Source organism: Rhamphochromis sp. 'chilingali' (genome assembly GCF_963969265.1).
Source record: "Rhamphochromis sp. 'chilingali' genome assembly, chromosome: 5".
NCBI classification, from domain to species: Eukaryota; Metazoa; Chordata; class Actinopteri; order Cichliformes; family Cichlidae; genus Rhamphochromis; species Rhamphochromis sp. 'chilingali'.
In genome coordinates, this window is record NC_137932.1 from 21,776,636 (window position 1) to 21,917,369 (window position 140,734).

A 140,734-nucleotide genomic window follows, 5' to 3' on the forward strand; every position below is an offset into this window, starting at 1 on the left:
ACATAATCATATGTCAGCAATTGTGCATTTGCTAAAATAATGTAGTAGTTTTTTGTCGACATGGTCAAGGTGATTTCCTGAACTTCACACTGAGCATCAGAATGGCAAAGAAAGGTAATTTAATTGATGTAGCATGATTGTTGGTGGCGGACAGGCTGCTCTGAGCCATTCAGAAACTATTGATGCACTAGGATTTTCCTTTATAGACAAAAGTCATTAAAAAGAGAGGAACTCCACTGAGCAGCAGTTCTCTGAGCAAAAGGCCTTGTTGATATGAGAGGTCAAAGGCCAGTTTGCGTCTAGCTGATGGAAAGGCATCAGTAACTCAAATAACCAATTATTAAAACCAAAGTAACCAAAACAAAAATAGAAAATTGGAAAAATGTTGCCTGTTCTAAAGAGTCTTAATTTCTGCTTTTAAATTTGAAAAGCAGGGACTTTGGTTTAAACAAAAGCATGGCACCATCCCGTTTCAGTCTGGTGGTGGGTATATTGATGTGAGAGATATTGTGATCTTGGGCCTTTTCTTTATGCCAAAGCCAAACTGTTGTTGCTGACCATGTCTTTTTTCTTTTTTTTACCCATCTTTTGATAGTTGCTTCCATCAGGATAATGTACCATGTTATCCAGCTCAAATCACCTCACATTTGTTTCTAGAATAAGAAATTGGGTTCAGTGTACACCTTTGGGATGTGGTGGAGTGGGAGATGTCATCAAGGCTCTGCAGCAACAGTGTGATGCTATCATTTAAATATGAATCAAAATTCATGAGGAATGTTTGCCACTAAGAATTAAGGCAAAAAGGGGGCCCAGCTATGTAAAAGCAAAGTGTACATAAATCTGCCCGGTCCATGTAGGTGATAACAATAAGCTTACCAAAGTTTTAGTAGTGCTCTTGGTGAAGGTGATGGAGGCATAGCGAACAGCATCTTCAGGATCAGCCTACACAGAGACAACAACATAATGACTGCTGGGTTGATTCCACACTTCAGAGAGGAAGCAGTGCATAACTCTTTACTATTACAGAGAGCTGAATAGTTGTGAAAGCAGACTGAGTCAGTATAAGGTCATTTTTCTGTTTTCTTCTTCTCTTTTTAAAAAAGAAATTGGATATCATCATAAATTAAAAGAAAAAAAAATGCTGAATTTATTTTAATTTAATAAAACATTAAAAGATAAAATACAATTTTAAGTTCGCATGTGCTTAGTTTATCCCAGATTGGGATACAAAAAGTATTTAACAGTCATAGCCTATAACAAGCTTATAATTAAAGCAAAACTTACAGTGGTTTCCCTGGTCTGCAATCTTTTTTCGGAAAAAGAGAAACCCAATAGAGTCTTCAGGCTGCTTAGATATTTTTGTTTATAAAAGGTTCATCTTGTGGAGGCTCTTACCTTTAAATTTCTTCCACTGGATGGATGGATGGATGGATGGATATAACAAGAACTACACATATTAGGAGTGCTACTACACCCACTAACGCAGCAATCACCTTCCCCCATTCTGAAGAAAAGGACAACATTTAAAAAAATTTCCAGTTTCTGTTCTGTTCATTGGCTAAAAATAAAATACTTTTTGTTTTGTTTTGTTTTTTTCCAGGCAAAGAAATGTTTAATCATCTTCTTGTGAGTAAAGAGATTCTTGTTGAGCAACAACATGATGTAAGACTTAGATGTGACTTAGAACATTAACTTTTAATAGGAAATGTGTCAAAATACAACATTTGAATTTCTTGGAAGGACAGTAGCAGAGTTTATATCAATACTGATTATTCTATATGGAAATTACTTGGATTGCAAATTGAGACGAAGAGCCCAATGACAACATTAACTTATATAGAGAGTCATCAGTACACAGGAGTACAGGATGTCATGGTCCTGGGCCATGTGGGCCCAGTATTCTTAGTTTCTTGTATTTTTGTATTTCGTTCCTTATTTAGACCATGTTTTAGAACGCGACCTCGACATGGACCCAGCGATTCACAACCCCTCCGCTGAGCTCCGTGAGGATCTAATCCACACGGTGGTATATGACTGTCAGAAGTGGTTGACGCTGCCAAGGGGAGGATACCGGGAGATCTTAGCCAGCCGTCTACAGCGGATGGTGTCCGGACTCCCCTGGTTATTCGGCGCGCTACACCCCCGCATCCGGGACTTCCTCGTGTCCACCATGGGCATCCGCCCGGAACCGCCTCTCCGGTGGGAAGAGTCGGAGGACGTTCAGTCCGGTCCGCTGGAGGATTCGCGGCCCGGCTCAGCTCCTCCACCATCCCGGAGAAAACGGCGTTCACGCCGCCGTCGCACCACCCCACAGCCGGACATTCGGACTTCTAATTCACCTTCTGTGGTGAGTGAGGACTCTGTGTCTTTTCCAGACATTATGACTGTTCATTCAGGAGCTGTGTCTTGTGTGGCGGATGTCAAAGCGAGCTGCTTATCGCCTGTGCAGCTACCAGCGGCTCAGTTAGCACCCTCGCAGCCACCCTCAGTTCAGTTAGCTCCCTCGCAGCCACCCTCAGTTCAGTTAGCTCCCTCGCAGCCACCCTCAGTTCAGTTAGCTCCCTCGCAGCCACCCTCAGTTCAGTTAGCTCCCTCGCAGCCACCCTCAGTTCAGTCAGCTCCCTCGCAGCCACCCTCAGTTCAGTCAGCTCCCTCGCAGCCACCCTCAGTTCAGTCAGCTCCCTCGCAGCCACCCTCAGTTCAGTCAGCTCCCTCGCAGCCACCCTCAGTTCAGTCAGCTACCCTCCTGGAAGCCCCCGCTGCCTGGTATTCTCAGCATCGGCATCTTTTCCCGTCAAGATTTATCGCTAAATCATTCGATCCTCCCTTAAGAGAGAGACTGCATCCTCGCTGCCTTCACCCCAGTACACCAGTGTCACCTGGAGCTCCAGTGTCACCCCCAGTTCAGTCTCCAGTAGCTCCAGTGTCACCCCCAGTTCAGTCTCCAGTAGCTCCAGTGTCACCCCCAGTTCAGTCCCCAGTAGCTCCAGTGTCACCCCCAGTTCAGGCCCCAGTAGCTCCAGTGCCGCCTGTAGCGCAGGCCCCAGTAGCTCCAGTGCCGCCTGTAGCGCAGGCCCCAGTAGCTCCAGTGCCGCCTGTAGCGCAGGCCCCAGTAGCTCCAGTGCCGCCTGTAGCGCAGGCCCCAGTAGCTCCTGTAGCCCAGTCCCCGATAGCAGTACGGTCCGCTGGTCAGCTTAACATTCAGCCAGGGGTCTCAAATCTCTCTGGCTCTGCATCAACTCCTGCTGGGAGCTCGGATGAGCTCATCCAGGACTCCGCGGCTCCCACGCCGCCATCTACCTCGTCAGCTGGAGGGTCCGAGGGGCCCGTTCAGCCTCCTGTCTCCGCTGGAGGGTCCGAGGGGCCCGTTCAGCCTCCTGTCTCCGCTGGAGGGTCCGAGGGGCCCGTTCAGCAACCTTCCTCGTCAGCTGGGGGTTCGGGAGAACCACACCAGCCTCATGCCACATCAGCTGGAGGGCCCGAGGAGCCCATCCAGCCACCTTCTGCTACGCCTGGTCCAGCCTGTGCTTCGTCAGCTGCAGCCTCTGAGCCTTCGTCTGCTGCAGCCTCTGAGCCTTCGTCTGCTGCAGCCTCTGAGCCTTCGTCTGCTGCAGCCTCTGAGCCTTCGTCTGCTGCAGCCTCAGCCTCAGAGCCTTCGTCCTCGTCTGGCCCAGCCTCAGAGCCTTCGTCCTCGTCTGGCCCAGCCTCAGCGTCTTCGTCCTCGTCTGGCCCAGCCTCAGCGTCTTCGTCCTCGTCTGGCCCAGCCTCAGCGTCTTCGTCCTCGTCTGGCCCAGCCTCAGCGTCTTCAGCCTGTGCTTCGTCTGGCCCAGCCTCAGCGTCTTCAGCCTGTGCTTCGTCTGGCCCAGCCTCAGCGTCTTCAGCCTGTGCTTCGTCTGGTCCTGTGCCCACCGGGCCATGGCCAGCACGCCTGACACTGGAGAGCCGCCACTGCCTTCCGCGCGGCCGGCCTCCTGAACTGCTCCGTCGTCTCCTTCGTCGCCGCCGCCATTGCCTTCCGCACGGCCGGCCTACGGACCAGCTCTGTCACCTGTGCCACCCGCCTGGTCGGCCCCCCGACCGTGTGACCCGTGAACTCTTGTGCCTGTGGGCTCTGGGTCGGCCCCCTGAACTTTATTTTGACTATGGTCATGTGCTCCTGTGTTTTCTGTTGTTTGTTTTGTTTCCCGTTCTGGTCCCTCCGTCCTGGTCCCCCGCCTCCCGCCCTGGGTGGGTTGTTTTCTGTTTTTGTTTTTGTTTCTCGGGTTTGGGCTGTCAGGAGCCAGCCCTTTAGGGGGGGGTGATGTCATGGTCCTGGGCCATGTGGGCCCAGTATTCTTAGTTTCTTGTATTTTTGTATTTCGTTCCTTATTTAGACCATGTTTTCTGAGTTGCCCTGTTGTGTTGTTCCCTAAGTGTTTTCCCTTCATGGCTTTTACCCCCTGTGTGCCCCTCTGTGTATCTGTGAGCCCTCGTCTCTCCTTATGTTTTATTCCATGTTTCCCCTGCCCTTTATGTCTAAGTTCTCCCCGTGCTCTCTCTCCCCCCTGTGTGCCCTCTATGTATTTATGAGCCCTCGTCTCCCTTTGTGGTTGTTTCATGTTTCCCCAGCCCGTTATGTCTGTGTTTTCCCCGTGCTCTCTCTCCTCCTGTCTGAACCTCTGTGCCTGTACCCGTCAGTGTTATGTTCACCCCGCCCTGTCTCGTTATGGTTATCTGTGTCAGCTGTGTTCCCCGTGTTCCCACTTTCCTCGTTTACCCTCTGTGTATTTCTGTCTGCGTCTTCCTCTGTTCGGCGTCGCGTTCTCCCTCATGTTGTGTGGATCTTCCTGTGTCTTCCTGCGAGTGTTAGTTTACTTTTCCCAGTTAGTTCTGTATGTCCTGTATTCTGCCGTGCCAGCATTAAAGCTGTGTTCTTTAAGTTTATCCCCGTGTCTGTGAGTCTGCATCTTGGGTCCTTCTCCTGCCTGCCACACAACGAACCATGACACAGGAACTGCAATATTTTTAAAATTAAAAAAATAAAATAGAAACGAATCAAAACAAATACCAAATTCTCACCTCTTTCCATACCTTCATATTGTCATCATCATCATTTTTCACTTGGCACTTGAATAAATCATAATTCTTTGATGTGTAAACATTATGAGAAGTTGTAAATGTCACACTGGCTGAGCAGGCAGACTGTGACGTCTTCAAGCCTTTGTTATTATTATCAGTGGATTTATCTTCATACAGCCACTTCACTGTGTATCAGCATTGCTCATACATTGACACAGAGCAGGTCAAGGTCACCATGTTGCCTTCTTTACGTTCGCTCACTGATGATAAAAGAAAAGAAAAAATAAGGAGAATTTTCGGCAGTCCTCAGAGTAACTATGATTTTTACAGTAATATGATGTTGAACTGAGCCGTTTTGAGCTGATAGTATTATGATGGAAATACCCACTGTTAACAGGAAAGAGTCTGTTTATAAAACCTGGACCTTCTTGTTTTCCTGATTTGTTGAACATTCTGCAGGTGTAATCACCAACATCCTCAGCTGTGACATTTATCACCAGCGAACAGTTCACAGTCACACTTAGTCTGGGTGATTTATTCTTAGCATTTGCATGCATCTTCCCATTTTCAAACAGTGTCACTGCGCTCGGCTTTCTAGATGTAGTGAAGAGCCAGGTAGTGCTGTTACATTTTTCCTGATCATCTTTCACATTTCCACAAGACAAAGTGACTTTATCTCCAACTCTGACAGGACAGAGTCCTGAACTTCTGTTGCTGGTAAAATCAGAAACAAATGCAAAAATGATTATATAATATGATTATGATTATAATAATTTTAGATACATCAGTTTTTAAATAGTATTTCTCATTTTGACAAAGAAATTATTTGAGGGGGGCCTGAATGACTAAATAGAATGATACTTATACTATATAGCATCTTTTTTAATTCAATCTTTTTCACTTAATTAAACTGAAAGTGGTTTCTCCCTGACGATGAAGACACTCTAAACTTGGGCAAACGTTTTGTGTTTACATCTCTTTCAACCAAGTAAAAGTTTGAAATTCTACTTGTAAATGTACACGTATCCTTACCTGATAATTGAAGTATATGTACCATTAGAGAAAAAAAACATTTGAATCCCTCTGCATTCCACCATTGTGTCTCTTGGGTTTTCTTCTTGTTTGTCACACTGTGTCTAAAAAAGTCCCTCCTATAAAGATATGTACCAGTCATTTCTGGTGACATCACTTCCTCAAATTGACCTGTATGTTCAGTCTACATGATTTTTACTTAAAAGGTAGAAAAGCCACCACGATAAGGTAGCGATTCAAACCCAAAACACTTTGGTCCTTCAAATGAACAGGTACAAAAAAGAAAACACTTTGGTCCTTCAAATGAACAGGTACAAAAAAGAAACCAAACACATCAGACATCGCAATAAAGCTATTGCCAAATAAAGGTTTATGTGTGTCCCAGGGATCCCGGGGGCTATGTTGTCTGGGGGCTTTTGCCCCCTGGTAGGGTCTCCCATGGCAAATTGGTCCTGGGTGAGGGACCAGACAAAAAGTGATTCAGAAGACCCTTATGAAAAGGACATCGAGGGAACAGTTTACCCTGCCCGGGATAGGGTTACCGGGGCCCCGCCCTGGAGCCAGGCCCGGGGAGGGTGCTCGAGGGCGAGCGCCTGGTGGCCGGGCCTTAGTCCATGGGGCCCGGCCGGGCACAGCCCGAAGAGGAGACATGGGCCCATCCTCCCGCAGGCCCACCACCCACAGGAGGCGCCATAGGGGTCGGGTGCATTGTGTGTCGGGTGGCGGCCAGGAGCGGAGGCCCTGGCGGACTGACCCCCGGCTGCCAAGACTGGCAATAGGGACATGGAATGTCACCTCTCTGGTGGGGAAGGAGCCTGAATTAGTGCGTGAGGTTGAGAGGTACCGGCTAGATATAGTTGGGCTCACCTCTACGCATGGCTTGGGCTCTGGAACCAGTCTCCTGGAGAGGGGCTGGACTCTGTCTCAGTCTGGAGTTGCCCCTGGTGAGAGGCGGCGGGCTGGGGTGGGTATTCTAATATCCCCTCGCCTTGCTGCCGGTACGTTGGGGTTTTTCCCGGTGGACTAGAGGGTTTGTTCCCTGCGCCTTAGGGTCGGGGAACGGGTCCTGACTGTCATCTGCGCTTATGCGCCGAGTGGCAGTTCAGAGTACCCAGCCTTCTTAGAGTCCCTGGGGGGGGGGGGGGGGGGGGGGTGCTGGAAGGTGCTCCACCTGGAGACTCTGTTGTCCTGCTGGGAGACTTCAATGCTCACGTGGGTAACGACAGCGAGACCTGGAGGGGCGTGATTGGGAGGAACGGCCTCCCTGATCTGAACCCGAGCGGTGCTTTGTTATTGGACTTCTGTGCTAATCACAGTTTGTCCATAACGAACACCCTGTTCGAACATAAGAGTGTCCATAAGTGCACGTGGCACCAGGACGCTCTAGGCCGTAGGTCGATGATCGATTTTGTAATCGTATCACCAGACCTGCGACCATATGTTCTGGACACTCGGGTAAAGAGAGGGGCTGAGCTGTCAACTGATCACCACCTGGTGGTGAGTTGGATCAGGTGGCGGGGGACCTGGTACACCTAAACGCGTAGTGAGGGTGTGCTGGGAACGTCTAGCAGAGGCCCCAGTCCGTGAGATCTTCAACGCACACCTCCGGCAGAGCTTCAACAGCATTCCGAGGGAGACTGGGGACATTGAGTCCGAATGGACCATGTTCAGCGTCTCCATTGCCGAAGCTGCTGCATTGAGCTGCGGCTGCAGGGTGGTTGGTGCCTGCCGTGGTGGTAATCCCCGAACCAAATGGTGGACACCAGAGGTGAAGGGAGCCACCAGGCTGAAGAAGGAGTCCTATCTGGCTTGGTTAGCCTGTGGGACTTCGGAGGCAGCTGACAGGTATCGACAGGCCAAGCGGAATGCGGCTCGGGCAGTGGCTGAAGCAAAAACTCGGGTGTGGGAGGAGTTCGGAGAGGCCATGGAAAAAGACTTTCGGACTGCCTCGAAGAGATTCTGGCAAACCGCCAGGCGTCTCAGGAGGGGAAAGCGGTGCTCTACCTGCACTGTGTATAGTGCTGGTGGAGCGCTGTTGACGTCGACTGAGAAAATTGTCAGGCGGTGGAAGGAATACTTTGAGGACCTCCTTAATCCCACTGACACGTCTTCCGAGGAGGAAGCAGAGTCTGGGGATGAGGGGAATGACCCGCCAATATCCGGGGGCGAGGTCACTGAGGCAGTTAAACAACTCCTTGGTGGCAGAGCCCCTGGTGTTGACGAGGTCTGCCCCGAGTTCCTGAAGGCTCTGGACGTTGTAGGGCTGTCCTGGTTGACACGCCTTTGCAATGTTGCGTGGAGATCAGGGGCAGTACCTGTGGACTGGCAGACCGGGGTGGTGGTCCCCATCTTTAAGAAGGGGGACCGGAGGGTGTGTTCCAACTACAGGGGGATCACACTCCTCAGCCTCCCTGGGAAAGTCTATGCCAGGGTGCTGGAAAGGAGAGTTCGTCCGCTAGTCGAACCTCGGATACAGGAGGAACAATGCGGTTTTCGTCCTGGTCGCGGAACACTGGACCAGCTCTTTATCCTCTCGAGGGTACTTGAGGGCGCATGGGAGTTTGCCCAACCAGTCTACATGTGTTTTGTGGACTTGGAGAAGGCATTCGACCGTGTCCCTCGGGGTGTCCTGTGGGAGGTGCTGCGGGAGTATGGGGTGTCTGGCCCATTGCTACGGGCCATTCGATCCCTATACAACCGTTGCAGGAGCTTGGTTCGCATTGCCGGCAATAAGTCGGACTCGTTCCCGGTGGGTGATGGGCTCCGCCAGGGCTGCCCTTTGTCTCCGGTTCTGTTCATAATTTTTATGGACAGGATTTCTAGGCGCAGCCAAGTGGCGGAGGGCTTTCGCTTTGGTGGCCTCAGAATCTCATCTCTGATTTTTGCGGATGATGTGGTTCTGTTGGCTTCATCAGGTGAGGGCCTCCAGCTCGCACTGGAACGGTTCGCAGCCGAGTGTGAAGCAGCGGGAATGAGGATCAGCACCTCCAAATCTGAGGCCATGGTTCTCAGCCGGAAAAGGGTGGAGTGCCCTCTCCGGGTCGGGGATGAGTTCCTGCCCCAAGTGGAGGAGTTCAAGTATCTCGGGGTCTTGTTCGCGAGTGATGGGAGAAGGGAGCCGGAGATTGACAGACGGATTGGGGCTGCAGCTGCTGTAATGCGGACGCTGCACCGGTCCGTCGTGGTGAAGAGGGAGCTGAGTGTAAAAGCGAAGCTCTCAATTTACCGGTCGATCTACGTCCCTACCCTCACCTATGGCCACGAGCTGTGGGTAGTGACCGAAAGAACGAGATCGCGGATACAAGCGGCGGAAATGAGCTTCCTCCGAAGGGTGGCTGGTCTCTCCCTTAGAGATAGGGTGAGAAGTTCGGCCATCCGGGAGGGGCTCAGAGTAGAGCCGCTGCTGCTCCACATCGAAAGGAGTCAGCTGAGGTGGTTCGGGCATCTGACAAGGATGCCCCCTGGGCGCCTCCTGGGCGAGGTGTTCCAGGCATGTCCCACCGGGAGGAGGCCCCGGGGAAGACCCAGGACACGCTGGAGAGATTATATCTCTCGGCTGGCCTGGGAACACCTTGGTATTCCCCCGGATAAGCTGGAGGAGGTGGCTGGGGAGAGGGAGGTCTGGGCCTCTTTGCTTAGGCTGCTGCCCCCGCGACCCGGCCTCGGATAAGCGGTTGAAAATGGATGGATGGATGGAGGTAGAAAAGCCAAATGGCTGCTCTCTGGGACTCTAAGTGTCAATAGCCCCATGAATGACTATCCTCCACCTAAAACCGTGGTCCATAAGAAGAAAAATCTTATTTCTGTTATTGAAACAATGGAAACACACACTCTTAATTGTGTGTTTCTTGGCACTATTGCATGTCAAGTTTGAATTCTTCTCTGTATTTTGCTTGCGCTGTCTGTGTTCTCTCATTTTCCCCTTTAAACATAACCAGTTGTGTTAGAGCAGCGGTCCCCAACCTTTTTTGCGCCACGGACCGGTTTATGCCCGACAATATTTTCACGGACCGGCCTTTAAGGTGTTGCGGATAAATACGACAAAATAAAACTAGTACCGGTACCGAAAAAAAGAAGATTTATTCATAACACACGTGAAAAGACCCAGGAAAACCGAGTTAACGATAAAAACGATAACAAAATAATGCTGAAAACCGATAAAAACTCTGAAAACCATACATTTCACACCTGAGCCTCAACTCTCGCGACCCGGTACCAAACGACTCACGGACCGGTACCGGTCCGAGGCCCAGGGGTTGGGGACCGCTGTGTTAGAGGACTGCCCATCCCAGGGCCTGGCTCTATTGGATGTGTCTTACTGTTCAACAATTATATTTGATGTAATGCGGAATTTCACTTTGGTCAAAATAGGTGTTCAACAAATCAGTGTGCTTGGTTACCTTATCAGCTTGTGATTTCCATCAATGTGCCACAATGAGTTTGGACCTGCAACCTGATATGTTCTTCGTTCTGGTCTCCGCAAAACTGCTCTAAGGGCAGCTGCTCCAGGATTTATTCGTAACATGCTTGCTCGAACCCTCCTTCACTGTACACGTAGTCCACGTACTCGCAGGGAGGCTCTGACAGCCTCAGGACCAATTTGTTCATTGCCAGCGACAATGTCCTGCACATGTTCATCCAAGGCACTGTCAGTCAGTTCCGCATACATTGATGCACGGGTGAAATGATACTGTCTGAAATCAGACAAAAAGAACACGAGTATTTTATCACTGCCATAACAACACACGTCATTACTTGACTAGTTAGTGCACATTCAAATATACAAATTTTTACAACTTCACAATACCATTTAATTTGAATAAACAGTGAGTGTGTGTCACAAAGTCACACTGGTTTCAAAAGTCACTGACCGTAGACGTCTTCGAATTGTACGAAGTGAAACATTCAAAACATCAGCCATCTGAGGTGCAGTGAATCCACATGACTTCAGGAATGAAAGCTGTTCCCGAGTGATAAGGTAAAGGGATCTACCTCTACCTCTGGTGCCTGGTATCCAAAAGAGCCTGAAAATATAAAAGCGTTTGGTGTATTTGGAAAATAGGTTAAGACAGAGTCATAATTTATTTGACACTTTTGATGAGTCAAGGAATCGACACAATATGTGCTTACCTTGTTGGCCATGCTGAGTAGACAGTTCAACCTCCTGAATCAATTCAGCCAAGTCACGCAGAAGTTGATCTGCTGCAGTTACACTGATCAGTCTTCCTCTTGCCCACCGAATGCTTCTCTGCATTGTCTCCAACCTCAAAGATATCAAAAAATTACTTCTTAATTCATGTTATATTTTCAGGCCATATTCCCCTTAAACATTTTATGCAAGTTAAAATGTTAGATGTTTTCCATCATGCTTTGATCATACACAGCAAAATCTCCAGTGTTAAATTAACACTGGAGAGTGTCTATATGGGTCCACACCTCTGAGTGTTAAATACAACACTGTTGAGTGTTAAATTAACACTTTTGACAGTGTTATATGTTTAAAAGTAACCTAGTCAGTTTGGCTAACACTGAGCAGTGCTGATTTTCTGACACTGGAATATTTCTAACATTTAGAGTTATTTTCCAGTGTTTTTTATTTTTTTTCCCAACTTATTAACAAAATGAACATGGTCTACATTGTTTTGTTCACTTAAATAAAACGACATTTTTGTATCGTACTCTGGGTTCTTGAAGACCATGCTGTCTTTTAACTTTATTCTTTATTTTCTGCATATACTGTTCATTATTCATTTCTTTACTCGTTGAGGCTGTTCTCCTGCCATTCTGTGTTCCTAGTGCAAAGTCTGCATTACTGTGTCCTATCTTTAGTTGGTTACTACTTTATATTGTTGACGTCTAGTCTTTTGTGCACTTGCTTTTGCTTCCACTGGTCATACTTGTTTGATTCAATTCACCTGTGTCTTGTTTCTCCCAGCTGCGTCCTCTCTCCCTAATCAAGTATTTAAGCCCTCAGCTTTCCTCAGCTCTTTACTCTGTTGTTCTGTTTCAAGTTGTACACTTTGTTTGTCTACCTTGTGGCTTTCTGTGCATTAGTTTTGGATTCTAGGAACTTTTAAAAATAATCAGTATTATTATCTCTCTTCACTGTGGATTTGCCACACTCATATTTAAGGTCAGTTTTCAGTTCATGGAGTTTGTCTTTCAGTCTGCAGTAGGGCTGCCACGATTACGTCGACTATCAAAATTGTCAACATCGTTTGAAGCTTTGTAAGATCACAAAAGACACAGGAATAAGTAGTAGGATTTAAGAGTGTAATAACGGACGGAAACAGAAGATGGCAGCACTGCATGTACAAGGATGCTAGCTGCCGTTAAACCCTGAAGAAGAAGCTCTGTCCCAGAATTCATAGCGCAGCCCTGCTCAGTTTCCAACAATGGCAGCAGCTAGTTAGTTTTAATGTTACTCTTATTATTCTTTCTGGGTCACAAAATAAACGTTTAACATATTTTCAGAGAGAATGTAGCTGTTAAACCTCAAATATCTGCTCAGTTTATCAAGACACCACATATTTTCAAAAGCACTCCGACGTTTTCGGAGACGTCTGTTACCCACTAGCTCGATAGCTAGCCGGGGGCAAGGCTCACTAGAGCCCGTGAGAACACCGGACTCCCGGCACATCGTTTTCAAACCCACCGCCATCTTTCGCTACTCAGGTTAAATATATATAAGTCACTTAGATAAGTTAAAGATGATATTGTTTGGCTTTTTTTAGTATTTTATTTGTTCCTGAGTAAATCTGTTTGGCTGAGATTAAAGTTATAGTTTTTACACAGCTGAATAAACGTCAAGCAGACTGATTATCAGAAGTGTGAGATGCTGGAGAATATACTCTGGTGTCCTGTTATATTTTAGATAGGAAGGAGTTTATTTACAACATTAACATTTCAACCCTGACCATAACTACGGATCGGATGAAAAAATCAACATCAATTCAATGTCGTCTTGCTATCTGGGATGGCAGTGCAGTACCGTGTAGCCTAATCCGGCTAATGTAACAAGTGTTATAAAACCGTATTTTAAATAATATAAAGTGGCTAAACTGAGTACCATATTAATGACCTTATTAACATGCCTCACCTAAAATGGCATTCCTAACGGACCAAGGTTAGCATGATTTTTTTTTTTGCTTACTACAAAGCTAACATGTAACATGCGCTTAAAAGGACAAAGTAATGTTTCGGAATCATCGCTTAGCTTTTAGTTAGCAAAGTCGAACAGTAATTGAGATTAACTAGGGTACTTACGGTCAAATGTGTTTTTTGTTGGTGCAGAGATTTCGCATCACACAACACAAATATGAGGTTGACTGTGATTGGTTACCACAAATTCTGATCACAGGTTGTGGTAAGGGGTGGATAAAAAAAAAACCCCACAACCTTCAGTCTTGCTGATCCAATCACAAACAATGTACCTTCTCCCGTCGTACTTTGAATTTTCGGGATGCTATATACAGTGGGCCAAAAAAGTATTTAGTCAGCCACCGATTGTGCAAGTTCCCCCACCTAAAATGATGACAGAGGTCAGTAATTTGCACCAGAGGTACACTTCAACTGTGAGAGACAGAATGTGAAAAAAAATCCATGAATCCACATGGTAGGATTTGTAAAGAATTTATTCATAAATCAGGGTGGAAAATAAGTATTTGGTCAATAACAAAAATACAACTCAATACTTTGTAACATAACCTTTGTTGGCAATAACAGAGGTCAAACGTTTACTATAGGTCTTTACCAGGTTTGCACACACAGTAGCTGGTATTTTGGCCCATTCCTCCATGCAGATCTTCTCGAGAGCAGTGATGTTTTGGGGCTGTCGCCGAGCAACACGGACTTTCAACTCCCGCCACAGATTTTCTATGGGGTTGAGGTCTGGAGACTGGCTAGGCCACTCCAGGACTTTCAAATGCTTCTTACGGAGCCACTCCTTTGTTGCCCGGGCGGTGTGTTTTGGATCATTGTCATGTTGGAAGACCCAGCCTCGTTTCATCTTCAAAGTTCTCACTGATGGAAGGAGGTTTTGGCTCAAAATCTCACGATACATGGCCCCATTCATTCTGTCCTTAACACGGATCAGTCGTCCTGTCCCCTTGGCAGAAAAACAGCCCCATAGCATGATGTTTCCACCCCCATGCTTCACAGTAGGTATAGTGTTCTTGGGATGCAACTCAGTATTCTTCTTCCTCCAAACACGACGAGTTGAGTTTATACCAAAAAGTTCTATTTTGGTTTCATCTGACCACATGACATTCTCCCAATCCTCTGCTGTATCATCCATGTGCTCTCTGGCAAACTTCAGGACAGGTGTCTTTTATACAGATGATGGGTTCAAACAGGTGCCATTCATACAGGTAACGAGTGGGGGACAGAAAAGCTTCTTACAGAAGACGTTACAGGTCTGTGAGAGCCAGAGATTTTCCTTGTTTGAGGTGACCAAATACTTATTTTCCACCCTAATTTACGAATAAGTTCTTTACAAATCCTACCATGTGAATTCATGGATTTTGTTTTCACATTCTGTCTCTCACAGTTGAAGTGTACCTCTGGTGCAAATTACTGACCTCTGTCATCATTTTAAGTGGGGGAACTTGCACAATCGGTGGCTGACTAAATACTTTTTTGGCCCACTGTATGTATCTATATATCTATATATATATCTATATATCTGCCCAGCCTTTTGGCGGACTTTTTATGGACAGTCATGTCTAAACGGAGCGCTGCATTTCGACGAAGAGTGTCCTGAATTCGTATTTGAGGTAAGAGACAAACGACTGGAGGTCCATTGTGCGTCAAAACAATGATTTTATTGAAACACATATATGTGGGAAGCCGAGCACGATCACTCAAACAGCATCGATCTTTCCAGAACAATAAATGAGGAGTCATATATATAACATCAGGGTATCAGGAAATATAACGCCCCTTCTGCGTCCAAGCTAGGGATGCACCGATACCACTTTTTTGGAAACGAGTACTTGCATTTCAGTACTCGCCGATACCGATACCGAGTACTTAATAAAAACATGATTTAAATTTGCAGGTAACAGCTTTAGTCTTATAATTTAACAAAAAACAAACAAACAAGGGACTAGTTTGGAATTAAGAACATTTATTTAAAATGAAAAGCATGTTGTATGCAACATATTACTGAATAAATAATTATAAAAAAACAAAATTTAATTTTAAATTTGTTCGTCTGTTTCTCTGTTTAGAAGTCTCACTAGCACAGTCACAGCTGGGATGACATCAGAGGCTAGTGCGTCGTAGCTGCTCACTTTTTTAGTCAGTTCCTCAAAGGGGGCGAGGATGGCAACAATCGTCTCCATAAGAGCCCATTGGTGAGCGGTGAGATAGTCAGGGAGTTCGTGCACTCGCTTTTGCTCAATGAGGGACTGGAGCATGTAATACATGCTGTTCCAGCGCGTCTGTACGTCCTGTTGCAGTCTCTTTATTGGCTGGTTGAGCTGTCCCTGAATGTCCTCGAGGCGGGAGTAGGCTAAGGCGGAATGTTTAAAATGCCCAACTATTTTCGGTCCCACTGCTACAGCATCAGCTATGCTCCTCTGTGCTAATAAGCGTGGGTAAATAAGCGTGGGTAAACTCTTTGTACTCGTTGTTGTGTTGGGATTTTCCACTTCCCCTGCCAGTGGCGGACTCCCTCAGACATCGGTGCGTTGGTGGTTCTTCGTGTCTGGGGATGGGCGTCCAGGTACACACCGGCTCACTCCTTGGCGGCCGCTTATCGGAGCCTGGGGCTCGCTCGGGCCACTTCGGAGGTGGGGTGCCCCCGGCCTCTCGGCCTGGGGCTCGGTCACTCAGGCCCAGCTGACTGCCGGCGGAGCTCACGGGCGCGTCACTGCAACTCCCCCTGGCTTCTGCTCCGCGGCTGCTGAGCCCTCATCTGGGACTCTCCTCAGCTCTTACTGGGACAGTGGCACGGCTGCCCCTCTGTTGGTCTTCCTTGGTCTCTTGTGTTCTGGGGGCCTCTGGATGTCTGGAGTTTTGATCTCCTCCATACCTGCTTCATACCCTGGAGGACGGGGCTGTGGCTCCCCACACTCCCTAGCAGATTGTTACATGGAGAAACCTTTGGAATGCAAGCATGCTGATCCACACAGGTATGCACACAGGTGTACACACGAGTATTCACAGACGCGGACTACAGCTTTCTTGGCTGCTGCCTCAAAGCACATTGTGCGCTGTCTATCTTGCGTGCTGCACAATATCGTTTATTATTTAGAATCTACTAATATCTACTGCTAGCTAGTTTATTGTGATGGTGCTGTTTTTTTTATTATGTTGCTCTTTGTTGTTTGCTTTCTCTTCTGTTTTTTTTCTCCATACAGGTTGTTTTTTTTGTTTTTTTTCTTTCTTCCCCCCCTTCTCACTGTCTCTTTTCCCCTTTGGTTTTCTTTCTCTCCCTCTCGTTCTTTCATTCTTTCTCCCTGTCCTATCCCCCAGTCATGTCTGTCCCGTTTGTAGCAACTGAAAATAAAATAAATTCATAATTATGATAAAGGTCAATCAAATGGACCAATATGGCAAGGCCATGATGATCCACTTGGTAAAATAAATCCGCTTGGCATCTTTCTTGGCCTTAAGACAACAATTCTGATGGCTAAAGATCCAAACGGGACACAAAAAAAAAAAAAAAAGAAAAAAAAAAAGAAACACAAATGATTAAAACACTGATGAAGCCTCTGTTTTGGACCCATTTATTCATTTGTCAGTTTGTCCATCTTTGACTCGTCTCGTTTCCCCAACCACTAAATGGCTCTCTCTTCTCTCTCCTCTGTTCTAAAAAGGAGTTTGGGGAATTACAATATTCTCTCATCATGGTGTACTCAGAGTATTTGATATTTTATGAGTCACAGTCAGGAGGATGCAGGAGAGAAAATGAGGAGGCACAAATGAGAGTAATGAGAAATTCCTTTGGAGACGCAGGTGTGATTATCAGGTGACTGTACACAACGTGACAGACTGAGGACCTCTGGTGGACAGAAAAGGGTACTACATGAAAAAAGAGCTCAGCCCTAAACTGTGAAAATTAATTATTTATTTTGCATAAAAACAGTTTCACCTGCAGCAAACACTGAAACTGGATAGAAATTTGTTTTAATATTGAGATCAAATTATCATAAACAAAACAGAATATTTATACAGATTCTAAAGATCATTAAAGACACGTTATAAAACACATACTGGACAAAATACAACACAATTTGGACATTAAAAACATCTTTATTCAGACTAAAACAAAAGTACACACACACACACACACACACTTGGACAAATCATATATAAGATATTTAACGTGTAAAACCAGATGAGATTATGCTGATAACATAACAGCAAGTTATTGATCAGTGCAGTCTGATAGAAACAGCTGAGTCTCCCACATTTTCATAGTTGACTGGAACATCTTCATCTCTATCATAATGTACCTGTCAAATAAATTATTATTAGTCCTTTATTTATCCAGGTAAAAATCTCATTGACATTAACATCTAATTTCCAAGAGAGACCTGGCATCATGGCAGCAAAAGTCAAAAGTACATGCATCACATAATTACATAACAATTAAAAAAACAATATTCCTACAAACATGTGAGAAATATACAACAACAGATCATTAAGAGCGACATTAAAAGCAATCACACTGACTAAAAGAGTTATTCTCTCCTTTCTTTAAGATGGACTTACAACAAAACCATTTCTAAAAGTTTTAGTTCGTTCTGCAGATTGTTCCAGGAAACAGGGGCAGCAAATTTAAAAGGCTTTTTTCCTACTTCTGTTCTGATTTTTGGGAAAATCAATTGTATGATATTGTGGGAACGATAGTGGCTGCTATTATAATGTACCTGTCAAATAAATAAACAAGAAAAAATATATCAGATTGGATTTAAACAAATACTTTTTCTTTTTTTAAATCCTATCTTGTCTGAGAGCTGAGATTCAGAATCATGATCTGAATGTGATCATTCAGCCACTATATGGTGCATGGTGATGTGTCATTAGCTGCAAAGATGTAATTAAAAAGGAGGGGTTGTCATCGCCCAGTACAGGCGGCAAAGACACATGAATGGCCCAACCCACTGCTGTCTGTGCAGCCCACGCCCCCTCCTAACACACACACTCTACACTCTGCTGCCTTCTGTCAAGAGGTACCAGAGCATTCAGGTCCTCACTGCCAGACTGCGAAACAGTTTCTTCCCTCAAACCGTCAGACTCCTGAACACAGTGACTGGAGACACACACACACACACACACACACACACACACACACACACACACACACACCTTCATGGAAATATAAGACTGGGAGCTGGAAGACTACCCCAAGAGTGAGAGAGACAGCTAACAATTGGCTGAGCAAGCACCCCATTCCCCACACCCCGCCACAGGGTGCAACCAACTGCTAACCTGAGTTTACAGTGACAACGCCTCAGAGCACCACAGTGCCTGAAGAGCACCTGTTGCCCCCCACCTGTTGCTCCCACTGCAAATACCAGTTGAGAGCATTTAGATGAGTCCCAAGTCATGGGACTGCATCCCAACCACAGTTATTTTCACACTTGACAACAGACACACACAAAAAGGTCAAACTAGCAAACTAGCCTGAGTCTGAGACAAGCTTCAGCCAGCAATTGATGCCCCCTTCCCCCCATCTCCAAAAAAGGGCCTGCGTGCATTGAAGAGCCCCAGAGAGACAACTGGGACATACTGATGCAGGCCAACCCACCCAACAGAGTGAAGCAGCCACGGGGGGCTTAGACCACTCCCAACCAGGAAGAGACCCAGCCAAAAACTGGGCTCCAGGCCCTGCAAGTGGAAGAAGAGCCCAGCCACCCAACCAGGAGCACCTGCAGCCATGAGCACAAAATGCAGCACATCCCAAGACTGCAAGGGAGTACCCACCCCAGCCCTTCACCACCACCACCTGAGGACGTCTATGACAGGAAATGTACATGATTAATAGATGTAATCTTTTATTTACAAATATCAACATTGTTGTTATCAACATGACACATATGAATACAGATTATTTATAAACAAACATGATTTATTATGTGTTAGCGTATTTATTTATTCAGTGCATGTGGGTTGTTTATGTTGTTTGACATTTTCCTGTTTTTTTAAACTAGTTCATTTATTTCAATTAATCAACTTATTTGTTTGTAACCAGGTTAAAATGGTCATTTATTGAAATGTGTTAAAATATTACACATTTTTGAAATCCTTCTTAAAATTTAAAATAATAATGGTTTAAGCCTTTAGAGAAAAAAATGGAATGACTTTTAAAAGGGGTACAATGTGTTTAATAAGTTTAAAAGAGCATTTGCATTATATATGATTTATTCTTACAAGTATCCTGTTTATTATGAAGCGCTCACGATTGTAAAAGCCACTGAATGTGGTTGTGATCAGAGCTGGACTGTGAGAATTTGTAATGGAAAGTACGAGAAGTTTGTAGAAGTGTGTATGTATGAACTGGAGTATCTGCTCGAAATCCACCGAGCAGCTGCTCACTTTAGTCTTAGTTCCAGATCCCTCGCCATCGTGGAGATGCTCGCTGACCTCTCTGCATTCCTTCATACATAACTGGTATGATCTGGTCCAATTTCAAATACTGTTCCAGATCATTTTCTAATAACTTCATTTCATTGTCTCAGACACAGATGATAACTGGAGACAGACAAAGCTATAAATAAAGCTACAGTAAAATCAGCTGGTGGCCTATTGAAACCATGTCCTCCACCCTCTGGAAACATGGGACCACAGAGCTCATAGAAGCAGCATAAAAATGACGTCTACACTGAGTCTGAGTTTGACAATGAAACAACGTCCACAACCAAATTTGGACTATAAACAGCCCGTACACGGAGACCCTACAGATGTCAACACTTGACGTTTAGTAGACATCAGAAAAAAAACGTCGCCTGACGTTCCAAAACAACCCTTCAGTGGACTGACGTGTACAAGACGTCACTCTGACGTCACCTTGCGCAGTGGGGTGCGTCGCGTTTTGTTAATTCGTGATTTGTTGTTCAAATTCTTTTGCTTTGCATCCCGCTGGTTTTCTTTCAGTGTGTCAGCTGCTGGGACAAGCTTTACAACTTTATCACAAATATTTAATAATAATTTCAGTGATTTAAAGGCAGATGACAGCATCAATGATCCACTTTCCCAAGACAAACCCTCACATGTGGGGTTCAAACCAACAACCTTTCACTTATAAACTTCTGACTCTCAGTCCTCTGCTGAACCACATTTAGCTCAACAAATTCAAAATCATCTGTGAAATGTTGTTTACAGCATCAGAAACAAACATTTAGAAGTTTTTGTTCTGTTGGATTATTGAGTTTTGTACTCACTGTGTTTTCATCCATCTGTGTTTTCTTCCCTAAAATGAGAAAAAAAAGTCAATTTAATATTAAAATAAAAATTCAAAATCATTCAAACTTCTCATGATTAAATTTACCTTTAGTTTTTGTCCACATGTTGACTGTCACAGCTGTTATTAAAAGTGCTGCCAATCCCACAGAGACAATTATGAACCTCAAAGATACAAAATCTGAAAAAAGTGAATCAAAACTTCTAATTATTCACATGACTTCTTTGCAGTTTTCTGTTTAAATTATTTATTATGTAATATTTAAATGTAAAGTACACAATAAAGTTAAACACCTGAAAGTTTGAGGGACTCAAATTCAAAAGCATTTTCTAGTTTAAAATATGGAAAAAGGCTAAAGATGGCTGCCATGTTTACACAGTCAGCTGGTGAAAAGTTATATGAAGAGGAAAATACAGACGCACATAATCAGAGACATTTGCTTTCATTCACATTATGTGAACCAAAGTCAGTTATTCCTGTCTAAATATCTGATGAACAGAAACGTTTGAGTTCAGACGTGTGATTTTTCTCACAGACAGTGATTAAATAAATAAATACATCTCCACCCACAGCCATGATACTCAGAGACAAATATTTATGTTTAATATTTATGTTTAATACAAAAGTGAAAACATGTTCAGACCAAAAGTTTCCATCTTATGTTTCCTGTAGGATACATGTCTGACTGTCACTCAGCTAAATGTACATAAATGTAATTAAACATCTGATATAAAAATATAAAATCCAAAATAGAAACATAAAAAGTAAAATATATGTTACAGTATATTTTTAACTTTTCATTTGCAGTCATATGGTTGAGTTACCATGTTGTGAATCTGCAGATGATTTGTTGTTTGGTGTCGTGTTTTCACTTTCCACAGTTTTTGCTGTTGTATCATCTGAAATTAGAAGTTAAAAAAAGAGAGAAAGTATTTTTCATGTGCAGTAAATCACATTAAAAGGCCACTTTGAACTGAAAAATAAATAAATATTTCTGGTCAACTTTGTTTTAGTAACATCACCTGATTTTAGAAGCGTCTTAATTGTTGTGGTTGTTTCAGTTTTTCTGGCTGGTTTCTTTGTTGTTTTTGTGTCACCTGAATAAATGAAACAACACAACAAAACTTTTCCATGTTTTTCATCTGTTGTAACTTCAAGCTTCAGCTGATTTTAGTCGTATTAAATAGTTGATCATGATCTCACCTGTTTCCTCACCTGAGGTCTGACAGCTGAAGGTAAACAGCTGCACTTCTCCTGTTTCAGTATCAGTCACTTCACACTTCAGTGTTTTATGATGTGATGAGTACAAAAAATTATTCTTCAGAACAGACACAGTGGCAGCGCAGTCAGTCTGTGAAGTCACTAATTGTTTGTTCTCTTTGTCCACATCTCGACCTGTAAGCAGCCACTTCACTGTGTGATGACACTGTTCATATGTCAGCACAGAGCAGCTTAACATCACCGTATCAGTGTCCTTATGTTCAGTCACTGGTGAACATAATGTAACAAAGTGAGACAAACAGAGCGGAAATTAGTCAAGTTATCTTAATCAGTTTCAGTATGATTATTGAACATTTTATGTCCTGAAAAGATTTGAACTGAAAATGTTTTGATGTAAATACTCACAGGTAATAACAGAGAGATCAACCAAAGACTGATGAACCAGAGTATGTGTAGATTGTATTTTGTCTAATTTGTATTGTCGACAATAATAACAACCAACATCCCCGACTGTGAGCTTCTTTATGAGCAGAGAACAGTTCACTGTAACTCTGTCTGTCTGATTTAGTTTTAGCTTGTTCACCAATCTGTCCAAGTTTGATCAGCTCTACTGTTGTTGGTTTGTTTCTTGAAGTAAAGATCCACGTAGTCCCATCACAGTTATTCTGCTCATCTATCACATTCAGACAAGGCAGAGTGACGTCATCTCCAACTTTCATAAACATGGATGTTTCATTTACAGATACTGTTGAGAAGATTAAAGAGAAATAGGAAAAATAAATTAGAATACAGCACTTTTACAGTCAGAGTGAAGATCATTTCAGACACAGGTTTATAAACAGAGCACGATCAGCTGTCTTATTTACTGTAAAGGTTATTGACTCTAATGATATTGATAATATTTAGTTTTACTGCTATTAAAATGTTTCCTGTATTCTTACCTGCGATCTGAATCATCAGCATCAGACATGAAAACATTTGAATCCATCTGAATTCATCCATCGTGCTTCTCTGTCTCACTTCTTTCTTGTTCTCGATCTTGACTGTCACACCCTCTGAACTGATGACTCTGTAAGACTGTTTGTACTTCCTGTTATTTGTCAGACGTCACATCCTCACTGCAACTTTAGTAATTATCAGTTCTTTCCATTTTTTGTTGATGTTCATGTTTCATAGAGAGGTTCATCAGCTATTTACATCTCTGATATTCATGAATGCATTTTTAAAAAAGAAAAACTATTGTAAAGAGAAATGATGAGAAGACTCAGCAGATGCACATTGTGTCTATTTGTGACAATGACGTGTTTGACACCATGAAAATAAAAAGATGACTGACGACGATGAATGTGTGAAGATTGTTAGTAAAGATAAATGTTTCCATCCTTTGTTTTAACAGAGCTTGTTAGAAAACAGACAGCACATAAGAACAAACAGTCGAAGCATCAAACTCCTACATGCAGGCTGATGTCTAAGAGATGAAGATATCCAACTGCAGCTATAGAAAATACAGCAGATATTTTAGTGGACTGAGACCCTCCTCTTCCTCATTGTTAACATGAAGTAATTTCTTTCTGAGAGCTGTAGAGGAAGTGTTTGTGTAAGAGTGAAGGAACTGCAGCAGCAGCAGAGCTCTGGATGCTTGACTGTGTAAAAATGACCAGATAAACATCAGAAACACGAAACCTCTGAGCCTCTCTCTCCACCCAACTACGTGTTCTCTCAGTTTATTTCTTATGTTTAATGTTTACAAATCACTTATTGTCACATGTATGTTAGAGATCAGAATAGAGGGCCTGGATGCACAGAAACAGACTGTATGTGGTTTCTTTGTGGATGTAAAAAGAGAAACTGCGTTTAAGCAGGAAGAAAAGGCTCCAACACGTTGTGAAGAAATGTGAAACAAAAAACCAGCTTGAAAAGTTCAGAGAAAATGAGTGAATCTCGAGATCAGATGATCGAGGAGAGCTGACTGAAAAACTGCCCAATTTTTATTTTCTGCATCTTTGACTCGTCTCCTTCCATCTAAATTCCTCCAACTAAGGATGGAAATGTTAGTTGGGGGGGCACACAAGTAGAGAGAAGTGGAGGCAACAATTGTTTAATGGAATGAAACATGCTTTTGCTTTGGAGCCTCACTTTGAAGTGATGTCAATTAAATATGAAGTTTGACTGAAATGAATTTTTACCCTGAAAGTAAAAACTGAGTCACAGGAGGAACAAAACAAGAAGGAACAAAGTATGGAAATGAGAAAAGTCTTGGAAGAAGGTGATGTAGGTGTGATTAACAGAACTGAGACAATTATTATTTTTTCTCTGCAGTACAATTTCACCTGCAACAAAGAATAAAACTGAATAAAAAATGTTTTTTGAAGCATATCTGCCCTTTGGCTTCACCTGCACAAGTGCCGAGGTAGGTCTCCCCTGCAGAATTGCTCTCCAAATCACGGACAAACAGTATCCTGCACGCTTGATTTTTAGTTCTAACTACTCCTGACATTTTGGAGATGTTAGCTCTTTATACAGTAAAGTTAACACGGGATACAAATAATATCAGGCTGATCCTGCCACAATTTGTTCCCCCTGTCTAAATCACGAACAAACAGTAGCCTACAGATGTTTATGTTTTTGAACCCATTTGGCACAGAGAGGCATTTTTTTGAAAAAGGTATTGATAGCAATGTTGAATATTATTACACAGGAAAAAAAACAACTGCATGTAAAATAATTACACCGTGACGCCTCTGCCTTTCTAAATGGAGGGACAGTAACTGCTTGTTTATATGTAAGCATGTAAAACCTGAAGATAGAGACAAAATACTGTTAATCTGACTATCTGCCATTCTGCAATTCATCTCATGTAAACAATAACGTGGCGCACAGCGTGACGTGAAAAAAGGCACATACCTTTAACGTTGTGTGATGAACTCTGTATGCTCGTCCACACGTAAACGCAAAAAAGGAGTTTTAAAAAATCTCAGTTTTCGGTGATTCGAAACGCCGTTTACGTGTGGACGAAGCAGCTGCGTTTTCAAAAATACCCGTGTAGGTGCGGACGTAGCGTAAAAGAGTTAGAAGTTTATTTTCTTACTACCTGCAGATTACTTGTATTTGCTTAATTGTTTACTAAATGTTTGAGGTGTGAAATAAACCGCAATGGAGCAAAATATGGGCGTGTGTGGTTGGAGGATGTGTTAGTGCGTGCGTGTGCGCACACGGGGGGGGGGGGGGGGACATTTTTCTTGTAAAACAAAGGGGGACCTAGTGAAAAAGGTTTGGGTACCGCTGGCTTGAACAATGGAAAAAACACAAATTTTGTCCAAAAACCTCTCATGTTTAGCTGTTTCCCACTTTTTCTTTGGTCATTTTAGCCTTTTTGGTCAGGGTGAAGGGAGTATCTGCCATCAAACAAGAAGACAGCCGCATGTAACTACGACGGTGTTTGCTAGTTCACCTAACATGTATTAATTTAATAACGTGGTTAGCCTACTCAATGTAAATTACACACGAACAACATTAAGCTACTCACGCAGAGAAGAACGGCTGCTGCTGCCATCATCACCCGTCATCATTCCTGCTACACTGGCAGGGCTAGGGGCCAGGACTCTCTTTTGCTGTGAAGTACAGCCAGAGTTTTGACCGCTTCGCCTTGGGCATTTTTAATCTGTAGCTCTGCTCTAAAAGAACGTACGTACCTGGACCCGCCTACTACGCTTGCAAAGGTAAAATGATTGGCTGGAATCCAAAGTGTGTGACATTTCAGGAAAAAAAAAAGCACCGAAATGTGCGCTGCTTTTCGGTCTGGTTACTACTGTTTATGTCAGAACGATATCGGTACCCATCCCTAGTTACCAGTGTTGGTCAAGTTACTTGAAAAAAGTAATCAGTAACTAATTACTGATTATTTCCCCCAAAAGTAATCCCATTACATTACTGATTACTTATTTTCAAAAGTAATTAATTACTTAGTTACTTTTTAAAAACACGATTTACAACCTGAATAGGTGATAAAGTGATAGATCTTTCAGCCCAATTCTACTTTTTCTGCATAATCCATCATACAGAATGTAATCAAATGGAAACGTCTCTTTTTAAAACTTGTTTTATTAGTTTTAATCTTTTAACTTTATGCATCAATCAAAAAATTTAATTATATGCAACATTCACTGACTGAAAAAAATTTGTTTAATATTTAAACCTGTTTTCTGCACATTCAAGCACATAAAAATAAAATATTTTTTGTGTTTACACTCAGTCTTTCAAATAGATGCAAGTAAAACACAGCAGAAAATAAATAAAATCAAAGACTAGCGGTCCTGTTGCTCTATTTTCACCTGTAAAGCAGGAGTATAGGCGGAGGCTTACCCTGGTGCAGGTGTGCCGCAGCGGTCAGTTGAAGAATCCGCGAGTTTCTCTGTGAATTTCCCATTAGCGCACTCTGTGCTTGCTTGGAAGTTTAGGGTTTTTTTTGCAAAAAAATAAGTTTTCTTCCCACAAACACGAATGTTTTCGTCACTTTTTATGGAATCAAACTCAAAGTAAGGTCAGTACTTCCACGCTTTGAATGCTGCACGCTCATACTCTCTCCCGCACTCGATATATTATCCATTGTTGATCTGCACACAGCTGTTGTCACGAACGTCGCACTCGCTTACGTCACTATCATGAGACATTCTCGCAAAAAAATCACGGTTGAAAAAAGTAATCGGATTACAGTAACGCATTACTACCCATCTCTGCTGGTTACTACCGTTAATGTAGTTTATGTTGCTACCGTTTATGGATATCGGTACTGTTGTGATATTTTGATACCATGGTAGCATTTACAGGATATTGTTTTATAGTGATATTATACAGGAAAACTGTTACTCAATAAGGCCCATTTACTAGTTGTTTTTCTCTTTCTCTGTGACCCAAGAATTAATGTGTAAGAATCACAGGATGGTACCTCAAGGTCGAAAACACCACAGAGATCACTTCCTTACTCCCATCCTCCCTTCCTTATCCTTTAGAAAAGAGCTTGTTAAAGGCCAGGTGGTTTGTTTCAGAATTCACTAATGAAAGAACTCTGTATTCTATGTCTAGGAGTGTATTTTGCTGGGATGATCATAAATTGTAACTGAAGAGATAAACTACACAAAGGATACTTCTTTGCTCAGGAGGCAGGAAGACGTTTCCTTATTTGGTCTGTACCGGTTTGAACTGAGAATCTGCTGACACACGAACCTTTTTTTCCTCTATATAAACTGTTGTCTGATGAATAAACCTTTGAGTTGATTGTGGGAGAGCAACCTGAACAGTTTCTGTCACTTTGTTCTCCTAACTGCTCCCGACGTCGTAACTAACCCAGCTGAACGGCATACCTGAGTGTTACTTTGAATAATTAGGAGTATTATAAGGAAAGGACAAAACTCTGCTTATCGCTCACGCCACGGAGGAAACCCGGGACGGAAACCCCCTCTGGCCATCACCAGTAGGTGGTAGGTGAAGTGTCTTGACCAAGGACACAACGACCGAGAGTGTCCAAGCCGGGGCTCGAACCAGCAACCTTCTGATTACAGTGCGAACTGCCAACTCTTGAGTAGAATAAAACAGTAATAAAAAAATAATAATAAACAAATGGGTTGCAAGATATAGATATTTATTTGTGCAGAAAGAAAACAGAAAACATATGGTACAAATGTTTGAGGAAAAGTTTTTTCTATGAAATATCGTAAAATATAATTGCATAGCTACATCAATAATATTTACAAAGGGCTTTTCTAGTTGCATTTAGATATTCACATTTTGATTACATTAAGGAAACACACTGGTCTGATTTCATTAAGAAAATGTTTCTATTTTCATTTATTTACATAGTTTATTGCTAATTTTAATGGAGGATATAAAGACATGATTCTGGATTTGAAACCCAATATTTGTTATAATAATGGTATCTATCTAATTAGCACGTTGCTAATTAACGTAAATGTTGTTGCATGCAAACACAAAATCAGTCTTTAACTTAAATGCGAGTCCTTTTTGTCAACAACTTGAACTATGTGGGAAACTGACAGTAGAGTAGAGGTTGCTGGGATCAGCAGTGGCTGCAGCAGAAGAGGAATGAGCCTTCACAGTGCTGTAGGTCACTACATCACCTTCATCATCACCCCGAACCTGGAAAACAAAAGTGACATAACACTGTGACCCTGAAGTGGATAAGCACTTTGATTGAAGTACTGGAAGAGCACTTAGAAATTACATCCTTCTCTTTTCAGTGCCTTATTTTTCAGTTTTAAAGACAGTGATGTGGATCACCTCCAAAATAAGATGTATTCTTTCTTTGCCCATGCTAAAGTCGTCCATCAAGTCTTTTGTACTCACATGTTTGCTGCAGCTCAGTTAACTTTAACATGTAAGTTTAAATTGGAATCACAGTTTGGACAGATTGCACATTAATATGTTTTTGAGATGGTTCGTTTTCATTGTTATCCAGCGCCTTGACAGATATACTGTTGTCTTTTATTCAAATGGTTCTCTGCTCGAAGCGAGTATGTCATCGGTTCTGATTGTCTGTCTGTTTGTTAGCAGCATAGAGTCCTCGATGGTAGATACCAATGACAGCACAAGCTGATTTAATTTGGATGTAGATCGGGTCAGGGTCACACCAAATGTGCAATACATGACTTCACAATGACACACAAAGATTCATACACTACACTAGACTTTCATACTAACAATGCTGACAAATGATTATGAAAACAATGCAGATGTCATCAGGCAGATGTTAGCATGGTGTATAGCTGACATATAGCACTTGCCCTCATGGGGGGGAGTTACTGCTATTACTGCTGTTACCAAACAAACAAATAAATAAATAATACACAAAGACAAAAACCTTACCCGAACTGTATTGTTGGTCTTGGAGTAGCTGATTATAGTGTAGGAAACTTCAGGATCCACCTACACAGTGAAGACAAGAAGATACAGACACATGACCAATGATGATGAGAAATATTTAACCCATTTGTCTATCTATAATACTACTACTATTACTACTACTACTACTAATAATTATTATCATTATTATTATTATTATTATCACATGGAGGAGAGCGAGGAGGCTCTTAAGGACTGTTTTGAGTCGACTGTGTGGGAGGTGATCTGTGACGACCATGGAGAGGACATCGACAGCCTTACTACATGCATTACTGACTATATTAATTTCTGTGTGGATAACACCGTACCTACCAGGACTGTACGGTGTTTCTCCAACAACAAACCTTGGATTACCTCAGAAATTAAAGCTGTCCTCAAGCAGAAGAGGAGGGCCTTCAAATCCAAAGACAAAGAGGAGTTGAAAAGGGTGCAGAGAGAGTTGAGGGGACTGATAAGGAATGGGAAGGACAGCTACAGGCAGAAGATGGAGAACCAGCTTCAGCAAAACAACGTTGGTGAAGTCTGGAGAGGCCTCAGAACCATCTCGGGCCACAAACAGCAGAACTCTCTGCCTGGGAGGGATGTGAGGTGGGCAAATGAACTGAATCATTTCTTCAACAGATTTGATTCAACCATGAGACAGTCTACAACATCGGCTGCAGACTCACCCACCCCCACTGCTGCTGTTCCACCTCTGACACCTCAGACACTTCACACCTCCTCTATTCACCCTGCTCACTCCCCCCCACCCCCAACAACAGCATCCAATACACACTCAACACAAGGCTCCAGCCTGTCTCTCTCAACCACCCAGGTTAGGAGGGAACTGAGGAGGATTAATGGCAAGAAGGCAGCGGGCCCAGATGGCATCAGCTCGAGGGTCGTCAGGTCCTGCGCGGACCAACTGTGTGGGGTGATGGAGCACCTCTTCAACCTGAGCCTGAGGTTGGGAAGAGTCCCACAGCTCTGGAAAACCTCCTGTGTTGTACCAGTGCCAAAGACTTCACGCCCCAAGGACCTCAACAGCTACAGGCCGGTGGCTCTGACATCCCACCTGATGAAGACCCTGGAGCGGTTGGTCCTGGCTCAGCTTCGGCGCCTAACAAGCTCATCACTGGACCCACTTCAGTTTGCCTACCAGCCTGGCATTGGAGCGGATGATGCCGTCATTCACCTCCTACATCGTTCCCTCGCTCACCTGGAGACCGCTGGAAGCACTGTGAGAATCATGTTCTTTGATTTCTCCAGTGCCTTCAACACTATTCTTCCCTCGGTTCTGAAGGACAAGCTGGAGAACTCTGGAGTGGACCATCACCTCACTACCTGGATCCTGGACTACCTCACCGACCGACCACAGTATGTGAGGACTCAGGGCTGTGTGTCGGACAGGGTCGTCTGCAGTACGGGGGCCCCACAGGGAACGGTTCTGGCTCCGTTCCTCTTCACCATCTACACTGCAGACTTCTCCCACAATTCCACCCAGTGCTTCCTGCAGAAGTTCTCTGATGACTCTGCAATAGTCGGCCTCATCACTGATGGGGACGACAAGGAGTACAGAGGACTGACTCAAGACTTTGTGGACTGGTGCCAGCTGAACTACCTCCAGATCAACGCCAGTAAAACCAAGGAGCTGGTGGTAGACTTCCGCAGGCACAAGCATTCTCCACTGCAACCACTGAACATCCAGGGTATGGACATTGAGGCTGTGGACAGCTACAGGTACCTTGGTGTTCATCTGAACAACAGACTGGACTGGACTCATAACTCAGACGCCCTCTACAGAAAAGGGCAGAGCAGGCTGTACCTGCTGCGGAGACTCAGGTCATTTGGAGTGGAGGGCCCACTCCTGAAGACCTTCTATGACTCTGTGGTGGCTTCTGCTATCTTTTATGGTGTGGTCTGCTGGGGCGGCAGCATCTCTGCTGGGGACAGGAAGAGACTGAACAGGGTGATCCGAAGGGCCAGCTCTGTTCTAGGATGCCCTCTGGACCCAGTGGAGGTGGTGAGTGACAGGAGAATGGCGGCTAAGCTGTCATCCCTGTTGGACAACGTCTCCCACCCCATGCAGCAGACTGTGACAGCACTGAGCAGCTCCTTCAGTGGGAGACTGCGGCACCCACGGTGTCGGACGGAGAGATTTCGCAGGTCTTTCCTCCCCACTGCTGTCAGACTCCACAACAAAGACTTTAACTGAACAAACACACACATCCACACATGTGCAATAACACTAAGTGCAATAATCTTTTCTGGCATCGTTGTATTTTTACTCAGTTGTATATAGCATTCGTATTCTATTTTTATCTTATTGTATATTTTTATTCTATTTTATTCTACTGTATATAGTATATTATTTTATTCTATTCTGTACAGCTGTGTACTGTATTTATTCTTATTGTATTCTAATTTTTGCGTCATAACTTTTGCACTGTCCACTTCCTGCTGTGACAAAACAAATTTCCCACGTGTGGGACTAATAAAGGTTATCTTATCTTATCTTATCTTATCTTATCTTATCTTATCTTATCTTATCTTATCTTATCTTATCTTATCTTATCTTATCTTATGCAGGGTATGAAATGCTTTTTGTTTCAGTCCTTGTGACAGTGGAGCTGAATCAGCCTGTTAGAGAAGATGGCCAGATGTGGATGCCCAGATACTTGTACCTCCTCCACCACATCAACATACTGCATATGTTTATTATCTTCAGCTTATCTTTATCAGGGTCACAGAGGGGCTGGAGCCTATCCCAGCTATCATAGGGCGAGAGGAGGGGTACAACCCAGAGAGGTCGCCAGGGGAGTCGGAGGGGAAACAGAGACAGACAATAATACCCTCCCAGGATAAACACTGGTTATGTAGCAATCATCTTCCTTCTGAAGTATTTTGCCATCTGTCTGGTCTTGTTCACATTCAGAAACAGATCATTCCTCCCAGATCACTCCACAAAATCATTCACTAGTGCTCTGAGCTGTTACAATTAGTAATACTTCTGAGTGAGTTGGGTGGCATATAATCCAAATCCTGAGGTTTACAAAGTGAGAGAGGAAACTCGATAGTTGTTAAGCTCTGATGGTGTTAAATTGTTTGGTGCAGGAACTGGACGAGATGATTTCCATAACATTGGAATCTTGTCCTTCATGTTGTAAATGTGACTCAGGATCACAGACAGCTGGATAGCACAGGTCCTCAGTGGAACTGCTTTTATGTAGTTTCTCCAGAAGTTTCCTAATCTGTTCTGAAGTCACAGCCAAGCAGTGGGTGTTTCCAACTACACCCGTAGGTCCTCAGTTCCTCCATTTCTGCAGATCTGAAGGCTTACGTCTTTGTATCAAGCAGTTTTTTCAGGTCACACTGATCCAGAGCCCATTCTTCTGAATGCAGCATACAGTCCTGGTTAGTAAGATCTATTCTGTGATGCTGCCAGTCAAAAGTCCTCTCAGTGTTCACGAAATACACTGCAGTCTGTGAGGCCAGCATACACAGCACAGCGCCATGGTAACAGATATCATCTGCTATGTGTCCCACTTTTCACACATCCTTTATTATTTTATCATCCACTATATGCATAGTATAGTAATACTAGCATCAGAGTCTCACTGTGTGTTTCATGCATTTACATTTAGAGAACACATAAAAGAAGAAGTGGTTGTAGCTCTGCTCTGGGTGTCGTGTGTGATCTCACCGAGTCCTGACTGGTTTGAGGAGCAGACCGAGTCTCTGCTGGGTTTAAACTCAGTCCCTGAAAAACAGACATAATCTGGTTACATCAGCTGGTAAACTGTGTCTGTGAAGGCAGTTTAGTTCTTGTTAACACCCCTCAGAGATGATCGGATTTGTTGTTCATTTAATGTCAGTTGAAGAAACATTTAATTATTTATAATAAAACTCACAGCATCTTCATCCATCTGTGTTTTGTTTCCTGTAAAGACACAAACAGTCAACTCTAACATTCACTTGAAAATTTATAGAAGTTTTATTTGTAAATGTTCTCACCTCTAGTTCTCTTCCATCTGATGAAAAGCACAACTATTACCAAGAGGGAGACTAAACCAGCAGCTGGAATGATGAACCACTGGATCGCTGACAAAAGGGGGGAAAAGAAACTTCAAAGCACATAAGCAAAAAGACTTTATTTCAGTAAATTTATGTGAACCAAAGTCAGTGCACTGCAGTTCCAATTTAAGACAGTTTTTTTCACAAACTGTAAAAGATAACATGATTTTAAAAGCCCTATTTACGTTTCAAATAGACACAAAGTTTTACTTGACTGTAGTCAGCTTAATCTTCATATCTTCAATGAAAAAGTAAAAGCACAAAAGTTTTTCATGTTTCTCATCTGATGTAAACATGAGAAACAATATTCTACTTTCACACTTGAAATATATTAAGTAAATGTTTGATGTGATTTTACTCACATTAACAGCTGATCCTGATCTCAGCTGTTTCCTCACCTGATGGCTGAGGGTCGAAAGTGAACAGCTGCACTCTTCTTGTGTTAGTGTCAGTCACTTCAAATTTGATTATATTATACCTTGATGGGTAAATATAGTGAGACTCAAGAAAAGACACAGTGGCAGCGCAGTGAGTCTGTGAAGTCACTATTTCTTTGTTCTCTTTGTCCACATCTCGACCTGTAAGCAGCCACTTCACTGTGTGATGACACTGTTCATATGTCAGCACAGAGCAGCTTAACATCACCGTATCAGTGTCCTTATGTTCAGTCACTGGTGAACATAATGTAACAAAGTGAGACAAACAGAGCGGAAATTAGTCAAGTTATCTTAATCAGTTTCAGTATGATTATTGAACATTTTATGTCCTGAAAAGATTTGAACTGAAAATATTTTGATGTAAATACTCACAGGTAATAACAGAGAGATCAACCAAAGACTGATGAACCAGAGTATGTGTAGATTGTATTTTGTCTAATTTGTATTGTCGACAATAATAACAACCAACATCCCCGACTGTGAGCTTCTTTATGAGCAGAGAACAGTTCACTGTAACTCTGTCTGTCTGATTTAGTTTTAGCTTGTTCACCAATCTGTCCAAGTGTGATCAGCTCTACGTAGTCCCATCACAGTTATTCTGCTCATCTATCACATTCACACAAGGCAGAGTGACGTCATCTCCAACTTTCATAAACATGGAGGCTTCAGTTACAGATACTGTTGAGAAGATTGAAGAGAAATATGATAGACATTAGAATACAGCACTTTTACAGTTAGAGTGAAGATATTTTAGACACAAGTTCATAAACAGAGCATGCTCAGCTCTCTTATTTACTGTAAAGGTTGTTGACTGTAATAATATGAACAATATTTAGTTTGACTGCTATTTAAATGTTTCCTGTCTTCTTACCTGCGATCTGAATCATGAGCATCAGACATGAAAACATTTGAATCCATCTGAATTCATCCATCGTGCTTCTCTGTCTCACTTCTTTCTTGTTCTTGATCTCGACTGTCACACCCTCTGAACTGTTGACTCTGTAAGACTGTTTGTACTTCCTGTCATCAGTGAGATGTCACTTCCTCATCACAGCTTTAGGGATCCAGTTGTTATTTTTGCTGATGATAATGTTTCATAGGTTGAGTATGTCAGCTTTTCATGTGTCTGAAATTCATGATTTTTATAAACATAATTTATTGTAATGAGAAATCACATTCAGCAGGTGCACTTTGTGTCTATTCCCACAGAGCATTTGTGACAGACTGACAGTGATTTAAATACTGATTGTTAGGATGAATTGAAGATGATTAACTGATAAACAGAATCCAGTCAAGCTATTTGGTGATTGGACTCTGATGGCCTTCACGGCTGATTGGATTCCAGCTGATGAAAGAATTTAGGCAGGACCCCCCACAGTCCAGACATGGTGGTGGTTAAGATGGAGAATTGGATGGAGCGCTGAGTAACATGTCTGGAAGGGAGATTGAAAGATGAGCAGGGAGATTTAAAGTACATGAAGTGGAGGCTGATTGTCTTGAAGAAGGCCGGGAGAAAGACGATTGGACTTGACCAGTGATGTCAGCAATCAGCTGGACAGTGTTCGAAAGTGGAAGTGATGAAAAGCTCTGGCCACTAAACACCCAGGAAGTAGACAGAAGTGTGATTATAAGTCTTCCTCATTGTACTCGTGAAGGCTGAACTTAAGCTTCATGTGTTTCACTCCCTGAAAATAAACAGACGACTGAGGAAGTTGAATGTGTGAAGTTTAAGATAAATGTTTCTATTAATGCAGCTTCTCTTTCTTTAAAATGTAAGAAAATGAAAGCACATAACAAGGTTCTGTTGAAGGGTCAAACACCTCCGCCACCACAGTTGGACTTTTGATGTCTAATAGATCATTTGATTACACAGCTGCAGCTACAGAACATAAAGCAGGTCTGAGACGCTCCTCTTCCTCATTGTTGAACTGAAGACGTTTCTGAGAACTGAAAGTGTTTTGGTGAGAGTGTGGCTACAACAGCAGCAGAGCTCATGAGGTTTGACTTTATAATAACGGACAGTTAAACATCAGAAACACAAACTATTATCACAATTGTTGAACACTGACAGTATGAAATCGGTTTAAGGGTTTAGAGAGTTTGTGTTCAGTCTTTCACAGTTGTGTGAGGAGAGCAGGAAGGAGGCAGGACAGACTCAGACTATCTGTTGGTGTTTTATTGATATATTTAAAACAGAAATTGTGACCAAGCAAGCAGAAGATGTGTACCAGGGTTGTGAAGCAAAAGTTTCTGGACACATCTGTGCATCCTTGATTATACCTCCTGCAGCAAGTCTCCTCTCCTCTCTTTCCTCTGAGTTAAAACATCCTTTAACATGGTTTACTTGGTTTACTGAAAATGATTTGCAGCTCACGAGCAGGAGGACACAGGAGACCTGCACACCTCCAGGACACTGCGGAGTGCAGCTCGGATCTCAGCTGACCCTTCTCACCCTGGATACAGTCTGTTTGACCTGCTCCCCTCAGGCAGGAGGCTCCGGTCCATTCGCACCAGAACCTCTCGCCATAAGAACAGTTTCTTCCCCTCTGCTGTTGGACACATGAACAATAAACGTACGACTGTCCCCACCACTAACTCATGACCCTACGCTGTGTTCACTGCATGATTCCATGTTTTGGCACTGATCACCACCTGCACTCATGTATATATCTTTCTACGTAGCACTTTGAATTCTTATTCTCATGTATATATCTCATGTATATCTCATGCATATATCTTTCTACGTAGCACTTTTAATTCTTATTCTTACTTTTATTTTTTTCATGTCTATTTAAGCGCAATTTATGACAGCATGTTTGCACTGAAGCACCGCAGCAATTTCCTAATGTTGTAAACCTGCTCAACATTTGGCAATAAAACCCATTCTGATTCTGATTCTGATTCTGAGATGAGGAGGCACAAAATTGAAAATTGAGACAAGTCTTGGGAGTGGTGTCATTAAAGCTGCTGGTAGAGTGCTCAAAGCCTGCGCCGACCAGCTGGCTCCTGTGTTCACCAGACTATTCAACCTCTCCCTGACACATGCCACTGTCCCTCACTGCCTGAAATTGTCAACAATAGTCCCAGTCCCCAAGTCCACCACCATCAGTAGCCTCAGTGACTACAGACCCATCGCACTGACTCCAGTGGTTGCAAAGTGCTTTGAGAAGCTGGTCCTAAAACACATAAAGGACTGCCTCCCACCCAGCTTCGACCCCCACCAGTTTGCCTACAAGGCAAATAGGTCCACAGAGGATGCAATTTCCACTGCTCTCCACTCCGCTCTGCATCACCTGGAGAATCCTGGGACATCAGTAAGTATGCTCTTCGTTGATTTCAGCTCAATACTATCATCCAAGACATTCTTATAGACAAGCTGGTAAACTTGGACTCCCCCCCTCCACATGTGCATGGATCAAAAACTTCCTCACAGACCGTTCACAGTCAGTCAAGGTTGGCACCCAGCAATCATCCACCCTGTCACTCAGCACTGGCTCACCACAGGGATGTGTGCTGAGTCCATTATTATACCCCATCTACACCAGCGACTGCACCCCTACGCACCCCTGCAACATCATCATCAAATTTGCAGACGACACCACTCTGATGGGGCTCATCACCAACGATGATGACACCGCCTACAGGGATGAGGTCCAGCGACTGTCAGAATGGTGTAACTACAATAACCTCACGCTAAACACCAAGAAAACCAAGGAAGTGGTCATGGACTTCTGCAAAACAAGAACTGACCCTCCTCCCCTCTCCATAAAAGGTGACTATGTGGAGAGGGTGTCCTCCTTTAAGTTCCTCGGCACCCACATATCCGAGGACCTATCCTGGTCCACAAACACATCAGCTCTAGTGAAGAAAGCCCAGCAGCGCCTCCATTTCTTGAGGGTGCTGAGATGGAACAGGCTGCAGACTGACCTCCTAGTGTCCTTCTACCGTGCCACTATAGAGAGTGTGCTGGTGCACGCCATCCCTGTGTGGTACGCTGGTTGCACAACAGCTGACAAGAAGAGACTACAGAGGGTCATCAGAACTGCAGAGAAGGTGATCGGCTGTCCACTCCCCTCCCTGGACTTAATTGCCAGCTCAAGATGTCTCTCCAGAGCCAGGGCAATTATAAAGGACCACCTCCATCCTAACCACCACCTCTTCAACATCCTGCCCTCTGGAAAAAGGCTCAGATCCATCAGGTGCAAAACCAACAGACTAAAGAACAACTTCTTCTCGTGGGCTGTCAGAACTCTTAATGCAAACTAAGAGTGTGTAAAGACTTCCCCAACACATCCACCCTGACACTGCTGTTGATCATCTATGTGCAATATCTCAGTCTTTCCATGTTCTGTGCAATATTTTTGGCTTATGTGCAATTATTTTGGTCCCAGTCTGTTTCAATGTTTCCTACACATACACCATGTATATAGTTCCACTCACATATGTATACATATACACTGTTTTTTATTTTATTCTATTTATTTAATTATTTATTTATTTTCCGCCTTCGTTGTATATTGGTTTCTCTTCTTACTTTAGCACCTTTGTGGTTCAGCTACCCAATTTCGCTGTGCAAGAAACTGCACAATGACAATAAAAAGCTCTAAGTCTAAGTTTCTAAGTCTCTAACAGGTGACTGTGCAAATACTGGAAAACTGAGGACCTCTGGCGGACAAAAGGAATAATACACAAAAAAGTGCTCAGACATAAACTGTGAGAGTTTAAAATTTGTTCTGCAAAAATAGAATTTCACCAAATTAATAGAAATGCATATTTTCCAGATTACATTATTATAAAAAAGAATATTCAAGATATTGATTCAGATTCTATTTAATCATCATGAAAGACATGTTATAAAACTCATACTGGACTTTTGACACTGCACATATTTCACTTACACAAACTATAAAGGCATTAAAGGCATTTAACAACAGTCATATTATAAGAGAGGATTAAGACTTGAATACACATCTTCTATCAGATTAAAATAACAACAGCGTGAAACACAAAAACTATTAACATTGCTTTAAAGTTCTCATCTAGTTTATATTTACCTATAAAACCAGATGAGATGACATTGATAATATAACAGCAGTTTTCTCTACTGAGTTGATGTTGCTGATCAGTGGCTGGACGACAAAAACAAAACATAATCAGAATCAGAAAAATGTATTAATCCCTAAAGAAATGATGTGGTTACACAATGATAATAACATCATAAATGTTGCTTTGGCTCATTGACCTCAGGTATTTGAATTTCTCCACCTATATTACCTCTACTCCCTGCAGCATCTCTGTTAAACCTGTCTCCCTCTCATTCACACAACTTCTCTCCAGAACACTCCTCCACCGCTACAGGCCGTCTTTCACCTGTTTCTTAATGTTGTCCACAAACATAATAGACCAGAGACTCCTGCCTGACCTCAACTGTCAACCTACCCATCATCATAAAAATGAGAACAAAATAAAGAGCATAGATTCCTTTCAATACTTTGGATTTCTTTTCTTTTGACAGAGGAAAAATTCAAAATAAGATGAACAGTAAAAACAGGTAATAAATAATAAAAATAGAAGCTAAGGAAGATCTTCAGAACACAAATTTGAAACTCAAATACAACTCAAAACTCTAGGACCATGGCACTGTGTGCTGTTCAATAGTCTAGCAATAGCAATAGTTTTAGTTGTATGTTTTCTATCCAGCCTTCTCTTAGAGCAACTGCTCATATCCATAGCAAAGAACTCCTGGTACCAATTATATTTTCATTTAAAAAAAGGAAAAATAAGTGTATTATAATGTAGCTGGGCACTGTCCCAAAAACTGGTGTTTCTTTAAATCTGTTGGACCCATAAACAATATTCAAGAATTGTCTTTCCATTAAATGCAAATTCTTTTTTTTTCAACAGCTTGAACTATGTTATTTTAAAATTGACAGTAGAGCAGAAGTCACTGCATCATTTCATCATCAACACGAACCTGAAAAAAGCTGTCTGATATATAGATAAAATAATAACAAACAAACAAACATATCACTAAACAAAACACCTTATCTTGGTTTTCTAGGTGTTGCTGATGGTGACATAGGAAACTTCAGGATCCACCTAAACAATGAAGAGAAAAACATGCTGACTCCTCAGTAATATCCATCCATCCACTTATCCTTTTTAGTGTCGCGGGGTTGCTGGAGCCTATCCCAGCTGTCATAAGGCGAGAGGTGGGGTTCACCCTGGACAGGTCGCCAGTCTGTCGCAGGGCCAACACACAGAGACAGACAACCATTCGCGCTCACATTCACTCCTGCATTCACACCTATGGGCAATTTAGATTTTTCAATTGACCTATACCTTTAGAAGTGCTTGTATGAATGGGTGAATGAGGCATGTTGTTTAAATGGCCTGCATTTGTATAGCGCTTTTCTAGTCCCTAAGGACCCCAAAGCGCTTCACACTACATTCAGTCATTCACCCATTCACACACACATTCACACACTGGCGATGGCAAGCTACATTGTAGCCACAGCTGCCCTGGGGCGCACTGACAGAGGCGAGGCTGCCGGACACTGGCGCCACCGGGCCCTCTGACCACCACCAGTAGGCAAACATGGGGTTAGTATCTTGCCCAAGGATATTTGGCATGCAGCCAGGAGGCAGCCTGGGATTGAACCACCGTCCTTCTGATTAGTGGCTGACCTGCTCTGCCACCTGAGCTACAGCCACCCCTACAGTGCCCCTACAGTAGTCAAAGCACTGGGAGAGTAGAAAATTGCTATATAAGAATCAGTCCATTTACCAATAAAAAAAAACACTGCAAAACACACAAAACAAAATAGAAATAAGAAAAATGGTAACAGACATAGGAAAAAAAACGTAAATAGGAAAAACGAAAACAGAAATAGGAAAAAACAGATTTCCAAAAGCAAAGGGAAGTGTTTCTGGGGAGACAATAACCCGACGGACCAGTTGCAGGGACGCAAAAAATGCTAGGTGTGTTTTTATCATGATTCATATAATACTGATGATGGATTTTTAGGCTAATAGTTAGGCTAACACATATACCACTCATCTTTTCTTTCCTCACAAAACCGATAAATCCTCCACTTCTTTTAAGTGTCTCCCAGCGCAATTCTTAGCATATTTTGGTTCCTGCAACTGGTCCGTCGGGTTATTGTCTCCCCAGAAACACGTTGTGCTTTTGGAAATCTGTTTTTTCCTATATCCGTTGTCGTTTTTCCTCTTTTCGTTGTGTTTTGTGTGCTTTTGCAGCATTTTTCTTATTGCTGGTGTTTTCTTAAGTTGCAGTGGCCTCTCAGGGCCACCGTACAACTGAGTTCCTAGTCTCCACTATGGCCCAATCTCCTCATGTGTATTTAAAGCCCCAGTTTGCTTCTGTTCTTTGTTATGTTCTATGTTCCTTAGAGGCTAGTTTGTGACTTCCAGATTTTTAGTGTTGCCTGAATTATTTTGTGTTTTGCATTTTGGCCTGCTAAGGTCAGCAATAAAGCTGCTTTTTGAGTTTAACATGGATTTGAGTTCTGCACTTGGATCCTACTTTGCCAACAGCTATCCTTGAAAATATGTCTCACTGTAATGCAACATAAACAACTCTTCATTCATCACTTTAATTTCTCAGAAATGGTGTCTCAAGATATTGCATTTGTGTTTTGACCTCTTACTTCAGGTTTTACGATTCATGGTGTGGTCTACTGATTTTATTTTTGGCCTAACTTTCTTATCTTTTGGATGCTTTTTCAGTTAGTGTCATGCATTTACAATTTTTTAGAGAATAAGAAGAAGTGTTTTTAACTCTAGGTGTAGTGGGTGATCTCACCGAGTTCTGATTGGTTTGAGTCTCTGCAGGGTTTGAACTCAGTCCCTGAAAAACAGACAATAGTGCGGTTACATCTGGTGGAAAAGCATTTCTATGAAGGCAGTTTAGTTCTTGTTAACACTCCCTCAAAGATGAGCGGTTTATTTAATTGTCTTTTTAGTGGCAGATATAGGAATATTTAATTATATGTTTCAAAACTCACAGGATTTTCATTCTTCTGCATTTTGTTTCCTGGAAAGACAAAAACAGTCAACTCTAACATTCATAGAACAACTTACAAATGTTGTATCTGTAAATGTTCTCACCTTTCATTCTTTTCCTTATGATGAGACACACAGCTGTTATCAGCAGTGCGACCAAACCAATAGCTCCATTGATGTACCACGAAATAGCTGCGATAAAGCAGACAAAACAAATTTGAAACATTTTTGCATGTTAATGTTTGAAAAACGTTTCACACCATTTAACAGCCATGATACTCAAGTGAACAATGTTTCCTGCCAAAACCACACCATCATATCAAATGTTACATCTTATGTTTCCTATAGGATAGGTAAGTGATTTTCTGTCATCAAAATGTAAATAATATTCATTAGGAAAAAAGATGTAAACTAAAGTATGAACTCTCCTTAAAACTCTAAAAGAAAACGTGTTTTTCCTGCTTAATCATCATAATCTTACGTGATTTTGAAGGATTGCTGATTGTGTTTGGTTCTGATTTTGTGCTGCTTTCAGTTTTTCTCGCTGGTTCCTTTGTTGTGTTTGCTTCAGCTGAATAAATGACAAAAGCAAACCAAAAAGTGTGTCATTATTTCACAAGTTGTTAATGAAAAAAAGATCTTAAAAATGTAAAATCTATCAAACTAATATTTGAGGTCATCTTAAACAGTTGATCGTGAGCTCACCTGTTTCCTCACCTGAGGGCTGAAGGTAAATGGCTGCACTCTTCCTGTGTCTGTATCAGTCACCTCACACTTCACTGTGTTGTATCCTGCTCAGTAAATAGGGTAATACTTTATAACAGAGAGAGAACATTTCACCTCAATAATCAATCTGTCTGGTTTAGTTGTGGCCTTTTCACCGATCTGTCGAAGGTTGATCAGCTGTGCTGTTAGTTTCTTGAAATAAAAAAACATTTAGTACCATCACAGTTATTCTGGTCATCACATTTAGACGAGGCTGAATGACGTCATCAACAATCTTCATTGAAGAAAACCAATAAAAAAACATTAGAATACAGCACTTTTTACAATAAGAGTGAAAATCAATTTAGAAACAACTTTATAAACATGCTTCCCTGAAACAGCAGATCATGCTCAGCTGTCTTATTCATGTTATTGGTAAGTGATTGTAATAATATTGATACGATTATTATTTCACTGCTATAAAAATGTTTCCTCTATCCTTACCTACAATCTGAATCATCAGCATCAGACATAAAAACATTTGAATCCATCTGAATTCATCCATTCTGCTTCTCTGTCTCACTTCGTTCTTGTTCTCAGTCTCAACTGTCACAGTCTCTGAACTGATGACCCTTCAGGACGGTTTGTACTTCCTGTCATTTGTCATGTTTCACCACAAATTTAGCAATTTTTAGTCGTCTCTCATTTATGTTGATGATAATGTTACACAGCTGGAGTAAATCAGCTTTTCTGAAACATTTTTTCTAAAGGAAATTTATATGAAGACTTGGCAGGTTCATATTTTTGTCATTCTCACAGTTGATTTGTGACATTGATGTGTTTGACATTGAAAAGAAAATAATGAATAAAGAAGTCGAATGTGAGATATTTTTTGGAATAATGCAGCTCCCCTTTTTTAAATATTTTAAATCAGAAGGTGCATGACAGTTAATGTGTCAGACTCAACTCCTTAACCAACATAAGTGAGATGAATTGATTTTACAACTGCAGGTACAGGAAATATAGCAGATAATGCTATTGGAGTGAAACCCAACAGTTCCTCACCGTTAATCTTAAGTAATTTCCCCCTGATGAGGTGGAGAGGAAGTGTGTTCGTTACAATGTGGTGTGCTCATTTTACTGTTTTTTTAAGAATCTGCTGTTACAAGTGAAAATCTAAAAAAATTAAGGGAAGGTAAGGCCCCCAAATGTTTTGGGTTCGTAGCAACACTCTTGGTTTCTGACAGAAAACGGTAAGTGGTGAGAATAGAGGCTGTGGTTCAGGGGTTATCAGCAGTAGCATTTAACAATAATCTGTGAAATTGGTAAATAAGTATGCTCATTAATATGTTATATATAATATATTAATATGCTCATCAATATGCTCTAGTGTTTAAAACCCTAGAGTTCAGCAAATTAAATTCAACAAATATATCACGAACACCTTATTTGTGATAACCAGTGTTTCAGTCACAGGCCTGTCGGTATTATTCAAGTTACACAGTGGATTTTTTTCTTTTGGCTAAATACAAAATAAGAACAGTAAAAACAGGACACCCAAAATCAAAATCCAGCTTGACGCAAGGAAGATAAGATTAGTTAGGGAAACTATCACAGCAAAGGCAGTAAACTAAAAAGGGCAAAGGGAAGACAAGACACAAATTGGGAGGCAGAAACCGGTGAAGGTAAATACACCCAGCTCAAGGCAATCACGGCAGAGTTGGCAAAGGTGTTAGTAAAGCTACCAAGAAATGAAAGAAAACTAACCAAAATAAAATAGGAAATGAAAAAAGACAAATAAATCTAGAGACCAGACAAACACCTAATGAGCCAGGCATTCATTTAGAGCAAAACTAGTTGTGGGCAGATAACAAATGAATAGAAAAACATTTTATCTCCAGATGACATTATTGTAAGCAATAAGAAGGAAGAAACTGATACAGATTTAATGGTATTTAACGGTCAATAAACTCATGCTACAAAACCCATAACGGTCATTTAGAAATCTAAAACAAACAAAAGCCGAGCGCTACCCCCAACTCGCTAATTGAATAAACAAGAAAAAAAATGATAGAAAATAATAAGGCAGTTCTCTCTTTCTGCTTCAGTGCTTAGTTAAAAGTCAAAGTATCAACACACTAAATACAAAACTTGGCAGTTCTCTGAAATCACACACCCAGATCTGTCATAGATGGTTTGGAGGCCAAGGACGGGCCTGCTGCTGCTGTCAGCTACTGCCGGGGAGACTGCTGGAGAGGATTTTTAAAACAGCCACTTGATGATGGAACCAATCAGCAGCTGCCAGCAAAATCCAGCCACTGTGATTCAAAAGATGGCCAGAGCCGTAACAATAGGATTAAATCTATTAAACTAGATAAGATTATACTGATAATACAACAGCAGTTTTTTTCTGCTGAGCTGATGTTGTGGATCAGTGGTATCTGACAGAAACACCAGAGCCTCCAGTGCTTTCATACTTTATTGAAACATCATCTTTATCATAATGTACCTGTGAAAAACAAGCAAAAAACCCAAAACCAAATGTATCAGATTGTGAGACAAATAAATTGGCATTGTGTTTATTATTACCTGTGGTTTCAGTTATATTCTTTCCATTAGTTCTTAGTTTTCTTTTCTTTTGTGTTTTTGAGTGTTAGGTTGAAATTGTTAAATGTTACCATTATTGTACTGCCAAGGTCTCCCCTTCCATCCATCCATCCATCCGTTCGCTTCCACTTATCCTTCTTAGGGTCGCGGGGGGTGCTGGAGCCTCTCCCAGCTGTCATAGGGCGAGAGGCGGGGTACACCCTGGACAGGTCGCCAGTCTGTCGCAGGGCCAACACACAAAGACATCATTCGCGCTCACATTCACTCCCGCATTCACACCTATGGGCACTTTGGATTAATCAATTAACCTATCCCCACAAGCTGACAGAGGCGAGGCTGCCGGACACTGGCGCCACCGGGCCCTCTGACCACCACCAGTAGGCAACAGGTGAAGTGTCTTGCCCAAGGACACAACGACCGAGACTGTCGGAGCCGGGGCTCAAACCGGCAACCTTCCGATTACAAGACAAACTGCCAACTCTTGAGCCACGATCGCCCCAAAATTATAAACACAACAAAAGCTATTTTGCCCAAACACCTGAAATACATCTAATTAATATTTTAGCTATTTTTAGTTGTTTTAAACAGCTGATCGTGAGCTCACCTGTTTCCTCATCTGAGGTCTGACAGCTAAAGGTAAACAGCTGCACACTTCCTGTGTTAGCATCAGTCACGTCACACTTCATTTTCTCATATCTTGATGGATAGATATAGCGAGACTTCCAACGGGTCACAGTAGTGGAGCAGTCAGTCTGTGAGGTCAGTATTTCTTTGTCATCTTTGTTCATATCTTGACGTTTAATCAGCCAATTCACGGTGTGATGACACTGTCCATATGTCACCACAGAGCAGTTTACAGTTTTTCTCAGTTGCTTTGGTGCATTTCTCACAACAAAATTGATCTCTGCACCACTACTAAGGCTCTTCTCAAAACAATTGGTGCAAACTGCAAAACATGGTGGATAACTCGCAAAAGTGAGTCACCTCATCAAAAAGAAAAGTCAGTTGCTCAAAATAAGTAGTCAATGCTTCAAAAGCAAGTCCCTTAATCAAAACAGATAATATATTCATCAAAAGCAAGTACTTATATCAAAGTGTCAGGGCTGTCACAATTACAAGTCATTACACCAGCACCTTTGGTCACAAAATCAAATGGTTTGAACAGGTTCTCATTGTGACGGATTTCTTTGTAGGTGCTTCCCAATGACTAATAATAAAAAGATTAACCTGAGACAGATGAACCAGAGCGTTTAGAGTTTGTATTTCTCCTAATTTGTACTGTAGGCATGAATAAAGACCAACTTCCTCAAATGTGAGCTTCTTAATAACCAGAGAACAGTTCGCTGTAACACTCAGTCTGTCTGATTTGACTTTGTCTGTCCAAGTGTGATCAGCTCTACTGTTGTTTTGTGTCTTGAAACAAATGTCCACTCAGTACTGTCACAGTTATTCTGCTCATCTATCACATTTAGACAAGGCAGAGTGACGTCATCTCCAACTTTCATAAAAATGGATATTTCTGTTTCAGATACTGTTGAGAAGATTGATGAGAAATATGAAAGATAAATTAGAATGCAGCAGTTTTACAATCAGAGCGAAGATTTTAGACTCGGGTCTGTAAACATGTCCCATATTTCCCTAAAACAACAGTACATGCTCAGCTTTCTTATTTACTGTAAAGTTTATTGACCATAGTAATACTGATAATATTTAGTTTTGTTGCTAATAAAATGTTTCCTGTATCCTTACCTGGAATCAGAATCATCAGCATCAGAGATAAAAACATTTGAATCCATCTGAATTCATCCATCGTGCTTCTCTGCCTCACGTCTTTCTTGTTGTCGATCTCAACCGTCACAGTCTCTGAACTGATGACTCTTTTTACTTCCTGTCATTAGTCAGATCTCACTTCCTCACTGCAACTTTAGTCATTTGTAGTTCTTTCTTCTTGTTGGTATTGAGTATGTGAGCTTTCTCTGAAATTGATGAATACATTTAAATATTAAACAAAGATGACACAAATAAACACAAAATGCAATTCCTAAATGAAGTTGTTTATTATTAAGAGGGGAAAAACCTATATGGCCCTGTGTTAGACCAAGTTAAATGTGCGACAGTGTCAAAGTGCTATAGACAAGGGTGCAGGGATCAGGTCTCCAGGGAATCTGCAGGGAAAAGCAGGGGGAACACACTCACTCTCCTTCTGTCTCTCTTGGCGTCTCACCAGTCTCTCACTCCTCTCTCGTACCAGAATTTCTGTAAGGAACAAGGGCAGGTCCAGGGTGTCTGTACACAGGGAAACGACGTGTTAGCACAAGATTCAAAATCCAAGAGAACTAGATTACTAGTGTCCTAGCCAGGACTTCACTAACATGAGTCAAGCAACAATCCAGCAAAGAGCAGTCTAACTTCTTCCCGTAAGTAGAGGCCGGTTAATGAGACGCAGGTGTTCACCATCTCCCAGGTATGTAGGCCAAAGGCGGGAGCCCACAATGGCCTCCGCCCAGGCAATAGAGGGAGAGAAAAGGAGAGAAAAACAATACCAAAGCCCACTTGTAGCAGAATATTTCTCAGGCAGACGGTGACACTATAGTTTTTAAACATAACAAAAATCAGACGACGACTGGTTTGATTTAACTGTGGTGATGTTTAGATTGCTCGAGTTGAAAAACGTGTTGCCGTCCAGTTTGTGTGAAGTCAGCATTACAAAGCAAATGCAACAACCTATTAACAAAAAGTCCTTATATTTACTGTGATAGTTGACCTGCTGCACTCTTGGTCTTAAAGCAAATTAGTGTTGTTTTAAGCTTTAGAAAATGAGAAACAGTAATGTTAAATATATGTGTATCACAATGGAGTGGACTTTGAGAGATAGTTTTATCTACTCTGCAGCATAAGCTGAAAAACCAAGGCAGGATCCATGAAGCTGAAACACGTCAGCAGAAGGAGGAAAAGGTGGTGAGGCAGGAAAAAGAGACTAAGAAGGTACCTCAGGCCACCAGGGTGGAGAGAGACTCACGGTCGAATTATGAGGTACAGTAAGCCTGAAAAGACAGGAGCGCTTCAGCTCGCTGTGTCGTTGTCAAAGAATGACAAAGAAAGAATCTAGTTGTCGTCCTGCAGAGGCAGCCCTCTCCGCCCATCCCAACCTTGCAGAAAAAGCTGGCAAATCTTGCGCCATCTAGGCCCTCCTCTGTTTTTAGCCAGCGCTCGTCTAGAACTCTGAGTAACTCATTGCAAAGACTGCAAATTTTTTCACATTTTGCCCTGTATGACAACTCTATAAATAAATAAAAATGCATTCACAGAATTGCTCAGTGTCAGCACCAAACCACCCACCACCCAATGAAATTCCCAGCCAGCAAGGTAAGATTTGTGCAAATTATAAACCTTTATTTTCCTGATCCCTGCCCTGCCTTCAGTCCCCTGTCGTGCTTCAGATGATCAACAGGAAGTGTTCAGTTTGCTGTCAGCCTTATGTTGGTGTCTGAGGAAAGAGCGGTGACAACTGGAGGTTCAGATGGGTTGCACAGATTCACACGAGACCCACTACAATCTGGTAAACAGGTATTGCAGTCAGGCACCACTGAACAGCAGGGTAATGTGTGCAGGCATAAGATGCCAGAACAACAGGGATTTCTATCTTTTGTGCCAGGCTTAGAATCAGTCATTTAGAGACGCTGCTATGTTGAATTTAACCCAGTTAACCCCCAGATGTGGTGAGGCAAAGACACGATACTAACTCTGGGCTGTTAACGTGTGATCTTAATTTGATATTCGTAGTGAAGAATGTATTCAGTACAATGTTTTACAAGACATTTATTCATCTGTGCTTGTATTCAAGTTTACAGCAAATCATCTGAGAAATGCCTTTGAACTGGTGCCTGTTTCTGGGCTTTTCTTTTGTCACAAACTGCTCACAAAGAAAGACGAATGCTTTAGGAAACAAAAGCTTTGGAATGTATTCTGCAAGTACAGGTCAAACGTAATAGTCTCATTGTTTTATAGCAATGCTGAATTAACTTATGTCACTGCAGGACAGTGCAGCCAGTGGGGCTGATTGTTATAGTCACTGTGCACGACAAGAAAGCATTTGACATGGTGAACTGCTGCCACGGTTTTAGAGAGACGTCTGTTTGTTATTAGAAGTAGTTGTTCTGTTTAATTTGGGGTTTTTCTCCTTTGCTTCTTCGTAGAAGACGACCAATCTGCACATCGAGAAGCTGTCCTGTCTTCAGCTAGGAGTCCTTCTCCAGCTGCTGCACATGCTAACAGGCAAAACATCAGGGAGTAATACAAGCTTTTAATGCTTATGTGAACCACAGGCGTGCTTATAATGTATCAACCTGCAGTGAGACTGTAAAAGCAAAATCTTTCTTGATTTAATTTTCATTGCACAAATAATAACAGATTCAGGAATGTATTCAAGGAAGAGACTGGCAAAGAAAGAGTGGGATAGTCAGGGAGCTGAAGGAAGGAGTACTAAAAGGCTAGGTGCACAGCAAAGAGAGAGGTGTCACTGGCACAGGAAAAGGCTTGTAGTGAGTTGTATGTGAGGCTGGACACTAAGGAGAAAATGATTTTTAATGAATGGCAAGGCACATAAATTGTGCTGGAAGAGAGTAACCAAGTATAGAGATGGAAATGTGCTAATGTGAAGAAAGTGTGTTGAGAAGGGAGAAGGAGTACTTTGGACGAAAATTGAATTAGAGAAGGAAGTGAGGCAACTCTGAAGAGGATGGAGACGGGAGGCATAGAGAGGGTAGGAGTGAAGGCTATGATAAGGTGCGAAGAGAGTAACTGTGGTGCTGCATAAGAAAGTCCTGAGGGGCAGAGAAGTATGTGATGGGTTGAGATTACATCAGAGAGAGGCTCTGAGCCCCTTCTTGTTTGCACTGGTGATGGAGAGGCTGACAGATGAGATCAGGCAAGAGTCTCTGTGGATGATGTTTTCAGACAACCACAGAAAGGATTTGTGGATGTAGTGAAGGTGGACATGCAGGGGGTTGGTGTGACTGAGGAGGATGCTAGAAATAGAGAGATGGAGGCGGATGATCCACTGTAGCGACCTCTAAAGGGAGCAGCCGAAAGAAGAAGAAGCACAAATAATTCTAATCATGCTTTTGTTTTATTCTCAGTACTAAGCTATGTAAAGGAAGTCAAGGTTGTTTCCTCCTACAATCACTTTGGTCATGCTGTTCTTACAAGTGTGGAGGTGCCAGATGGTTTAGACTTGTTTAGATTGGTGCTCTGTCTCCCTTTATCCAAACTAAAACTTTGATGGGGTTTTTTATCTTCACTAAACACTTTTTTGCTTTGTGTTTATTATTGTGCTACTGCAAGTATTTCATATATTAGTCAGTTGATTGTTACTGTAGGGCAGCTCTAGGACAATCCTTGATGTGATGTAGCTTGCTTTTATCCAGCAGATACGACATCTCATGAGGAGGTTCGAACCCTGTACCCTGACCCTCCTGCTGACGCACAAAGTCTGGACATCCAGCAGCAGGCCCTTCTACGTGAACAACAGCACAACAGTTTCTATTTCTTTTAATATTAGAAGTCAGTTATTCATTAATGAATACAAATGGTGACTGAAGTTATTTAGACAGGACATTAAACAATAAACTTCCAATAAATGATGAACAATGTGTGACTGAATGTGTTCAGTGAAAGACTTTGAAAATATCGCAGCATAAAACCAGTGTAAAAGTACTCAGACTACTTTTGGGGGTATTTATTTGATGATGCAACCAGAAAATGTGCAGGTTGTGAGTTTAACATTTTCAACACTGGAGAAGAAGTACATGTACACAGACTAGCTAATGACAAACATTTTTTTTAAATTAACCTTTATTTAAACAGGTTGTTCATTTTTCTGAGCTTATCTGGTGTCCAGTTTCGGTGGCAGTAGCATAAGCAGAGAAGACCCAGACCTTACTCTCCCGAGCCAGCTCCTCCATTATTTGGGGGACACTGAGGCATTCTCTGCTGAGTGCTGTGATCTCCCCAACATGTCCTGGGTGTGTCCTGTCTGTCCTGGTGGGACATGCCTGGAACATCTCACCCAGGAGGCGTTCAAGAGGCACCCTTGTCAGATGCCTGAACCTCCTCAACTGGCTCGTTTAGATGTAGAGGAGTAGCAGTTAACTCGGAATGAGACAGACAGCACCTACTGCTGGGGTGGGCCTACAGGAGGGAGAGCTCATGTCGTCTCTTCAGGACACATCACTGGACCCCAAGAAGCTCTCCCCGGAGCTCCCTTTGGCTGCTGGGGTCGGCATACGTTCAACTTTAAAATCACTCTTGGGCTAGCTTTGTGTTAGCATCCTTTGTGTACTGATGCTTGCAAGAAGCTAAAGTTGCTTTGGCAGAATTTTCTTTCTCATATATGCACACATAAGGAGAGAGATGTTTTATAAGCTTTAGTCATCACCGTGCACTTTTCCTGATTCACACAAAATACAGCAATCTGGCACCTTCCCACAGAGTCTTGCACGAGTATTAAACATGTTCATTTGTGCTTTGGACTGTCACCAGATTTCTTCTAGAAGTTTCTTGCCAGTCAGCAACTATCTTGGCAACACCACTTGAGTTTGTGTGTTGCATGCTAACATCCTTATCATATGTGTAATAATAATACTAAAGCTTCATCTTATGCACACACAAAAAACAAATATGGCTCCTTCGTGCAGGGTTTTCTGGTATGTTCATTTATGCTTCCCAATTAAAAAAAAAAAAAAGAAAAAAAAAAGAAGAAAAAGCAAAGTTCTTGCTTCTCAGCCACTGCGGCCACATCCTCACCGTTTTTTAGGCAGTTATATAAACATACTGTGAGTGAGTCATAAGCTTAAATACAATAGTTGAAGGAACAAAAACGTAATGTTTAAAAATACCAGTCAAATCTGATTAAAGTAAATAAATAATAAGTATACAATGTAGTTTTAAGACTTCTCAATGTTTCGTAACATTAATGTTCTATGAACTCGTGAGTCCAGAAATCTGAATGTCATGAAAAGTATTTATTATTCGTGTATTATTATTTTACAATACAAGGTTGTTTTTTCCTGATACTTCATGCAAACCACATTTCTCCAGGCCTGTCCTAATCAGCTTACTCAGTATCACTAGATCCAATGCTGCTCCTCCAGCAGAGCACACAAAAGTAGGAGAGACCAGAGATGCCATGGCTTAGTTAGGAGACTGTTTGCTTCAAGGCCACTAGAGGGTGCTGCCATAAAACTACAATAAATGAATTGACCTTTTGACCTGCTCACACTCTTTTATGCAAAACCCTGCTGATGACACACACACACACACACACACACACACAAAGAGATTCTAGGTCTGACCAACCGTGGGCAAAAAGATGACAGTCAATAAAATTCTAAAATTTTATTTATAAACACAATGAATAGTAGTTAAAAGTCCAGTGTCCCATTTAGGTACAAAGTAAAAACACACAGTCCAAGGCCAGAGCCAGCTATGCCACAAAGCCAGTTGCACTCCACACGTTGTTCACTTCAACAGGGGTAGCAATTGTCCTCTGAGACCCACCACCCTGTAAGTAGAAAGCCTGCACAGAGCGACAAAATAAGACAATTCACTATATAATTCACAGCCCATCCATCCCAAACATATCAGATCATTAGAGGTTTTGTCACATTACATACCTGCACTGAGAGACAAAATAACACAGCAGTGTTTGTAATGTGGGCTATAAGTAGACTAGCATATCAGTGCAATCAATTACACCTGCCTCCAATTAGTCCAGCCCTTTTACAGTCATTGACTGGGTGAGAAAACACGAGCAAATCAACCCAAGAGACAAGCAGGAAGACTCTCTGAAGGCTCCTGTGGCTGCACAGGCAGTCTTACAATTACGAGGTTGGAGAGTTGTTGTTTCAAAATGTTCACACTGATTTCACATGCTCATTAACTCACAACCAGCTGACCATATATATTTCTGCTGCTGAGCTGCTTTTTGATGGAGATTTTCTGAATTTATTTTGCTACCATAAGAGCAGACTCCATGCTGAAAGCATGTGCACTGTCACTTGCAATGAGTGGCACTAATGACGCTAAATTTAATTACAGGTCATGGACAGCCTTCATAAATGCTCATATTACTCACCCACACTGAATTCCAGCACAGGTTCATCTGGGTCCTGACTATTTCCTGCAAAGTAACACAAACGTCATCAGAACATTAAGTCAGAGAAACAACATTTGGAGCTTTTGTACATGATAAATTATACTGCAGTAGTAAAACAAAGTCAAGCAGCAGTACATTTATTAAAATCACCTTCAGCTGTAATATTTAAACTGATTTAGTGTCAATTTAGATTATGTTGAGATTAAAATGAAACTAGTACCCTTGTAATGTCTTTTTAAATTAGAGGTAAATATTTGTATATTTTTTACATAATATAATTATATTTACTGGATTTTCTCTCTATTGTAGTTTAGTATTATAGTTATTACTTGTTTTTTATTGACTTGTCTTGTTTTTACAATGATTTGCTCTGAATGCAGCCTTTAAAGAAAAGACTATCTGTTCAGTAACTATCCATCAGACTGGGTCCATGTTACCAGCCAAATGGGTAATAATTAAAGTAAGTTTTGAATTACGTATATTTGGGTGTTTAGGTGACACTTTTGCAAAAAAATATATATAATTAGGTTTAAAAGAACTAAACATGTATGTATTTAAAAACAATAAGTGTGTTAGAATTACTACAGCAACAGCTTGTAGCTCACTGTACTATTTTTGAGCACAACTTTGGTGCTTTTGCCTCATTTTTAAATCAGTGATCCCAGTAGCACAGTCTAAGCAGAGACCTCAGTGCTTGGCAAACAATCAATAGAATCAATTTAATTATTAAAAAGAAACAAAATAAATGCCAACCATATAAAAAAAAACATAAACTTAAGGAAAAAACTAAACTTGATTTTGTGTCTTTAGGCTATTGTTAACAGCAAGCATGAGGTTAGTGCATATGTATTATTATTGGAAAGATTACTGCAAAGAAAAAAAGGTTGAACCAGGAGGGGGCGATATTGCTCTTCTTACCATGAGTTACATGCAGGCTATTACTTACCATGTCACTCACATTTATTTCACAAAACAGCTGAACCCACTTAATTCGATTTAATTGTATTTATGCAGAGCTGAATCACAACAACAGTCTCCTCGAGGTGGTATAGATTGTAAGGTAGAAAGTCTACAATTAAAAAGAAAAAACCTCAATACAGTGGGAAGGAACAACTCACTTTTAACAGGAAGCACCCTCTGGCAGAACCACGGTCAGGGAGGGGCGGCCCGCTGCGACCCTTTGGGGATGAGGAGACGAAAAAGGGGACAAAAGACACACTGTGGACGAGAGCCAGAGATGAACAAGAACTAATTATTGAATGCAGAGAGGTGTATAAACACATGGTGGGAATCCCCCAGCAGGGTAGTCCCAGGGTAACTAAGGGAGGATTCATGGTCACCTGATTCAGCCCTAGCTATATGCGTTGGCAAAAAGGTAACTTTGAAACTTAATCTTAAAAGTAGAGATAGTGTCCGTCTCCTGCATTCAAACTGGGAGCTGGTTCCACAGAAGGATGATCCCCTTCTACTTCTAAATATCCTAAAAACCACAAGGAAGCCCACAGTCTGAGAGCAAACTATCAAACTACGAGGTCTTTAAAATAAGATGATTATTCAAGACCTCATGTGTGATGGGAAGGATTCTAAATTTGATGCTGGACCCACAAATCATAAAGAGAAACACTAACTCACACACACCAGAAAGTGCCAAGAATTATAATTATATGTAATTTAGTTTTGCGTTCCTTTATAATGCTTTCAACTATACAAATAAGACACTTCATGGGGGCGCCTGAGCCTTGTAGACACAACAAATACTGAACAAACCTCATGCGCCCTGTTGTTGACAAAACGATAAAAATGAATGTGTACTTCTGTCTTATTTAGGTCATTTTTGTAGACAGACTACTGTAATTTCTCAATAAAATGTCGCTTATTATCGCTCACTCTCAAGAACAAAAACGTGAGTGAAGGAAACTGTTTCCAGGGCCTACTCCGTGGATCGGCTTCCTCCGAGGCGTGGACGTCTATCAGCAGAGAATGTACCTTCACCTATCAGCAGAGAATGTCCCTTAGTCTGTAACACAGTCAAATATATTCTCAAGTAATATTCAAGCATGCCATTCAGCGTGTTAGTACGAGCAGCTCGGGAGCAGCTTGGGAGAACAAGAAAACAGAGACTGCTTTAGATTGTCTTCCCAAAGTGACTCAACTTTATTCACAAGTACAACAGTTTATATAGAGGGTAAAATTCATGAGACAGCAGATTATCAGTTTAAACCAGTACAGACCAAGATAAGGCAGCGTCTTCCTGCCCTTGGGTGAAGAAGCATCCTTTGTGTAGTGTATCAGTTCAGCTACAATTGTGATTATCTCAGCGACATATTTTCAAGGCACAAAACGAAGAGTTCTTTCATTAGTGAAATCTGAAACAAACCATTTGGCCTTCAACAGGCGTCTAAAAGATTAAGAAACTAATGTAGCTGAGGGAGTGATCTCTGTGGTATTTCAACCTTGTACCAACCTGTGATTCTCACACATCAATTCTTGGGTCAAAGAGAAAAATAACTAAAACAAAGGGGCCTTATTGAATGACAGAGTTTTCCTGCATAATGTCACTATAAAACAATATCCAGTAAATGCTCCCATGGTACTAAAATACCTAACAGTGAGTAATTTCCCAGTAGCTCACCATATTTGGGATCTTCTAACATCCACACTTCATGTTTAAACGGTGGTGCGGAGGCGGTGTACCGTCGCAGGCCGGATGTAGCATTCAGCGCGGTGTGCCTTTTTTTCAGTTGCTAAGCAACAGATTTGTCCCGCCCCTTTCGTTATGACGGGGCGGGCCAGTCCTTTGACTGGTGACGTTTCTTTGTAACGTCACCTGACGTTACAAAGAAACGTCAGGTGACGTTACAAAGAAACCTTAAACCGACCTTATATATAGACCTGGCTGTTCAGTTGAAACGCATTCACACAGCGGGACAGCAGCGCTTTAAACGTTCAAACACGGAGTTTAACACAAAACAACATTTTAGACATAAAAAACAAAAAAGTGAAATGGCAAGCTCGAACTGTAACACAATGACAAATGATGAAACAGTTCAGACCAATGGGGATAATTCTACAGTATATGCTTTGGTATCCCTCTTGGATAACTTGGTCAGTAGTTTTTCGAACAAGCAGTTGGAAGCGCTTACCTCAGGCTATCCGGATTGCGTCACCGCTAAGCGGCTTGTAGGTTTTGTAGAGGACGTAATGGACCTGTGTGAACAGTCACTAGCAGTATCACCGCTGAGGTCTTCCCAGAACTCCCCTGTACATGAAAACTGTTCTGTCCACACCACTACTGGCAAAACGGTTTTGTCACGTGTGAAATTTTTGGACGATTCTGCTGAGCAGGAGTTTGATACAGCACAGAATATAGATGCTAACAGCCAAGAAACAGCTAACACAGAAGAAAGCTGTCAAAATGCTGACCAACACAGTGCTGCAAAAGCAGAAAACAATCCAATTCCAGATCCCCAGCAGCAGAAATCCTGTGTTGAACATGAAGCCAGCATCCCACCGTTAACAAACGTAAGTCAAACGGAGTCATATAAAAAGATACAGCATCACAGATCTTCTGTAGACTGTGAGCCACCTGAAAAAACCTTAGACTTTGAAAGATGGTTAGAGACATTAATTCAGGCTGTGCTTTCAAAGCTTGGTAAACTTTTAAAGTGCCCTCATTCTCACCAAAAACGTTTGTTGGATCTACTCTTGGACAAATTCAAGGGGATGGATTTGCATTTAGACCGAAAAGTGCAGAATTATTTTGACTGCATTGCTAATGCGATTTTCACTGATATTTGTGACAAATTACATAAATTGTCACTAATATCATTGGAAATGGGGAGGAGTGGGGAGGAGGATTCAATGAATTTAATGGAACAACCAATATTTAATATCATAACTACTTCAGTATTCCAAGAACACCTGTTGGAAGTAACAGTTACTGATAGACTGGAATCATATGAAAAGAAAGAAAGATGCAGACTTTCAGTGGAAATCTTTGTGGAAGGACTGATTTCCCAGGTTTCAAAAAAATCAGGCACAGTCTTCAGCATTGAAAGTGCTGAAGCTATCTCCAACCGGCTTACCATGAAAATCTGGACTGAAATCAGGGCCGGATACGACAAAATCCCACCAGAGAAGTTCAAGAAACTCAGCGAGAGGGTTTTCAAATCCCTCTGTAAAAGATGGAAGCATGCAGCGGTTATGGTGACAATCTTGCAATTAAACTTCCAAGATCTTGATGAAGATATTGTTAAAACTTTCAAAAGAAAGATATTCCCAGAACCAAGTTGCATATCTAAGTGCTTCTCATCGGTGCGTGCATTTTTTGGGAGGTGTAAGGGAAGAAACAAAGTTTCCACTTTATAGTGACATCGTGATATCAACAGCAAAATATTTTCTAAAACTCACTGGACACTTTAAATGAGCTAGTTTTACATTTAGATCAGATCAAGTCATTTTTGAAATCCCCAGGAATGGTCGCGGCAGATGGCCACCCCGCCCTGAGCCTGGTTCTGTCGAAGGTTTCTTCCTCTTAAAAGGGAGTTTTTCCTTCCCACTGTCGCCTCGTGCTTGCTCAGAGGGGTTTGTTCTTTTGGGGTTTTCTTTTTAATACTGTAAGTTGTTACCTTACAGTGTGAAGCACCTTGAAAACACCATTGTTTCCTTTGGTGCTATACAGATTGAAGTGACTTGCACTGATAACATAACTATGCTGGAACTTTAATTTAACATCAATAAAATTATAAAAATATTACATCTTGATTTCTGCTTGTTTTCATTGTCTGTGACTTAATGAATACAAATGTGTAATTTAACAGATTCTTTCTTTATGTTAGTCTGACCGGTGATTCCACGTTGGCCTTAGGTGTTGGCGCGGATACGCTGCAGCCCCTGAGCCATTAATGGCCCAGCACACTACAGTAAAAACAAAACAACAGCCATCTGTCCAACTAGGAAAGGAAAATAATAAACTGCCTCCTTGGAGGCAACCTGACTCAAAACAGTTGCAGTCCAACTCAGACCGACTGCAATCACTCTCAGGCAGATTGATGAAGATCTGCAAATAACTGTTGTCTAATTTATAAACGCAGACAGATTGCCAACACGTCTGTTCACAATAGAGGACTGTACTTACATGGTTGCAAACTGGTTATCTTGCTTATATGAAAACATTACTTTGGAGCAATGAAACTCAAACACATTCATTTTTAAAATGCCTCAAAATGAAATTTTGAAATATTTGGCTTTATGCTTTGAAAGTGCCGTTGTGAGTGGGAGTGTGAAATCCTTACTTGATGTGTTCCCTTTGCCTTTACTGTTTTCAGTTTTATCAGTTTTCAGTTTTATTTGTCATATGCAAGTTAGCACAGGGTCAACATTGCAATGAAATGTGTTTGACGAGCAGCAGTCACTCAGCAGCATGGTACAGTAGAAGAAAATATAATAAAATAAAATAAAAAATAGAAAAATAGTAAAGAGCAAAATATTAGAGAGACGTGGTAAAAGAGAAAAGATGACTAAATATATATATATATATATGTATCTATAAATATATGTACACTAGTGATTAAATAAGAAAATCTTGAAAAGAAATATGACGGGAGGTCAGATGGGATATTGCACAGGAATGAGCAGCAGAAAATTACAGTATTACTCAGACTTTTAATAGTCATATTGTCAGTTTTGGCCGACGGTCATGGGTCACTTCCACTAAAATAGCACGAGACTGGAGTAAAATGTACTTTATTAATGAGAACACATGGTGATACAGCAAAGAATCCAACCCTTCTGAAAAGCAAATGGCTTCCTGTTATACTCTACCTGATTCAGGTGAGCATCTGGAATAGACCAAGTCTGGGGGTCAGCAAACCAAAGGAAAACAAAACCCTCCCCATAAGGAAACCACTACAATATAACCAACACGATATAACACATCATAGACATATGAAGATTTGTAACAAGTCCTATAAATAACTCCATAACATATAAACTTCAGTCTCTTCTATATACATTAAAACAGCGGTCCCCAACCTTTTTTGCGCCACGGACCGGTTTATGCCCGACAATATTTTCACGGACCGGCCTTTAAGGTGTCACAGATAAATACAACAAAATAAAACTAGTACCGATACCGGAAAAAAAGAAGATTTATTCATAACACACGTGAAAGACCCAGGAAAACAGAGTTAACGATAAAAACGATAACAAAATAACGATAAAAAACGATAAAAACTCTGAAAACCATACATTTCACACCCGAGCCTCATCTCTCGACCAAACGACGGTCCGTGGCCCAGCGGTTGGGGACCGCTGCATTAAAACACCTTAACCACAGTTAGGTTTCAGCCCTCGCTGACTCAGAACAAAGTAAGACAATCAGAGTTCGATTGGTTTTTACTTGTGCAGGGGAAGCCTGGTCGGATTCTCAGAGTTGCAAGCTCTACACCCAAACTCAGACAACTCCAACTCCAGCCTCCACTCGCAGCCTTTTATTGAATGAAAACAGTTACACAACCGCCCATTGTAAACCCCATATGTTGTGGGGTGTCTGTATACGTGACTTCCTGCTTACAAACGTTTTAACCGCATCTCTAGTCATAAAAGGGTCATCTCCCCTCAACCTCGTATATGGCTTAACCTCTCTAACAGTCCACCATTTACATGGTGAGCCCATAAAGGGCAGGAAGTGAACATTCCTTACCAAATAAGGAAACCAGAATCTTACATAGATTGTGCCTGCAGTTGAAAACTATAGCTAGTAACATCCCCAACATCCTACATGTGGGGGAGGAACAGAAAATATCTGAACATACAGTTCAAGACAAGGTCCAAGCACAATAATGACAACTTTTAACAAAATCACTCCAACACACACTCCCCTAGCCTGGCACATTGGTTTTCTCCAGGAGCTCATAAGCAGGTGATTGAGCTGCTTTTACTCTTTACAAAGTGAGTACTGTTAACACTTCTCTTTTTACATATACAACTAATTTAGGTTACAGACAAATGATTAAATGTGAACAGCTCTAACACAGGTTCTTTTCCTGACACAGGTAGGATGGCCAGTCCCCCTGTCTCTTCACCTTTAACGAGTCACTTAAATAACAACCCAAAAAGCCTAATAAAGAATCACAATCAACCAGTGTGTGTTTTTCTTCATTACGGTTTTTAAATACAAATCAGTCAGTCAATTAATAAAAATACAAGTAAGGGTAATGGAACCCCTGGTCTCCATTACACACATAAATACCATAAAGACACTAAGTCGTAGAGCTCTGAACTCCTTGCTTCTATGATATTTACACTTCTTCTTGGCCTTCTCCTTCACTCTGAGTCACTCCAGGATAAACGCATCAGCTCAGACATACAATAATTAAAATATGTGTAGGTGACCGTTTGGCAGAAGACGATGTCGAGGCGGTACTGCAGTGACACGTCCGTGGCTATCGTCGGGGCGGTGTCCTGCATCAGAAGGAAGTCAATAGACTTCTTGGCTTTGTTGCTCATCATGGCGCTGTAGTCCGTGGGCGTGGCCTGCAAAAAGTGTAAATAAACCATCAGAGACCAAACACAAATATGCCTTCCAACCACTAGTTTAGACAACATCTTGCAAAGAGTGTGTATTTCAGAGTGCAGTTGTTTTTAAATTTGACAGAAACAGAAATAAAGACGGAAGAGAAGGACAACAGGGAAAGCAGAAGCACCGACACACTGAAATCTTTTAGGGTCAAGCTCCAGAACTAGCCACAAATCCTGCTGGAAAGAACCTAAAAATACTTAAAAATACTTGCAGAGATCGAATGGAGCCGTTAACTCAAAAGCCTGGTGTCAGGCATGTTCTTTAATAAATAAGAAACGAGCTGATATGTTACAGACCCCAGTCTTTACGTAAAGAAAAAGCTGACATTTAGAGCGGTCTCGCAGCAGATTTTAAAACAGTGACACTGATTTGTGGGGTTTTTGGGCACAAATTTGAACCTTTTTGTTTTATCCATGTCCTTGAACACAGCTCATGACTTGGGCGCTTTCATATGTACCGATTCATTTAGGTTTGTGCACTGAGGCCAGATTTAGGTATTAAAAACGAGTCAGTCATAACACTTCTTACATTAGTTAAAAAGCTGAGCTTACACTAAACCAACATTTAAATTTCCCCTTGTGGGACTAATAAAGGTATATCATATCATATCATATCATATCATTACTAAAGTATTGCTGCAACATTGTAAAGACAAAGATGACACACAGACCAGACATAAAACACTGAACACTTTTTAAAGACGAGTCATTTAAGAGTATTTTCTCATAGAATAAAGTCGGCTGATATGGTGAAGGAAAAATCTGCTCACGAATCCTCCAACTTCTTAAAAGTAAGGAGTGACCTGAGCTGGAAATCAACATGAGAGGGATGACTCAAGAAGAAGAAGAAGCAACAAGAAAAGAAAAACAGAGTTCAGAGTGTAGTTAAGATATCAAGCTGTATCCACAATGTGTGCCAAGAAACTAAGCTTGTCTGTTGTCATGCTAAAGAAATAAAAAATCTGGAATCAGAAAACAGCCAATAACTGCTGATCAACTCACCCACTCCTCTTCGTGCCAGTCCACGTGCAGTGACGACTGGCTGTTGTGACCGCTGTACTTTGCTCTCAGCGTATCCTGGTCATTGCGGAGCACTACTTGTTCAGACTCAGCGGAAGGAGAAGCTTTGGTTGCGATGTACTCGTACTGCGTTCAGGGCCTAAATAGCTGAAGCTAGCAGCTTGCAGCCGCACACTGCCACCAGCTGACGGGTCTGAAAGGAAGAGGGTATGAATGAAATATGAAGCGTCCCCACGTAACGTCAAACACTTTTAGTACCTTGTCAACCAGACTGGCGAGCGTCCACTCCAGTCCGCTGGCCGATTGGTCTTTGGCAGCTTGAGACAGCCTCTCTGCGTAATAGCTGACCTGAGTCTTCAGCGTGTTGACGTAGGCGATGATCTCTTTGGCTCGGACAGTGTCCTGGGGTATGTGGATGATGACTGAGCTGGAGAGGGCACTACTGCAGGGAACAAAGACACACCGACACATCTGTATCCGAGCTGGGACTGAGGACACTCACCAGCCACTTTATTAGGTACATGTGTTCAAAAGCTTGTGGCAGCAATTTAGTGCATTTAGTCAAATAAAGACAATAGAGTGGCCTGCAGGTGTATATTTTTGTAATGTTTCTGTCTTATGCCTGAAATATGCTTCAGCAGGAAATATACGCTGTAACTGGAAACAACAGCATGATGGACCGGTTTAGTGTTAAGAGGTGTTACATCTGAAGTTAGAACGTAAATTTCCTGCAGAAATCTAAATCAAGCTTCAGAGGTACTGTTCCAAAAATATAGGGAGGGACGTTACCCACCAGATGTAAAAACAAACACTGTCTGCATGCACATGCCTGCTCTCAATGAGCCTAATCGTGGCTTAGAAAAAACAACGAGGAGCCGACTTCGATAAATGCGATACCACTCGCTTCACAAATTCAGACCATCTGTGTACAGTGGCGTGTCTAGAAAATTTTTGTTGGGGGGGCCAGGTAGGGGCACAGATTTGGAGAAGGGTGGCAGATTTAATTGGCAGATAATGTTTTAAAAAAAAATTCTACCAACCCTTAACCATAATTCAATAATCCTATAAACCTAATAACCAAATGCACTTTTAACTCTTATTAGAATGAGATTTTAACCACTACGGTGCAAAGTTTTTAGATACTGCGTTGATAAAGTACAAGAGATACAATCAGTGCTTTGTCAGTGTTTACTCAGCAGTCAAGGACAACAATATTTGCATAGTATTTTTACTGACATATAGTGCACATGTGTTTTGGGCAAAAACATTTTTGAAAATTAAAATACGAACATTTGTAACAAACAATTGACAAATTAGCCAATGCCAATGCAAAACTTTATCTGCCTGTTAAAAAAAGAAGATAATCTTCTCACAAACTGGTGTTTGATTTTGAAACAGGAAAAAAGTGGGGAAACAACTGAAAAGACTAACATTTGAATGAAACCTGAAAGCAAGTAAATACTTTCTATGCTGCCTTATCGTAAACTTTGGTAATATTGATAAAGAACAACACTGGCTGATGATAAAATACAGTCAGCTGGCATGGTGACACTGCCAGTATTAACCTGCAGGGCTGGACTGGGACAAAAAAATTGGGCATTTTTACTACAGACCGACCCACCAGGTAGTAAAGCCATAAAGACTTTGACTGAAAACAAACCCTGTTGTGACAGTGATGTACAGTCTTGTTGGTATATGTATGATTTCTATACATTTTACGTCAGATAAAAACTTTGGTTGTAAGATTTAGATAATTATTTAATAAAAACTAGGTATTTTAAATGAGAATAAGAAAGAAAAGTATTTCTTTGTGCCCACCTTTCCCTGTTAATGCCCTACCTGGCCCCCTGGCAAAACTTTGCTAGACCCGCCCCTGCACAGTTACCAGCTGTCTGCTACATAAAAAAGGATCCTGGTGTTATTTGTCTCTCAGAAACAGTTCATAACTTCCCTTCAACTCATTCATGTCACCTAAAAGGTAAACCTGTTTCTCCATCACCTGTTCAGCTCTGATGGTTCAGTAAGGACATCTCCTGGTTTCATCTTCATGTTTCCCTCTCACCACATATCTAAACAGACATCATGACCAGCAGGTTTACAGCTGTGGCTCCAGCAAACATCAGCTGATACTAGAAATTAATATTAAATACATTCTAACAACAGCCGATCAAGCTTAAACGTGCTGCTGTTGTTTAGCGCAACATCTGCTGGTTTCCTCTTTCTGGCGCAAAGTGGGCGATAAACAAGAGAGAAAAGCCGATCAGCTGATCATTGATCAGTTTCATGATTGAAGTAGCAACAGGAGAGGGAGGGGGAGAGAATGAGAGAAGAGGCAGCTGTGCAGCATAAAGACAGAATAAATCCAGCTTTGTGTCTTTTTTCCATTCTAGCTAAAGTCCGGGACAAACTGCGTCTCTTCTCAGCTCAATACGAAACGTGTAATATTTTCTCTGAATGAGGGACCATTCCATTTTTTTAAGGAGCCGTTGGCAACTCTACTAACCTTATGAATAAAATAAAGTTCACTATCAGTAACATCATAGCACCCACCCAGCTGTATAAAAACTCCGTCAAACTGGCTAGAACGCAGTATGAGTTATTGCAACTGACAGTAAAAAGTCAGCAACATGAAAATAAACTCCACCTAAACTTGGTTTATATCTGACCCAGATAGACTGCAGGTCATAACTTCTTACCTGAAGTTCAGTTCACCTGACACTCGGACTGGTGGCTGCTTCGGGTCTCTCCTCCTGCCTCCCCTTCCCTCATCCACCTGTTGCCTCTGTGGAAGCCCCGTCATAGCCACCACCAAACAACGGAGTTATTTCTACACATCGACCTGCATCTGGCCAATCCACCACCTCTCATTGTTCATGCCATTACAAAAAAAATAAAAAATAAGTCACTGGGGATATGCCCGGTATGCCCGATGGCCAGTCCAGCTATGTTAACCTGCAACCAAATCTGCAGCTCCATACAGCAATGTTACGACTTAGATTATATCTTATAACGCATAACTCTTATGTTAGCTGCCCTCAGTAGCATACTGTCTGAAATATTCCACAGCTGCATTAATTCTTTAAGTGTTATTTTTTTCCTTGGTATTCTAATTTCACCGAAGTTTACTAAACTCAACAAACTTGATATTACTTACCGGGACATTTATTCTGTCCTCATTTTCTTTCACCGAAAAATTGTTTCCTGCAGTGCCATCTTTCGCGCTTGGCTCTCCTACCTTTGCTAACGTGATGCGCATAGCGCAGAAGCGATGCTGCATTCACTTACACTCGGATATCTGAGCGTCACCGTGAAAACATAATCGGACATTTGATATTTGATTGAATTTTATTGTTTTGCCTTTGGGGTGGCACCTGGGGTGGCCAGTCTGGTTTGGGGGGTGGCCTGTACCCCCCCAGGCCACCGCGCTGGACACGCCATTGTTACCGGGGCACGATCACCGGGGACCCGTTTTTCCAGCACACACGCCCGATACCACGTGACAACAAATACGTCATTTCCTGTTGACTAAAAAAAAAAAAAAAAAAGCACCCTCTCACGGTCCTAGGGACCAAAAAATTGTCCCGCCCGATCAGCGGGCGAAGCCGCTGCTGCACGCCGGAAATGAGGCTTCATTTCCCGCAGGTCTATCTAAGCAGCCCGCTGTTTTCCAGCCCGGGGTCAAATGTGGAGCAAGGGCGCCACCCGGTGGACAAATAAAAAAATTACAACTCTAAGGCCCGTCCTGCAAAATGAAAATGAACGCTAAACATCAACGATCCCTTTGACCGTAATTAATTTGCAGTGAAAAATAGCGTTTATAATGGGTTTCAATGGGGCACAAATCGACCACTAAGCACAATAGTGTAAGTTTGTCTGTAGCTTAGCCACTGAAGCTAATTGAAGGAAGTCAGACTTGAATTTTGAAATAAAATCATATCAAACTTTTTTTTGGAGAATTTGGCTATAGTCCATTCAACACTGTGCAAATGGCATGTAATCAAAATTTGAAAATAGCCACAAATCGACCCAAGACCCTCCAGGGGTTTTAAGTACACGCAATATTTTCACTCTCACATTTTACTCTGTACTGGAAGACTTGTTCATTTTCAAGATTCATTCATCCATCCATTTTCTTCCACTTTATCCGGAGCCGGGTCGCGGGGGCAGCAGCCCAAGCAGAGAAGCCCAGACCTCTCTCTCCCCAGCCACCTCCTCCAGCTTATCCGGGGGAACACCAAGGCGTTCCCAGGCCAGCCGAGAGATATAATCTCTCCAGCGTGTCCTGGATCTGCCCGGAAAACCTCGCCCAGGAGGTATCCAGGGGGCATCCTTGTCAGTTGCCCGAACCACCTCATCTGGCTCCTTTCGATGTGGAGGAGCAGCAGCTCTTCAAGATTCTCTCAAATAATTTTTCACCATATAAACTAAGGTTTTTTTTATTTAGGCGTCATAGTTCTGAAGAGAGATATGTGTTTTTTAATAGGTGGACATTTCTGCCAGCAGGTTGGGGATTAAAAAGGTCGATCATGCTTGGCTAATTTGAGCAACTGTGCCAACTTTACAAAACTATACGTTTTTATACCACAACTCCCCGTTCAGCCTTAAATGCCAGAAGAAGAAGACTAGTCTCCCTAAATCTGACTCTGTTTATTACCGGAATCTGGAAAATACTGTAAGAAAGCTACATAAAGTATCAGCATTGAGTAACAATTTAAATTCACGTCCTCAGCAACAGCATTTAACAGTATTTCCATGTACTTCTTACCTTTGCAATTAACTGCAGGTTAAACGGCCCGGTGACTTGCAGCCACGATTAGGCTCATTGAGAGCAGGCATGTGCATGCAGACAGTGTTTGTTTTTACATCTGGTGGGTAACGTCCCTCCCTATATTTTTGGAACAGTACCTCTGAAGCTTGATTTAGATTTCTGCAGGAAATTTACGTTCTAACTTCAGATGTAACACCTCTTAACACTAAACCGGTCCATCATGCTGTTGTTTCCAGTTACAGCGTATATTTCCTGCTGAAGCATATTTCAGGCATAAGACAGAAACATTACAAAAATATACACCTGCAGGCCACTCTATTGTCTTTATTTGACTAAATGCACTAAATTGCTGCCACAAGCTTTTGAACACATGTACCTAATAAAGTGGCTGGTGAGTGTCCTCAGTCCCAGCTCGGATACAGATGTGTCGGTGTGTCTTTGTTCCCTGCAGTAGTGCCCTCTCCAGCTCAGTCATCATCCACATACCCCAGGACACTGTCCGAGCCAAAGAGATCATCGCCTACGTCAACACGCTGAAGACTCAGGTCAGCTATTACGCAGAGAGGCTGTCTCAAGCTGCCAAAGACCAATCGGCCAGCGGACTGGAGTGGACGCTCGCCAGTCTGGTTGACAAGGTACTAAAAGTGTTTGACGTTACGTGGGGACGCTTCATATTTCATTCATACCCTCTTCCTTTCAGACCCGTCAGCTGGTGGCAGTGTGCGGCTGCAAGCTGCTAGCTTCAGCTATTTAGGCCCTGAACGCAGTACGAGTACATCGCAACCAAAGCTTCTCCTTCCGCTGAGTCTGAACAAGTAGTGCTCCGCAATGACCAGGATACGCTGAGAGCAAAGTACAGCGGTCACAACAGCCAGTCGTCACTGCACGTGGACTGGCACGAAGAGGAGTGGGTGAGTTGATCAGCAGTTATTGGCTGTTTTCTGATTCCAGATTTTTTATTTCTTTAGCATGACAACAGACAAGCTTAGTTTCTTGGCACACATTGTGGATACAGCTTGATATCTTAACTACACTCTGAACTCTGTTTGTCTTTTCTTGTTGCTTCTTCTTCTTCTTGAGTCATCCCTCTCATGTTGATTTCCAGCTCAGGTCACTCCTTACTTTTAAGAAGTTGGAGGATTCGTGAGCAGATTTTTCCTTCACCATATCAGCCGACTTTATTCTATGAGAAAATACTCTTAAATGACTCGTCTTTAAAAAGTGTTCAGTGTTTTATGTCTGGTCTGTGTGTCATCTTTGTCTTTACAATGTTGCAGCAATACTTTAGTAATGATATGATATGATATGATATGATATACCTTTATTAGTCCCACAAGGGGAAATTTAAATGTTGGTTTAGTGTAAGCTCAGCTTTTTAACTAATGTAAGAAGTGTTATGACTGACTCGTTTTTAATACCTAAATCTGGCCTCAGTGCACAAACCTAAATGAATCGGTACATATGAAAGCGCCCAAGTCACGAGCTGTGTTCAAGGACATGGATAAAACAAAAAGGTTCAAATTTGTGCCCAAAAACCCCACAAATCAGTGTCACTGTTTTAAAATCTGCTGCGAGACCGCTCTAAATGTCAGCTTTTTCTTTACGTAAAGACTGGGGTCTGTAACATATCAGCTCGTTTCTTATTTATTAAAGAACATGCCTGACACCAGGCTTTTGAGTTAACGGCTCCATTCGATCTCTGCAAGTATTTTTAAGTATTTTTAGGTTCTTTCCAGCAGGATTTGTGGCTAGTTCTGGAGCTTGACCCTAAAAGATTTCAGTGTGTCGGTGCTTCTGCTTTCCCTGTTGTCCTTCTCTTCCGTCTTTATTTCTGTTTCTGTCAAATTTAAAAACAACTGCACTCTGAAATACACACTCTTTGCAAGATGTTGTCTAAACTAGTGGTTGGAAGGCATATTTGTGTTTGGTCTCTGATGGTTTATTTACACTTTTTGCAGGCCACGCCCACGGACTACAGCGCCATGATGAGCAACAAAGCCAAGAAGTCTATTGACTTCCTTCTGATGCAGGACACCGCCCCGACGATAGCCACGGACGTGTCACTGCAGTACCGCCTCGACATCGTCTTCTGCCAAACGGTCACCTACACATATTTTAATTATTGTATGTCTGAGCTGATGCGTTTATCCTGGAGTGACTCAGAGTGAAGGAGAAGGCCAAGAAGAAGTGTAAATATCATAGAAGCAAGGAGTTCAGAGCTCTACGACTTAGTGTCTTTATGGTATTTATGTGTGTAATGGAGACCAGGGGTTCCATTACCCTTACTTGTATTTTTATTAATTGACTGACTGATTTGTATTTAAAAACCGTAATGAAGAAAAACACACACTGGTTGATTGTGATTCTTTATTAGGCTTTTTGGGTTGTTATTTAAGTGACTCGTTAAAGGTGAAGAGACAGGGGGACTGGCCATCCTACCTGTGTCAGGAAAAGAACCTGTGTTAGAGCTGTTCACATTTAATCATTTGTCTGTAACCTAAATTAGTTGTATATGTAAAAAGAGAAGTGTTAACAGTACTCACTTTGTAAAGAGTAAAAGCAGCTCAATCACCTGCTTATGAGCTCCTGGAGAAAACCAATGTGCCAGGCTAGGGGAGTGTGTGTTGGAGTGATTTTGTTAAAAGTTGTCATTATTGTGCTTGGACCTTGTCTTGAACTGTATGTTCAGATATTTTCTGTTCCTCCCCCACATGTAGGATGTTGGGGATGTTACTAGCTATAGTTTTCAACTGCAGGCACAATCTATGTAAGATTCTGGTTTCCTTATTTGGTAAGGAATGTTCACTTCCTGCCCTTTATGGGCTCACCATGTAAATGGTGGACTGTTAGAGAGGTTAAGCCATATACGAGGTTGAGGGGAGATGACCCTTTTATGACTAGAGATGCGGTTAAAACGTTTGTAAGCAGGAAGTCACGTATACAGACACACATACACTCTCTCTCACTCACACACACACACACACACACACACACACACACACACACACACACACACACAGTGCCTTAGCTTTTACCACACAACATATGGGGTTTACAATGGGCGGTTGTGTAACTGTTTTCATTCAATAAAAGGCTGCGAGTGGAGGCTGGAGTTGGAGTTGTCTGAGTTTGGGTGTAGAGCTTGCAACTCTGAGAATCCGACCAGGCTTCCCCTGCACAAGTAAAAACCAATCGAACTCTGATTGTCTTACTTTGTTCTGAGTCAGCGAGGGCTGAAACCTAACTGTGTGGTTAAGGTGTTTTAATGCAGCGGTCCCCAACCGCCGGGCCACGGACCGTCGTTTGGTCGAGAGATGAGTCTCGGGTGTGAAATGTATGGTTTTCAGAGTTTTTATCGTTTTTTATCGTTATTTTGTTATCGTTTTTATCGTTAACTCTGTTTTCCTGGGTCTTTCACGTGTGTTATGAATAAATCTTCTTTTTTTCCGGTATCGGTACTAGTTTTATTTTGTTGTATTTATCTGTGACACCTTAAAGGCCGGTCCGTGAAAATATTGTCGGGCATAAACCGGTCCGTGGCGCAAAAAAGGTTGGGGACCGCTGTTTTAATGTATATAGAAGAGACTGAAGTTTATATGTTATGGAGTTATTTATAGGACTTGTTACAAATCTTCATATGTCTATGATGTGTTATATCAGCCCGTTCTCACTCCCGAGGCGTAACATGTCGACGTTTTGTCACGTCCCGCGGCGTTCCTGAGGAACGTGAAAGGAGACCTTCGGCGTTCTTATGGTACGCGGCGGGCTATGGCTGGAATCCAGTTCAATGACGCTCCCGCGGTAATAGACGTTCCAGCCCTGTATTCCAGCCCTAAACCTAACCTTATCCCTAGCCCTGACCATAACCTTATTCCTGACCTTAACCAGGACTTTAATGATGTTAAATAGCGTGTTTCTAAGCGATTTGAAGAAAAAGAGCAAACATGTGTAGATTCAGTCCAGACAGTTCTCATATTTCCTCTTTTTTCCGAGGTCGTCATTTAGGAACGTGGTGGGTAGCCGAAAACGTAATATGGTGACGATTTGTCACCTAGCGTAAAATGTTACGCTTTGGGAGTGAGAACGTGTTGGTTATATTGTAGTGGTTTTCTTATGGGGAGGGTTTTGTTTCCCTTTGGTTTGCTGACCCCCAGACTTGGTCTATTCCAGATGCTCACCTGAATCAGGTAGAGTATAACAGGAAGCCATTTGCTTTTCAGAAGGGTTGGATTCTTTGCTGTATCACCATGTGTTCTCATTAATAAAGTACATTTTACTCCAGTCTCGTGCTATTTTAGTGGAAGTGACCCATGACCGTCGGCCAAAACTGACAATATGACTATTAAAAGTCTGAGTAATACTGTAATTTTCTGCTGCTCATTCCTGTGCAATATCCCATCTGACCTCCCGTCATATTTCTTTTCAAGATTTTCTTATTTAATCACTAGTGTACATATATTTATAGATACATATATATATATATATATATTTAGTCATCTTTTCTCTTTTACCACGTCTCTCTAATATTTTGCTCTTTACTATTTTTCTATTTTTTATTTTATTTTATTATATTTTATTATATTTTCTTCTACTGTACCATGCTGCTGAGTGACTGCTGCTCGTCAAACACATTTCATTGCAATGTTGACCCTGTGCTAACTTGCATATGACAAATAAAACTGAAAACTGATAAAACTGAAAACAGTAAAGGCAAAGGGAACACATCAAGTAAGGATTTCACACTCCCACTCACAACGGCACTTTCAAAGCATAAAGCCAAATGCTTCAAAATTTCATGTTGAGGCATTTTAAAAATGAATGTGTTTGAGTTTCATTGCTCCAAAGCAATGTTTTCATATAAGCAAGATAACAACCAGTTTGCAACCATGTAAGTACAGTCCTCTATTGTGAACAGACGTGTTGGCAATCTGTCTGCGTTTATAAATTAGACAACAGTTATTTGCAGATCTTCATCAATCTGCCTGAGAGTGATTGCAGTCGGTCTGAGTTGGACTGCAACTGTTTTGAGTCAGGTTGCCTCCAAGGAGGCAGTTTATTATTTTCCTTTCCTAGTTGGACAGATGGCTGTTGTTTTGTTTTTACTGTAGTGTGCTGGGCCATTAATGGCTCAGGGGCTGCAGCGTATCCGCGCCAACACCTAAGGCCAACGTGGAATCACCGGTCAGACTAACATAAAGAAAGAATCTGTTAAATTACACATTTGTATTCATTAAGTCACAGACAATGAAAACAAGCAGAAATCAAGATGTAATATTTTTATAATTTTATTGATGTTAAATTAAAGTCCCAGCTTAGTTATGTTGTCAGTGCAAGTCACTTCAATCTGTATAGCACCAAAGGAAACAATGGTGTTTTCAAGGTGCTTCACACTGTAAGGTAACAACTTACAGTATTAAAAAGAAAACCCCAAAAGAACAAACCCCTCTGAGCAAGCACGAGGCGACAGTGGGAAGGAAAAACTCCCTTTTAAGAGGAAGAAACCTTCGACAGAACCAGGCTCAGGGCGGGGTGGCCATCTGCCGCGACCATTCCTGGGGATTTCAAAAATGACTTGATCTGATCTAAATGTAAAACTAGCTCATTTAAAGTGTCCAGTGAGTTTTAGAAAATATTTTGCTGTTGATATCACGATGTCACTATAAAGTGGAAACTTTGTTTCTTCCCTTACACCTCCCAAAAAATGCCCGCACCGATGAGAAGCACTTAGATATGCAACTTGGTTCTGTGAATATCTTTCTTTTGAAAGTTTTAACAATATCTTCATCAAGATTTTGGAAGTTTAATTGCCAGAATGTCACCAAAGATGCATGCTTCCATCTTTTACAGAGGGATTTGAAAACCCTCTCGCTGAGTTTCTTGAACTTCTCTGGTGGGATTTTGTCGTATCCGGCCCTGATTTCAGTCCAGATTTTCATGGTAAGCCGGTTGGAGATAGCTTCAGCACTTTCAATGCTGAAGACTGTGCCTGATTTTTTTGAAACCTGGGAAATCAGTCCTTCCACAAAGATTTCCACTGAAAGTCTGCATCTTTCTTTCTTTTCATATGATTCCAGTCTATCAGTAACTGTTACTGCCAACAGGTGTTCTTGGAATACTGAAGTAGTTATGATATTAAATATTGGTTGTTCCATTAAATTCATTGAATCCTCCTCCCCACTCCTCCCCATTTCCAATGATATTAGTGACAATTTATGTAATTTGTCACAAATATCAGTGAAAATCGCATTAGCAATGCAGTCAAAATAATTCTGCACTTTTCGGTCTAAATGCAAATCCATCCCCTTGAATTTGTCCAAGAGTAGATCCAACAAACGTTTTTGGTGAGAATGAGGGCACTTTAAAAGTTTACCAAGCTTTGAAAGCACAGCCTGAATTAATGTCTCTAACCATCTTTCAAAGTCTAAGGTTTTTTCAGGTGGCTCACAGTCTACAGAAGATCTGTGATGCTGTATCTTTTTATATGACTCCGTTTGACTTACGTTTGTTAACGGTGGGATGCTGGCTTCATGTTCAACACAGGATTTCTGCTGCTGGGGATCTGGAATTGGATTGTTTTCTGCTTTTGCAGCACTGTGTTGGTCAGCATTTTGACAGCTTTCTTCTGTGTTAGCTGTTTCTTGGCTGTTAGCATCTATATTCTGTGCTGTATCAAACTCCTGCTCAGCAGAATCGTCCAAAAATTTCACACGTGACAAAACCGTTTTGCCAGTAGTGGTGTGGACAGAACAGTTTTCATGTACAGGGGAGTTCTGGGAAGACCTCAGCGGTGATACTGCTACTGACTGTGCACACAGGTCCATTACGTCCTCTACAAAACCTACAAGCCGCTTAGCGGTGAAGCAATCCGGATAGCCTGAGATAAGCTCTCCCCACTGCTTGATCGAAAAACTACTGAACAAGTTATTCAAGAGGGATACCAAAGCATGTACTGTAGAATTATCCCCATTGGTCTGAACTGTTTCATCATTTGTCATTGTGTTACAGTTCGAGCTTGCCATTTCACTTTTTTGTTTTTTATGTCTAAAATGTTGTTTTGTGTTAAACTCCGTGTTTGAACGTTTAAAGCGCTGCTGTCCCGCTGTGTGAATGCGTTTCAACTGAACAGCCAGGTCTATATATAAGGTCGGTTTAAGGTTTCTTTGTAACGTCACCTGACGTTTCTTTGTAACGTCAGGTGACGTTACAAAGAAACGTCACCAGTCAAAGGACTGGCCCGCCCCGTCATAACGAAAGGGGCGGGACAAATCTGTTGCTTAGCAACTGAAAAAAAGGCACACCGCGCTGAATGCTACATCCGGCCTGCGACGGTACACCGCCTCCGCACTACCGTTTAAACATGAAGTGTGGATGTTAGAAGATCCCAAATATGGTGAGCTACTGGGAAATTACTCACGTTTTTGTTCTTGAGAGTGAGCGATAATAAGCGACATTTTATTGAGAAATTACAGTAGTCTGTCTACAAAAACTACAAAAATGACCTAAATAAGACAGAAGTACACATTCATTTTTATCGTTTTGTCAACAACAGGGCGCATGAGGTTTGTTCAGTATTTGTTGTGTCTACAAGGCTCAGGCGCCCCCATGAAGTGTCTTATTTGTATAGTTGAAAGCATTATAAAGGAACGCAAAACTAAATTACATATAATTATAATTCTTGGCACTTTCTGGTGTGTGTGAGTTAGTGTTTCTCTTTTATGATTTGTGGGTCCAGCATCAAATTCAGAATCCTTCCCATCACACATGAGGTCTTGAATAATCATCTTATTTTAAAGACCTCGTAGTTTGATAGTTTGCTCTCAGACTGTGGGCTTCCTTGTGGTTTTTAGGATATTTAGAAGTAGAAGGGGATCATCCTTCTGTGGAACCAGCTCCCAGTTTGAATGCAGGAGACGGACACTATCTCTACTTTTAAGATTAAGTTTCAAAGTTACCTTTTTGCCAACGCATATAGCTAGGGCTGAATCAGGTGACCATGAATCCTCCCTTAGTTACCCTGGGACTACCCTGCTGGGGGATTCCCACCATGTGTTTATACACCTCTCTGCATTCAATAATTAGTTCTTGTTCATCTCTGGCTCTCGTCCACAGTGTGTCTTTTGTCCCCTTTTTCGTCTCCTCATCCCCAAAGGGTCGCAGCGGGCTGCCCCTCCCTGACCGTGGTTCTGCCAGAGGGTGCTTCCTGTTAAAAGTGAGTTGTTCCTTCCCACTGTATTGAGGTTTTTTCTTTTTAATTGTAGACTTTCTACCTTACAATCTATACCACACTCAGAAAAATAAAGGTGCCAACTGGAACCAAAAGTGGTTCTTTAGACTGATGCCATAGAAGAACCTTTTTTGGTGCCACAAAGAACCTTTCAAACAATGGTTCTTTGAAGAACCATTTCTTTCAGTGGTTCATTGAAGAACCTTTAAAGGTGCCCCAAAGAACCATCAAGAAATGGTTCTTTGGGGCACCTTTAATGGTTTTTCAAAGAACCTTTTTAAAAATGGTTCTTTAAAGAACCATTTTTTAAAAAGGTCCTTCAAATGGTTCTTTAAAAGAACCATTTTAAAGAACCTTTTTTGAGTGGTTCTTTAAAAAACCATTTTAAATCTTTCAAAATAAAATGCATCATAAATTGAATTTGAGTAGGGTAAAATAAATACGAGCACAGCATAGACATATATTAATGGTTTATTGTCATTTTGTAGTATACCAAAAGACAAAAAGGCATTTTAGCCCTCAGCACAACATCAATACTAATACATGTCACATATTAGTGTTTTAAACAGTAATAATTAAATATATTTGCTATACTATAAATAAATATATATAAATACTATAGCTACAGATAACACAACAAATAATACATGTATTGTTTAATTAATAAAACATCAGAAAGTGATAAAACACATTAGAAATAGCAATAGCTTCATAACAGACCAATAAATCAACACATTTTCATCAGCAGATGTTTGCATGTTCAGTAAAAATATTTCAACAAGTTTATGATTAAAATGATCAATGAACTTTAGCATTACACCATGTAATTTACGTTTCATGTTGTACTCATGGTCCTTTGTTAGTCCAGTTTAGGACAATGTCTCTGACGTATGTTTCATATCAAACATATGTCATATCAAAACAAGCCCACACCTGCAGTTGTTTCAGTTTTTCACTGGTGTTTCCTGTCAGCTGGTCAACCTCACTCAGGCAGACATCCATATCAGCCAACCAAACGACAAGCTCCTCCCTTTGTGCTTCAAATCCCTCCCACTCTGAGACAAGGAGCTGAAAGAGAGAGAAAAGAGTCAATTATAAAGAAGAGAGAAAAGTGAAACCCTCCTCAGAAGGTCTGACTCGCATACCTGCAGTTGACCTGTGATGGACTCCAGTTTGGCGTTCACGTCATCCCTCGCCGATGCCAGCAGCCGAGTCTGCAGGGTGCCCTGGAAGAGCTGAGTTAATGTTCGACTCCTCCTGGTCAGGCTCTCCAGCTGGATGAGCCGAGGTCTCCCCTCTCGCCGCTGCCTCTGAACACAGAAACACAAATTGCATCTGAAGCAGGAGGTGCAGATTTTTTTTGCTATTCTTTTCTAAATCCAGGCTAGATCACGTGGAGGTATTTGGAAAACTTTTTTGGCCAGCGGACAACTGTTGTCTTGCAGAAAGTCAAATCAAACATATGCGATACACAATCAATTCACAAGAACACATAAAAAAATAAGTCCAGTTCTTGCCTGATTTCAAGTGAAAGCACAAAGCCTCACTTTGTACAAGCCTGCTATTACAGTTCTCCTCTATGCAGACGACTTTCCTGTTTTCAAGGCACAACTTGGATCTGCTGTACGAATCTTATGGATACACACTAAATGAAACAATAGTGTGCATGACTCCAGATTCTGATCTCTCATCCTAATATGGTCCCAACATAGCAACAGCAAGAAAGCAAATGTTGAGGCTTCAAAATACAAAGTCCATAAACCAATGGCTGACATGGGTTTTATCATAAGGGTGATAAATATACAGATTTCAGTCTGTCTTAGAGATTTGATGTTCATTTACCTGCAGATGCACTATACGTACCTGCTCCATGGTTTTTCACAACATTTTGCACACCACTATTAAATACAGGAAGTAGGTGAACTAAAACAAGTCATCTTTCTTTGTGAGAGGACCATATTAATGAAACAAACCTCAATGACATCATAGGGATCCCTAAAGATGCTCCTGCTGCTTCTCTTCCTCCTCATCCTAAGCTTCCTTCTCCTTGTCCTCGCCTTCCATCCAATTGTAATTCAACCTAATTGTGTTTCTCCCCCTCCTCTTCCTCATTTTGTTGGAGCTGTGAACACAATTAATGTGAATCTGGATTAATTTGTGCAAACAAGAAAAATCTACAGCTTTTTGGTCAGAGGTGCTCTTGTGATTTAAGCCGGGTAGAGTAGATTTATGTGTTGATGCTACCTGCTTCAACTCTGGCTGCTGAGTGACATTTACACCCTGGCTGGATTACAAACTTTAACCATGTGCTGAACTTTGGCCCGGCGTTGATACCTCTTGTTAGTATAACGACCTCTTCTTAGCTTGTATGTATGATGGTGGATAAATGAAATATACAAAAAAATTAACTATATTACAAAAGAACATCTATCTTGGAAACATCAACTGACCGGAGCATAACTTGTCAACTAGTCCGAAACTAAGTTATGCAGGAACAGTCAAAGACACACCTCCTCATGTCACATTTCTATTCATTTCTATATAATTCGATTAGAGAATGAAGAGTTATCTAATCTAATTATTCATTCAAAACTCTTATGCATAGCTGTATTTTATACAGCTCATACAGAATTCAAAGTACAGGTTCATGTGAGTATTTAATGTACGGCTCAGATCTACAGAATTTCAAGAGTTTCTAGGGCAGACACAGAGCTCACGTCACAACAGGCTTCAGGCGCCATTTTAGTGACTTTAACAATATATTACATTTTAATTTCGGTCTAGCTGACATTAGGTTATGTACGCAGCACGCAATTGAACCACATATTTTAGAAGCCAAAGGTTCAAATTAGCTGGGAGCACCTTCACTTAATTATAACAGTGGTTTTGTTAGGAAAACAGTTGGATACTAAATTGCGCTGACCTCAACGGCTAACGTATCTAGCTAATCGCTACTGTTAGCATAACATTAACAGCAAGCTACAATGACGAGTAACAAAAACAAAACAGTAATAAGGTTTTAATGAAAATGTTTTACCTTTTCTAACAGTCCCAGAATCCACAGCTTCAAAGTCCAGCAGGTACTGAAGACTGTTATCCGCCTCGCTGTCACCGTCCGTGAGTTTTTTCCCCCCGAAAGGTCAAGGCCCGCCGCTCGCGCACTCTGTCTGCGCATGCGCATCCCAACGACTGACCCCCTCCGTCCGCTCCCGGGAGGTTATAGTATGACGTGTTCTGACGTCACTCTCTGAGTGTACACACATTTGATGGACTAACAGCTTGTTCCTTCATCTCCTCCATCAGGAACAGAGCCCTCTCTCCCAGAGAACTGCAGCCACCGCTGAACAGCATCATTCCCAAAGTCAACAAGCTTTGCAATAGCTTTAAATGTCTGCATTAAAATGGGAAAGTCTGACACCATTATCCTCAGTCAAAAATCCTTTTTAAGCTGCTGTTTTTCCTAGTTAAGCCTAATTTGTGTGCCCAGGGACATCCAATGTATATTAATAAACATATCTGTGACAAAAGGGATGCTGCTCTGTACAAAAGATTAAAAAAAAAAAGTCAAAGTAAACATCTGTCATTTCCGCTATATACAGTATAGTATATAGAGAGATGAGACTACGAGGCTCCAATTACATCAGTGCAAAAAAAACAAATAGATATAAGAAAAGTAAGAAAATAGATATACACTTTATACACTAAATATAAACAAAAGTACGTCTTTGTGTTTCCATTTAAACAGAAAAAAACTTGGCACAGAAAACAGACAGATGAAATGGGATGGAGGTGGTGTACATAAATTATACAACATACCACAGTACATTGCACATAAATATTGTTCCTATAAAACACAACATATTTTGTTTTGGACAGCTCTGTTAATGTAAAAATGTTTTAGAGATCCTATATTATTTGAAAGTACGTATTGTGACTCTGTGGAAAAGCATCAGAATCAAGGAACTAATGTGAGCAAGAAAACACCGTACTGTGGTCGAAACTTAAAATAAGCTGTGGTCCATTGACACCAAAAGTGAGTCGGGTGTTACTCCACCTGTTTATAATCTCTCACACCCAATAAAATATGTTAAACAGGGGCAATGTTGCAGTGACACCAAACTCATCATGCAGCTTTAACCTGTAACGTGCAGTTTACCTGCATAAAATGGCAAGAAATTGGTTTCACATGCTATGTGAAAGAAAACTAAGCTTTTAAGAAAACCGACTCATAGCACTAATAGTAATAAAGATGAGCAGGATTATTTGCTACTTATGCAACAGTCAGCAAGCTAGTTGATGACATTTTAGAAATCAATTCTTAGTTAATGACATCGTCTTCCATCTTCTCAGTTATAATTATAGAAGATGTGTCTCTGCATGACATAAGATGGAGTGTAAGGAGCTCCTCCAAGAGGATCCAAACACAGGACAAACACCTCAAACCAACTGTCAAGCATGCTGGTTCAAGGATGGTGATGTGAGCTCGTCCTGCAGCCACAAGAGATGGGCACCTTGCAGTCGATGAACTCCTCTGTATGCCAAAGTTTTCTAGAGTCCAAAGTGAGGCTGTCTTTCTGACAGCTAAAGCTTCTCCTAAATTACACCATGCAACATGATAATGACCCCAAGCACCGCAGCAAATCTATAGCATGGTAGTCCAGTCCTTAACCTGACTGAAATGCTGTGTTTAAAGGAATGCTTGCAAATGTCAATTAATATAAGCAGCTGAAGTTATTGCTGCTAACTGCTGGTTCTGTAAACTAATCATAGAATGATTGCGATATTGAACTAAAACAAATGCCTGAATCCTAAATTGTGGATCACTCATTGTGGTAATCAAATCACTAAATGTGATTCAGAATTTTTTCTTTTGTATATATTATTTTACATCCAGCGGTTAATAAGAGAGTAGATATTTTGATTATAGTTAGCAAAAATTCAGACTAAAGTCTGGATTTAGATACATCAAAGCCTCTTATTCATTCTGTGCCTGGCGCTTGCATTTCTGTACCGTCACATACGCTAATCCCAGTTTCTCAATGATTGCCTGACACTGTTCTGGTGAAGTGATGAAAAACTCAGAGGCAGGTTTCACCCATAGCAGAGGATCTGTGTTGAATCAGCAACTTGCAAAACTAAATCAAAACATGGACTATTGATTTAAAACAGAAATTGCAACAAAGTTCAACATTTACTTCATTTACGCAATTAAATCACCTGAGCAGCTTTACTCATGAAATTATAACAGTAAGCTGAATTTATATGCAGTGAGATTTACTGATCAATTACCAAAGGAAAGATTTATGCCTGTAAAGAATGGCAAATGGCCGCCCTGTTACAATGCCATAAAAAAAGATTGTCATGAAAAGTAGGTGGCATCTGATCTACTGTAACCTGTTGAGCAAAGCTGTCTTTCCAGCCCCACTCTCTGATTTTTCTTTTCTTAAAAAAAATCAAACAAAAAAAACATATGTTTTCAAAGTTATTTGGTTACAAATGTATTTTGGAAATATTGAGCAGTGCGAAAACCTGCACTGATCTGACCTAATTTCTTCCTCATCCTGATTCCTGACCTGGCTAAGGTGGTTCTGGCATCTGACAAGGATTCCTTCTGGGCGTCTCCCTGGTGAGGTGTACTGGCCGTGTACCACCGGGAGGAGGCCCTCGATCAGACCCAGGACCTGAAGGAGTTACCATGGATAAGCTGGAGAGGGAGGTCTGAAGTTTTCTGCTTAGACTGCTGTCCCCGCGACCCGGTCGCAGATAAATGAAATGGGTAGAGCAAGTTTAGTTTGTAAAGCATGCAATTGTTTCCATGCAGGAAATCTATAGCAAAAAGAAGAGATGAGCCCTTCGTCACAGATGGTGTGGTCACCTGCAGGTTCAAGGTCATTGCATCTCCAACCCACATCGATAGCCACTGTACTTGAGGGAAGTTTGGACAATGTTAAACACTTTCTTCAGGCAATTGTATTTGGATCACCTAAATCAGGGGTCCCCAACTCCAAGCCTCGAGGGCCAGTGTCCTGCAGTTTTTAAATGTGTCCTTGATTGAACACAGCTAATTCGAATGGCTAAATTACCTCCTCAACATGTTTTGCAGTTCTCCAGAGGCCTGGTAATGAACTAATCATTTGATTCAGGTGTGTAGACCCAGAGTGAGATCTAAAACCTGCAGGACACTGGCCCTCGAGGCCTGGAGTTGGGGACCCCTGACCTAAATTCATGACAGTAATTCAAGCAGTAATGCCTAGACGGACAAACAAACCATCCTTAACCTCCTTGGACCTGACGTCCACATATGTGGACATCACATTTTGGGTTATTTAGACCAAAAAACTCAACACCATCTTACCAGATAACACCAGCTACAATATTGGTAATATGTGTGTTGTTCAGCAGAACATTGTCCAGTATGTTGGCTGATATACTTTATTTACCTTTGAAAATAAAAGTTGATCTGATTTTAATGAATTACAAGGAGTGTTTTTAATTATTATCTTTGAAATAAACATACAGTGCTTATATTAACTGCTGAATTAGAAAAAATAATGTGCTCTTAAAAACACTCATCTATTTAAAGACTACACAAGCTGTGTTAATTATAGTTATACCATAATCCTTTGTGTCAGCATGTGATGTTAAATATACATAAACAGTATGTGTTATCAAATGAAAGTGCAAAACTCTTTGTTAGGAATCTCTACCTCTGATAACAAGTTTCATGCTTTTTCTAACTGAAAAATGAACTGAACTATGCATGAAACCACAATTCCTAAAACATGGATAACAGAAACATGAAACTCAAATAATAATCATCACAAGCACAACAAGAGAACAAGAAAACAATCCATGATGCAAAATTAATCCAAAACATAATAAACTCAAAATACTGGGTCCAACGGACACAGAACCGTGACAGCTACATAGTACTTCAGTTAGAGTCATTGACCTTTTTTTTTTTTTTTAAACAATGTCCATATCTACTCCACTGATTAAAAAGGAGCATAGCCTCGAATGAATAGCCAATTATATGCCCCTTGTCCAACATTTAATGGTTCAATTCATTGCCATTTTTTCCCCATTCGCAGTTTTTTATATAAATTTTATAAATTAATGTGCACAGTTTGTGTTGTTAGTGTCTTTGTTAATTATCCCGTTTGTCTTTTAACCCTAACATGAAGCACTTTAGTCTTTCAATCAGTTTTTGTTTTCTCAATCTTATAGAATATTTCTTACACTTAAACACAAAACTTTAGGCTGCTTTGGGGATGAAGAGCCATACAGAGAGGAATTAGGCTAGTAACAAATGTGCAAAAATGACCCATACAACTCATGTGCAGTGATTTTTGTGTAACTATTATTAAAAATTGACACATCACCAACTAATTAAACATGAATGACTCAAACAGATTTTACACAGATGTGATGACTAACTGCTAAAAGGTTTTCTGTGGATACAAATGTCTACAAATATTTGTGACATTCTTTTCTTTCACCTACAGATTGGTAAAAAATGTGTGCACGGGTTACCAGACACACACAGGTTACATTATATTTGTGTGCAGTTTTAACATTATATAGTATATTGTTATTAAAAATTATCTAATTTAGTAGCCATAGCCACTACCTTAACAAAACAGACAGGTAAAGTGGCTATCAGGTAATTGCTAATGAGCAGCCAGGTTAACATTTATGTTAACTCTTCAATATTTCAACACTATTAAAACAGGAGCTTTACTCACTGCTGAAACCTCACTGTTTAGCTGCTAGTGAGGGGCGGGGCTGTGTGCCTGTCTGTGGTGATGTGTCAGTTGAAGGAGGCGCTGTTGGTCTTTTTAGTATCAATTATTATCTACTGACTTTTCTTTCTTTTAAAAATCCTCTTTTAAGACTCTGACTGTGCAAGCTTTGTTCAAGTGCTGTTGGAAAACTTGGACATCTGAGCTTTCCTGTGCATTTATGCATAGTGAACTGGTACTTATACAGAACCTTCCTATATTCAAGTTGAGCATTAAATAGCTTTCTACTACAAGTCATTATTCTACCAGTCACACACATTTCTGCAGTGCTCTAATCTGAGCATTTTTATCTGTTCACACACACTCACACTATAGCCTATAAAGGCAAATTAATGTTTTGGATAAGTTAAAGTAACAAGTTGTTCTTGTCAAGAGAATACAGCCAGTCCAAAATGTAGTGCACAGACCACAGAAGACAATTTCTGTTGGGGGAAAACTCTGTAAAAAACCCAGGAGAAATAAAGACACAATGAGACAAAGTTACTTTCTTTATCAAACGTGTACACGGGTGAGCTGCTAAGAACAACTCACACCATGCACAGTGGCTTGGTAATTTTTATAGGCACAGAGCACAGAGACAGTGAGAACAGGATAACAAATAATAAACAGATAAAATAAAACAACTCCATATATGGTGCTAGTCTCGTCAGCAGAGAGCTAGGGAAGATAAAACAATCTAAAACAATGTGTCCCAGAAACAAGATGTCTTTGCTGGGAAAGTCTAAAAAGATAATTCTAAACTAATCTAACCATAGGCAAAGGGCAGACAAAAGGCATCTTTGTACATTTAAAAGAAGGTAAAGAAACATAGAATCATTTTTTCCTGTAACACTTTCTGTCTACAGAGTGTAAATAGAAATGGTTGAATGAAGAAATCAAACAGTAGTTTCTCTGATAATCAAAGCAACAATCAACCAAAAGCTTCAGATAACTCATACTGACTGCAGTAAACAGAGTTACTTTGGAAGAAGAGAAAGTGGAGTGGCGGAGTCTTCATTGTTTTCTGTGCCAATGTGGAACAAACCTCTGATGGTTTTCAGCCATCCCTCTGCAGAGGAGAAACACAACAGTGAGTCAGATCACAGAGTCCTGGTAAATGCATGAAGTCACATGACTCCGATTAAGGTGACTGCTCTGTTTATTTTCTGTCAAAGTATACATCAGTTCTTGTGTTTTTATCACACTAACAGCATTTTCATGTGAGGTCACTAACCTTCACAGAAATATAACTGTCAATATTACTAATGGACATGAATGTGTTCAGCAGGAGCTTTTAGGTCAAATTCTCTTATACTGACCATGAACCAAGAGCACCACCACTTGCTGCTCCAGGGTCTTTCCCTCATTGTCGCAGACGGTGCAGATGTAAACACCTCCATCTTCACAGCTAATATTTCTCAGAGTCAGACTGGCATTTCCTGAAGTCCGTGGGTCTTTCTTCATCTCTGTGTGGCGTCGGAACGATTTGTTGTTTTTATGATGCTGTGTCCGACCCTGCTCATATACGATTGCCTTGACTTCTTTATCTTGGATACGTTTCCACTCCACTATGATGTCCTCTCTCTTACATTTTTTGGATTCAAAGGGCAGCAGGACACTTTCTGCACCCTCTGTCACGTCCACTGCTTTGAGCTGGCAAACTGAGAGAGCAGAGAAGAACATCAACTGTAGCAAACAGCAGCAGTAAATCACTTTTTTTTTTTAAAAAAAAAAAACGTCTTTCTATAATGTGGATAACAGCAGGCTGTGTGGCTTAGTGGAGATCACATAATCACCTATTGCACGGAAGACTGGGAGGGGATAGAGATCTGTGGGAAGACTGTTTCAGGAAAGGCGTGCCAAAAATCTGTTAATCAGATATGTAAAAAAAAAACAAAAACGAAAGAACCATAACCAATGTGTTAATTCATCCTATCATATATTCAGGTTTTATGTGTGAAGATAAAAGTATAGGATACATATAATGCCTGACTGGTGCTGGATTTATTGATATCTGACAGAAAATGTCTGTCTTCTCCATTCAAGGTTAAAGACGTCTTTTTTTTTTTTAGTTTGAAATTTATTTTTTTTCCCACTTCATTCTACATGTCTTTGACCTCTTGTAGGAGATTTTTATCAGTATAGCATTCCTCCATGAATATGTTTGCTTCTTATCAAGGGCAGCTTTTGTTCTTTTGAAGGCAACTGCACGGACAACATTCATAACTTGAGAAACAACATCAGTGAGGAACTGAAGGCTGAGCTTTTGGGTATAAATTAGTCTTCTTCCTTTAGGGGTCTCAAAATGGATCATCTGCCTCTTACAGCAAACACCACATCTATAGCACTCTCTCTTGGCATGAAGTCCTACTGCTGCTCACTGATCAACACTCTTCTTCTTAGCCTAGCATCAACAACTATTTCCCATATCTTCATAGTATCGCTCTGTAGTTACTGAAGCTCTGCACATTTCCATTGTTCCTGAAAGTCAGTACCAGTACGTGTCATCAGATTTTAAACTGAAACTCTCAACATCCCCACAGGAGCTGGCCAGGTCTGCAACACACAAACACACACACTACCTGCAGTTTTCTTCATCCTTTTATATACAAGGCTCATGAAGACAGCAACAGCAGCAGCCAAGAGAACCAGGGGAATCAGGACAGCTGGGACAACTTTGACCCAGACTGGAGAAGGTCCTGTAAAAAACACAAGCAACCTGAACATCACCCACAGTAGTTTCACTTGTTCCAGCAGTATTTTAGATTTCTGAAATTTTAAATAATGATTTTTCAGATTCGATAGGGAAATGTGGCATCCTGCAGGATTCCACTTTGGGACCTATTTTGTTTTGTTGTTTTGACTGCCAGCAAGAAAAAGGACTGGCATGTTTTTGTCTAAACTTCTAGCTTACTTATCAGACATGTATATTGTCTGTTTGTAAATTATATCGATGAACACTGATTTGTAAATTATTATAATGCATTAAATGATCAAGATTAAATGTTCTGCTACTCTGTTCTTTTTGTAAGGCTACTGTTTTGTTTTTTGCTTTTTATCACGCTTACCTCTTTTATTCAGAGGTAAGCATGATACGCGAGTGTCTGGTTTGAGACTTATTGCACCATGTATAAGCTATCTGAGACGAATGAGAATCCCTCCAAGAATCGACTAAGTTGAATCTTTGTGCAAACAGTCTTATGAATGAGTTAGAGTCTGAACTTCTAGAAGGCCATCTGTCTAAATAGCTGTTAAACACTGTATTAAAGTCTCCACCAAAAATAATAAAAGAATTGGGATATTTAGATAGGCAGCACGATGGCACGGTGGTTAGCACTGTTGCCGCACAGCAAGAAGGTCCTGAGTTCAATTCCACGATCAGGCCGGGGTCTTTCTGTGTGGAGTTTGCATGTTCTCCCCGTGTTTGCGTGGGTTCCCTCCGGGTACTCCGGCTTCCTCCCACCGTCCAAAGACATGCAGCTTGTGGGGATAGGTTAATTGGAAAATCCAAATTGCCACTAGGTGTGAATGTGCGAGTGAATGTGAATGGTTGTCTGTCCCTGTGTGTTGGCCCTGCGACAGACTGGCGACCTGTCCAGGGTGTACCCCGCCTCTCGCCCTATGACAGCTGGGATAGGCTCCAGCGCCCCCCGCGACCCTGAAAAGGATAAGCGGAAGCGAATGGATGGATGGATGGATATTTAGATAACCAGCGCAGTAGGCGCTCCTCCAACCTATCAAAATATAGTTTATTCTCCCTCTGACAGTTAAAACCATACACATTGACTAAAACATAGATAGAGTGTGCAGCCTCAACTATTAGAAAAATGTAATGACCATCTTTATCTATGTCAGAATTCAAGATTTTACCATTAAATCTTCCTTTAAGTATGCAGACACCAGCAGCATGCTCTGTACCATGGGACATCCACAGATCATCTCCCCATTGCGATCTCCAAAATGTTTTTTCTTGTTCTGTTGAGTGAGACTCTTGTATAAAACAGAAATCTGAATTGAACTGCTTGCAAAACAAAAAAATAGCCTTACGTTTAACATTGTTTCTTAAACCTCTTGCATTTAAAGAAATAACAGACAAAGACATAATGATAGTAACAAAAATTAAAAGTGACAAATAAGAAAAAGCTTAGACCAAGTAAATGAAGAACAGTTGAATTGGGAACCTGGTCACTTAAGAGAGTCCTATATAAGATGAGAACTGCAACCCCTGAGTAAGGAAATTGTGAACTTGAATAATAATAGGAATACAATAGCCTAAAACAATAAAACCAATGTGGTAAAAAATAAATAAATAAAATAAATAAATGCTTCACATATGAGCATTGAAAGGGAGCTTAATAGAAATTTTCTTGCTCCATTTAAATAACTAATTATTCAAAAAAAGAATAAAAAAAAACAAACAAACAAAATAAAATAAAAAGAAGCTTATCCAGCTTGCTCATAACATTTTCAGCAAAAATATTGCAGCCAAACTGAAGACCAATAAACTTATAACAAATAAACTGCATCAGTTTAACTCTGATCGATTTATCAGTCCAACAACAAAAACAAACAAAAAAAGAACGGCAGTGAAACCAAGTTAATCTTAAGATACTTCAGTTTTCACCTCAAAATACCTTGGATCAAGTTATAGGGGTGGAAAAATCTCTTTTCCCTCCACGAATGCACGACCTCCTACGAAGAACGCCAGCTTGTTTTCTTTGCGCGCAGCTTCCACAGACGGCCAGAGTCTGTTTCTTCGGGCGCGGTCGTCAGGAGACAGATCCTCAGCCAGCTTTAGGTTGTTACCTTTCAGGTAGGTGGACTTCTTAGCAGCGCGCCAGACAGCATCGCGGTAGATCCTGGATGTAAACTGAATGATGATTCCCCTGGGTTGGTCGTTGTTGGACTTCTTGGGACCGATGCGGTGGACGGTGTCAACGACGTCGGGGAATTTATCTTGCATCTCCGGCAGGACTGATCTACAGACTTTGAGTACCTCCTGCCGCACGTCCTGCTTGTCCCTCTCGGTCAGACCGTAGAGCTTCAGATTCCAACGGCGTGAATAGCTCTACAGGTGAGAGATGCGCTTTTCCTGTGCTTCAGCGATTGCTTTATATTTTTCGAGCTGTGCCTCAACACTGACAACTCTGCTCTTCATATCATTTAACTCAGCACAGACAGCATCAAATGACTCCTTAACAGCTGTGATATGTTCAGTGTTCTCTTGGACAGCTTTTTTCATCTCGGAGATGGCTATGGAGTTGTCACTCACCATTTTTTCAAGAGTATCCGACCTCGAGTTAATCAACATGGTAAGTGATGAGAGCTGGGAGAGAACCGTAGATGTCTCCGTATCCGCAATTTTTCTTAGCTTACCAGCGGGAGAGGCGCATGGAGTGATAGGGAGAGGGGGAAACTCTTCTTCCATCCGTGAATACTGAAGCGGTTCGGAAACTGCCTCCAAATAGTCGTGCATGGAGTCGATGAGAGTATTTTTAGTGTCGGCGGGCATCTCAGTGGCGAGAGAAGACTGAGCAGCTTGGCTAACATTAGCAAGCTTGCTAACGGAGCCGCTGTTAGCATGCAACTTCTTAGAATCGGTCTTTCTCGGTTTGCTCATTTTGGTTCACAAATAGATACCAAAATGAGAAGTAAAGGATGACTATTGCGTAGGCGTAAATAAAGTCTCTGTTCACTGTGTGTAATATATATTTTAAAAAGGCCAGGTTCGCAGAGCTCAGCGATACGTGACTGCTCAGAGCGCCATCTTGGGGGTCTCTCCATCACTGGGTGTCGTAAAAGGGGCTACACATCGATAGTAGAAACATTGATCGGCAACCCTCTGATAGGTCGGCGAAAATGTCGAAGGAGAGCGCTCGGTATTTTTCGGCAGCAGAGCAAGAACTCTTGAGTGAGGGATTTCAGGAGTTTCAGAGTTTATTTAAAACGCAAGGGAACACTGCAAAGGCTGCAAAAGCAAGGAGAGAGGGCTGGCAGAAAGTTGCTGACAAATTAAACACGTAAGTAATTTAATAATAACAATAATAATGGAGTGGATTTATATAGCGCTTTCCAAGGCACCCAAAGCGCATGACAATGCCACTATTCAGTCACTCTCACATTCACACACTGGTGGAGGCAGCTACGGTTGTAGCCACAGCTGCCCTGGGGCAGACTGACAGAAGCCAGGCTGCCATATCGCGCCATCGGCCCCTCTGGCCAACACCAGTAGGCGGTAGGGTAGCCTTGTATTTATCCTGTGCGCTCTCTTCTGTTTACATGATCATATGTCAGACACAGTGCCAGCTAAAGCAGTCAAATTTGACCTAGCAGCAGCTGGACTTGGAGAGAAACGGATTTCATTCCAAGGTGATGCTACATGTCATTTGTTAATATTTCAAGATTCAGTTTAACTACATTTTTACTCTTATATGTACCATTTTTGTAGTAATGTACAGCAAGTAATGTGTTTTACAGGAAGGGATGATGACCCAGAAGTGGTCAAGGCAATGATTGAGGATACCTTCCCTCAGCTGAAAGACACAGGAGGGTTTGAACTGCTGAGAATCTCGGGTACAACACGAAGCCGTAACCTGTGCACAATCCCAAGCCCAGACACTGGATATACAGTGCGATATCTCCGCAGTCCGTTGAGTGGAATTGGACAAGCTTTGATCTATATAAGGCCACTGCAGAAAAGTATTGATTTGGAAGACATGAGTAATGACTAGGGTCACAATATGTTATTTGCATGTATTAATAAACTAGTTCAAATGGCTAGCTAAGCTCAACTATGTGTCAAATCACTTTAGCTGTCAGCTGGTTAGAAACATGACTGCATATGAGTAATAATGGTTCTGAATGTGTATGTAAGCAATTGTTAGAAAAGGTTTAGAAGGAGATATGTCATTTTGTGTTTACAATTTGTTTCTGCTTCTCATGTTGGCAAATGCGATTGCAGAACTGTCAAAATATTTTTTATCACAGTATGCACCAAATGTATATTAAATATATTTTTTATCTCCATATTCTCTGTAGAGCCTGACAACCCTCCAGCAACAAGGACCCCCCACAAAATGCCTGAATTGTGACATTAACATTCCTTTAAATAAAATGAAAAACCACATCACTAAATGCACAAGGTAAGGAACATCTTTGATTTTCTATATATTTTAGTATATAGTGTGGAAACTAAGTAAGTCCACTTTATATATATTGGTGATGGATGCTGAAATCTCTGCCAATCCCTCTCACAGTTCATTGAGTGGTGCTGAACCTCAGTCTGTTACTGAAAGTCAGGCTAGGCAGACTCGTAGTACAACAGCAAGGTCAGAGGTCCCATCCTGTAGCAACAGTGATGCCTGGAATCTGTCCTGCGGGGTAGAGGAACCAGATAGTATCATCTTGGAATCCACCATAACCTCAGCAAGAGCAGAGCAATCATCAAGTGATATGGTGGTAGTGCAGGAAGATGCATCTCATCAAGATGAGGAAAAGTCACTTCTAGGGGAAAAACCAGGTAGTGACAGGAATTAAGTTAGGAAGATACCAGACAAATGGCAAAAAATACATATATTTTATTTCTTTTGATTCATGTGATCCATACAAATGTGTACCTTTCAGAGTGGAAATGTGAACAAGATGCAACCAGAGCAGCCTGGCTCTACAAGTCCGAGTTACTTTCAAAGTATGAGACCAGAAAGGCAGTAGTCCTGCAAATGGACTTGCGGGAAAGTATTGTGGATCAACAGAGATCACTTATCTCCCTCTACAAAGCTCCAAAGGTAGAGTGGGCGGGCCCTGTCAGCTGCAAACTGGAAGGTATTTTTTCTGTATTGTGAAAACATTAGAAATCCAGTGACTGACTAATCCGAAACTTCACAAGTTCTTTTCTTCTTCTTCCTTTTAGGGGATGTTGCTGTTGGAGAAGGGGTGAAGAGATTCTTCTTCTCAAAGGCAGTTTCTCTAGTACAGTCTGGTTTGCATTTGAATTTTGGTATGTATGAAACTAGACTGGGCACATGTATAGTGGATTAAATAAGAGAATATTTCATCATGTAAAGAAAATGTATTTGTTATGTAAATGAGTTAATTGTGTTAAAATTACTGCCTGGATTTCTCATACTCACCATAACCTAGCTGTACTCTTTTCAGGGAACACAGATCTTACAAGACTGTTTGACGGTGAGCCAAAACACTTGACTCCGTCCACTTCTCAGACCTTGCTTGAGAGTGACATGTTTTTGGTGGCAGGTAAGAAAGTTATGTACAGAAATAAGAGGAATAGTAATTTAAAATAATACATGTGCAGCACTAAAGGAAAAAGCATTACTTGTGTTACATTATCCTAACTGTAACCGTAAAGATGAAAACTAGATTGAATACAGTTACAAAACTGTTTGTCTTTACCCCCATGCAATGTTAGGCTAAGTGAATTTATTATGTTTTATTTTTATTATTTATTATTAGGAAGAATAATGGGACATTCATTCATTCATGGTGGACCGTGTGTGTCTGGTATAAGTCCTGCAATCATCCATGTCCTTTTTGGTGGCTCACCTGAAACAGCTACAGTTCAGATTGAGGATTGCCCTGATATTGATATCCGCAGCACTATTCAGCTGGTTTGCATTTTTGTACCATTATTTTAAAGAATTACTATTTCACTAAATATTAAATTTAGAGACAAGATTGAATAGCCATCAGTACCTACTACTGACTAATTTTTTTCCCCCTCTGTCCTAGCTTGATGGCACTGCTGAATTAACAGAACTGGAACGAAGAAATGTTCTCGAGCTAGCCCTGGCTTGGGACCTGCCAGGTGTCACACAAACCAATAGAAAGTGGCTGTATGAACGTCTGCTATTCCACGCTGTGAGTACGGACTTACTCTCCCCAATAAATGTAAATTTTAAATAGAAAAGCAAATCAAACCTTTGGATGTGAATAAGTACATTTTTCATATACATTAAAAAAATCTCTTTGGAGGCCATTTGAAATGCTTTATCAGTACAGTGGATGTTCTTTAAGTATTTAACATTTAAAGTGTGTTTTACTTTACGGACTCACACTTCAGTTTTGGTTTGGTCTCACTGTTGTAGGTCATAACACGAACAAGCCGTCAAGTCAAGCAGCTGAGGAAAGGGCTTAAGCGCTTATGGCCGCTTCTGACAGCAAGATCAGACATGCCACAGAAGATGAAGATGAGGAGGAAGAGGAATGCTCTCTTGAGGATAAATGCAGAGTGGCAGGCTACCTTCGGTCCTTCATTGAAAATGGTAAGTCTGCTGCGATAGGTATTTTGCTATTGGTTTTCTCTGATTATACTTTGGTAAATTACATACAGTCCAGTGATCTCGGGTCATTAACAAAGTACACTATAGTATAATTTTGTTTTCTTATTTGCTCCATACTGCCTCCATGCAATACATAAAAAACAGAGTGGTGGCATTATCAGTTGCATTATAATTGTATGCAACTACTTTTAGCTTTGTTACCATAAAAATATCTATGACAGCTACAACAGCAATTTGAGTGGGGCAAAAATGTCTTGTGCTCTTTATGTAATTGTTCATCTTTTAAGGTATTTCTCCATAAAAGACTCAAAATAATGAATATAGGATGTCATTATAGCTCAAAACAATGTTCCATTGCAGCGTCTTGTGCACAACGAAAAGCCCTCATCAAGTTTTGGACAGGATGGGAAGTCTTGCCGAGAGAAATGACTGTGGAAGTGGTCAACAGCAGTCTTCCACCTGTTTTGAAGTACTACGTCTTCCTGCACACTACTGTACCTATGAGTCATTTCTAATGGACATTCAGGTGTGTCTCAACTCTACTGACTCAGGTTTTAGTCTGATTTAGGATTGATTCCATAACCACATGGTAAGATTAGACCATTTTTCTTTCTTGCATCACTTTACTGTATTCAGTGTTCAAAGAAACGGACAATCTAGTGAGTTCTAGTTCCTTTAATACACTTGACAGTGTAAAATACACAGTACAGGTGAGCATTTATTGCTTTTTGTCAGTTTATATTAAAAAGAGTTTAGAAAACAAAATCAGTTCACTGTACATTATAAATTACACAGTATGTTTATTTTATTCTCGCTACTGGAAAATTTATTTGCATTAAGATTTTATACTACTGTACCGTGTGCATTGTATTAAATCTGCTCAGAGTTGACATGTACTGTACATCCAAGAAATGAATATCAAATCACTTATTTTATTGTCACTTATTTTTATTATTATTAAAGTGACAGCTGTGTAAAACAAATCCTGTTTTATAGCCCCTCACTGTTTTGTTGAAAATGAAATTGGTTATGCTGTTTTGAGTCAGTATTAGCTACAAAGCCATAGATGTAGAAACTTAAAAAAGGGGTGTGAACATATTGCACCTGCTTACTTTGAAGAGTTAAGGTGTGGTATCAAACATAAGTTTGAGTGACTGAACAGTTTCACAGTAGGCATCCAAAGCTTGACTGAGTGAAACGTTGCTGTTTGGTAGCACAGCAAGCTCTCGTTCACTCAGTGCACGTGGGAGCTGAATCTCAGGAATGGTGATCTCATTTGATGGGCGGTGATTATGTGGTCCTGTCCAGTCCACACCATAATCCTCATCAACCTGAAAGACCATGCACATGTTTTAAATCTAAACTGAAGAGGTGTTTCCTGCAGCTGTTCCTAGATGGACTTATTGAGTCTGTCAGGGCCTATTCGAGTTTTTTAGGCATAATTATTCATTCACCCATTCTAGGTCAGGATTGGTTCTCTTCAGGTATAACAAATTTAACTTTGTTTAAAGTATTGCCATCTATACCTGACAGATGGAATAAAAGGAGAGAATGGCTTGAGAGACATTTTCACTTACAGGAGAAATATTTGGTACACCAACTCGAACAGTAGAACTCATCTCAACTACAGATAGTAGAGTTTTACATAGAAGAACAAATACGGATCAAATAGTCATGTACCTGTGACAAATCTTGTCCCTCCTTTCTGTGCAGCAACCAGAGTTGCAGAGGTGAATGGTTGTTTGCTGTTCTGAGTCCGTGCTGATTCCATGCTTCCTGGAATGACTGAAGATGATGTTGAATGTGATGCAAAAAGCATCTGTGCAGTGCAAACAAGTCAATTTCTTCACCAGGGTTGAGCAGTCCTTGAATCTCCAGCTGGGTGAAGATTGTGTAGAAAAGGTCAAGGACGTTTTCATATACATCCCTCCACAGGCGCTCAATGCTATAAGACACAGTGAAAACCAGTCAATTATGCTCAGAAACCATTTGTTTTATTACAATTGCATGTGTAAAAAAAAAAAAAAGTAAGACAGACAATCAATTTACTTGTCCATACCGCTGGTTGTGAACACTTCTGCCTGTAATGTGAGAGTTCCTGTTCTCCCCCATTGTCTGCACCATGAAATGTGCAACCTTCACATTTTCCCCTCCTTTGTCTGACCTGGAAAAAAAGTAGAGAAGTTTTGATCCGAGTCAGTGAGAGTAACAATCTGAATATAACTACTGTCCAATACAGAGTTTTTTGACATACTGTATTTGTTAAACACCTCTTACCGGACTCTTGATGGTATGCCATATTGTCTGATTGCTGACAAGAAACCATCAAAAACTGTTGTAGCTTTGTTGTTGGTGGCAGCTTTAAGGTAGACAATTAACCTAGAAAAACCATCTATCCCACCATGGACAACAAATCTCCATCTGACAAGGCAGAATTAAAAAAAAAACAAAACAAGAAAAAACATTGTCATGTCCCCAGTTACATACAAGCAAGACCAATATTTCAGTTCCATATAAAGTGACAACATGTTATAACAGGAATGTAAAAGAAATAATAGAAGGGAAACTTAAACACTTTACAGAAAGATCTGTAGTGCAAGGAATCACATGCATAATGTAAAGCCTCAGACATGACTATAGCAAATCCTGTAAATGGCCTTATATGACAGCATTTAAGATGACATTTACAAACTCAAGGCTTCATTTTACAATTTTATACATACATTCTGTTACTTCAATGGAATAGGGAAAAGGTGATGCAAGTACTGACCGAATTAGTTTATGATTTCCATCGATATGCCAAAGGTGATTTGGTGCTGGTACACTGTACTGACGACGCCTTGCAGTCTGAATAGATAACCGTCGCATCATGACCCCTTCTGGATTGACTCGTCTCATTGACTCGTTAATCAGTCGAAATCCTGATTAACAAACAGATCATGTCTTAGTACTACCAACTACAAAAAGACTGTATTGTAAACACTGTAATGCTTATGAGACAGATCTTCATTGCTTCAGGTAAGTATCCAGGTGCTGTACAGATTTACTAGGGAGAGAGAATCATGTACAAACTGGTTCAAACAGGAACATAACTGCATAACAGTGATGCGAACATGCCTAGTCATTTTTGATGCCTACATTATAATATCACATCATGGCTACACTGACACATGCTTTCTGGGCCAGAAACTGGTGTTTGTATATTCAAACAATATCAGCTTACTTTGAATGTGTATGCCTCTGGATCGTAGATGTCCCATCATCATTCTGCAGCCGGCATTTGGGTGATGACGCTGAATGTCCAGCACTTTTGCATCCAAGTCCTCATTCCCAATAGAAGAATACCTATCAGATTTTCTGCACATAATTTTTTTTTTTTAGTATAACAGCAAGTCTCAACAAAACGTTTTCCTGAAAGAACCAAGGACGTAAATGTATTCTTGTTTTTGCTTTACCGAAGACACCAGAGAAAGTATGATATTTAAAACGCTGCTGAAATAGACAAAACCATTTCAATAAACTTGCTATTTAACATCAACTTTGTTATGTGTTATCAGAGAACAATTAGCTGCAAACAGCAATGAAACATTCAACTATGTACTATTTAAAGCACTAATGACCCTGCTGTCTACCAAGATGTGATAAGTAAGTAGACTGTGGAAAGCTGGTGGGTCTACTCTGTGTAAAAGGTTCCTACAGGCTCCACTGCCCCCAGTCTCCGAGTTAACACACTCTAACAGCTAACACTGCGCCGGCTAAACGTGTCTCAACAACGAGATGGCGCCGATAGCTTTAGCCGTAGCTGCCCCGCTTATTTTAGACATTCACAATAAAAAAGTAAGCGATAATATTTCAATATCAAACGTCATAATTAAGGTCAACATCTAAATAATGCTGTGTACAGACTCACACAGGTGTTAAATTACAGCATAAACTTACCTTAGACCTTCCTCCGTCATTCTCCTCCTAATTGTGCTCGGAGACACAGAAAACATATCGGCAATTACCCCGATGGTTATCCCGGACAGCACGAAAGTCCCGAGTGCTGCAGCCGGGATTTCAAGACGTGGACGACCAACATTTGAAGACTGTTCTTCCTCGGCGTATTCCAAACGAACACGGTGCTGAATCGATCTTAAACTTTCGATTCTTAAACAATGCTGTCATCGATGCTAACATCTTGAAGAGCAATTATCATCCCAAGCATTTCAGAAACATCATCTAAACGACTCAAAACAGTATCTACAGGTAAATGATCCCTCTCTATCTGATCTGCTAAAATGAGCAGAATTGATTGAAGTTCACACCAGTCCGCCATCCTCCGTGACTTTTGACCTAGCACGTTTTTGCTACCTGTAGCAGCCGTCCGCGGAGCAGGTATCCAGGAAAACTAGTCGATAGTAAACGATCAGCCAATAGGCGCAAAGGTCAAGCCCACTCACACTGATTGACAGACAAAGTCATTCTGCTGAAAAGTCACATTATGAAATAAATAGGCCATTGGGAAAAACGGGATTTTGAAATAAAGACTGACTTTGAAAAAAGGACTTTTTGGATTAAAAACGGCTGGGAATAAATAAAATGCCTCAGGAATAATCTCTGTTATTGTGAAAAATAATGATCATGAAATAATATTTCACAATAATAAGTAAATTTATATAGCAGAATGCAATATATTTCACAATAATGACCTTTTTTTCAAAATGTGTTCAATTATTTCACAATATCATTCTCACATTACATATCTGTGTCTTATTTATTCACATAGTTATTTATTTCATCATGACTTATTTATTTATTTAATTTTGAACACTTTGGAGTTCCATATGTAACACGTACGTAATCCAATTCCACAACACGATGTGATGGGGGAATCAGCTGTGTTTTGCTGCCCATTTTATTTCGAATCTGGCGCGAACCGGTGAACCAGTTCCCGAATCAGTCACGTGGTACGGACTGCCCGCGAGGCCTCGAACGTCACTGCATACGTAATCAACGCAAGCCTCGATTCGCGCTCCAGAAAAACGCCCCCGCGATTACCCGACGCGCGATTCGAAGCTTCGACACACAGGACACATCACTACTTTTAACCGAACATAGCAGCCGTTTTAGCTCGGTTAGTGTTAGGTATTTTAGTACCATGGTAGCATTTACTGGATATTGTTTTATAGTGACATTATGCAGGAAAACTCTGTCATTCAATAAGGCCCCTTTGTTTTAGTTATTTTTCTCTTTGACCCAAGAATTGATGTGTGAGAATCACAGGCTGGTACAAGGTTGAAATACCACAGAGATCACTCCCTCAGCTACATTAGTTTCTTAATCTTTTAGACGCCTGTTGAAGGCCAAATGGTTTGTTTCAGATTTCACTAATGAAAGAACTCTTTGTTTTGTGCCTTGAAAATATGTCGCTGAGATAATCACAATTGTAGCTGAACTGATACACTACACAAAGGATGCTTCTTCACCCAAGGGCAGGAAGACGCTCCCTTATCTTGGTCTGTACTGGTTTAAACTGATAATCTGCTGTCTCATGAATTTTACCCTCTATATAAACTGTTGTACTTGTGAATAAAGTTGAGTCACTTTGGGAAGACAATCTAAAGCAGTCTCTGTTTTCTTGTTCTCCCAAGCTGCTCCCGAGCTCGTACTAACACGCTGAATGGCATGCTTGAATATTACTTGAGAATATATTTCAACATTATGCACTCCACACTGTATATAAATGCCACTTGTTTTGCACATATTCAACTCTGTATATTTTATATATTTTATTATTATTATTATTATTATTATTTTATTTTATTTTTTTACTATTTAATTTGTAAAAATGTGTATACACACACACACACACACACACACACACACACACACACACACACACACACACGTAGGAAAATATTTAGTATACACATCCAGAAATGCATACACTATTATATATTGTACATATATTTATTAGTTTCAGGTTGGCCATTCTTGTATTTTGCTCGTTTGTGTTGTTGTGTTTGCACATCTCTGTTGCTTGTGGGGCTCGCACACAAGAATTTCACTCGCATGTGCTGTGCCAGTGTGCCTGCACATGTGATGTGACAATAAAAAGTGATTTGATTTGATTTGATATTTGACTGTGTTACAGACTAAGGGACATTCTCTGCTGATAGGTGAAGGTACATTCTCTGCTGATAGACGTCCACGCCTCGAAGGAAGTCGATCCACGGATTAGGCCCTGGAAACCGTTTCCTTCAATTTTGGTGTCAGAAGTGGGATCCTGACGAAGGTAGGCACTCGTCTTTTATTTTATAAGACTGTGTTATGCCTTTCTCAGTGATCCACATAGAAACGGGATACGCTGACGAGGCCTTCTTCAGTGGCCCACATAGTAACAAGTGGGATACGCTGAGGAGCCTTCGTTAGTGGCCCACATAGAAACACAGGAAGTTGCCTGTTGTTTTGTAAATAAAAGCAGAAAGGACACAGGAAGTTGCCTGCTGTCATAAACTAAGAAGTTGCTCACCAGCAGAAAGGACACAGGAAGTTGCCTGCTGTCATAAACTAAGAAGTTGCTCACCAGCAGAAAGGACACAGGAAGTTGCCTGGGGTCATAAAACGAGAAGTTGCTCACTAAAAAGATAAAATTGCTAGCAAAAAAATCAAGTAACCTCAGGTGTGCCACAGCAAAAATAAAAACTAACTTAAATCCTTCAAAGCGTCTAAACCCCTCTGGAAATCACTGACCATGGGTCAGAATAATTCAAAGACCTTAGACGGGTCCGATAAAAACTCAAAATTAACTGTAAAACCGAAAAAAAATAAAATATAAAATCACAAATAGCGGCTCAGTACGACTCCCACTTCCGGTTACGTTTAACCCACGCTCGCGAATCAATGAAGACTTCCATGATTACGTATCCAGAACATGCGGAAGTGCTTACGTGACTGATTTCGTCTCGAACTTAAGAACTGTAAGTTTAATGCATCCTAATGTATTTCCGGAGCCCTATCCCGAACGATTATCGCCAGAAAACAGGTCAGTAGAAATGTTAAATACTATTTGTGATAAGGAAAGTAGGCTGATTAAAAAGTCCTGTAAAAAATATATGATAGAATGTCGTGATGTGACCAATCGCATGCTACCACTATGGAAAAAAGGACCCGAGCCAGACGTAAATGCTTTAAATCAAGCCAGTGTAGGCTCTAGTAAATCCACTGCAGAAAAAACTAGCCTTATATGCCCATCCGTTCAACCTACGGCTCCGCCGCCTTATGATGAAAAGACAGAATTAATAGCTGCTGCGGCGGCTGCACGTCATCAGCGCGTATATCCTGATATAACAGCAGAATCCCAAAAGAGTGAGGAAGGCACTGAAATGACACCTAAATCAGAAGAAGATGACTGGTTTAACCTAGATCAAAGACAGGAACGAGAATACACTGAACGAGAAAGAGAGTTACAGGAACATAAAAAGCAAACAAAACAGTTAATGACAGAGTGTGAGGAAATCATGAAAGATCCTTTAACTGAACGTACACTGTAAAAACTGTGACTAGAGGTTACTTAAAAAAGTTATGGCAACAAAGTGACACTTGAAATAATTAAGTAGATTTTAATTTCAAAAGATTTATGTAAAATGTAGAGAAAATGTTAATTAAATTCAAATAGAAAACAAAAGTAGATATTAATAGAATTAAACTGTAAATATGTGTTGGATTTAGGGTCAAAATCTCAAACTGAAGGTTGAAATTGCCCAACTTTACCAAAAAAAATAATTGATATGAAATAAGTCTCTGAGAAAAATTACTTTGAATTTACTAACTATCTGGCAAAGGTTTAGTAAAAACTTCCTAAAATATCCATTACAAAGAAATGAAATCTTCTTGTTTTTTCAGTAAAACTCAAATTGGATTCAATAATTTTCCAAATAAACCTTAAAAATAATGACTGAATAATAAGAGAAAATGAAATGAATTTTACTTATTTTCTGAGTAAAATGAATCAATTTCACAAAGAAAACATCAAAACAGTAATTTGTTTTATTGTGGAAAATAAAACACAGTAATTTATAATATAACATTTTTCTGCTCGTATACACTGAATTCTCATCAACAATCTCCTGATCTCCTAAATACATTCCTCTGCTGTAAATTTGTTTTAGTGTCATAAACAGTTTATCACACAGCTTTGTGTACAGAGCAACAGCAACATAAACTGCATGAATGTAAACCAGTTTTGTAAAAAAGAAATTAATCTTTAGACTGTAATATCAACATGAACCTGAAATTTGAATATCCTTTACCGTTTCCTTTATCTCTGTTACTTATTTATGATTGACAAACAAAAACTTTAGTTTGTCAATCTTTTGTTAAATTGAATCACTCAATATAACTGTAGAACAAAGGTTTTTCACTCATGTACATGGAATATCAATAATGTAAATCAACCTTTTATCCCAATTTGGATGTTTAACCTGAGAAAATCTAAGACACATGTAAGAGGAAGTAACATTTCTACAGCTACAGGACTGCACTTCTGTTAAATTTTAAAGTTGTTTTAAACCAATGTTTTATAGTAACATACACTATAAACAAAGAAAAGCTTCACTAGTGATTCCTCCAATTTGCTGCCTTTCAAACAGAATATTCCTAAGAAACTTGTAGGTAATAAAAAACAAAATTAAAATGAAGAGCACAAATACAGCCTGACACATTGCAGGTCATTTGGGTAAGATATGAATAAGATGAAATTAACTTAAAAACTGAAAAGATAGCTACATCTAACAAAGACAAACCAAAGGTTTTCAGTGAGCTTACTTCCCTTTCATTCTTTCAGAGTCCTCGTTTAAGCCAATAACTTGTTCTTGAGGCTGTTCACTTTTGGTGAGAGCTTAGCACAATCCAGTTCAAGGAAAAGTTTCTGGAATACTTCCAAGGTGTATTTTAGCTCTTTGGGATAGGCAAGATCGACTGCATATGTCAATCCAACCAGCATTGCGCATGCTCTTGGAAAATTGCCCAGAGCAGGCATAACTCTCACACCCTCCAGCACAATGCCAATGTCATCCTCCTCAGATCCAACAGCCTTGATTTTGTAGATTTTCATCCTCTGTTCAGAAAGATCTTGTGACACACCATCCTCATCAGCATCCTGAAACAACAAACACATGGGTTTTCTGACTGTAGTTGCACACATGAAATATTTCCTGGACACATCCTGTAGCTGCATGACAAATAAAACATGATAATGCCTCAAATTATTTGAAACTTGACAAACACATATGAATAACAAAAACAGAATAATGTTTCTACTTCAACACTTACACTGTACTCTTTGATCAGTTGATCAATGGACTCCCCAAGGTACACCATCAAGCACTGAATAACCAGATTTCTGGTTATGTTATTGCTAGGATTGCTTGGTGACTGAAAATGAGCAAGAATTCCAAAAATTACCATCAGATAAGTGACCATTTATTAAGACAAAACTGTGAGAATTGGCAGTATTAAAAAAAACTGTTAAATATCAAATTATCATCACATGGAGCATTATGTGCGATAATTAGCTGATGTTAATGCACATGCCTGGGTGCTGACAGTCAACACAAAGGTATTGTCAACATGCTTGACAGGTTCAATCTTTAAATGTGTCGTTTTAGTAAATTACATTAATTTAGTCATTTAGTTTTTTTTTATCTAATTTAGTTTATGTTCGTCAGAAAGGGTTTTTCCTTCTTGGGACAAAACAAAAACCCAGCAATACCTGTACTTGTGTTTTTTTGTTTGTTTTTTGTTTGTTTTTTTTACTAAGAATAGACATGTATTTAAAATACAATTAAAACATGAAACCCATAATTGTGTTGTTAATTATATCAGTGACGTCCTGGCGTCCTCTTGCACTGACAAAAACATGCAAACAAATTAGTGGAGCTGTGCACCATGCAAATGAAATTTGACAAAAAAATTCTTTAAATAAAATTCCAAGCTGAAATGTCTGTGGAAAATACCTTGGCTATGATAGCCTGCAACTTCAATCCCATGCTGATCAGGTGAATTTAAGTTGAGGGATCTTCCATTACCTGAAAGGAAAGCAACATTATCATTTTTGACGTTTAGTCAGCTGTGTAAAAACCAAGGAGGAACCCACCCGGGGGATTAATAAAGTTTTATTTTATCTAATCTAATCTAATAACTTTAATCTCAGCCAAACCGATTTACTCACGAACAAATAAAACACTGAAAAAAACCAAACAATAACATTTTTAGGTTGTCTAAGTGACTTATACATTACGTTTAAACTGAGTAGCGAAACCCCGCGGTGATCTGAAAATGATGTGCCGGGAGTTGTGCCGTTCTCAGCGGCTTCAGTGACCCTCGAGCTCCCGGCTTGCTATCGAGCTGGTGGGTAGCAGATGCTCCGAAAACGTCGAAGCACTTTTGCAAACATGCGATATCTTGATAAACCGAGCAGATATTTGATGTTTACACAGCTACTTTCGCGCCTGAAAATATGTTAAAAGTTTATTTTGTGACCCAGAAAGATTACTAAGAGTAATTTTAAAACTTAGTAGCGGCCGCCATTATTGGAAACTGGAGTTCGAAAAACTGACTGTGGCTGACAAAATCACTCACAACTGACCGCAAAACCTTTTCATGAACTTTTAAACGTGGATGAAAGACGTTAAAACTCATCGGAATATACCGTTGATATTTTTTAATACGGTAAAACATGTGGTTAGTTAAAGCTGTTCAGTAACACAGTCGTGAAGGCTTGGAAAGTGACCTTGTGCTAGCAGTCCACTAACTGCCATTTGTGTAAAAATACGATACTATCATTACAGTGATGATTATTAATAAAATTTCGACGTATCATACTGTTTAAAACCTTTACTCAAAACCGATATACGTTATTGTTTAAACCGTGTCTTATATTTGAACAAATTAAGAAGTCTTACCTCTGACAAAATGGAGACGTCCACTCATGAAGCGCGTGTGTCCTGCACGTGGCACAAAGGATTATGGGCGGAAGTGTACAATGATTAAAATGAAAATGCTTTCATCAGTTAAATCTATTAGATTTCTTAAATTTTTTTAGTACTCAAACATTTTTTTTTAAATCTACTCAACAAACCATTGCTGAATTTACCCCAAACAAAACTGTGTAAATTTAAATAACTGAACATCTCAAAATTGTTGAATTTTGCTTAGATTTGATTAAAACTACTCATACACGTTTTTACTGAGTAATAATTACTATTACTCTCCTATTAGATTCTAATTAACCCCAATCACAGTTTTTACAGTGTACGGAAGCTGAACTGCAGCAAGCAGTTTCCGTCATAGATAATCATGTTCAGCGCCACACTAGAGTAGCAAATGGTTTAACTGTGCCAAAAGCAATAACTAACACCAGAAATTTAATAAGGAACTACTTAAAGCAGAAAAAAGAGGAAAAAACTCAAGAGGGCCCCCACAAAAACACCCGTTATAAAGAAAAGCAGGGATCACAATTTAATGACGTCAGCCCCTCCCTTCCGTTCATGATAATAGGGGACATGTGTTGCATTCAACCCCCTAAAATTTCAGAGTTAGCAGCAACCATTAAAGAACTTCCCGATCCTCTACAAAATCCTACAGCCTTTGTTTCTGCATTACAGAGAAGTACCAGATACCACCACTTGGGTGGGCCTGATTATAGATATATATTATGTCAACGAATTCCAGGTGTGACTGAATCTCAGCTTATTGAAGAAGTAGAGGAACTAGACCCTAAAAATGACCAAGCAGCCAACACCACCTCGTTTTTGTGGATAAACGATGACAAAATCACAGCCTTTTTTCAAAATCTAAAGAAATTTCTGCTCACAATGTCTAGAGATAAAATTGATTTAAATGCAGTAACCATGTGTAAGCAAAAGCCAGATGAATCCATTCTAGTTTTTATGAAACGTTTCACACACTGCTGGACTAATGAGGCATGCATGCCTGAAGGAGGAAATGATCAGATTTTCATAACAACATTCTTAAACAATATTCATCCAGAATGTTCACAACTATTGAAGCTGACTGCCACTGATAATCTCTATGACATGAAAATAAAGAACTTTATCACACTTGTCAAAACAAAAGCTGGTGCAGATCTTTTCCCCAACAGCACGAAGGCTAAAAGTGTTAAGATTATGTTGAATTTTGATGTTGAAGGCTCAGAGGAAAGTGAGAAAATGATGTATGCAGGGGCCCCGCCCCCTCAACAAGCGCAGCAGGGAGATTTCAGAAGGAGAGATAGGAGTGGAGACGTATGTTTTTACTGTGGAAAAATAGGACACTGGAGGAGGGAATGCAAATCAGCAGCACATAGGTCTCAACCACAAAACACAGGACCAGCTCCTGCCACTAGGCGTCAGCAGAGCTCTTACAGACAAGGTAACTGGCAACGCAGACAGGAATCACATCAAAATAATGGCCCCTTTGCACTTAGGGAGCAACCTTATAATCCACATTTTAATCCCCATCCATATGATAACGAAAGACTGGACCAACCATAGGGAGGCCCAGGTGAAGATGAGGGACAGTGTGAAGCACTACACACGATGCTGCATTTGCAATTGTCCCGTAACACAGAAAGCTTGCCCATGTTAGATATAGAAATAGGTGAAAAGATTTATTCCTTTTTAGTTGACAGTGGAGCCACTAAAAGTTCACTGTCTGGAAAATTCTATAGTGGGCCTGTTTCCTCTGTGTGCATCAACACCATGGGAATAAACGGAACTCTAGTGCAATGCCCCAAAACTCATTCTCTAAAGACACGCTGGGGCCCAAAACCAGACGAAATTACATATCATCCATTCATAATTATTCCAAACTCGCCTGTGAATCTATTAGGCAGAGATTTAATGGCAAAAATGAACTTGTGTATTTCATTTAACACAAAGGGTGAAATGTTTGCAGATACTGATAACAGCTATGTTTTCTCTGCCCTATGCACCGACACCATGGAGAAGGAACAGCCTCTGTGTCAGCTGGACGCCTCAGCGGAGAATGAACTCAATATCCATCTGACTGGTATCCCACGTCACACTCTGTGTCAAAAACATGTGCAAACACCGTTACCAGGTAGCCCCATGCCTGGAAGCCACATATTTGTTTCTCTCACACTGTTCAACAACATGATAACTGCACACACCAGTGAAGGCCGAACAGTGGTTTTGTCACATAACTCAGACATAGGCTATGACATTACTGCACCATGTCGACACACAGATCTAACCTACCCCATACACTGTACTATCTCTGCTGTCACATTGCCAGCTGAATATCAAAACATGACATTATGGTCAAGAGGTGAGAATGATGTAGGATTTATTGACTGTACACCTTATCATGCTCAGCTGAAAAACAACAAGCCGGTATATGTCAAGCAATATCCCATTTCCACTGAAAAAGCCGCAGCCTTAGACATCATCATAGGAGATTTATTGACAGTTGGAGTAATAAAGCCCACAGTATCTCCATATAACACTCCTGTCAATCCTGTGCCAAAGCCTAACAAACCTGGCGTATGGCGTTTCACACAAGACTTAAGGCAAATTAATGCAGTCATTATGCCTCTACCTCCTCTTGTCCCAGATGTTCCCAGCATACTGACATCTATTCCAGCAACAGCCACACATTTTACTGTGGTGGATTTGTGCTCCGCCTTTTTCTCAGTACCTGTGCATGAGGACACACAGCCGATATTTGCTTTTACACATAGAGATAAGCAGTACACATGGACTCGCTTACCCCAAGGCATGGTAGACAGCCCTGCGGCTTTCTCAATGGTGGTACGTGCTACCCTGGACGGCTTCATTCCTCCAGAGGGCTGTACTCTGATCCAGTATGTAGATGATCTCCTCCTCTGTGCTGAAAGTGAAAAACTATGTCAAACTGCCACACACATGCTACTCTAGCACCTCCAACAGACTGGCCACAAAGCATCAGCAAAGAAAATGCAGTACTGTCAGACTTCTGTTCAATATTTGGGATTTACACTGTCTCACGGACAACGTTCCATGACTACAGACAGGGTCAAAGCTGTGACCTCTGTCCCTAAGCCCACTACACAGAAGGAAATGCTGTCTTTCCTAGGCATGGTGAACTATTGCAGACAGTGGATACCAGACTGTTCTTTTCATGACCACATTCTGCGTGAATGCTGCAAAAAAGACAAGCCTCCTCGAATACTGTGGTCCACAGAAATGACTGCCTCTTTCAATGCATTACAGGGAGCGCTGACCTCCGCCCCTTGTTTGGGTCTGCCTGACTACCACTTACCGTTCCACCTGTACGTCACAGAGAACGGCACAACCTGTGCAGGTGTATTGGCCCAAGAGCATGGCTGTGGCTACCGTCCAGTAGCCTTCTACTCAAAGGTGCTGCCAGCAGTAGTTCAGGGGATGCCGGCCTGCCTGAGAGCAGTAGCAGCTTGCTCTATCATGATAAGGGACTGCGAGAAGCTCACACTCTCACATGACACTATTCTACACACCAATCACCAGGTCACGACCATTCTAGCAAACATAACTACACAACACATGACCGCACAACGTCGCTCAGGTTATGAAGCTACACTGACTTCAACAGCAAATCTCACTATAAAAGCAAGCAGCACACCCAATTCGCCAGCACACTTACTCATTCGTATGCTGTGTTCCTCTGACCGACAGGATGGTTCAGACGACCCTGACGATCATGATTGTATGACACGTATACAGGAATCCACAGCACCACGCCCAGACTTAGAGCAGACACCAATCCCAGACTCAGTCATTGTTTATGTGGACGGGTCCTGTTCAAAACCAAATGACAACTCATTTCTTTGTGGCTATTCGGTGGTGACATTGCCTGACATCATACTAGAGGCTCACTCATTACCATTTCACTCAGCACAAAAAGCAGAGCTCATGGCTTTAATACGCGCCTGTGAGCTCCATGTGGATAAGCGGGTAACAATTTACACTGATAGCCGTTATGCATTCGGTGTGGTGCATGACTTTGGCACATTGTGGAGACAAAGAGGATTTAGATCTGCTGATGGAAAATCGATCGCTAATTCTGACCTTGTTCAAAGACTTTTGCAGGCTATACAGCTGCCATCGGCAATTGCAGTTGTTAAAACGAAGGGGCACAGCACGGCTGACACAGACGAAGCAGTGGGAAATGCTCTTGCAGACGTAACCGCGAAAGCAGCTGCTGCCTCACAGCAACCACCCAGAAAGGAAGTATTATCTTTGCCTTTACAGCTGCCACTTGTCACGCTCCCAGACTATTTAGAAACAAATGTTGACCTAAAATTCATACAAGAGCAAGCCTCTGCCTTAGATTACACTTACTGGGAAAGTAATGATTGTACCTTAGATAACAGAGACGGCTTATACAAAAACCTTGAGGGTTTGATTGCCCTCCCATCTTCACTACTGCCAATCCTTGTCCGCCATTTTCACGGTGTGAGTCATGTCGGACAAAGAGGGGTAATAGGAGCAATAAAATCAAGATTTGTAATCGAGAAAACATCACACGCAGTAAAACGCATATTAGCAACCTGTCTAACATGTGCACGAACTAATGTAGGAAAACCAAAAGCAAAACATCAGCATTTACCACAACCAGATTTCCCATTTCATACATTACAAATTGATTTTACACACATGCCAGCACAAGGAAGCATCAAGTACTTACTGGTAATAGTGGACCAATTTAGTAAATGGGTAGAAGCTTATCCAACATCAAAAGAAACTGCAGAAGTAGTCTGTCAAAAGTTGTGCAATGAAATAATACCCAGATTTGGAATACCTCACCAAATTAACAGTGATAGAGGACCTTCATTTACATCAGAAGTAATTCAAAAGTGTGCTAAAACTCTAGCAATAGACTGGAAATATCATGTACCATACCATCCTCAGAGTTCAGGAGTTGTAGAAAGAATGAATAGGACCATAAAAAATCGCCTGACTAAAGCAATGATAGAAACAGGAATGACCTGGATCAAACTACTTCCTCAAATCCTCTGCGAGATTAGAATGACTCCATCCGCAGCAACCAAATTATCTCCATTTGAAATAATCATGGGAAGACCGTTTCCAACACCATGGTCAGCCTCCAGAGGGGCACTGCTATTGGAAGGGGACATAGACACTGCATTGTCTGACTATGTTCATAACCTGGTAGAAACACTGAATAATAACTATCAGAAAGTTTGTCTCTCTCAGCCTCTCCCTTCCATAGATCCAACCCATCCGTGGAAACCAGGAGATGCGGTGTTGGTAAAGTCGCTAAAACCAAGGGCACTCGGGGAGGCCGCGTGTTCCAGCCCCCAGACTGTACTTGCAGTGACGAGAACCAGCATCCTAACAGACGGACAACCTCAGTGGATTCATGCCAGCAGGGTTAAGACCAGCCCCACCAAACCACCTAAGGCGTCGGATCAAGTAGATGACGACTCAGGCGAGCCAACGCCCGGATCCAATCCACCTACACACACACAATCACTGATTAACACACAACGCCTGAAAGAACAACAACAAGGTACTCGAACATCCAGCAGGAACAGAAAGCCTAGAGTACCACACAATGTCTAACCTGATAAAGATAGACTCGTTTCATCCTGATAATGGAGAAAATGAAATGCCCATTGTCATCACACGACGCTTATACGGTGTCTCTCGAACCTGGGACCAGGCCAGGAGACGACTAAAGAACTGTCTTTTTTATATATTTAGGTTATTAATCATATCTACTGCATTAACCTTAGGATTTTTATTTACTATTTCGTATTGTAAAGTGCAACCCTGTTCACATTTCTGCAAGCCACATTCTCAATGATAACCCATATAGCTACTAGTACAGCTACTTCAATGTATTTGCAATTAGCACAAATTGATCCTGAGGATGTGCCAGATGTTACCAATGATGTTCCTGATGTGTATATTGAACATTAGGTTGTGAACTATTACATTTTATGATTTGCTTTTTATATTATGTTATTACATTTGTGATTTTTCCTTTCTATTTGAGTTATTATTTTTAAAAACAATAAAAGAGGGGAACTGTTAGGTATTTTAGTACCATGGTAGCATTTACTGGATATTGTTTTATAGTGACATTATGCAGGAAAACTCTGTCATTCAATAAGGCCCCTTTGTTTTAGTTATTTTTCTCTTTGACCCAAGAATTGATGTGTGAGAATCACAGGCTGGTACAAGGTTGAAATACCACAGAGATCACTCCCTCAGCTACATTAGTTTCTTAATCTTTTAGACGCCTGTTGAAGGCCAAATGGTTTGTTTCAGTTTTCACTAATGAAAGAACTCTTTGTTTTGTGCCTTGAAAATATGTCGCTGAGATAATCACAATTGTAGCTGAACTAATAAACTACACAAAGGATGCTTCTTCACCCAAGGGCAGGAAGACGCTCCCTTATCTTGGTCTGTACTGGTTTAAACTGATAATCTGCTGTCTCATGAATTTTACCCTCTATATAAACTGTTGTACTTGTGAATAAAGTTGAGTCACTTTGGGAAGACAACCTGAAGCAGTCTCTGTTTTCTTGTTCTCCCAAGCTGCTCCCGAGCTCGTACTAACACGCTGAATGGCATGCTTGAATATTACTTGAGAATATATTTGACTGTGTTACAGACTAAGGGACATTCTCTGCTGATAGGTGAAGGTACATTCTCTGCTGATAGACGTCCACGCCTCGAAGGAAGTCGATCCACGGATTAGGCCCTGGAAACCGTTTCCTTCAGTTAGTTAGCTTTTTTGCTAACTTTAATAGAGACACTTGGAGAGCTTGCGCAAGACGCCTTAGCGAATCATCTCAATTGTAAAGTTCCGTTAACATCTCACCATGGGATCCATAGTGTCCAGATTACTCAGCAGATTACTCAGAGAAGAGGAAATTGAGGACATTGAAGAAATTAAGAAGGAAACTGGCTTTTCCCACAGGAAGATCACTCACCTGTACAGACGTTTCACCAGCCTGGATAAAGGGGGAAACGGCACCCTCAGTCGAGATGATTTCCATAGAATCCCCGAGTTGGCCATCAACCCTCTGGGAGATATAATCACCAACGGATTCTTTCCTGAGGGAGAGGACCAGGTAAATTTCCGGGGCTTCGTGCGGACCCTGGCTCACTTCAGACCAATCGACCAAGACAACGAGAAGAACAAGAACCCCTCAGCTACAGAGCCCCTGAACAGCAGAACAAACAAGCTGCTTTTTGCTTTCCGTCTATATGACCTGGACAGAGATGGCAAGATCTCCCGAGATGAGCTCCTGCAGGTCTTGCGGATGATTGTTGGAGTCAACGTTTCAGATGAAGAACTCGGCAGCATTGCTGATAGTACCATCCAGGAGGCTGACACAAACGGAGATGGCTACATTTCCTTCAATGAGTTTATTAAGGTCATGAAAAACGTGGATGTGGAACAGATGATGAGCAGCTGGTTCCTGCGATAAAGTTTCATTATTGTTATCATTTTTTTTTTTGTAATTTGTTTGTGATAAAGTTGTATGAAAGAGTTAGGATAGAAAGTGTTACACAAGTTATTTGAATGTTGCTATTTAAACTATTTTGTACATTTTGTAAAGCATCTCGTACCTCTGCTTTATTGCTGTTGATGCCAAAGAAACACATCAATACATACATCTACATTCAATGCTGGCATTTACAACTTTTAAGGTGATTTTAGACCTTGTGATTATGTTTGTTTGTTTGTTCACCTAAATGAAAAAAGAAGATTCAGTGGCCCTTTCACTAATAAATTGTCTGTATAAATTGTCTGTCAGTTAAAACTTTAAGTTGTTAAAATAAACAAATAATGTGAAGTTACTTTCAAAATTTTATCATAATCATTAAAATCTCTCCTCCTTTCTTACCTGATGAATGAGGGCTGAAGGTAAAAAGCTGCTCTTTGCCATCTTCTGTTGTTACGTTACACTTAAAGTCAGAGTTAGATATGTGACTGTATAAAGAATTTACAAAAGTCACAGTAGCAGAGCAGGACGACTGTAATGTTTTTATGTTTGAGTAATCTCTATTCAGACCTTCACTGTAATGAATCCACTTCAGTTTGTGTTCACAATGTCCATGTACCTGCACAGAGCAGTTTAAAGTCACCTGATCCCTGCTCTTCTGTTCAGTCACTGGTGAAGATAAACGCAACAAGAATTAAAAAGTATGAATACATTTCTTTTCACTAAATGTAATGTTTTATGATGTTGCTCTAACAACACAGTTTGAACTTCAACATATTGTGGTGTAAATACTCACTGATGACATCAGACAGATAAACCACAGCATCTGGACCTTGCTGTTTCCCTGGATTGCCTCTAAACTGTCTGCAGGTGTAACGACCAACATCCTCAGCTGTGACCTTCTTTATAACCAGTGAACATTCTGCTGTAACACTCAGTCTGTCTGATTTGACTGTTTCTTTGATTTGTCCAAGATTAACCAGCTCTACTGCTGCTTTTCCTCTTGAATCAGTGAAGAGCCAGGTGGTAGTGTCACAGCTGTGATGGTTTTTGATCATGTTTTCACAAGGCAAAGTGACTTTATCTCCATCTCTGACAGTGAAGGAGAGTGAAAGATCTCCACTTAGATCTCCTGAGAATATAACAGAAAAAAAAACCAATAGTTGTCTGAACGGAGACGATTTACATTCTTATTACAAAAGAACTAACAAAAAACTTGATTTGGATTGTCAAACAAAAGCACAGCTCTCTTGGATTTCAAAATAAAGTAAAACTCAAAAGAAGAAAAAAAATCTCTTACGTGTTACATGTATCCTTACCTTCAAACTGAAGCACAAATATAAAAAAAACACAGACCTTGTAATACATCTAGATACACGGAGAGCTTCCTTTAATTAGTGAATCATGATGTCCTCATAAAGACTTTCAGCTTACTCTTAACAACCAGTTCAAAACAAGTTCAGCTGATTTGCTCCACAAAGACTCCAAAGGAGGAATATAAAAATAAATGCAGAAAGCAAACAGAAAGTATCACAGCATAAAAGCTAAAGTAGGTAAAAGAAAATTGATGTAGAAATTACACCTAATAATTGAGACAAAACAAGAGTTTGGTGACTATTGTAACTGAACATACTTATCAATATCAGACGTCTATCATTAAGACAGTGAATTATTCAAAACTACTTCATGCATCTGTTAATCTTAACAATAATCTATTCAGTAAGTTAGATGCTGATAAAGTGTTACAGTAGGAAGAGGTTTTCAAAGCTAATTAATTTTCATATCTGAAAATGTGTGTTTGAAATTTGTTGTTGAGATTAAGTAAAATAGCAAAAAGGTTTTAGTTGTAAATAAAGGTTTCCTTACCTGAAAAAAGAAGCAACAGAAACAGAGAAATGTTGAAGAATTTGTGTTCAATCATCACGTTTTGTTCTGGTTTTCCTTCTCATTTTGTCACATCTATAACTGGCAAACTCTGTTGTACTTGTCAAAGACACATATCTAGTTTACTTCCTGTCTCCTCCTCATTCAGGCTGTGGTCATTTTCAATGTTATGGTTATTTCTTGTATTTATTTTTTAATGTAGATCATATGAATTCCCTCAGTTTTTCAAATGTGTAGACCCCTTCTCAACCAAACTGACACTGCAGTCTTACTAATTTTGGTGGAGGTAAATAAGAGTAATTTTATAGGATATTAAATAATGTGTTGTAGAGTTTTATCTCCACTAAAGCCACAGCACACTTCCTGTCCACTGCCATATATCAAAGTATGTATTTGTACCAATTGTCTTGTGCAAACTCATATTGCTTGTTCAGTGTTTAACAGAATCCATGTTGGTGATGGTAAGCAAGACTTTGCTCTTAATGATTTAGCTTGTTTAATTCATTTTTAATGAGCAGCAGCAGAGCGGGGGAGGTGTTATCCACAAATGACCAGAATAAACATAAGTGGGAATATTTTGTATTTTAGATTGCTTTACTTTCTTGCAACCTAAAAAAATGTATTTAGTTCTCAGGTCCTAGTTGCTTTGGCTTTATTCCTCCCTTAGTGTAAAAGCTAGTTCTGTTCATGTGGATGCAGTGGCAGGTTTTCACATTTTCAGTGCCACTCATTCAAGTGACTGCTTTAGTCTCATCCTTTCCCCATCCTTATAACACTGGATTTGCATAATGACTGAAACTAGCACCCCTGTTTAGCTTTCTCATTTCCTGTCTTATTTTGTTGAGCATGTGTTTGTATAGGAATTTCTTTTACTTGTGTATTAATCACATTATTTTATTGTATAATGCCTTGGTGCCACTGGATTTTAACATGTCTGACACCCATACTGTAAGACAAATGGTGGAGGTGTTGTAAGGAAGTGTGAAGTATCTTGGTGTCCACATCTCCTCAGACCTGACATGGGCTGCCCACATTCAGGTCCAGACCAAAAAGGCTAGGCAGCGCCTGTATCACCTACGACAACTGTGGAAGTTCAGGGTCTCTCCAAAGATCCTCAGGATTTTCTATACAGGCGCTGTGGAGAGCATCCTCACACAGAACATGACATCGTGGTTTGGGAACAGCTGTGTGAAGGACCAAAAAGCTCTCCAGAGAGTGATCCGTACAGCAGAACGCTGCTGCAGGATTGCTCTCCCCCCGCTTCAGGACACCTACACCAGGAGATGCCGGACTAGAGCAGCGCAGATACTGAAGGACCCATCCCATCCTGGCAACAAACTGTTCCAACTTCTGCAATCTGGTAGAAGGTTCCGCATCTTCCGGGCAAGGACAGAGAGACTCAAGAGGAGCTTCTATCCCCAAGCCATCCGTGCCCTAAACACACACACCCGCCCTCTCACATCATCTATAATTGACTGAGACAGGACTCTTCCAGACACTAAACCAAGGCACAATGTACATTTCAATTCCTTTAATTTTAAATATGTTTATATTGTCTATCCTGTAAAATAGTCAGATGTCTATTCATATTAATGTACAGAATTCACCTGCTTGCTGCTACTACTGCACATTCACCCAATGTATATATATATATATAATGTTCTTCCTCTACACCCCCCCCAATTTTTGCACATGTCGAGGAGCGTGTCAGGCTACATTTCACTGTGTGTTATACTTGTATAACTATGCATGTGACAAATAAAGAACCTTGAACCTTGAACCTTGAAGGGAGTGTGAACCTTAATGTGTGAAACAGCTGTGTACTGCCTTTTGTTCCTGAAGAAGGTATTTAACTGAGAGCCATGCTAGGCTCAGTGAGACTCTGCTGACCTGCCCCGCGGTCATGTAGGCTCTCCACAAGCTTGGTTTTCTGTTCTTTGTGTGTTTGGATTAAAGAATGTTAGCTACCGCTCACCGCTCGTCTGCAGGCTTTATTTAAATGGAAAACCTCCACAACATGTTCCATGTGTGCATTGTCTTGGGTTTTGCTTCCTTTGTTCCTTTGTTTTCCTTTACTCCAAAGTGACCTTATCTCCGTCTCTGACAGTAAAGGAAAGAGAAAGATCTACTAAGAATATGCCAGAGAAGTAGAAATGTCACCATTACTTTTCAGAGTGCAGATTAATGACATACTTAAGCAGAGAGAGTTTGAATTTGGATGTTTATTTTTTCATCTTTTGGACTGCAACTATTTTAATTTGCTTTGCTTAAAGAAACATCACTGGCATCTTATTTACATAAAGAACACTCATTTATGAAAAAATAAAATATGAAAAAAAAGTTCTTCATTTTCTATTGTATTGTTTTTTTAAACCAGTTAGTGTATGTGTCTATTTGGTAGCTTAGTTTCTTGCAATTATTATACAGCACCCCCTTCTGGACAACAGTAATTGTTACAAAAATAAATGAAGCTGGTTGTTACATGGGGAACTTCAGCCTAACATCTTCCATTATACACTCCAGTAGACATAAAACTAATAACAAAACAGTGATGTTGATTGAAAAGTGTGTATCCAAAACAAAAGCCAAACTTTTATTGGGGCAAGGAAAAAACCAACAGGGACCAGATAACAATATCCATCAAACAAAGCTGAATATACAACAGGAAATCTCATAAGCAGACAGACAGTAAGCATCAAACAGAATGAGTGGTTACACCCACAGGAAATGAAAGGGAAACAAACACTGCCGCAACTAATCGATTAAGCAAGTATACACTCCAGCAGCAATGTGTGTTTAAATACACAACAGGTAATGAAGGAAGGTAAACTAGATGGGAAAACAAACACTGCTGCGACTAATCAAGGAGGCAAATACAAAGGAAGTGAAATTTATTAGAAAGTGCAGGCAACAAAAATAAAACTGTAAATAAAAGAGAACAATCCAAAAAAGACAGAACAGAAAATATAATAGAAAATATAATATATAAATCTAAATAATATAATATCCAATATAATTCCAAACTGAAAACACTGTTTTTGGGTTTCCTATTGTTGTATTTTGTCTATACACCCTTGTGGTTAAAAAAACACCTAAGGTCCAAAAACGTTTGCAGGTTCAGGGAAAGTTCATTAGTCCTGGTTAAAGTAATATACTTGGGTATGGTTGTGGTCATGACTGTAACTTTACTGAACAACTGTTTTCACTGACTTCACAGATGACAATAAGCTTGTCATGTAATGAAATAAATGTATTTGTTCAATGTTATTGATCTGATCAAGGTCTAAATAATCCAACACTAAACTTTGATCGGAGCAGGTGCTTAAATCTGTTCAACACTGACCTGTGCTGTTATTTACTTTTTTGGGCCACTCTCCAAGTCAGTCAATGGGAAAAACATCCACCGTCCACCTTTTCCACCATGTGTCACTTTGCACTTCAAAATCTCCAACAATTGTTGGATTGGTAAATATGATCAGATGTTGTAAAGGTCACACTAGCTGAGCAGGTAGACTGTGATATCCACACGCCATTGTCATTGTTATATAGTCATTTCACAGTGTATTTGTATTCTTCATATGTGGACACAGAGCAGTTTAATGTCACTGTGTGTGTAGCCTGTGTGTCCTTTAGATATTCTAAACTTGCAGTGGATATTGTCTCCTTTCACTTTAACTCTCATATGTATGTGTCCTGATTTATGATCAATCTCAGGTGTCTTGAACTGAATTTCTTCATTTAGATAAGTTTAAGATAAGAGATAAGATAAGATAGAACTTTATTAATCCCTCGGGTGGGTTCCTCTGGGAAATTCGACTTCCAAAGAAAAGCACAGCAACGACCGAAGTTACAGTTACAAAAAGAGAATTGTTATATATACACACACACACACACACACACACACACACACACACACACACACACACACACACACACACACACACACACACATATATAAATACAGAGACAAATATAAATAAAATATACAAAGGGGATAAATAGAATAAATAGGAATAAAAAAAATAAAAATACAAGTGAATTGCACATTTCAAGTATTGAGTCTATTGCACCGTTGACTATTTACAAAAGTATTGCACAAAAGGTATTGCACAGTGAGGTGAAGAGGCACTACAGCTTAGTTGTTCCCCCCTCCTTTGTCCTCCTGTTTCCCCTCCCTCTCCCCTCCAGAGAGGAGTTAAACAGTCTGATGGCGTGTGGGACAAAGGAGTTTTTAAGTCTGTTAGTTCTTGTCTTGGGGAGAAGCAACCTGTCACTGAACAGACTCTTCTGATTGTTTATGGCCGTGTGCAGAGGATGCCCAGCATTGTTCATAATGTCCAGCAGTTTCTTTAATGTCCTTTTCTCTGCCACTGTCACCAGAGTGTCCAGCTTCATGCCGACCACAGAGCTAGCCCTCCTGATCAGTTTCTCCAGCCTGGATGAGTCCTTCTTTGCTGTGCTGCTCCCCCAGCACACCACAGCATAGAAAAGTACTCCAGCAACCACCGACTGGTAAAACATCCTCAGGAGCTTCCTGCAGATGTTTTTTTTTTTTTTTTTTTTTTCCTGCCTGTCCCATTTGGTTCTTTAGCCATCAGAATTGTTGTCTGAAGACCAACAAGGATACCCAATGGATTTACTTTGCCAAATGGATCATCGTGGCATTGCCGTATTGGTCCATTTGGTCGATCTTTGTTTTTATTATTTATTATATTTTATTTTCAGATGTTACAGACGGGACAGACATGAGTGAGGGATAGGAAAGGAAGAAAGAAAGAGGAAGGAAAGGAAAAACAGAAGGGGAGAGGGACAGTGAGAAAGGGGGGGAGAAAAAAAATAAAAATCTCCTGGATCACCTGTTGAGAGAAAAATAGAAAACAAGCAAAAAAAACAAAGCAACATACTAAACACAACACCATCGCATTAATCTAGCTAAGTGTAAACAGCAGTAAATACTAAATATTCAATGTTGTTGTGCAGCACGCAGGACAGATGTGCTTCGAAGTAGCGGCCAAGAAAGGTGTAATTTGGGTCTACGAGCAGTGAACACCCGTGTGTACACCTGTGTGGATCAGCATGCTTGTATTCCAAAGGTTTCTCCATGTAACGATCTGCTAGGGAGTGTGGGGGGGCCACAGCCCCGTCCTCCAGGGTGTGAAGCGGGTATGGAGGAGGTCAAACTCTCGACATCCAGAGGCCCCCAGAACACAAGAGACCATGGAAGACCAACAGAGGGGCAGCCGCGGAGCAGAAGCCAGGGGGAGTTGCAGTGACGCGCCCATGAGCTCCGCCGGCCCCCAGCTGCGCCTGAGTGACCGAGCCCCAGGCCGAGAGGCCGGGGGCACCCCACCTCCGAAGGGGCCGGAGCGAGCCCCAGGCTCCAGGCCCCGATAAGCAGCCACCAAGGAGTGAGCCGGTGTGTACCTGGACGCCCACCCCCAGACACAAAGAACCACCAACGCACCGACACCTGAGGGAGTCCGCCACCGGCAGGGGAAGTGGTGGGGGGAGATAGGCCTCCAAACCTTGGAGGGCCTGAGGTGTCCCCAGAGAGGTGGCGTCTGATACCCAACCTGACATATAGACCCAGACATACAGGCACACACAGACACAAACATCCATTCCCACCCTCATGCTCTCATGTGCACTTACTCCACACTCAACCAACGTGGAGACAGACATAAAGAGACGCTGTACACACGATCACACTCCCCAAGCGTACTCTACAAACCGGGTCTAGGTACCCTTGCCCCTGGAGGGGGGAACTGCACCCAGACCCAGGTGGTGTTACCCTTTTCCCTGCGGTGGGGAGAGGCAGACCACCCCGACTCCGTAGCAGCAGGGAGGCCCCACACCCCAGACCGCAGTCGGACGGCCAACTCCTCCTAGCCCTCCCGCTCCAGCAGGCCGCAGAGAACGGGGGTGGGAGAAGATTCCAAACCTCCCTCCACCCGCTCATTGTAGTGTTGATGCATGTGTTCTAAGGTGCAATTAAAACCCAGGAGGGCATGGAGCTACCTGCCAAGGAGCAGCAGGTAAGCGCATGGTCCCTCCTGCTAGCCCTCAATGTCTAAGTGTATTTAAAATTGAGAGGTGGGCAACGACGCCAGGGGTGAGGTGTACACCCTGATGGTAATTTGGACTCCGTGATTGTGCCCACCCCCAAGATCCTAAATGTATGTGTAATGAGAGTGTGAATAATGTGAATGTCTAAGTTGTGGGATAAAATTGAGGCAGAGGCAGCCAGAAGGGGACGGGGGGGGGGGGGGGGGACGGGGGGGGGGGTAGCCTCCTCTGCACCCTGGTGACATACCCCTACTCCAAGGCCTGCATGTGTGGGTGGTTGTGGTGGAGCGGGAAGAGGGAGGCAGCTGGAGATGGGGAGGGAAGGAAGGGAGGGGCAGGTAACCCCTCCCTGGGGCCAGCTCCCCCGCTGACCCCAGTAGGCACTCCCATACTCCGCGACCCGCCAGGGAAAGGGGGCCCAGGCCCAACCAGACCGGGGCCCAGTGCAGCAGCGCCCCCCGGCCCCACAGAGCCCGGGACAGTCCACCCAACCCCACCACAGAGAAAACTGCACCCACCCCACCATCCACTCATCTTCCAGACTACATAAGACAATAAACACCCAGGCTGAGATCTTCCTCCACCTCTCCTGTATCTCCCCCTCCTGCAGAGAGAGTTCCTGAAGAGAGGAGAGCTCCTGCAAGATGTGACCATCTCCCCCACCAGTTGAAGAGCCCCCCAGGTGGCTCGACGCACCGGCGGCACCCTGCTCCAGGGCCGGGCCCCCATGCACCCACCCGCCCACAACCCCGGCAACACACCAACCAGGACCCAAGCCCCCAAGGCCCGGCCCGGGCCCCAGCCCAGAGACAGAGCACCCCTAGAACCTCACGCCCATCCCGGACCCACCCAGGGCCAGCCAGGCTACCAGGTCAGTAACCCACGTCCATCAGCACAGACCCTCCCCTAGCCCCGCTGCACGCAGCCGCGAGGAAACAGTCACCTGAGAGCCAACAGAGCCCCCAACCGGACATGACCGCTACCCCGGGTTGAGCCCCCCAAGGAAGTTGCCTCCGGGGAACCCCCCGACGCCCCAAGCCTGTCCCTACCCCCACACCGATCACAACAGTGAAGGCGGGACCAAACTATGACCCCCCACCCCCACTAGGTGATGGAGCTGATAAAAGGAGCCCAGAGCAATTGATCTGATGTGGTGGCAGAGGCTGTGTCAAGACTAATGTAATCTAATAGATAATTTCTATATTGGTTAGAATTAAGATTATTTTTATTTTTCCAGTTCATGAGGACTGTTTTCTTGGCTATGCATAGGGCAGTGAAAATCATATGGGCTATATTCTTTTCTGAAGTGACATTATCTAAGCTGCCCAGTAAACACACTAAGGGGGAAGTTGGAATGTTACATTTCAGACACTTTGATAAGTCTTCACATATCTCGCGCCAAAACTTTTGCACTGGTGGACAGAACCAAAGAGCGTGGATGTAATTGTCTGGTGTATTGCCTTGACAGTGTGAGCAGTTGTTGGAAGATGTAAAGCCCATCTTGAACATCCGATGACCTGTATAGTGCACTCTATGTAGTATTTTGTATTGTATTAATTGCAGACTGGGATTTTTAATTAATTTAAAGGTTTTTGAGCAAATCTGAGACCAGAAGTTTTGGTCTAGGTTGACTGATAAATCTGCTTCCCACTTTGCAGTAGGAAGGGATATTGATTCATCTAATTTAGAAAGTGTTCTGTATATTTTAGATAATAATTTGGGGGATTTAAGAGTAAGAAAATGTGCCGCACTTAGTGGTGTTTGTAATTCAACTTGACTGAGGTTAAATTTTTTTTTTACTATGGATTTAATTTGTTGATATTCTAAAAATCTTGTCTTGTTGATCCCATATTGTTCAACTAGTCTGTCAAATGGAATAAATTCTGTTCCCTCTAATATATGTTCTAAGTATTTAATTCCTTTACAACTCCATTCTGGGAAATTAATCATATTATTGTTTTGTAATATGTCAGGGTTATTCCAGATAGGTGTACGTTTGCATGGGATTAATGAAGACTCCGTTATTTTTAGAAACTCCCACCATGCTATCAGAGAAAAGCTGATGTTGATACTTTTAAAGCATTCATGTCTTTTGATGTTTGAGCTAATAAATGGTAGGTCTGAAATCTCTAGATCCTTGCATAGTGCCTGTTCAACATCTAGCCAAGGCTCAACTAAGAAGGTATGTTTTAACCATTCTGAGATGAACTGAAGCCTGTTGGCTAAGAAGTATTGATGAAAATTAGGCAGATCTAATCCTCCTCTATCCTTGGTTCTTTGTAGCGTTTTTAAGCTGATACGCAGGGGTTTATCTTTCCAAAGGAATTTGGAAATATATGAATCCAGAGATCTGAACCAATCTTGTGATGGTTTGTTAGGGATCATCAAAAATAAGTAATTTATTTTTGGCAAGATCATCATTTTTATAGTGGCGACCCTTCCCATGAGTGATATGGGTAAAGATTTCCATCTAGTCAGATCGCCTTCTACTTTCTTTAGAAGTGGGATGTGGTTTAATTTAGTTAAGTCTGAAAGCTTAGAAGAAACATTACAGTTTTTGCCCGTTGCTTGAACACATTTGGCAAAACGTCGCTCATTGTGCCAAAACTCTAAACACAAGTAAACACGACACAACACTGGGAAATATACCATACACATCTGTGCCAAAATGAAACTCCACTCCCAAAACCTAAACTCTGCTGTCAAAACCTAACATTCCTCTGTCAAAATGTAACTCTGTTGACAAAATGACACATACTTGCATCATATGCAAACACTTACAGATCAGGGGGAGCACACTAGTCTTCTTTACATAAAACACTGCAGTCCTTGATTTCCATTGTGTATTCAGAAGGCACATTTACAGGAGACACATTTCCAAACAACCAAAAACGCAAATAGACCTACTCAATAGTGTACATCGCAGTACCATGAATTCAGATAAAGCAAAAAAAAAAAAAAACCACAACACAATAATACTGCAATAGAAAAAACACTATACTGTAAACACAAAAAACCATGACAATTGTGCATAAGTGGGCTCATGGATCCCGCCGTCTGTTGGGGTCTGGCCACAGGACCTCATCAACATCGCAAGCAGTGTCCTCTCCCGCTGGGCACCGGGGAAAATATCCTCTTGCATGTCGAAACCATCCATGGATTGCTGTCACCTGAATGTCGCCGCAGGCCTGTTCCATTGCCTGCAGAAGAGGCATGCGGGCATGTGGTTGGCGGTCATATACACGTCATCTCCAAGCCTAAAAAAATCCTCAATAGGGTTTAAAAATGGTGAGTAAGGGGGCAAGTATACCACTTCAAATTGATTGTGGTTGGAGAACCAGGCCTGGACCAGAGCAGCCCGATGGAAACTGACATGATCCCATATCACCACAAACCTGGGCTGATCTGCTCTGTTCTGTACAACTATATCATGGAGAGCATCTAGAAATGTGAGTATGTGTTGGCTATTGTATGGACCTAGTATTGCATGATGGTGCAGAAGCCCTCGAAGGCATATGGCGGCACATAATGTGATGTTTCCCCCGCGCTGCCCTGGGACGTGCACAATTGCCCCTTGGCCAATTACATTACGACCCGTCGTCTTGTTTTGCTCAGGTCGAATCCAGCTTCATCAATGAAAATGTATTCATGAGGCTGTGCAGCTCCATCCATGGCCAAGATTCTCTGAAAAAAAGGGGAACATATCACTGTACTACAGTGCTACACATACGGCACCCTCACCCCATCACACAGGTACCTGTGTAGCTCTCAGAATAGATCCATGTGGTACTGATATGGTACATATTCAGCTGCTACTGGACTTCACCAATACTCTATTGTAAATGTAAGGGACAGTTACACATACCCGTACATATTCAGCTCGAAGTCAGAATCAGAATCAGAATGGGTTTATTGCCAGATGTTGAGGTTTACAACATTAGGAAATTGCTGCGGTGCTTCAGTGCAGACAATAAGAATTAAAGTGCTATGTAGAAAGAAAGATAGATATGTGCATGAGATATATACATGAGAATAAGAATTATGAGTGCTACGTAGAAAGATATGTACCCTGTCACTGTTCCTCTCGAATGGGACTCTGTAGAGCTGCTTCATGGTGATGCTGAGTTTACCCAAGATGCGTCTGATGGTGGTGATGCTCACATGGTTTATGTTGCTGAACACTCGCCTGTCTGCAAGTATTTTCCGTCGTAGCTGGTGGAGACGGATGGCATTGTCTGCCCTCACTAGGTCCACAACGGCAAGTTCCTGCTGTTGTGTGAACAGGCGTTGCCGTCCTCCCCCAGAAGGTCTTCGGGTCATTCTGGAGGAATACAACCACATATTGTCATCGGTTTGCTTATTTTTCTTACAGTACTTTACTGTATATACTGTGTCATCCACTGTACAACACTGTACTTCAATATAAGGAATCAGCCACTTTGGCTGCAAAAGGAGCATTAGCACCCCGTACACTTGATATGGTAATGTGATATACTGTAGAACAGTGCTATGAAACCATCTGAGTAGAGCAGAAGGTATGGAGGTGAAGACATACCTGTTTTCTAGTCGGAATGTTCGTATTACAGATGCCACTGTGAAGCGGCTTAGATGTGGGTGGACTCTCTGCCCAGCTTCCCTCATAGTCAGGCCATGGTTGATGACATGGTCCACCAAAGTTGCTCTTATTTCATCAGAAATATGGGTCCGTTCATGGCCTCTTCGGCCTTCTCCTCCTCTTCCTCCTCCTCCTCTACCTCTTCCTCTTCCTCTTGCTCTCCCTCCATCCATGCTTGCAAAGTTCTTGAAATGGCTACGCTGAGGGCTTTTTGTAGTTGGCTAATTGGTGTTCGGTTTTGCAAGTACGTGCCTTCAGGTGTGTATTTGAGTGGTTGCAATTATCCGATGTGTTTTGTATTTTGGATACATGTGTTTTCCGAATGGCACCCTGAGATTTCATTTTGTGAGCGAAGTGTCTTATGTATGAAATAGAGTGTAGCATGCAGGACCATGTGTGTTGCATAAAGGAGTAAGTGTGTTGCATAAAGGGGTAGGTGTGTTGCATAAAGGAGTAGGAGTGTTGCATAATTGGTACTGGGGTGCAAAGCAGCGCTTTTGTTTAAGGTATGGGTACATGTGTTTGAGGTATGGTAACAAAAGCTTCACGTTGTGTTACTTTAGTCTGAGCATGGGTTTATAGTGTTCAAGCAACGGGCAAAAACTGTAATACCTAAATATTTAATATTTCCGGATTGCAGTGAGGCAGAGGAAGAATTATGGAAGGAGCAGTTAATGGGGAGAACTGTAGATTTTGGCCAGTTAATTGAATAATCTGAAACTCTTGAAAACCAGTTTATTAGAGTAATTACCTCAGAGAGGTTGGTTTGTGTGTTTTGCAGAAAAAGCAACACATCATCCGCATAGAGACTGATTTTATGTTCTATGTTCTTACATTTTATGCCCTTAATTGTTGTAGCCTGTCTAAATGCTGCTGCTAGAGGTTCGATAAAAATTGCAAAAAGTGAAGGGGAGAGTGGGCATCCCTGTCTGGTGCCCCTCAGGAGACAGAAGCTGGAGGATGTCTGGTCATTTGTTCTGATACGAGCTGTTGGGGAATTGTATAATATTCTTATCCAATTTATGAAAGAGTTTCCAAAACCAAATTTGTGTAAAGTTGCGAATAAAAATTTCCAGTTAACTCTGTCAAATGCTTTTTCTGCATCTAGAGATAATATTATGGTTTCGATGTTTTTATCGTATGAGTAGTCTATTAAATTAAGTAATCTACGAGTGTTTGTTGAGGAGTGCCGACCTTTTATGAAACCAGTTTGGTCAGGATGAATTAAGAGGGGGGTCATTTTCTCTAATCTCTTTGAAAGAGCTTTGCAGATTATTTTAAGGTCTACATTTAAAAGAGAAATTGGACGATAGCTTGAGGGAAATACAGGGTCTTTCTGCAGATGTTTAAAGACCTCAGCCTCCTGAGGAAGTACAGTCGGCTTTGGGCTTTTTTATACAGGTGCTCTGTGTTGCATGACCAGTCCAGTTTATTGTCCACCCACAGCCCGAGGTACTTGTACTTGTTGACCACCTCCACCTCCTCCCCATCTATCTGAACCGGCAGTGGACCTTCTCTGGACCTCCCGAAGTCCACAACCAGTTCCTTAGTCTTTGAGGTGTTGAGTTGCAGGTGGTTTGTGTGACTCCATGCGACAAAGTTCCTCACCAGACTTCTGTACTCCTCTTCCTGATCATCCCAGATACACCCCATGATGGCCGTGTCATCTGCATCTGTTTAAGCCCTTTGTGAAAAAACCTGCTCACCAGAGGGAAGGTTTGTTGTCAGTAGAGAAATGCAACCAACATAATAAAACTTTCTCATTCATTCATGTAAAATTGTGTTTTTCATACAGGTAAAGACATATCCTCCCACTCTGATGCCTGATTCCATTTAATCCTGCTTTTGATGCTTAGAGTAATGAGACACAAATGTTTGAATAATTGTTTATGGAAAAAATGAAACTAAACTTATAAATTACTGCAGTTTTAGAAAATTTACAGGCAAATAGCAAAATAAACACATCTATGTACATCATTTCAAAACTTTGAACAAAAGATAAAATAAAACTGAAAGCCTTTCAAATGTTACAAATTCTGCTCTTTAAGCACTCACACAACTGCTTCCTCCTTTTAAACTGAGCAAACCGATAATTCTTATAGGGACGAAGCTTTTTCACAGAAGCAATGACCTGATGATTAAGTTTCCTTTTTGTTTACTCTATGGTAGCATAGAGGCTGCTGGGATGTGTGGAGGAAGCTTTCACAGTGGAGTAGGTAACTGTCTCATCACTCTCACATTTATCCCGAACCTGGAAGCACACAGACCACAGGATGTTTCACCACATGTAACACAACACAGTGAAAACATCATTTACTAATGCACTGATGAAGCCAGAAACATATCATATGCATTACTTTATTTTCACTGTTAGCCTTGTTGGTGTAGCTGATGGAGATGTAGGAAACACCATCTTCATGATCCGCCTACACAGTAAAGAAAACATGATTACTGCCCTCTGAGATGCAGGAGGATCTACACTGACCCGTCTCTGCCAACGATGTCAAAATTTGTTACCACTTCTTTTGGCTTAGTTTGACAGCAACAGTTCACTTCCCTTCAGTTTGAAATCTATCTCTTGCACAGTCTCATGTTGTAAAGTTAGTTTTATAATGTTGAAGAACAAATGCAAACAGCAGAAGTTGTGAGTTTGACCTTATTATTTTCTAAATGACTGAAGGATTTGAAGTCAAGCCTGAATAAATATATGCATTACATCAGTGCAACTTCCAGTTACTTTTGAGTGTTTAAACATCTGCAACAATCATAGATAGATAATGACATAAAACACATAAAATGCAACACAAAAGTCCAACTACCAGTACCATAGGGTCTTTTTTGTGACCAGAAAGGACTTTGCACATAGGCTGAGGTCATTTTTGGAGTTACAGTTTTTTCTGAATGCTTAAACCCTAACTGTGATTCCTGTAGCACAATCTCTAAAACTATTCAGACTTATAGCAAAACCACTCACTGAGTTTGCAAAACTAAAAGCACAAAAACTGCTTTGCACTCAGTTTGCAATTTTGTAACACACACTTTGCAAAACTGTAGGCACAATTCACTGCACAACACTCAATTACCAAATTTCCAACACACTCCTAGCAAAAGTATACACATGTATGGCTATCATTAACACTAATTTGCCAACTGTCTGGCACACTTTCACATGTGAAAACTTTTTTAGATAATTAGTTCACTTTGCAATCAGCCTAAGCACTATAATACAGGTAAGCTGTGTGTGCGGAGTACAATGGAGGGAGCAGAAAGAGTGAGAAGTAGAGGAGGCCGAGGAAGAGGACGTGGAGGTGAAGAAGTAGGATGAAGAGGACGACAAGGACAAGGAGGAGCAAGAGGAAGACGAGGAGGAGGGAGAGGAAGATGAGGAGGGGGGAGAGGAAGGGTAGGAAGAGTAAGAAATAGAATTGCTGATGACATCAGAGCTACAATAGTGGACCATGTAATCAACCGTGGAATGACCCTGAGGGTAGCTGGCCAACGGGTCCAGCCTAACTCGAGCCGCTACACTGTAGCAAGTACCATAAGGACATCTTGAAATGAGAATCGGTTAGTACAGTCACTTCGCACAAAGATTTGTAGCACTGCCATATGCCAATGAGAAACACACCAATACCATTGATGTAAAAATACTGAAATTGTTACTTTACAGAATTGCTAGATGACCAGATGCTGGGGGCAGAGGAAGCATGTTCACTGCAGACCAAGTAACCCATATAGTCATTATGGCGATTGCAAATAATCCTATACTTGGAAATGAACACTTGTGTTTGTTTTGATGTACTTGAAGTTTGGATCCCTCTATGCTTATGGATCTATGACAGAAGTATGAGCTCAAACTGACATAGCCTACCTTGTGCACAGAGAAAGCAAAAGCCAGATGTGTTTTGTATTCATACCATCAGTGTGCAGTTGGCGCATTGTGTGCTTAGTAGATGATGGCCTGTGTGTACTGTTTGATACGGAAACACCATTTTTACGAAGGTGTGAAGAGTTACAGTTTTTTCTGAATGCTTAAACCCTAACTGTGATTCCTGTAGCACAATCTCTAAAACTATTCAGACTTATAGCAAAACCACTCACTGAGTTTGCAAAACTAAAAGCACAAAAACTGCTTTGCACTCAGTTTGCAATTTTGTAACACACACTTTGCAAAACTGTAGGCACAACTCACTGCACAACACTCAATTACCAAATTTCCAACACACTCCTAGCAAAAGTATACACATGTATGGCTATCATTAACACTATTTTGCCAACTGTCTGGCACACTTTCCCATGTGAAAACTTTTTTAGATAATTAGTTCACTTTGCAATCAGCCTAAGCACTATAATACAGGTAAGCTGTGTGTGCGGAGTACAATGGAGGGAGCAGAAAGAGTGAGAAGTAGAGGAGGCCGAGGAAGAGGACGTGGAGGTGAAGAAGTAGGATGAAGAGGACGACAAGGACAAGGAGGAGCAAGAGGAAGACGAGGAGGAGGGAGAGGAAGATGAGGAGGGGGGAGAGGAAGGGTAAGAAGAGTAAGAAATAGAATTGCTGATGACATCAGAGCTACAATAGTGGACCATGTAATCAACCGTGGAATGACCCTGAGGGTAGCTGGCCAACGGGTCCAGCCTAACTCGAGCCGCTACACTGTAGCAAGTACCATAAGGACATCTTGAAATGAGAATCGGTTAGTACAGTCACTTCGCACAAAGATTTGTAGCACTGCCATATGCCAATGAGAAACACAACAATACCATTGATGTAAAAATACGGAAATTGTTACTTTACAGAATTGCTAGATGACCAGATGCTGGGGGCAGAGGAAGCATGTTCACTGCAGACCAAGTAACCCATATAGTCATTATGGCGATTGCAAATAATCCTATACTTGGAAATAAACACTTGTGTTTGTTTTGATGTGTTTGAATAAACACCAGAACTTGAAGTTTGGATCCCTCTATGCTTATGGATCTATGACAGAAGTATGAGCTCAAACTGACATAGCCTACCTTGTGCACAGAGAAAGCAAAAGCCAGATGTGTTTTGTATTCATACCATCGGTGTGCAGTTGGCGCATTGTGTGCTTAGTAGATGATGGCCTGTGTGTACTGTTTGATACGGAAACACCATTTTTACGAAGGTGTGAAGAGTTAATCTAGCTGTGTTTGCTTTTGCAAGAGAACTACAATGTTTTGATTATTGGGTGACAGGTTTTCTTATTTGTGTGAAGAGTTTTGCAAAATTAGCCAATAGTTACAAAAAATGTGCTTAAGCAATCAGAAAAAACTGTAATAATTATAAAATCAAAGCAAAAATGAATTTTGCACCCTCTTTTTTCTTTTCTTGATCTTTTGCTGCACCAACCACTGCATCACTTCTGATCTAGAATTAAAATGTTTAGTAAAGATTATTTTTAAACTCACATTTTCATTGGCTTGTGTTTTGGTCCCTGAAAAGAAAAGAAAAACAGGATTACACACTTGACCACAGAGAAGATTCAGCTTTAATATTTAATGTGGGATTTTCTCTCACCTCTCTTCAGTACAATCAGTTTCACAGCAAAGATTAAAAGTGCTGCTGAAATAACAGCCACGAGGATGTACGGCCACACCAGAGCTGCACCTGAACATAAATATCTGAAGCTTTTCATTTACTGTTCAATGTCTAAGAGGTAGAAAAGTTGCAAATATGACATGCATGTGACTTAACAAAAAACTATTCAATCATTGCTTTGAACCCCCCCCCCCCCCCCCCCCCCCAAAAAAAAAAAAAACAAACAAAAAAAAGAAAAATCACCTGGGTCATCAGTCTGTGATGTTGTTCTTGATGTTCTTGTTGTTCTTGTTGTTGTTACTTTTCTTGTTGTTGTTGTTGTTGTTGCTGATGTTACTGTATCTTCATCATTCAAACAAAAGATCAAATTCAGCTAATTAAAAGTTCTTTCCTCACATCAGTTGAAAGTAATTTTCTCAACCAAATCTCTCCTGGTTTCTTACCTGATGACTGAGGCCTGAAGGTACAAAGCTGCTCTTTGTTTTCTTCTGTTGTTACGCTACACTTAAAGTCAGAGTTAGATATGTGACTTGTGGAGCAGGGAAATTATTTTACTGCTATTGTTAAATAATCATCATTACCATTGCATTAATAATAGAATCTGCAGCATTAATATTGTATTCAGAGGTTTAAACAGTGTGTGTGTTTTAGAAAGAATAAGTTGCAGGCTGACAGGAAGTTGCAGAGAGTTTGCAGAAGGGAAAGCAGAAGTGAAAGCAGAGTCCAAGTTATTCTGAGCAGGTTAGATGAGGCTATTTGAATTACTAGGTTATTCAAATTGTCTGTTATACTTTTATATTCTTTTATTAAGCTTTTAGTAGAGGTTCTTGATTAAAACATTTATTCAACATAGTACATATAGTTTCAGTTAGGTTATTACACATAAGGATGAGCCTCTGGTCTGGTAAAAGGTCAGAAGTGCAACGGGTGAGATGAGAGGGCATGTAGGGTCAACACATACACACACACACATTAGTAGACTCATTTATAGGTGAGAAGTTGGTCATGTTTGTCTCTGGAAAGAGGAACAGCGTCTGGCAGGATGTGGGGCTCGTGTTCCAGACGAGACGAAGACAACGTTCTTTTAAACTGTGTTAAAAGTCATTGTGATTTTGATTTGACGTATGTATATATCCTGTCTGTGACGTATGAAGGGGCGTCATTAATTCAGACCCTGATGCTATAAAAATCTGTGTATGCTTTGAGTAAGTCGAAGATCAAGTGCTGTCTGCGTACAGACTGGTCTTCCCACGCGTGTATTCATTAAAATCATTGTTTGACCAAGATCTTCTGGACCTGGTTGTTTGTACTCTCCTTCCTCAATGTTTGAACCTTAACAGACTGTATGATGACTTTATAAAAGTAACAGCAGCAGAGCAGGACGACTGTAATGTTTTTAAATTTGAGTAATCTCTATTCAGACCTCCACTGTCATGGATCCACTTCAGTTTGTGTTTACACCGTTCATATGTCCACACAGAGCAGTTTAAAGTCACTTGATCAGTGTTCTTCTGTTCAGTCACTGGTGAAGATTCGAAGAAAAAAGCAAACAAACAAACATTTAAAAAAAAAATAAATGTAAGGTGTTAGCATATTGTTTAGTTGTTCACAGCTTGTAAGTACTGGTGGTCTGGTGTGGTGTAAATACTCACTGATGACATCAGACAGATAAACCACAGCATCTGGACCTTGCTGTCTCCCTGGATTGCCTCTAAACTGTCTGCAGGTGTAACGACCAACATCCTCAGCTGTGTTAAGATTCAATATTGAGGAAGGGTACAAGAGGTGATCGAAGAATAACCACACCGATCCGGCCGGGTGAAGTCAAACGATGATTTTAATGAACACACGTGTGGGAAGACAACTCTGTACGCAGACAGGAAGTAGTCTTCGACTTAATCAAAGCATGAACAGATATTTTATAGCATCAGGGTTTGTTTACTGACGCCCCTTCATGCGTCACCGGTACATTTTATACATAGATCAGATCAACATCATCATGACTTTTCACCTAGAAAATCATCTTCTATTTTCATGGCTTGGTACTTTCCGTTCTTATCTTAAAATGAATTGTTCCTCTTTCTTGCCGAGACAACAAGGACGGTTCCTCTAAATAAATTTAACTCTATGTGTGTGTGTCACGACCTCACATGCTCTTTGTGTCACCTCTTCACCTACTGTCTGTGTCTCGTCCTCAAATGCTCTTTCTCAATTCACCTGTTGCACTTCTGACCTTTTACCAGACCAGAGGCTCACTGAGACTATGTGTATGTCTTCTACTAAATAAATGTTTTAATCAAGAACCTCTACTTAAACCTTAATATAAAATGACCTGATATAAGTGTTTTGTAAGCATGTATTGCGATTCCTTCTATGGCTCCAAGTCACTTGCACAATAGATTGTCCGAACATCGCGCCGAACAAAGCTTCCGACCCCCAATTAATTGACCGAGCTCCAACTCTTTAATAAGCACAGATATGCATTGTGTATAAAATAGTCATAACTGCTTAAGGCCTTCTTAAAGCTATCTGTTACATTGTTAAAGCCTCGTCTTAGCCTGCGGCTCAAAATAACTATCTGCTTTCACTTCTGCATACAACTTCCTGTCAGCCTGCAACTCAGTCTTTCTGAAAGAGACACTGTTTAACCCCTGAATGCAATATAAACTCCAGATTTTATTATTAATGCAATGGTAATAATGACAATTATTTAACAATAGCAGTAAAATAATTTCCCTTCTCGACACTCCCTCTTTTGACCTCTGGAACACCAGAGGTCACAATACATTGTGTCCTCACGCAGACCCTTCTCTGGTGGTCTCGAACCTCGAGATCTCCAGGATCCTCGCCCCTCCTGTGGTCGCCGAGATCGATCTTCTGCAAAAGAAACAAAACACCTTTTCCTGCATCTCCCTAACTTATCCTATCTGGGACTCTTTAATCAAAAGCCTGATCCTAATTATCTTCTTAACTTATTGACTTGTATTTATGTATACTCTTCAACGTTACTCATCCCTTTAGAACTCTTTAAGCCCTGCTTTCACGTCCAGTTGCTCGCTCTATTTTTCCCTTATCTGATCATCAACATCCTGTGCACAAATTGTCGCTGCTGCAAGTTCCTCTACTCTAAAAGAAAACAACCACTTTAATCAATTAAGTTTAAGCATATAAGCAATTACTCCTGTATACATTTCATCATAGCTAAATGCTGCCTTGAAACAACTCCTATGTGTTAACACTAACTTCATTTTAAAACCTCACATTTCCTATGTTATCACCTGTTTTTGGTATAGCCTTTTTATTTCATTTGCTCCCTTTAATGTAACAATACCTTCTAATTCTAATTTATCAGACTTAACCAAAATATATGCTTTCCTTCCTCTTTGGTCCTTCTTTTAAGTTCAGTTAAAAGCTAAATGAATTTGAGGCCTGTTGCCTGGAATCAATACTGTCATGTGTGTTTCTTAACTCTGTGTCTGTAAGCGTGTGCAATCCTTCATGAACTCATATTATCCTCACAGTAGATTGGCTAATCATAGCGCTAGCCAAAGGCTCGTGACCCTCCAGAGACAAATTTGAGCCACAACTCCTTTAAAAGCACAAAATGCAATATGTATAAAATCATTTCTACGTAGAAGCTCCCCCTTTATCCTAAAGATAAACCTATGTAATATCTGTATGTGTACGCCTACATTATAACCACTTCTTCTAAAAATCAAAAAAGAAATCAAACCTGTTCTACCCCTTCAACCCTCACTAATTTTCCCTCTAAGATTTATTCACAGCTTTGAAAAACCAGCATTGTATCTTCTAAACAGGATTCAGTTCTGTCATGGTCCTGGGCCATGTTGGCCCAGTATTCTTGGTTCCTTGTATTTTCGTTCCTTATTTAGGCCAGGTTTTCTGAGGTGTCCTGTTGTGGTGTTCCCTAAGTGTTTTTTCCCTTTGTGACTCTTACCCCCTTGTGCCCCTCTGTGTATTTATGAGCTCTCGTCTCTCTTTGTGTTTATTCCATGTTTCCCCCAGCCTGTTATGTCTGTGTTCTCCCCGTGCTCTGGGTGTATTTAAGTTGTGTCTTCTGTTATGGTAGTTGCTGGTTTGTCTGTGTTGTTTCCCCTCGGTCTCCCTGCGTCTCGTTTCTGGTTTGTGTTATTAGCTTACCCAGTTTAGGTTTCCGGTTTCTTGTTTTTCCACCAGTGCTGTTTTGTGCCCACTGTTGTAAATGAATATTCACCTGCACCAGAGCTTCTGCCTTTTGGGTCCTTTTCTACAACTCCACACGGCTTGCCCCGCAAACCGTGACAAGTTCACTTTTAATCCTTTAACCTTAACTTAAAAATAACAGTTTCAGCTTTACCATACCCAAATGATCAAAAACCCCAAAAGGTCCTGAAATGATCCTAAATTATTAAACAATTAAATTATTAAACCCTAAACCCCCCTTTATCTTGATACATTTCATGTGTCAAGATACTATACAAAACTTAAAAATGCTCAGTTTTCCCCACTCATGATCCAATCTATGTCATAAAAATAAACTTAAAACAGAACAGTTATCAGTCATGTGTTTCTTCAATTAATGGTAACTGAGTTACATCAAAAAATATTTCCCCTTTAGCATTTGGCATTCTCCCAACAATATACTATAATCCCATAATCTAACCCCAGTCACCAAAACAAAACAGAAATTTTCTCTGGTAAAGGCAAATTGTTTGTCCACATTTATTCATCCTCACTCACATTCAGTCACACATTCACTCACATGCAGTCACACCATGTATTTGCTGATAGTGGAGCTTCCCGCACGATCAGATACTCCACCCTCAGCAAAATGAGCTCAGTCATTTTTATTTTCCATAGGAAAATATTTCTTCATGCTTTTGGACTGGATTGACTCGCATAAAATCCTTTTTACAGGGACTTACGACCTTGATCAGTCCCCACAGGTAGCTCTCCTCAGCCAATTGTAATCTGGAAAGCCCCCTTATATTTGCTCTCCCCGAGAATTTTCAGCGCTGTTGCAGGCCTGCTTAAAACAAAAATGAAAAAATAGAGCTGATTGTTAGCTCATAAAAACAAAACAAAATCACCTGACAGGTTTTCTTTAAGTGCACTGTTACAAAATAATGGGCCCAATTTTTTAGACATGTCCATGTTTCCTAAAACTCCCTCTATTAAAAACAAAAATAACAACAACAACCTAACTGACAGAATCAACCCCTCACCACAACAACCTCAACAACCTTAAACACCCAAGTCTTGCCACCACATAATTTGCACACAAAAATCACCCCCTTATGCTCTTAAATTCAGCATAAGACCCCTTACAACATCATATAATCACTAAACTATAAATTCCCTACCCCAATCTGCACTTCTCGTCTCTGCTATGCTTCCTTTTCCTGAAAGTCACAGTCACACACACACTCAGGAAGTTCCTTCGTCACCACACACTCCAGCTAATTTGCATACTGAGTCATCTCTCAATGAGTTGCTGTAACAACAGAAACATTTAAACATTACCACCTTATTAAATTATTTTATTTCTTTCTGCAGTGATCACTAGTTTTGATCACTTAGTACGAGAGAGCACTCCTAAGTCACTCTTTTTAAAACTACTTTAATCACTTTCATTTTCATAACTCCCTTTGTCATATAGCTGCTTTGAGTTATTCCTCAGCTTCAAACTCAAATGTATTTCATTAACCATTCACACCATTGTATCATTCATACAAAATAGCAAGCTGTTCTTCATTGCATATGTTTGTGTTCTTAGCCAGGTTTAATCTGTATCTATGCATCAATCTCGATGAGCTTGTCTTGTCTTTATAAGTGTAATGCATTTTCTGTTTGTGTGTGTGAATTTGCATATGGTGCTTTTGCAGTGTGTCAGACTCCTTCATAATTTTGCCTTTAAACAGTCAATTTTCACCTCCCCAAATTTACTAACCCAAATTCTGATTTCCTACCTTAAATAGCAGCATTCCTTGTCCTCAGCCAGAAGGTAGGGCTCCACTTGCCACTTTCCACCTCCACCCTAGCCCAGCGGCCTTACCCGTCAGGACCCGTCTTCTTACTGAAGCCGAGAGTAATCGTGACTGTGCCTGCCTTAGGTTGTCCCAGGGTTTCGAGGTGGGATCTTACCCGTCATGGGCTATCCAGCCTTCCATACTCGCCTGATACGGGGCCCAAGTGGGCAGGGGAGGGAACACACTGGCTCTGGGAATTAAAGGAATGTAAGCTGCTTCCTTCATTGCATCTTATATTAAACTAACTTACTTCTGACTCCTTCCTAGAATAATTACACCTATGGCACTTTGTGTATGTGTGTTTTCTATTCATTAATGTAATTGTCAGTTATTTTCTCTCTTCATTTTACTTTATTTATCTGTTTGTTTGTAACGTTCTACTTTAGTTCTACTAAACCTTGATGTAAAAACAATACTCCCTTATTTCACGCACACACTCTGCATTTTGCCTACGCACACACTTCTCTAAGACTTCCTCTGTTCACACATCACCTTGCACTCACTCTACTATCAACTTTCATAGTGTCATTATTATTTAGTATTTTGTACACCTCACACAGAATCATTCAAATCGAGTACTCACAGCATTCACATCACAACCTTCAACTTTCACTTTCGATCCTGCAAGACGCAGAGATGGACATCTCCTTCACCTAACATAAAACTAAATTACCATATCAACATACAATTACTGAAATTCAAACTCAAATACACCGTTTGTTTTAATAAAGTCAAAGAGTAAACAGGTGTACCAAGTGTATGTACTTATGTGTTTTAAACTGAAAGAAAAAGAAACTCAAACTCTTATAACATCACTCATGCCTCTCTCAAATTAAAAACACTTTCAAACTTTAAAACATCCTACTTCACATCACCCAAGAAATACCTCTCACACCTTTATTCATCATTCAAAACCTTCTAGTCACCGCATTCACACAAGAAATTGAAAAAATAAACCCACCAGCAACTAATGCTGGAGAAAAGTTACTACTGAAAGTGATGTGTTAGTCTTAAATATACACAGTGCACTCAATATATTTATCTATCTACATCCAAACTCAGTCAATTACTATACATCCACTACGGCAACTCAAAACTTTATTTATAGTCCTCTAATAAACATAAATGGCATTTGAAACACACACTCAACACTGTTTGCAGCAGTATTTGTAAAACCAACTGTGGCTTAAACAGTTCACTGCTTACTAATTTGCATTATTAAGCATGTTCTGATTTTATCTGTTTTGATTGTTTGTTTGTTTGTTTGTTAATTAGTTAGTTAGTTTATTTGCTTGTTTTAATCAATTTTAAATCATGCTTTTTATTTGTTCTTGTTTCTAATGTCTCTGTAAAGCACTTTCAATCACCTTATTGTTCAATTGTGCTATACAAATAAACTTGCCTTGCCTTGCCTTGCCTTGCATTTTCACACTCACACACACCGTCTAAAAATAGCAGCAGGCAGTCAGTGCATTACTGACTCGACACACAGAGATCTCTCACACCAAATTTTCTTATTCTATATTACAACGACGTCTTATATTTACAACCACTGTCAGATCTGTCAGCTTTAGCGCCTACACAATTTCGACAAATTTTAAATAACCGCCCAGCGGATAAACTCCCTGAGTTTTTTGCGACCAATTAACCAGTATCAAGACTTTAACTGTTTCTGGCCTCATTTCTAAAATCCCTAACTCAATTTAAAAGCGTCAACCAACCCAAACTTTGAAGTTTTAGGTTAAAGTTACACGCCCGAAGACCAACTTCTTCTGACCAAAAAAGCGCAGATACCGTTCCAAACGGTAAGGAGACTCTATCTCCTAGTTATTCTGGAGTGCCCCAAGCTCCACAGTGACCAACTGACTATCCCTCTTCGAGGACAATGCCTAAGCGTCCTTGGCATTGGCAAGCGTTACCTCTGAGCACTGCGCTTCCTAGAACCCCCTCGGTTCCGTTCTAAAATAATTTATAATACTTTGGAACAACAGTAAAACACCCAACAAAGTGTAAGACTGAAGCAGGTCCAACCTTATAACCAAAAAATAACCAAATTCCCTAACATACTAAAATCATTTCCAGCAGTCCAACTGCTTCCCGCAGTCTAACCGCATTAAATCCTTTCCAGCAGTCCAACTGCTTTAAATCCTCAGTACTGTCATGACATTCTCATCAAAATCAAAACAGACATCCACCAGTAACTTCAGTGAGTAGACTTAAATTTTATCATGTCCAATTTGGCACACTTTGGAAATAATTCAACAGGTAGTGCCTTACCTTTTGGATAAGCCGGCTTATGCCCACTCACTTCGACCACTGGAATTCATGTCTGCCCGTCAGACCACCTAAGACCCCGGATTCCTCCGTCTAAACCTCCAACTCTCCCCCCTCAATAACCGGACGAAGCCCCCAAATGTTAAGATTCAATATTGAGGAAGGGTACAAGAGGTGATCGAAGAATAACCACACCGATCCGGCCGGGTGAAGTCAAACGATGATTTTAATGAACACACGTGTGGGAAGACAACTCTGTACGCAGACAGGAAGTAGTCTTCGACTTAATCAAAGCATGAACAGATATTTTATAGCATCAGGGTTTGTTTACTGACGCCCCTTCATGCGTCACCGGTACATTTTATACATAGATCAGATCAACATCATCATGACTTTTCACCTAGAAAATCATCTTCTATTTTCATGGCTTGGTACTTTCCGTTCTTATCTTAAAATGAATTGTTCCTCTTTCTTGCCGAGACAACAAGGACGGTTCCTCTAAATAAATTTAACTCTATGTGTGTGTGTCACGACCTCACATGCTCTTTGTGTCACCTCTTCACCTACTGTCTGTGTCTCGTCCTCAAATGCTCTTTCTCAATTCACCTGTTGCACTTCTGACCTTTTACCAGACCAGAGGCTCACTGAGACTATGTGTATGTCTTCTACTAAATAAATGTTTTAATCAAGAACCTCTACTTAAACCTTAATATAAAATGACCTGATATAAGTGTTTTGTAAGCATGTATTGCGATTCCTTCTATGGCTCCAAGTCACTTGCACAATAGATTGTCCGAACATCGCGCCGAACAAAGCTTCCGACCCCCAATTAATTGACCGAGCTCCAACTCTTTAATAAGCACAGATATGCATTGTGTATAAAATAGTCATAACTGCTTAAGGCCTTCTTAAAGCTATCTGTTACATTGTTAAAGCCTCGTCTTAGCCTGCGGCTCAAAATAACTATCTGCTTTCACTTCTGCATACAACTTCCTGTCAGCCTGCAACTCAGTCTTTCTGAAAGAGACACTGTTTAACCCCTGAATGCAATATAAACTCCAGATTTTATTATTAATGCAATGGTAATAATGACAATTATTTAACAATAGCAGTAAAATAATTTCCCTTCTCGACACCTTCTTTATAACCAGTGAGCATTCTGCTGTAACACTCAGTCTGTCTGATTTGGCCTTTTCTTTGATCTGTCCAAGATTAACCAGCTCTACTGCTGGTGTGCTTCTTGATTCAATGAAGAGCCAGTTGATAGCGTTACAGTTGTGATGATTCTTCATCACATTTTCACAAGGCAAAGTGACTTTATCTCCATCTCTGACAGTGAAGGAGAGTGAAAGATCTCCACTTAGTGTTCCTGAGAACACGACAAAGAATCAAAAAGGTAACACTGCATGTCAGAGCACAGATAATTTTGCACAGTTATGCACACATGTATGCATTTGTATCTTTTTCATTTTCACTAGTGCACTGAGCTGGAAATGTTTTTAAATCTTTCTCTTATACACATGTTGGATGTATCCTTACCAACTGAAGCACAGGTACAGCAGTAAAAACACTTTAAGCTAAATCGATTTAACCATCATTTCTCATAGTCTCTCTTTTCTCACTTTCTTCTTGAGCTTCTGAAAAATAAGTGTATCAGCTTCCCTGTTATTAGTGAGGTAATACATTCATAGAACTCAGAATCTGCTGAGATGATAATAATAATAATGTCCTCAGTGTAAACTTTTGTAATCTCATTTATAAACGTATCTGTATTCCTACCTGTTAATTGAAGCATTAGTATCACTGATAAAAACATGTGAATCCATCTGAATTCAGCCATCATGCTTCTCGGTATTTCTCCTTCCTGTTTCTCACAGTAATGACAGTCGCAGACTTTAAAGTTGTGCTCCCTGTGGCGGTTCCTGTGGTTGTTATCTCACTATCTCACGCTAACTGTTCAGGAAGTCCTTTCTCTGACAATTTCTGTTGTTTATAAAATGGCTGGGGAACGAAACAATATTAAAGAGGTCAAAGGTCACTGCAGGCCATCAAACCCTGTAAAACTCAAACGAGCACGTAGAACAGACAGCCGAATGTTGCTCAGTGACTTATGATAATCCCACTGTCCGTTTGTGAAGGTAAGATTACGTCTTCTTGCTCTGATACTTGTTGGTCCCTCACTGTGTCTGTGAAGTGTTGTTTTTCTGAGAAGTGAAGGGGCAGAGTTGGTGAGAATGTAGAAGTGTTACCGTCAGAAACAGACGCTTCACACACTAAATGTCCTTTAGACATTTAAACTAAGTGTAACAGCAAACTGTTCTCACAGCTGAGGGTGTTGGTTATTACACTTTCAGAAAGTTCAACATATTGTTTTTTTTTTTTTGTGGCTCATGCCTATGTTGTTAATAGTAAACATTTCAATCATATAATTTTCAGCTCAGACTGTCTCATTAAAACACAAACTGGAAGATTACTGTAAATTTCATTCTCTCTTTTTTTATTCGTGACTGAAAGTAAGGCCAACAGGGTAGAAACATTAATCTGCATAGATGTGCAGAGGCAACAAACTCACAGGCTCAACTGTTGTCACTTCATTGGTACATCATTTCTTCCTCATTACATCTTATTTAAGTGTCTCTTTCTGAGAACTGAAGGGGAAGTGCTTTGGTGCAAATGTGGATACGACAGCCCCAGCATAACTCTGCAGGTTTTAACCTCTAATGACGACCAGACACAGGTCAAAAAACCACAGAGTGTCTTTTAGATATTTTAAAGCTGCAGAAGATGAATGATTCTTTATGTTTAAACATTTCAGTATCCAATTATGCTTTTTAGTGGAAAAGTTTACTAGAAGTGGGACATGCAAAGTATAAATTATCACCTTCTATAATGAATGAACCAGTTTACAAGAGATTTATTTTCAGTAGAGCAATGCAATCCACAGAATGAAATGTTCACACTCCCCAATGAAAGCCTTGACATGAGATAGGATACACAAAGCTGCCACATAAACACTGCAGACAGTCCAAATGAGTTGTTTCAGATATCACAGATGAAGTCATGCTTCCTCTAACTTCCTCAGAGGTCACTTGTCCTTGTATAGATGGAGATAAGCTTTTGGGCAGTGCTTTGAGTCTTTAAGTTATTCCTTTAAATATGTTATGTAATAGGATTATCATTTGGTTACCTTAAGTTTAGTTTATGTTTTACTTAAGTCATCTGTGTTAGTCTGTCATGTTTCTTGTCTTCTTGTTCATATTGTCAAGCTTGTGTTGCCATGTCTGGATTCCACTCTGTTTCTTGTTTTACTGTGAAAGTCCCTGTCCTATGTGCAGTGTTCCTTGTCTCGTTAGGTCTGATTTGTCCCAGCTGTGTTCCCACCTGTTCCACATCCCCTCATTATCTCTGTGTGTACTGAAGTCCTCTGTCCTACTTTGTTCAGTGTCAGGTTGTCTTTTGTCCTTTGCACCACCATGTTCCATCTATCATGTGTCACGTATCCACGTCATGTTTTGGGTTTTTTATGTTTATCTTTAATTTCCCCAGTTTAGGTTATTGTTTAGCATCACCTCTGCCTTTTGTTTTGCAATGTCTTACCAGCCTTAATAAACGTCTCGCTTTCTGTTAAGTTTGAGTTTTGTTTTAGAGTGTCTGCACTTGGGTTTACCTCCTTTATTCACACAGTCAGCTTTGCAGCCTGACTGTGACAGGCAGGTCTCAAAGTTGTGGCTGAATGGCATATTTAAATGTACTTTAAAGTCAAATAGAGAAGCTAACAGGATAGGGCAAAAATCCAATCCAAATTTACATTTGTAGTCATGAAAGCACAAACCGGTCACAGGATGCTGGGAAGGGTTGTCAAAGAGTTCAAAGCAGAGAAATGAACGAAGATAGGGTGTACTTATGGAACTGGGACAGGTAGAAGTGGTTGTTCTTAAAATAACATGAGAGTTAAAGACTGGAAACAAGACACCAAAAGTGACTGAAGTGAGAGATGCAAAACAGACTTTCTGCTTAGAATTTTTATTTATTTTAAAGATTGCATTATGTTCAAATCCATTAAAGATAACAGTGTGTGTGATTACATCATCATCAATCAAAACTCATTTGAGCGCAGACCAGATTCGACCACATACAAATGACTTTGTATCCAGGCTCAGGCTCATAAAACTAAGCTCAAAACTCTAAACTAACTTTCTGCAGCTGAAAAAGAAAGAAATGAAAAATGGCTTTGAAATCTATTACCCAAGTGCCAACAGGAGTGTTTTGGAAATAATAGTGAGAGCATGTTTTTCAAATTCAGAAATGATCAGCAAATGCAGATGTAAAAGAAAAATATTTGTATGTGTATTTCTTTTTACAACAACCATGCTGTACAGGAGGCTTCTGCAGAAAGAGAAAACAACATGTCAAACGTGTTTCTATTTTTGTGGTCCAGAAAACCACCAAAAGCTACCCCTGCCTGCTGAAAACTGATGAAAAACAATGTACACCTCCAAAAAACACAGTA

General features: G+C 41.0%; 11 protein-coding genes and 1 long non-coding RNA gene across 26 annotated transcripts; 3 read left to right on the forward strand and 9 right to left on the reverse strand.

The window, feature by feature from the left end:
• Positions 1 to 17,407: 17,407 nt before the first annotated feature.
• Positions 17,408 to 22,006, reverse strand: LOC308397742 (uncharacterized protein). The gene is made up of 6 exons (XM_080883829.1): positions 21,707 to 22,006; positions 21,526 to 21,600; positions 21,328 to 21,402; positions 20,591 to 20,683; positions 20,484 to 20,512; positions 17,408 to 17,552 (listed from the first exon to the last, which is right to left on the reverse strand). The coding sequence occupies exons 1-6, from the start codon at positions 21,960 to 21,962 to the stop codon at positions 17,472 to 17,474; spliced, it is 609 nt and encodes a 202-aa protein (XP_080739955.1). The 5' UTR covers positions 21,963 to 22,006; the 3' UTR covers positions 17,408 to 17,471.
• Positions 22,007 to 27,608: 5,602 nt separating this feature from the next.
• On the reverse strand, positions 27,609 to 32,721 carry LOC308397747 (uncharacterized protein). The gene is made up of 4 exons (XM_080883837.1): positions 32,530 to 32,721; positions 32,322 to 32,378; positions 28,604 to 28,663; positions 27,609 to 27,877 (listed from the first exon to the last, which is right to left on the reverse strand). The coding sequence occupies exons 1-4, from the start codon at positions 32,587 to 32,589 to the stop codon at positions 27,746 to 27,748; spliced, it is 309 nt and encodes a 102-aa protein (XP_080739963.1). The 5' UTR covers positions 32,590 to 32,721; the 3' UTR covers positions 27,609 to 27,745.
• Positions 32,722 to 41,258: 8,537 nt separating this feature from the next.
• Positions 41,259 to 46,905, reverse strand: LOC308397750. Its single transcript, XR_013971842.1, has 4 exons — positions 46,216 to 46,905; positions 41,860 to 41,948; positions 41,636 to 41,725; positions 41,259 to 41,346 (listed from the first exon to the last, which is right to left on the reverse strand). It is a non-coding gene; the product is annotated as an uncharacterized lncRNA (long non-coding RNA).
• Positions 46,906 to 51,531: 4,626 nt separating this feature from the next.
• Positions 51,532 to 55,746, reverse strand: LOC308397745 (uncharacterized protein). 3 transcript variants are annotated; one of them, XM_080883835.1, is made up of 5 exons: positions 55,254 to 55,746; positions 54,556 to 54,638; positions 53,740 to 53,839; positions 52,601 to 52,645; positions 51,532 to 52,042 (listed from the first exon to the last, which is right to left on the reverse strand). In XM_080883835.1, exons 1-5 carry the CDS (start codon positions 55,254 to 55,256, stop codon positions 51,950 to 51,952), a joined length of 324 nt encoding a protein of 107 aa, XP_080739961.1. In that variant the 5' UTR covers positions 55,257 to 55,746; the 3' UTR covers positions 51,532 to 51,949. The 3 variants fall into 3 exon arrangements, 2 of the variants coding, with proteins under 2 accessions (XP_080739961.1, XP_080739960.1); XR_013971841.1 differs by having other exon boundaries at positions 54,509 to 55,737; XM_080883834.1 differs by having other exon boundaries at positions 54,556 to 55,736.
• Positions 55,747 to 58,350: 2,604 nt separating this feature from the next.
• On the reverse strand, positions 58,351 to 65,019 carry LOC308397749 (inositol polyphosphate-4-phosphatase type I A-like). The gene is made up of 4 exons (XM_080883839.1): positions 64,377 to 65,019; positions 61,481 to 61,664; positions 61,205 to 61,415; positions 58,351 to 60,157 (listed from the first exon to the last, which is right to left on the reverse strand). The coding sequence occupies exons 1-3, from the start codon at positions 64,382 to 64,384 to the stop codon at positions 61,362 to 61,364; spliced, it is 246 nt and encodes an 81-aa protein (XP_080739965.1). The 5' UTR covers positions 64,385 to 65,019; the 3' UTR covers positions 58,351 to 60,157; positions 61,205 to 61,361.
• Positions 65,020 to 66,380: 1,361 nt separating this feature from the next.
• Positions 66,381 to 70,271, forward strand: LOC308397748 (inositol polyphosphate-4-phosphatase type I A-like). Its single transcript, XM_080883838.1, has 3 exons — positions 66,381 to 66,625; positions 66,691 to 66,901; positions 67,949 to 70,271. Exons 1-2 carry the CDS (start codon positions 66,413 to 66,415, stop codon positions 66,742 to 66,744), a joined length of 267 nt encoding a protein of 88 aa, XP_080739964.1. The 5' UTR covers positions 66,381 to 66,412; the 3' UTR covers positions 66,745 to 66,901; positions 67,949 to 70,271.
• Positions 70,272 to 74,733: 4,462 nt separating this feature from the next.
• Positions 74,734 to 77,410, reverse strand: LOC308397743 (nesprin-1-like). Of its 2 annotated transcripts, XM_080883831.1 has the most exons (4): positions 77,252 to 77,378; positions 76,188 to 76,336; positions 75,360 to 75,524; positions 75,058 to 75,282 (listed from the first exon to the last, which is right to left on the reverse strand). In XM_080883831.1, the coding sequence occupies exons 2-4, from the start codon at positions 76,242 to 76,244 to the stop codon at positions 75,115 to 75,117; spliced, it is 390 nt and encodes a 129-aa protein (XP_080739957.1). In that variant the 5' UTR covers positions 76,245 to 76,336; positions 77,252 to 77,378; the 3' UTR covers positions 75,058 to 75,114. The 2 variants fall into 2 exon arrangements, with proteins under 2 accessions (XP_080739956.1, XP_080739957.1); XM_080883830.1 differs by lacking the exon at positions 76,188 to 76,336 and having other exon boundaries at positions 74,734 to 75,282; positions 77,252 to 77,410.
• Positions 77,411 to 81,759: 4,349 nt separating this feature from the next.
• LOC308397741 (uncharacterized protein) lies at positions 81,760 to 86,766 on the reverse strand. 3 transcript variants are annotated; one of them, XR_013971840.1, is made up of 5 exons: positions 85,866 to 85,984; positions 84,578 to 84,694; positions 83,792 to 83,862; positions 83,315 to 83,656; positions 81,763 to 83,064 (listed from the first exon to the last, which is right to left on the reverse strand). XR_013971840.1 is itself a non-coding variant. In XM_080883828.1 (4 exons), the coding sequence occupies exons 2-4, from the start codon at positions 84,612 to 84,614 to the stop codon at positions 82,973 to 82,975; spliced, it is 471 nt and encodes a 156-aa protein (XP_080739954.1). In that variant the 5' UTR covers positions 84,615 to 84,694; positions 86,630 to 86,766; the 3' UTR covers positions 81,760 to 82,972. The 3 variants fall into 3 exon arrangements, 2 of the variants coding, with proteins under 2 accessions (XP_080739954.1, XP_080739953.1); XM_080883828.1 differs by lacking the exons at positions 83,792 to 83,862; positions 85,866 to 85,984 and adding an exon at positions 86,630 to 86,766 and having other exon boundaries at positions 81,760 to 83,064; XM_080883827.1 differs by lacking the exon at positions 83,792 to 83,862 and having other exon boundaries at positions 81,760 to 83,064; positions 85,866 to 85,963.
• Positions 86,767 to 87,876: 1,110 nt separating this feature from the next.
• LOC308397736 (uncharacterized protein) lies at positions 87,877 to 91,789 on the forward strand. Of its 3 annotated transcripts, XM_080883820.1 has the most exons (12): positions 87,877 to 88,015; positions 88,290 to 88,364; positions 88,473 to 88,568; positions 89,034 to 89,137; positions 89,252 to 89,514; positions 89,619 to 89,816; positions 89,905 to 89,991; positions 90,150 to 90,248; positions 90,465 to 90,619; positions 90,741 to 90,869; positions 91,097 to 91,273; positions 91,652 to 91,789. In XM_080883820.1, the coding sequence occupies exons 4-12, from the start codon at positions 89,109 to 89,111 to the stop codon at positions 91,718 to 91,720; spliced, it is 1,206 nt and encodes a 401-aa protein (XP_080739946.1). In that variant the 5' UTR covers positions 87,877 to 88,015; positions 88,290 to 88,364; positions 88,473 to 88,568; positions 89,034 to 89,108; the 3' UTR covers positions 91,721 to 91,789. The 3 variants fall into 3 exon arrangements, with proteins under 3 accessions (XP_080739946.1, XP_080739947.1, XP_080739945.1); XM_080883819.1 differs by lacking the exon at positions 87,877 to 88,015 and having other exon boundaries at positions 88,240 to 88,364; positions 88,473 to 88,711; XM_080883821.1 differs by lacking the exons at positions 88,290 to 88,364; positions 88,473 to 88,568 and having other exon boundaries at positions 87,894 to 88,015.
• Positions 91,790 to 92,410: 621 nt separating this feature from the next.
• On the reverse strand, positions 92,411 to 97,338 carry LOC308397737 (uncharacterized protein). The gene is made up of 7 exons (XM_080883822.1): positions 95,231 to 97,338; positions 94,515 to 94,648; positions 94,062 to 94,212; positions 93,569 to 93,712; positions 93,351 to 93,455; positions 92,972 to 93,236; positions 92,411 to 92,622 (listed from the first exon to the last, which is right to left on the reverse strand). The coding sequence occupies exons 1-7, from the start codon at positions 95,284 to 95,286 to the stop codon at positions 92,413 to 92,415; spliced, it is 1,065 nt and encodes a 354-aa protein (XP_080739948.1). The 5' UTR covers positions 95,287 to 97,338; the 3' UTR covers positions 92,411 to 92,412.
• A 78-nt stretch (positions 97,339 to 97,416) lies between these two features.
• On the forward strand, positions 97,417 to 110,033 carry LOC308397740 (calcineurin B homologous protein 1-like). 7 transcript variants are annotated; one of them, XR_013971838.1, is made up of 3 exons: positions 97,417 to 98,318; positions 104,281 to 104,395; positions 106,392 to 107,446. XR_013971838.1 is itself a non-coding variant. In XM_080883825.1 (2 exons), the coding sequence occupies exon 2, from the start codon at positions 109,167 to 109,169 to the stop codon at positions 109,776 to 109,778; it is 612 nt and encodes a 203-aa protein (XP_080739951.1). In that variant the 5' UTR covers positions 97,417 to 97,568; positions 107,530 to 109,166; the 3' UTR covers positions 109,779 to 110,033. The 7 variants fall into 7 exon arrangements, 2 of the variants coding, with proteins under 2 accessions (XP_080739951.1, XP_080739952.1); XR_013971839.1 differs by having other exon boundaries at positions 97,417 to 97,568; XR_013971835.1 differs by lacking the exon at positions 104,281 to 104,395 and having other exon boundaries at positions 106,392 to 107,515.
• On the reverse strand, positions 99,309 to 104,289 carry LOC308397744 (uncharacterized protein). Of its 2 annotated transcripts, XM_080883832.1 has the most exons (4): positions 102,238 to 104,289; positions 101,290 to 101,361; positions 100,607 to 100,708; positions 99,309 to 100,433 (listed from the first exon to the last, which is right to left on the reverse strand). In XM_080883832.1, the coding sequence occupies exons 2-4, from the start codon at positions 101,320 to 101,322 to the stop codon at positions 100,128 to 100,130; spliced, it is 441 nt and encodes a 146-aa protein (XP_080739958.1). In that variant the 5' UTR covers positions 101,323 to 101,361; positions 102,238 to 104,289; the 3' UTR covers positions 99,309 to 100,127. The 2 variants fall into 2 exon arrangements, with proteins under 2 accessions (XP_080739958.1, XP_080739959.1); XM_080883833.1 differs by having other exon boundaries at positions 101,290 to 104,289.
• Positions 110,034 to 140,734: the final 30,701 nt, after the last annotated feature.

What these genes read in the sequence shown, in the direction of transcription:
- LOC308397741 (XM_080883827.1), bottom strand. Translation starts at nt 85,923, where the DNA reads ATGTCCCATGGTACAGAGCATGCTGCTGGTGTCTGCATACTTAAAGGA. An exon ending in ACTTAAAGGAAGATTTAATG is followed by an intron (nt 84,695 to 85,865) that starts GTAAAATCTTGA and finishes TGTTTTTTACAG; the next exon opens with GACCTTCTCCAGTCTGGGTC. An exon ending in AAGGATGAAGAAAACTGCAG is followed by an intron (nt 83,657 to 84,577) that starts GTAGTGTGTGTG and finishes CTGCTCTCTCAG; the next exon opens with TTTGCCAGCTCAAAGCAGTG.
- LOC308397743 (XM_080883830.1), bottom strand. Translation starts at nt 77,395, where the DNA reads ATGCGCATGCGCAGACAGAGTGCGCGAGCGGCGGGCCTTGACCTTTCG. An exon ending in TTCTGGGACTGTTAGAAAAG is followed by an intron (nt 75,525 to 77,251) that starts GTAAAACATTTT and finishes TTCTGTGTTCAG; the next exon opens with AGGCAGCGGCGAGAGGGGAG. An exon ending in CCATCACAGGTCAACTGCAG is followed by an intron (nt 75,283 to 75,359) that starts GTATGCGAGTCA and finishes TCTCTCTTTCAG; the next exon opens with CTCCTTGTCTCAGAGTGGGA.
- LOC308397747 (XM_080883837.1), bottom strand. Translation starts at nt 32,589, where the DNA reads ATGTTAGAGTTGACTGTTTGTGTCTTTACAGGAAACAAAACACAGATG. An exon ending in CACAGATGGATGAAGATGCT is followed by an intron (nt 32,379 to 32,529) that starts GTGAGTTTTATT and finishes TCTGTTTTTCAG; the next exon opens with GGACTGAGTTTAAACCCAGC. An exon ending in CTCAAACCAGTCAGGACTCG is followed by an intron (nt 28,664 to 32,321) that starts GTGAGATCACAC and finishes TTCACTGTGTAG; the next exon opens with GTGGATCCTGAAGTTTCCTA.
- LOC308397745 (XM_080883834.1), bottom strand. Translation starts at nt 54,680, where the DNA reads ATGCTTGAATATTACTTGAGAATATATTTGACTGTGTTACAGACTAAG. An exon ending in GAGGGTGCTTCCTGTTAAAA is followed by an intron (nt 52,646 to 53,739) that starts GTGAGTTGTTCC and finishes GTTACTTTGCAG; the next exon opens with GAAATAGTCAGGACCCAGAT. An exon ending in TGTGCTGGAATTCAGTGTGG is followed by an intron (nt 52,043 to 52,600) that starts GTGAGTAATATG and finishes CGCTCTGTGCAG; the next exon opens with GCTTTCTACTTACAGGGTGG.
- LOC308397736 (XM_080883819.1), top strand. Translation starts at nt 88,283, where the DNA reads ATGTCAGACACAGTGCCAGCTAAAGCAGTCAAATTTGACCTAGCAGCA. An exon ending in GAAACGGATTTCATTCCAAG is followed by an intron (nt 88,365 to 88,472) that starts GTGATGCTACAT and finishes TGTGTTTTACAG; the next exon opens with GAAGGGATGATGACCCAGAA. An exon ending in TGTCAGCTGCAAACTGGAAG is followed by an intron (nt 89,817 to 89,904) that starts GTATTTTTTCTG and finishes TCTTCCTTTTAG; the next exon opens with GGGATGTTGCTGTTGGAGAA.
- LOC308397749 (XM_080883839.1), bottom strand. An exon ending in TCGCCAGTCTGGTTGACAAG is followed by an intron (nt 61,416 to 61,480) that starts GTACTAAAAGTG and finishes TCTTCCTTTCAG; the next exon opens with ACCCGTCAGCTGGTGGCAGT.
- LOC308397737 (XM_080883822.1), bottom strand. Translation starts at nt 95,286, where the DNA reads ATGTTTTCTGTGTCTCCGAGCACAATTAGGAGGAGAATGACGGAGGAA. An exon ending in CAGAGGCATACACATTCAAA is followed by an intron (nt 94,213 to 94,514) that starts GTAAGCTGATAT and finishes TTTGTTAATCAG; the next exon opens with GATTTCGACTGATTAACGAG. An exon ending in AGGGACAAGATTTGTCACAG is followed by an intron (nt 92,623 to 92,971) that starts GTACATGACTAT and finishes ATGGTCTTTCAG; the next exon opens with GTTGATGAGGATTATGGTGT.
- LOC308397744 (XM_080883832.1), bottom strand. Translation starts at nt 101,322, where the DNA reads ATGGGATTGAAGTTGCAGGCTATCATAGCCAAG. An exon ending in TGCAGGCTATCATAGCCAAG is followed by an intron (nt 100,709 to 101,289) that starts GTATTTTCCACA and finishes GCTCATTTTCAG; the next exon opens with TCACCAAGCAATCCTAGCAA. An exon ending in AACTGATCAAAGAGTACAGT is followed by an intron (nt 100,434 to 100,606) that starts GTAAGTGTTGAA and finishes TTGTTGTTTCAG; the next exon opens with GATGCTGATGAGGATGGTGT.
- LOC308397748 (XM_080883838.1), top strand. Translation starts at nt 66,413, where the DNA reads ATGTGTCGGTGTGTCTTTGTTCCCTGCAGTAGTGCCCTCTCCAGCTCA. An exon ending in TCGCCAGTCTGGTTGACAAG is followed by an intron (nt 66,626 to 66,690) that starts GTACTAAAAGTG and finishes TCTTCCTTTCAG; the next exon opens with ACCCGTCAGCTGGTGGCAGT.
- LOC308397740 (XM_080883825.1), top strand. Translation starts at nt 109,167, where the DNA reads ATGGGATCCATAGTGTCCAGATTACTCAGCAGATTACTCAGAGAAGAG.
- LOC308397742 (XM_080883829.1), bottom strand. Translation starts at nt 21,962, where the DNA reads ATGTTAAGCTGCTCTGTGCTGACATATGAACAGTGTCATCACACAGTG. An exon ending in TAAGACGCTTCTAAAATCAG is followed by an intron (nt 21,403 to 21,525) that starts GTGATGTTACTA and finishes TTCTAATTTCAG; the next exon opens with ATGATACAACAGCAAAAACT. An exon ending in CATGTGGACAAAAACTAAAG is followed by an intron (nt 20,513 to 20,590) that starts GTAAATTTAATC and finishes TTCTCATTTTAG; the next exon opens with GGAAGAAAACACAGATGGAT.